Below are 117,561 nucleotides of genomic sequence, written 5' to 3' on the forward strand. Positions count from 1 at the left end.
TTAAATTTTCATCATAATTTATCAGTAGTATTGCTCAATATTTGATCAGACATGAATTCTATTTCAAAAACCTTTTACCTCTGTATATAGCAAAGTAAATTAATTAATTTAAAATAAATATCTTTTTTGTGTGTATTTTCGTGTATCAATCGAAAATTATAAAAATAAAAAAATTATCAATAAATAATCCTCAACAAATATCAAATATATCATCATAATATTTTTCTTTTCAAAATTTATTTTTTCTTTTTCTATTATCCTCGAGCTATATACACACAAAATCTTTCTTACAAATATTTTTAGAAACCAGCTGGCATGCAAGTTTTAACGTGTGGACCCTCATCTCTTCAAGTACCCTTACGTTTGTCAAGTTTTCACCAAATCCTTTTTATCCTTATGAAAAATAACAATTTAAAAGTTTTGTCATTTTTTACAAATTTATATATAATAGACCAAATATAAATCAAAAGTATTTAAAGAATAGAAAAAAAAAACAAATTTTTTAAACTCATTAATTTTATATATTTAATAAATATTTTGAAAAAATATTTAAAAATAAAATTTAATGAAAAAAGTTAAAAGGATATATGTATATATTAAAATAAATCAATCAAAATTTTAATTTGTTTTTTTATTTTAAGGAAATATAGGTGGTAAAAATAGGAATAAAAATGAGGAAAAAATAAAAAAAGGATGAAGGGTTGTGTAAAAGAAAAAATAAGAACACCCTGATATGATTGTACGAGAGAGGATCAGAAAATGCTGTAACAAACTCACCTACTCATTTTACTGTGAGTGTGTATATAGTGAGGAAATGAGAAAGAAAGAAATAAATAAAAAGAGTAAAAAAGAATTTAAAAAACAAAGATAAATATATAAAAATGAGGGAAAAGCACATAGTACCTACTAGAGAGAAGAGAAGAGACAAGTTTTCTCTGACAGATCAGTAGGGTAAAATAGAACGCTTGCGCGTAGCCCGGGCGGGCGCGGACAGTGCCACTGGAGCCCGGCGATGTCAGAGCTTCGCCCGGGACATCGGGACCGACTAGTACCGAACCCCACAGAATCCAACATAACACGATATTATTCACTCCTAACAATATATTAATAATTTTCATTATTTAATTATTATTATTATTTTTTTAACAAAAGAAATCAACAATATCAATAAACAAATAAATAAACTAATTAATATCTTATTTAATTTTAATAAATCATTTGTTGGAAGTTTAAATAGTTGAAAAAAAAAATTAAAAAATATATATAAAAATGTAAAAAAGATGAGTGAAATTTTGTGAACTCGTGTGTGATAAAAAAAATAAAAATAATAACAAGTGTTAAAAAATGAAAAAATTGTGATTTATTAAATTTTTGTTTTTATTATTTATTTAATTATTATTATTGTATTAATTTGATTTAATTTATAAATTTATTATGTGATGCTTATAGTGTGTTATGTGAATATTGTGTTCAAGTGTTATCAACTGGATAAATGACAAGAATAATTTCAAATTTTTAAAAAAAGAAAAAGAAAGGTTTTTTTTTAAAAAAAAACATAAATATATTGTGATCGTGTGAATAAAGTAAATTTAAAAAAAAAAAATAATAATAATGTATTGGAGGTGGTGTAATCACTGAGATGTTAGTCCAGCCATGGTCCTCGTCGTTATCATGAGGACACCCTCCTACGTCAACTACTACGTGCTCTGTCTCGTCTGTTGGATTCTCCTTGGAATCACTGGTAAGATTTCATGGACAAATAATCAACGAAAAAAAATGAAAAAAAAATTTCAAAAGTAGAACAAAAAGACAATAGTCAGACAAATATTCAGATTCTTATCATGTTATATATTCTCTCTCGAAAAAAAAAATAAAAATAGTGTGCTGACAGATAAAAGTGTATATAAAAAAAAAAATGTGCTTTATTATGAAAAAAAAAAAAATATATAAATAATTTGTTAATATTAATATTAAAGTAAATTTGTGGTGATAATAATTTGTCGTATTTACATAATATTATTCTTATTATAACATTGAGTATTACAAAATCATAAACCATATGGCAACAAACAAATACAATAGGATATAATACATAAAAAGCTTCGAGGGAGGTTATTTTTTTTTTTATTATTTCAGTCATCTATGTCGTTTGTCAGACAGTCTTTTCACCCTCCGATTATTCTCTTCACTTTATTTTATCCACTTGTCCTCACACTTTGCTTGCGCAAAACCACAATTTCTCTCACTGTCTCTCTGCATTTACACGTATATCATATATATAAATTCACATAGGCGTGTAAGTATATACGCCTAAGAATAAATCACCATTTTTTTTTTTTTTAATTTTATTTCCATCTAGTAAATTAAATACACCTTATTATTAAGGGTAAACAATAATTAATTGACAATCGATAAATGGTGTGTGGTTTTTTTTATTTATTTCCTCATTTTTCTTTTGTACGATAAAACATGTAATTAAACAGTTAATAATAAACTATTACAAACAATCATTAATTTAACCACATAAATATTGACATATTATTATTAAAAAATAATGATGTTAAAAAAAATATAATAAAAAGTAAAAAAAAATAAATAAACAATTAGTAAAAGTCTTGTTAATTATTTTTTAACAATAACAATATTATTGTTAAAATGTTATTTCTAATTTTATTTAATTATATATATATTAGTTTATTCACAGAGAATATTTATTCAACAATTTTTTTTTCTCTTTGAAATGTATATTTAATGTATTTTGATTAGAGAATTCAGAGTAAGGTTTTGTCCATTTACTTTGAGAGATATTTTGATCTAAAGCTCTCATCGACAACCTGCCTTGACCCTATCTCGTCTTTGGCCTTTGGCTTTTTACCACATCTCACCACAAAACCACCCTCTTCAATCGACAATACAAGCCAATCTTGTAAACCCAAAAACCCGAGGCAAAATGATCGACTGCATCTCAATGTAAACTCAATGACGTTCCATTTCCTATTTTTCATCATCATCATCATTTTTTTTTTTATTTTTATTATTACTATTATTTGATATTGTTCTTATTTTTCTTGTTCTCATTATTATTATTTTTCTTTTTGATTTTCTTTTTTCAGTTTCATTGTCAGTATATATGTTATTTTTCATTTATATATATTTTCTTTTTTAGTTCTTCATCGCACTTAAACTTTAGTATGTATTAGCTCATCTTCAATATATATATACATGTTATATCTTTATATATCCATCTATATACATATATCTACTTGTTATTGAATGGGTTCAATTCCCGACGGGCTTTTATACAAGACTATTTCCACCGACGGCAAATGGTTTGACCCACTAACAAAATATATATTATTTCTTTTTTGACATTCATTTTACAATTCTTAAAAATGACAAATAAAAGCACTTTTATTTATTTTTCATTATTATTATTTCACTTTTTTTTCTTTTATTTTGTTGCCACTGATTTTCAAACCACAGGGTCTTGGTTATTTTTTTTTTTTTTCTTCTTACCTTTGTCTCTTTATCACAGCATTGTTCTCGATTTTAAAAAAGAAAAATTTTTTTTTTTTTCTTTATTTTTCAACCCCTCAAATAATGTAGCTTGAGAATCGATAATCATACTTGATAACTGTATGCATATGGGGTGATGAATATATAATATATTTTTAAATTGAAAAAAAAAAACAGAAAAAAATTTTTTATAAATGATGTTCATGTTTTTTTTTTTTTTTTATGATTTCATTGTGGCGGAATTTAAATTGTACTTTTGGCTGGTATAGTGATAATCAATATAATATGTACTAGCAAGTTATTTTTGGCACCCGAGAATTGAAAAATAATAATAATAAAAATTTAAATTTTAGTTTAGTATTTGATTATATAGTTTATTTTTTTTTGCGTGTATCTTGATAATGTTTCACTTTGTAAAACGACTTGGTAGATGAAAAAAAAAAATTATAAAACTAATGTTTAAGTATAGAAAAACATAGTGTTTTATCAGATTATTATTTTAAATTTGTTTTTTTTTTTTTTATATAAGAAAGAATAAATAATAAGGAAAGGCGTTGATTTAAAAAAAATAAATAAATCAAAAATTTCACTGCGTTCATACATATGATATTAATTTAATATAATGTCAATCATTTTTATATATAAAAATACCAAACAGAGTATATACTAAAGATAAATAAAGCAAGGAAAAAAATGATAAAAAAATTTAATAAAAATATAAATAAATCTTGAAAGCTCGAAGCTGCTTTTTTTTTTTTTTTCATTTGATATATTTTTAGATAAAAAAAAAGAAAAGGATATTTCATTTTTGAAGGATAGATTGTGTAATATATTACGATCAGATATATTTTCTTTGAATTTTATATGAATAATGATTTTTCGAAAAAAAAAAATATATAAAAATAAATTTGTATATATTTTTTTTCTTTCAGGTGTGAGCACGAGGTCACACTCGCTTGTGAAAAGATTTGCTGGAATTTATCCTGGTCCATATTTTGATGAAAGTAGTCCAAAAAATTGTACAGCTCAATTGGGCACAAGTGCATTTTTACCTTGTCGAGTACGTCAGTTGGGAAATAAATCGGTAAGATAATCAGAAAAAATTAATAAATAAATAAATTGAAAATAAAACTTGGCTCATAAAAAAAAATAATATTATCAGGTCATTAAACAAAGTACCATATAAAAAAAAAAAAATATATATATAAGAGAAAACTGCGTAATATTCACAAGAGACCGTTCAATTTCATGTCTTTGGCACGTCGTCTCGACAAATAAAATTGCATCTTCGTCATGATGCTTGACAGCATCTCTTTATTATCATCATCTACCAACAAATATTTTTCAACATTTTTTTACTACTTGCACGTATCACAGATGAATTTAAATAACTTGCATAAAATAATAAAAAATTTAATATTCATAATAATATTATTTAATGATTTATTTGAGTTAATTTTTAATTTATTTATTTATTTTTTGTGTTATATGCTTTAATAAATTTTATAGTTTATGTCAAGGTTTTAAATTAATTATTCTTGTTGTAAAAATTTTGTACAAGTTTTGTCGTTGTAAAGCACCAAAGAACCACGTATATATATATTAAAAACTTGGTTGCATCTTTGTTCTTGATAATAAATGACGACGAGTCTTGCAATTGCAAATATTATATGGCAATTAGAAACGAAAACTTTTCCCCGCATAGCACAAGGTACACGCCTTTTCTTAGAAAATATCGCGTGTGTTTGTGTATATATTAAATAAAATTTATTTATAAAAATATACTTTCTTGTGACAACAGATAATTTTCTAATATAATTTTACTGTAATTTGAAACAGTTCCAAGTCTTATAATTTGTTTGACTTAATATACCATTATTCATCACGCTACAAAATTTTACATGATATAAAAATTTTATTTATTTTTTTCATTAATCATCGCAACTTTTAATTTAAAAAAAAAAATATCATTTATTTACATCATGAATATTTAGTGTCACGTAAAAAAAAATACAATTAATATTTCGTGAATGTTTTTGATTTAAATCTGTAAATTTATAAAACAAAAAATAATAATTATAAAGTTAAAAAAATCAAATAATGAATATATTTATAGATGTAGTGGTTAAAAAGGGGGTAATGAAATGTCGAGGAATAGGTTATCTGCATGCCAGAAATAACTTTTCAACCCCATTCGTGGAATATATATAGGATATATACGTCACGGTCTATGTTTAATAGTAAAACTCGTTGACACAAATGCCGTGAAAGCCATAAAAGGACGACTCAATTACGTTAATTATTTCCGTTCATTGATAAATAATTATATATATTTGCATGTTTATATATTTAAAAGGAAATTATAATGAATTTTAATGAGTTTAAATTGCATCCGTGTCTTTCAATTTATATTTCAGCAGTAAATATATAAAATAATATTATTTTATTATTTAAATTTTTGTTGATATATTTTTTATTGATTTAAATTTTTAGGTATCATGGATCAGACGAAGAGATTCACATATTTTGTCAGTAGATAGAACAATGTTTATTGCGGATGAAAGATTTCAAACAATATATGTTGATGGTTCTGATACTTGGACACTACAAATAAAATATGTTCAAGCAAGAGATGAGGGACAATATGAGTGTCAAATATCAACTGAACAAAAGATGAGCCATGTCATTTATCTCAGTGTTATTGGTTTGTAAAAAAAAATATATATATAATTTTTTTTAATAATTAATTTAAATTATAATTATATATTGTATGTTTTCTTTTTTTTATTTTTAAAAACAGTGCCAAAAATTGAAATAATGGGAGATCGTGAGAGGTTTGTTAAAACAGGTAGTACAGTTGCACTACATTGTGTAATCAATCAGTCTGTTGAGGCACCGTCCTATGTATTTTGGTATCATCGTGGTAATCGACTGTTAAACGAACCACATGGAAAATTAACAATACACCAACCAGCACCAACTGAAAATGGCTATGACAGTAAACTTGTAATACACAATGCAAGACTTGAGGACTCAGGAAATTATACATGTAGTCCAAGTAATCTTGATAGTGCAAGTGTTACTCTTCACGTGCTTCATGGTAAATAAAAAATTTTATTCTTATTTTTTATCATTATTTTTTCTATTATACAATGTATATATATCTATGAATAAAAATAATCACCTCAACAAAAAACAAAGAAAATAAAGTAGAAATAATAATAGAACCATAAAAAAATATAAATAATGGAAAAAAAAAATAATACATATAATATATCAAAAAGAACGATAAAACAAAAATTAAAAAAAGACCCTTATCAAAGTTTTTTTTTTGAGTTTGATAAAAGTTAGATTCAAAAAAAAAATACAAACTATTAACCATTAATTTTTGTTTAACCAATCCATCTAAATTGCTACTCTTAAAAATTAAAATAAAAAATAAATATAGAGTAATAAAATTATTAAAAGTATTATGGTTTGGTAATTAAATAAATAAATTTAAATAATTGGATAAATAATAATTTAATTTGTAATAAAATCATATTAATTAAAAAATATACTGTCGAAAAACAAGATAATTTAATGATTATTTAATATATAAAATAATTTAAAAAATGATGTATTCATTGAAATATGATAAATGATATGAATTTTCATATATATGTATCGATGACAGATATATCCATATATGTACATGTGATAATGATAATTGAATGAATATTTTATTATAGGCGAGGAGCCAGCAGCAATTCAACGTGGTATCAGTGCAGCCCCAGGTGGCTGTCGTGCACTGTGGTGGCTTGCTGGTTCAGTCAGTCTATCATCAAATCAGGGCAGACGAGTTTTTATATTCGTACTACTAATAACAATTGCCCTATTTACCTATCAAAAATCAATACATTTTACCTACAATATACGATAATCATCGAATGACAAAAGTAATTTTAAAAAAAACATATTTAAAAAACTTGATACAAAGTTTCTTGTAAAAAGTACGAGAACAAAATTTAAAAAAATATAACAAGTTAAAGAAAAATAAAAAAACAAACAAAATATACAATTTAAGAAGAAAATAAAAAAAAAAAAAAAGAAATTTATAAGATGACGACGAAAAAGTTGGAAGATGAAGAGAAAAAAAAAATATATATATATGAATCTGGTGAATTAATGGAAGAACGTGACGGAATTGCATTCGACAGGTTCTTCCAATCACTGGCAAGGTGCTAACGATCGTTTCGCCTCAAGGTTTCGCATTGTGCTGACTTGTACAAGCAACAAGATTTTCACATCCTGATTATTTAGTTGCTGCTGCTGCCCTCGATAACAGCAAAGTATAAAAAATTAAAATAAAAAAAGAAATTGATAAATGAAAAGGCAAAAAAAAAAAAAAAGTTTGTTTGCATTTATAATAATAGTTATTTCCATATTTCTTTGAAATTATTATTTAATGTTTTTTTTTTGCTTTAAAATTAATTCAATTTATCAGTATTTGATGAATTTATTTTTTATAAATTATACACGCTAGTCTGTGTGTGTGGCTGTGTGTGTATGTGAGAGATAATAATGGGTAGAGTGTTGAAAAACTTTTTATACCGTTCGGAGCAAAAGATTTTTTTTTTATGGATAATATTGGGGTGGGTAGATGAAGTTGGCCACTTAAAAATTCTTGCCAAAGTCTTCTTAGGGGTCTTTGGGTGTTATGTTCATATCACGAACACCAAAAGACCCACAAGTCAGCATCGATTTTGCTATTAGGCGCGCCGCGTTTCCGCTACATGCCAGGGGTATTTCAATTCTGCTATGACTTCCGTTTAATATTGCAAAGAAAAAGAGAGAAAGAAAAATTAATAATAAAAAAAGATAGATATATTTATATGCAGTCAGAAATGGTAAAATGAATTTTAATTTTTTAATTTTTTTTTTATTCTCTTTTATATGCTTTCAAACAAATCTTATAATTATTTTAAAATTTAAATTCATTTTTATTATTATCATTAGATTAAAGCTATTTAAAATTTATTTTCCATAAGCTAATGGTATTATATATTATTACTATCATCATCAGTCATTGCCGTCAATTATTTATGAATATATTTATTATTTACTAATTTTTGCTATAGATCTATTTTTTTATTTTTTTTTTCCATTTGATTATTAATCATAATGATTATTTAATTATGCCGAGTGTATTGATAAATTATGTATATTTTTTGGATTAATAGTATTGTTTGTTAGGGATCGGATATCGAATTGAGAGCCATTTATAAAATGTCCCATATATTATTTTTGGCCCCGATATATTTCATCGATATTAGGGTCTAGCATGAGCCACTCTTGGTAATCGTGTCTACATGTCAATTTTATTTATTTTATTTATTTTTTTCTTTTATTTACCATTGCTATATTGCTCACTTTCTCATTTTTTTTATTTTTTTTATTTTTACCTATGTATTTCTTTCTCTCTATCAGGTTTGCCTTTCAAATGTAATTTTTTTTTTTTTTTTCATTTTGATATTGCTCCACGACACTCCTCAACACAATCAATCTACTCTTTTATTGATTTTTTTTCTTTCTTATATCCGATAAAAAATATTTGTGTTATTATGTTTTGTATCAAAATTCAAGATAAATAAGAAAAGCACAAAAAAAATAAAAGAAAGTAATTGAAATATTTATTTGCCTATAGTAAAAAATTTAAATTAAAATTGTATATAACATTTTTGACTTGGAGTATTTTTCATTTTTTTTTTTATGATATTTTAATTAATATAAATTGACAGATATTGATTGATAAAAGTATCCTCAAAATGAATTGAAATTTGTTCGATGAAATATTTTAAAAGTGATAATTTATTAATGAAAAAAAAAAATAAAAATTCACAGTGTATATACTCGACGACCATTTGCCTGATTATTATCTCGATAAAGTAAAATAAATAAATAAATAAATGAAACAAAAAAAAAAAATATTAAATAATTGATGAAATTAAATTGCCGGAAATGTAATGATGAGTGACAATAATTGTTTGTGACACTAATGACACTGTTGGCTAATCGAGATGATAAACAGTTAAAAATAATAAATTAAATATGGTTGAAAATTTCATATAATATTGAATAAATATATTGAGTATGTACATTGTACATTGAGTTTAAATTAAACACATTTAAAAAATTTTATTAAATTTACAATATATGAATTTAATATAAAGCTATTATGTATTTAAAATTGTTTCAATATTAAATAAGCTTCTGATGACTGATTAAACAAAGCAATTTGCCACAATAATAATCCTGTTTATATAAAATTGGATATATATATAAAAGCAAATATTGTTTTGACATTATTCATTCATCAGAATCATAAATAAAAATCAATCGAAAAAATTATTTTAAAATATTAAAGGCTCATTGTTTCAGTTCTTAAACAATGCTCAGAAATATTTTCTACTACTAATTTATTCACATAAACAATTGCTATTTAAATAAAATTATTATTTATTTTATAATTTTTAAATTCATTGTGATTAATTGAAATATTCTTTGAATTTTATTTTTTTTTAAATGCGTGTAATTACATCAAGATATATAACAAACATGTGTTCGTGAAAAGTAAAAAAGAAAAAAAAAAGATTAACATTAATTTTTTCAAGTCTCTTCAGTGGTGATTATAGTTAAAAAAAAATTTGAAAGAATAATAATAACTGTGTAGATCCAATTAAGATTTGCCAATAATAGCAATCATAAAAAAAAATATATTTTTATTCATCGTGTTTTAAAAGATATTCATCGAAAATCGTAAATATATCTGAGCACTTGTTTTTACTTTTATTAATATGTACTTATATATGTTTATTTAATTTTTTTTTTTTTTAAAAAGAACTTGAAATGACGTTGCCTTAAAAAAAATATTTACATGTTGTTGCTTGTTTATATATTACATATAGTAAATGATATTTAAAAAGGAAAACCAAATGAAAGGATTTAGAAAGAAAAAAAAAAAAATAACAAGTATTGAACAAATTTCAGCTCAATGGAAATGAAAAAAAAATATTTTTCTTTTTAAATTCAAAAAATGAGGATACTTTTAGCGAAATTTTTTTGGGTCAAGTTGGTGATTAGGGATTGAATTTGCTAGGCAGAGTTACAACAAAAAAAAAATCAGAATAATGCGAAAAATAAAATTAAAGAGACTAAAAAATGAATAAATAAAGAAAATCATAAACCAAAAATTATACGAACGATATTTAGATTACCTATATGATTCATGTGATTGTCTGTAAATAAATTAGTTTTAAATAACAATACATTAATTATTATAATATGCCGTACGTGTTACATTAAATTAACTACATTACTGTGTAATTTCTGAATCATATAAAGAAAAATTTTAAAAACAAACACACGCTACAAAAATTTAAAAAACAATCAAACCAGACAAATTTGAGTCTGGCCGCCTGTGCTAACCGTTAATTAAATTTTTGAAAAATCAGCAAGCTAATTTGACTTTTAAAAAAGAATAATAATAGTAGTTAAAAAAATTATCGTTAATATTATGAAAATTTGTAAATTTGTTTTATCAAAAATTGTTAATTGTTGTTTATTTTAATTTCATCATTAAAAAAAAAAATTGTATTTTGATAATTATTTAGAAAAAAAAAATGAAAAATGTAAGATAATTTGTCGGAAAATTAATGCTCAATTGCTGATAAAAATTATTATGCGATAAATTAAAGAAAATAATATATAATTAAATTTAAAATTCATGACAAAATTGAATGTATTTTAATTTAAAAAAAAAATTGTCAAATTGACTAAAGGATAGCATGGGCTGGCCACACGCTGCTATTAATGTAACACATTAATAACAACATAATAATAAGAATTAATAATTACTAAAAAAGAAATAAAAATTTGAAAGATTAATAAAACATGAATGAAATTTAGACACTGAAATTTCAAGAATGAGCGAAATTAAAATTTAATAAAAACGACACTAGATGAATATTGTCTGTTACTATTGTTAACCAATAATTATTGATGGCTAAAGAACTAAAAGATAAAAAAGATTAAAAAAAAAAAAGGACGGAAAGAAAAGTTTGTTTGTTGGACTGACGCCACTCTAGCGTTGGTCGAATGACACAATTTCATTTAAAAAAAAAAAGATGTAACTCGGACCAATTCTCAATATTATTCATAATTTTTTTTTTTATATAGAAAAAACATTAACGAAAAAAGAAAAAATTAATAAAAAAAATCTTCTCTTTCTCGGGTGGCCTCGCGATTAAATAGATAATTAAATAAATATATTTAAACGCGTGTTTGCCTCCACGAAAACGCAGAAGATGATGAGAATCGTCCCCGTTATTTCTTTGAAGAAAAAAATACCAAAACCATGAGACAAAAAAAAAAAAAGAAAAATTATATATACAGAAAATGAATGAATCTATATAAATATATATATATATGAAAAATTTGTCTAGAATATTGTAGCAGCATTGAATTTTTGTACCAATGTCTATTGTAGGTATTAAAAACACCATGCCTTGAGTTGATTTCGAAAACTAATGAAAAATAAAATTAAAAAAGAATTCGAAAAAAAAAAATATATCTCAAATTGTTTTTGTTTTTATTATTTTTCAAATTCTTTTTTATTTTTAGAAAATAGTCATAATAATAATAATATTAATAATAATACTAATAATGATAATATTAATAATAATAATAAATTGTTTTTATTTGTGCGCTTGATGGAACTTGAAATTTTCTACACAATGAATGATAATTTTTAGAAATTTTTAAAAAAATTAAAATTCATCGTGTGGATTTATCAAGATCGACTGATTTATTATTAATTTTTTATTTTAATTATACGCCCCACAATCCGTCTTAAGTGTCAGGCTCATTGACAAAGTATACTCGGTAATAATTGTCATGAAATAATAATTTTTTTTTTTTTTTTTTGACTAATACGAGAATACGTCGAAAAATATAAATTTAAAAAAAAAATTTTTATTTTATATAATTAGTATATATATGTAAATTATTTATTTGTTAATTTTTATTTTTATTGATTTTATTTAAACAATAGGTTAATAGTTGTTTATTTAAAAAAAAAAAAAAAAAAAAAAAAAGTCGAACATTTAATTGACATTCGATTGACAACCCATCAAACTAATTGAAAAATTCGATTTTTTTTTTAAATATAATTATTTTGTGAATATAAAAAATTGTATATTAATTTAAAAATAATTTCTTTGACGTGTCCTCGTATGCCTACCTATATGAGTATGTGTCGAAAAATTTAAAAGTCAAATAAACCGAATTTTGGCAGATGTATAATAACAAAAAAAAAAAAACAACAACAATAAAGTATTATTATCCAATTGAAGGCTTCGAGGTAATAGACAAGAAATTATAAATCACATCAAAATTTTGAAAAAATTAAATAAAAAATATATTGCGCATCGTCCATTGATAATAAATATTATGTTTACATAAGCGGTGATAAGTCGCGTCCACTGGTTCGAACGCTCGATGAAAATAATCAAAGATATAAAGTAAAAAAAAAAATAAAACACTATGATTATATAGAAAAATTTCTACTAATTTGTCGAGCGGGCGAATGAATGGACATAATTGAAAAATAATAATAGATAAGATTATAAAAAAAAAAATATATAAAATTATTAATAACAAGTTGACCTCGAAGCAGGCCTTGTCTCAAGGATTTATTAAGTTTATTTATAATAAATTAAATCCTCGATATGATGCCTAGACTTCAAAGACAAATTGTACGAATGAAAAAAAACATAAAATTAAAACAACAAAAAATAAATGTTTATGCAAGCTCAATTGAAAAAAAAAAAAAATAGAATGAGTGTGAATAAATAATCATTGCATTTACAATTGAAATTCACTTTGCAAGAATGAAAAAATAAAAAATAAAAAAATTAATAAAAGACCAAAGATGTCTTTGACTTTAAAATGCGGATCATCAAAGTGGAGTTGAATGAGTATCTATTGTCAGTCTCACTTTAGCGCAATGTATATTAAATTGCTAAAAAAAAAAAATTAATTTCAATTTTTTTAAAATAGAAAATTAACGAAAAAAAATCTATAAAAATGAATAAATAAAGTAAACAATCAGGGTGATTCGACTGAGGTAGAACTTTATTCATTGCCATCAATTAAAAAATAAAATTTACACATAAAAAGATCATATTCCTATTGTTTTAAATATATTGTGGCATAATGACATGAAAAAAAAAATAAAAAAAATTAATATTAATGATAATTTAAAAAAAATAAAACCAAAATAAAAAAGTCCCAGTTTTATGTGTGTAAAAACCATGAGGCTTATAATAAACAACATTTGGGAAAAATTAAAAAAAAAAAAATTACGGGATATCAAATAAAAGTAAACTGTTTACAATTGAAAAAAAAAAAAAAAATTATTTACTTTATTTATTTTTATTTTGAATAAAGCAATTTATTATTTACTTCATATACCTTTTTCAATGAAACTTATAGTATTTTATTGGTAAAATCGAAATGACGAAAATGCCCTGAGAAATTTTTATTGATTAATTTAAATTCCAGTGTATTTGTTTTTCTGGTTGCATGACAAATAAACTAGTTACATATTTTAATTGAAGCTTTTTTTTTATATTAAAAAAAATACTGATTGTTAAATATAAAAAAAAAAAGACAAAATAAATTGAATTGATATTTCAAGATGTTTTTAAAAATACATATGATTTTATTCACATTTTTTATTTTGATCACGAGTCTTCATGCATTTCTTAATTGTGTTATTAAAAGTAGCAAGATAACAAGCACCAATAATTCTACAAAATCCCATCAATAAAAATTCCAAAATGACTTGTCCAATTGAACATACTGGTGACATACCAGCACAAAGAAAACCAAGTAAAAATCCTTCCATTCCAACAGTAGAAAAAAATTTTCCAGCCAATGAATCTTCAAGCATTTGATTGGCAACAACATCAGGACTAAATGTACCACAAGAATCACTTATTAATTTTGTTTCAAGTGGTTTTGTTGCTTCTTCAATAGCAAAACCAGGTGTATCAGTATCTGGTGGTAATGCCATAGTTACAAAAATATTATAAGGATTCAATTCCATTTTGAGACTCTCTGCAAGTCCTCGAAGTGCAAATTTAGTACTACTGTAAGCTGATAGACCAAATACTCCAGAAAATGCAGCCATTGAAGATGTTATTATAATTATTCCATCTCTTGAATTTTTCATTCTTGGAACAACAGCTTTAATACACTGATATGTACCCAAAAAATTTAAATTCCACATGAATTTAACATCATCTATTTTTGAATCTTCAATTTTACCACCAATAGCTTTTCCAGCACAATTTACCAACATAAATATTGGTCCTGAATTTTTTTCTAGCTCATTAAATGATTTTTCAATATTTTCAAAGCTACTTGCTACATCAAGAGATAAATATTCTATTTTTTGTTTATCTTTATTTTGACATGAATGTTGAATTTCATTTTTAGCTGTTTCTAATTTTTTTATATCTCTTGCAATGATTGTTACATTTGCTCCATTTTTAGCAGCTAAAATTGCAAATGATTTACCAATTCCACTTGAACCTCCAGTAATCTATAATTATTATAAATAAAAAAATAATTGTATACATTTAAATATTATTTTGACAGATGAATAAAAATATTTACCACAACATGTTGTCCTTGAATATTTTTTAGACGTTTACGCCAAAATAATTGTGACAAAATTAGTCCAACAATTAATAGCACAAAGACAATTAAAAATACACCAAGTAAAACTCCCATTTTTCAAAAATTTCTTTTATCTAATTAATAATGTTTATTTATAAATAAACTTGCCACGACGATATAGACTGTTTGACTTTTTTCTATATGCATCAGCCGGTAGTGAGCGAGGTTATGTTTGACTGTTTGACAACAGTTTATACAACATTAAAATTTATAAATAAAAAAAAATCTGTTACTCAAACTATACTCAAAATATAAATATAAACAAGATTTAATTACTTAAATATTTATTAATGTTTATTCATAATTTTAATTGAAATAAATTTCAAACGAAAATTAATTCAAATACAAATTATTTCTTTTTTTTTTATCTTTGTATTTAATTTATAAATAAATCAAAATGTTTAGGTATAATAAAGTATTATTATGATGAATTTGAAAAAAAAAAAATAATAAAATAAAAAATTATATATCATCAAGTACAAAGATATATATTTTATTCTTTTTTTTTCAAATAAAAAGAAAGTAATGTTAATTATTAAATAATTATTTTTAGCCTCTGCCTCTTCCAGGTTGTGATCCACCTGGTTGATTTCCTTGATTGAGCCAAGGAGCTGAACCAGTACCTCGTCCTCTTTGGCTTTGACCTCTTCCTCGTCCTCTTGCTATAAATAAATAACAACAATTAACAACAAACAAATAACAAAAGAAAAACAATAATAAAATTGAAACAATAAAGATAGAAATTAACCTTGAGCTCGAAGAATTGCTGATTTTCCTCTACCAGCAGTACCAGAACCTTTGCCACCAGGTCTTTTAAACATTGGCGCATTTTTTAACATATCTGGTAATATTAAAAATCTTATTTTTGAACCACGTATATAAACATTTTCCAATTCTGCAACTCTTCCATCTCTGTATGTTACTGTTATATTTTGCATTTGACAATTCATATTGTCTTCAGCTTCAATTAATTTACCACGATATACTTCACCGGTATTAGTTTCACAGGTTATGATATGACCTTCGGCTTCATGTAGTACTTTTATTGGTACACCAATCGACATTGTTATTATTTATTAATATATTATAATATTAATTTAATCAATAATATATTAACAAGTATTGTTAATTTTTTTATTCAACTTTTAATTATTGAAATAAACACACCGGTTTATTATTTGTCTGTCGTAAAAGTACGCCGAAAATTTAAACGTACTGTATACGAAACAATAATAACAATATATAAAAAAAAAAAAGAAAAAATCGGAGTAAATGACAACAAAAAATACAAATGGCGACGAAAGCTTAAGCCAAATTTCCAACATCAAAATGGACAAAAAGAAATTTAATTTATCGAGCTTTTTTTTTTTTAAATCTAAATTAATATAGATTAATTTATCAAATTTTGTTCTTTTTTTTTTATCAAATTATAATTTAAATAATTATTAAAAAATTAAATTTAATACTATCTATAATTTTTTATCTCAATGATAATTTATATTTTAATATTCGCAAATTCAAAATAAAAAAAAAAAAAAACATGAATGAATGGAAGGATATATTTTTAGCAATGTTATTTATGTTTTTTATTTTTCTAAAAGTTGAATGAACATAATGATGATATAAAATACGTAATGTTAAAAGTATCACAAATAATAGAACATAATATGGGTCGACAAATAAAATGCGTCATAAGCCACGCACAAATAATGTGATTTTTTTTATTTAATAAAATAAATATATACTAAAAATCAAGGCCAGTCACGTGGCAGTAGTAACAACTCTTTAAAAAATCGAGTACACCTACATGCCTACATTCTCTACATCTACTCATAAAAGTGTGTTGTACAACAAAAAAAAACGCGTGCGAGGTTGTTAACCTTTTTTTTTTTTATAATTTTATTTTACTCATTTTACTCCGTTTTACTCCGACAACAAAAATAAATGTGCGTAAAGAAAAAAAAAAAAGGAATAAATTAAAAAATAGAGAAAATAAAAAAACCTATGTTTGTGTGTAAATGTTTTTAGGTACACACAAGTTAAAAAACTAATTAACTACAGTGGAAAATCTATCTCGGGAAGATTGGAGTAAAAAATATTCGTCTTTCTCAGTCTCAACTTGGCAAGTTGTGTGTAGGCACACATACTCTCGTCAAACCGGTAACTAAAATTTTTTAATTTTAACCTTTTTTTTTTTTGTCTTTTTTTAATTTTCAATATATTTTTTAATAACTATTATATACATCTATATAAAACAATTTTTTAGAGTAAACAAATCACTCATTGGATACTTGAAAAAATTTTAAAATTATAAAATAAATATGTAAGTTTAATTATAACTATATTTTTTTATATTATTATTAATATTAAAAAAAACATGTGGACTTTTAAGTTGTGTAGTATTTATGGCGTACCGATAGGCGGCTACATGGAATTTACCCTAAAAATTACTATTCATGTGTTTTAACTTTTAAGTGTGTATGTGAGTTTTCTCTCTCATGTTCATTCCATGCCTTGGTCTCTCTTTGCTTTGTATAAAAAAAAAAATAAAAAAAAAAACTATTGTCTGCTTGCATTTGTCCACTCTGAACATACCAAATTACCAACACTTTGAGGTTTTCAATTACCCTCGTCAATTACTTGTGTTACTTGTTTGTTTTTCTCAAAAAATAATTATATATTATATTTATTTATATTTTATGTGTATTAATTTCACTGTGTTGTGAAAAATAAATATATTTTTGTGAAGGTTACATGCCGGTGTGTGTGATTTTGATAAATTTTGAAGGGACGCTTTGATATACTACAATTTACATTGCATTTTTACTCACGGCGTAGTGTTTTTAGTATAGTTTCATTATATTTTTGTTAATTTTTGTTTGATCCATCAGACAAGAAAGAAAAAAAAATATATATTAAATAAAAGCTGAATAAATAGTAAAGGCGTGAGAGAAATATTATAAATTAATTTTTACTTTTTTTTTTTTCTTCTCTGATATTTTTATAATTGTTATTATGAATACGGGTAACATGGGTAAATCATCAAAAGACGCTCAGGGTGATGAAAGAAGTGCACAAATTAAGAGGTTAAAATCAATTAATTCGAATATTAAAAATGTTGAAACAAATGTTAAACAATCTGATGTACCAAGGTTCGTTTAATTTAAAAAATAAGAAATACTCAAAATTTTTAAACTTGATCTTGATTTTTTGTGTAACCCAATAGCTAAAAATAACTATGATTTTTGTTGTTATTATTATTATTGTATTAATTTGGTTTTTATTTTCTTGTTTATTTAGACCAAAAGCAATTGCTGTTCAAAAACAACAACAACAACAACAACAACAGCAAGCAAAACCAAAAGCAGTGGTTTTAACAAAAATTGGTGACGGTGTTAAAGTGAGTAAATTAATTAATTATCCAATTAGCAAATTAGTATTTAAATTGATTTTTAAAGACATATAATTTTATTTGAAAAAAAAAAATTTAATATCTTTAATCTAAATTTAATTTTAATATTTGTTTTAATGAAATAAAAAAAAGCAAGTTTATTATAAATTTCTGTATGATATTTTCAGCTGAGTAAACTAAAAATTCCAACGAAGGTAAAATCAGCAGTTGTAACTGAGCTGCCAACAAATCGTGTCAGCCAAACATCAAATAAAAGTGAAAAAAGAAATTCTTTATTAATTGATAATACAAAAAAACCAACAATGAAAGTACAAACAACTGAGACCACTGATTTAATATGTCAGACTAAAAAAAAAGACATTGGTAAATCAAAAATTAAAAATGATGATAATAATCAAGTATCAATTGAACAAGAAAAAGAAACAAGCCAACAACAACAACAAGAAACAACAAATGGTAAAACCATTGATACAAAACAAGAAGTACAAGTTATAAATGAAGTACAAATAATAAATGAAATACAATTGGAAAAAGAGGAAAAAGAAGAAAAAAAAGATACAACAAATGGTATTTCAGATAATAAAAAAAATAATGGAACAGTGCCAGAAAATGTAGATAAAATAAAAACAGATGAAAAGATAAATACTGAAGAAATAAATAAAAAAAATAATACATCAAAAGATGATGTTAATGATGATGATATAATATCATTAATTGATATACCAGAAGATAATGTTGTTACTGAAACAACAAAATCAGATGAAATTGTTGGATCAACAACATCAGAATCATCACCAAAAAAATCTGATAATAATAATAAAGATCAAAATAATGAAATAATAATACCTGAATCAAAAATAAATCAAGATGAACCAATGACTAATGATGATGATCCATCATTTATATCATATGATTCAGCAATAATGTTAAAAGATGTTAAAATTAAATTAAATGATTGTTTAAAAGATAATAATAAGCTAATGGATTCAGTTGATGAAAATACAAGTATATCTGAATCATTTAAAGATTTATCATTTGGTAGAACATTACGTACAATATCTGGTAGAAGTTCACTTGGTCGTATGAAACATGTTACAATTCGTCAACGTCAAATGACACCAAATGATTCATTATTTGTTAATTGTTCTGGTATGTCAACAAATCAAGATGACCAAATGAGATTTGCATTTGAATATTCTGATTCAATTAAAAGTGGTACACCAATTGATCGTAAACGTAAAATTGATACTGATATTGAACCATCAGCTAAAAAAGTTAAAAAAGATGAAGGTGGTATATTTAATACATCATTGGAATATTTAAAAAAATTAAGAAGGCCATTACAAGTATCAACACCAAATAATCAAGAATATAAATGTAATATTAATGATAAAATGGATATTACTGAAGATGCATCTAAAATTGACATTGATGAAACAGCTGAATCCAAAAGATGGTGTATTCTTATGTAAAAAAATTATTGTAATCTTAATTTTTTTTTCATTGCACGATTTATTATTAATTATATTCATTCAAAAAAAAATTGTTTAAGCAATAATTTAAAGTTCAAGTTAAAAAAAAATAATAATAGAAATACAGGCTTATTTTTTCAATTAAAAAAAAAAAACATGACGATTATGATATAACAATATTTTGTAGAGTTAAGCAAGTAACTCTCTTTCAATTAATTATTCTTAAATATTTTTTGCTTCAATTGTCAAATTAAAATAAACAATACATACATGTTATTATTACTATTGATGATTTTTTTTTTTTTTATAATAATATACATCCGATTATTTTTTTTTTTCTTAGTATTAATTTGTCTAGTTTTATTATTTCAAAAAAAGATAAAAAGTAAATGTAAATATCAAAGTTTTTTAAAAATTTATATGGGTATTAAATAACGCTAAAGATTTTATCAAATTTAAACTTCAATTTTAACATTTGCTAAATCAATTTCATTGGGCAATAGTATATTTTCTATTTTTTATACAATAACAAAAATAATAATAACGTCTTCCAAGATGAAGATTTTGGATAGACTTTTATTTTTGCCATTGATGGTCAATGGTTAAAGAAGGAAAAAAAAAATATTTTTCTTTCTTTTTGATATCAAATCATATATAAAATATAAAAAAAAAAAAAAAAAAAAAAACAATTTAGAAAATAGATTATATATATATATAAATTTTTTATTAGGTAAGAAAAAAATTATAATATTTTTTTTTTTTTTTTCTTGATAAAATAATAAAAGTAGTGATTATATTACAGTAATTTTGTAGTTTTTATTTGTGGTTTTAAGGATAAAATTTATGGTAAATTATTCTATCAGAGATAACTAGATTTTATTATTGTATTTTTAATTTTTATTCATCATTTAACACTTGAGAGGTAAAAAAAAAAATTATTGCTGCATTGAAAATAAACATTAAGCGTAAGTAAAATTTTTAGTTTGTTTTTTTTTTTTTTTCAGAGGCATAGGTATAAAAAAAAAAAAAGAAATTTGATAAACTATTTTCTTAAATTGTATTTAAGGGTAAATAGACGTATGTAAAAGACGAGTTAAAAATAAAGTGACGGATTTTCAGCATGTCTATTTTACTCTTGAACAGAATTTTAAATGTTAAAAGTAAAAAAAAAAAAAAAAAAAAACATTTAAAATAGAAAAAACGAAAGGGGTGTTTGTGAGTAAAGATTTTTAAAATTTCTAAATATAAAAAGACGCATAAGTCAATGAAAATTTATTTTAAAACCACAACAAAATTTATATTCATATTTAATTACAATAAAAAATTGTTTTTTGTCTAAAAATTAATTAACGCATACTTAAAAAGACAGTCAAATATGATGCAGTTGTTTTCATAATCTGAAATTTATTTTTATATAATTTATAAATGGTTTTTTTTTTATTTAGAATATTGTCTCTCACCTTTCCAAAGTTTTCTAGTGATAGTGATATCATTTTACCTTTAAAATAAATTTTTAAAATAATAAATATTGCATCATTAGTATAAAAGTTATTAATATTAAAATTTAACCAGCACTCAGTTGGCATGGAACTTGTGATCGTAAGATCATCAATTTACACATGTTTTGTATTTTTAATGATTTTGTATACCACATTGCTTCATATCTGTAATGAACCAAATAATTTAAAATATTCAAAATTAAAAATCCATCAGCTAATTCAAGTATATATTTTTAATTTTTATAAAAATTAAATTTTAATTATATCCTTACATGGATTCACTCAGTTGTAAACTATGATTAATAAGTTGCTGAGACATTGTACACAAAAAACCCATATGTATAACTTGTATTGCCATGTAAATTGAAAATTTAAAAACAGTCTGAATCATTTTTGGTGATATAAGTAACTGCATTTAAATAAATATTATTTTTAAAAATGTTTTTTTGCTTTTAAAAAATTAAATACCTGAACAACTGTGAGATTTAACAAAAGTACATTTATTCCAATGAGAAATAAAAAACACCAGCTGTAGATAGATTCAATTTTTTCAGATTGTCTGTAATTATAAAAAAAAAAAAAAATGAAAAAAATTATTATCTTGATAGTAAATTTAAAAATTACCTTATCAGTTCATTATGAGCAATAATACTCTTGTTAATAATTTCATATCGTTCATCTGAATTCAATACTGACGACATAGTTTTTTTAATTCTGTATCTATTAGTAAAAAAATATATATTTTAATTAAATTATTTAAAAAAAAAAAACAATACAATTTACTTTACCCTAAGACTTTGAATTGACCGCATATATGTTGAACAAAAATAACAAATAATATATCATTGGATGTTATCAATGTTGTAAGTGCCATCGTATCAAAATAATTTATACATAATGCTAAAAAATAATATATTCCAACGTCATATCCATTAAAGTACATTGGTAATGTATATAATCTTGTTTCAGGCATTGAATGATTTGAATCTAATAATTTTTCATAGCAATAAGTTAACGAAGGATCAACAATATAAAAACCAGCAGCTATATATGAAAGGCCTTAATAATTTTGCATGATAATTTTTCATTAATTTATATAATTAATTATTATTATTAATTAATATTTTTCTTACTTGTATATCCAATTGATATTATTTTTCCTATGTAAGCATATTCATCAAGAATTTTTTTTTCTTCATTATCATTAACTGTTAACCAATCTTTTTTAATACAATCTAAAATTTCTTTCATCTATAAACATATATTGTTATTTAATTAAAAAAAAAAAAAAAACACACAAATTAAGCGACATACCTCAGATGTATGATATATGTTATTCAATAATTTTAATACACTTGCAAAGTCAAAAAAAATTGGTGAAATAGCTGCAATTACTAAGTCACTTTTATTGCTCCAATGAATCGCTGCTAGAATCTTTGAATAGAAAAATAAAAATAAATTAAATTCTATTCATATAAAATTATTTATTTATATGAAAATATTATTTTTATTTAAATTGGGCATAGATTACCTGAGAAATTATTTGAAATGATATTAGCGTTCCATTTATAATAAGAGGAATAGTTTTTTTTTTTTTACTCTGATAAGGCCATTGGCCAGTTATTTCATTTAAAAATTTAGCCACACGGTAATAAGGATTATTAAAAAAAATTGATGCAGCTTGATATTCATCCATCATGAAGCACTCGAATTTCGTAAAGTATCTTTGTGAAATTGTAAATGATACTACAAACAACTTCCACGTTTAAAATTTGATTTTACCGCAATTACGTCAATCGAATAATATAAAATTCAATTGCTAATGTATATCGATTAAAATTGATTTTATTATACTGCCACAATTTTCTCAATGTATAATTAAAAATATTTTTTTTTACCTTAATTATGTCAATCAAATTTTACCTTAACAATTTTTTTTAGAGATGCACACGAGACGAGACCAGTCTCGGCACTTTCTCGTCTCGTCTCGCGAACTCGAGACGAGACCGAGACGAGACTGAAAATTTTTCAGGCGAGACGAGACCGAGACGATACTAGCATTACTCGAGACTTCTCGCGAGACTCTCGCGAGAGTCTCGCCGTGTCGTCAATAATATCAAATTTGGTTTTCTTAATTTTTTTTTTTTTTTTTGTGGTGCCTTTTTTGGTATTAAGTTCTTATATACACATTGCATCTATATAATAACTATAAACGAACGAAAAAATATATAAAATGAATAAAAATTGAATTGAAATCCAGCTCAACTTAAAAAAATAATGGTAAATTATATTTTAATTTAAACGTATGAAATAAATAAAGAACATCTTAATTATATATGTTAAATCAAAGTATAACTAAGCATTTTTTTTTTAATTTAAACTTAATTTATTTATTTAATTTATATTCATTTTATATATTTTCTTGTTTGTGGTTCAGTACAATTGATACGTACTTTTTGAGTTAGAATAAATGCAATATTTATTGTTAATTAATAATTGAAAAAAAACTAATAAAGTACTCTTACGTTATAAAAAAATATAAAAGAAAAAAAAATATTTTATATGCATACATATATTACAAGAATGTATATATTTAAAAATGTTGTATTGATAATAAAAAAAAAAATTTACTTTTGTTCACTTTTTATTTATACAGCCGAGACTAGACGAGACTCTGATTTTTTTTACGCGAGACGAGACCGAGACGAGACTCTGATTTTTTCAGCCGAGACGAGACCGAGACGAGACTGTTGTTTTCGTCATTTTTCGAGACCGAGACGAGACTCGATCGAATCTCGTCTCGTCTCGTCTCGTGTGCATCTCTAATTTTTTTATATACAAATTGTAGACAATGTATTTCCAAGAAGATTTTATAATTCAATAGTATATACCATACATAACATATTTCGTGGTATAACCACATGCTGCTATTCTCATGAATTTAATTGTGAATTTTTAAATTTATAATTACTATATGTAGATATATCTAACATATGGGTGTACGTAAATTATCTTTGTACAAAGCTAAAATCAATATATTAAATTTAACAAAGCTTTGTTCACTTTTTAATGTCAATCAAACAAACATGCAATACAATTGGTATATTAAAGTATCTGTAATATTTTTTAAATTTCATTATTTTTTATAGCCTGTATATAATTAAAAAAAACATACACCATGTACCTGCAATATAATTAAAAGCATTTGATTCAAGGGTCGTTCAACGTTTTTCAAGCCATATTTTCAGTATAATTTTTTTACTTTAAACTACTTTACTAAATAAATATAAAAAAGTACTTTGGAAAATAAATTTTTCTGTTTATTTTCAATGTGATATCTCAAGAATTTTTATTTTAAAAAATATTTAAACAAAGTAACGAATAAAGTAATGATTTTTCAGTATAAACAAATTCCTAGCTGCCAAATTTTTGACGTGAACTTAGTTAAAATGTCGGATTTGTCTATTTCTAACAATTTCTAAAATACAATTGTACAATTAACTACAATTTAAGACACACCGACACGCCGGTCTCCATATCTTCAAGCTGCTTCAACTCTTCAAGTCTTGTCGTTGCTTGTCGTTATAAACGTTACAAAAAATATAAACATTAACATAAATATAAACAGTTAAAAAAAAACTTCAACAAAAATGCCGCTCGACGTCAAAGATGTACTGACAATGGAACGTGTTAATGATGATTGTCTAGCTGAAATATTCATGTATCTTCCAGCATGTGAAAGACCAAAAATTGCATTGGGTATGATAATAATAATTAATATATAGGATAAATTTTTTAATAATGATAATTAATTTTTTTTTTTAGTATGCAAACAATGGAAAAGAGCCCTTGATTATTATTCTTGGTTTAATGTCAAAAAAATTGAACTAACTTATTGGAGATATGATGAGTATCCTAATTTATTAACGAAAAATTATCCAACAACCGATGGACAATTTAGTTTTTTAAAATCGCTTCTTAATAAATGTGGTCCTTATTTAACAGAATTAGACTTGACAGCATATAACCACTTTAACATAGTACCAGTTGTCAATGAATCATGTCCAAATCTGGTAAAACTTCGAATAAGAATTGAATATACTGACGATACAATATTAGATAATTCATTTACACGTCTTTTTAAACTAAAAGTATTGAAAATTATATTTCAATGTTTTAAAATGCTCGATACAGTTATACCTGTTCCTTTGATTGAGTCTTTGTTAAATGTTGCTGATACATTGACTGAACTAAATTTGTCGAATTGGTCTGAAAGCCCTAAGGACAATACTAATTTTCCAAAGGAAATCACTAGTGTAAGTTAATCTCTATATCTATTACAAAAAAAAAAAAAAAATACTCCTTTTTATTCTTTACATATAAGTACTTATGAATTATTTGTTTTGCAGGTGGTTTCTCAACTGAAGGCCTTGAAAACGTTTCAATTTGGTGGTATAAATTATCCCAAAAGTTTAATCGATTATGTAAATGTACCAAATCTTGAAATAATAGTCACTGCTGACGAGTGTAAATATCATGAAAATAAATTCGATAGCGAAGAATTATATGAGTGGGTCATAGAATTAGATATTAGAAATTCTCGAGTTACTGATGATTTTTTATATAATGTTGCTAATGTCATGAGGGAATTACGACTACTGCAAATATATAGTACTTGGATAACCGATGCTAGTATAGTAGCAATTTCAAAGATGAATCATTTAATACAATTTGATTGTTCCGGGTTTAATAACGTCACTGACTCTTCAATTAAATTGCTCAAAAATTTGGTATTGTTAGCCTTACCATTCAGCAATAAAATCACAGATAAATCAGCCATGAAAGTTCTTGAAAATTCACCAAAATTGAAATATATGACCATTGAAAACACAGGTGTAACTCCTGAATTTATCAAAAAAGCACAAGAAATATCAAGAAAGCGTAAAAAAAAATTGAAAGTGTTCATGTCTTGTGAAGATGGTGAGCCTAACACACAAACTAAATATGAATATTTAACAGTCTATTATGTTCAAAAAAAGAAACAACAAAACAAAAATGAGATAACTCGTGAGCTATATATATGATGATAACTGACCAATAATCTTCTATTTAATACTAGATTCATCAAACATTTTAACAATATAACAATAATTATAAAAATATCAACATATATATATGTTAACATATTTCATCAACCGTGACCCAATTATTTTAAATTAATTTCTAACAAAGCTAGAAATTATATCGAATTAGTATTCTATCTAATACTATAGATTGATTAAACTTTTTAACGATATAACAATAATTATAAAAAAAAAAAACATATTGACTTGTTAACAACATATTTCATGTACTTTTTTTACTAGAAATTATATCGAATTCAATATAATATTAATTCAACCAAAAAATATAAATTTCATTTCCATTAAAAAAAAAAATAAATATAAATTTGACTTATTTACAAGATTAATTACAGGTGTTAAATTTTTCTCCTGCAATAGCTTTTCCCTCGTATTTCAATTTATTTGAATAACATTTTAACAATACTATAATACTGCTACACAAATAACACTGAAAAAGACAAAAACTGACTTTATTTTTTTTATTTTTTTTTATTCAACACGTAGCTGTATGTATTTATGACATTAGTCATAATATTTTTTTCATTCTTTATTCCTTAATAACGTAAATTCATTAATTTCTTTGAAATGTCCTACTTTAAAGACTAAATATAATATTAATGATAATATGTAATAAATAAAAGAAAACCAAGTAAATAAATTAATCAAAAGTTTTATTTAAAAATATAAGTGACCTATTATATATACCTATACTTTATTTATAACAATAATTATATTGTTAATCCATATATGTGTTGATGATCGTATTGATACTGATAGCAAAACAATTCGAGCATTTAAATAGTTATGTACATGTGGTCCAATACGAGCGATGACATACATTGTAGTATATTATTTACCAACTATATTTTTTAAAAAACCCAATGAAGGTTATGGTCATGTTGTGACTGGTGACAGTGACATTCAAAACAAATAAACAATAATAAAAAATGTCATGATAACAACAAGTGTATAAATGTATTGTTAAATTATTAACAATTAACTTTTGTTATTTAAAAATTTATAGAATGTCAAATTCAACTTGTTTACCTCAAAATAATTGACATAATTTCGTAGCTCAAAAATAGACAAATCAAAAATACATAAATAAATAAATCAACATGGAAATTAGATGGAAAAAATTACAATTAAATGGACTTTTAATTTGTATTTTTATAACTTTTATATTTACTTTTTTGATGGGTAGTATATTAATTAATTCAGGTAAGAAAATAATTTTAATTTTATAAATAAATTTTCTTATTTTTTAAATATCATGTGTATAATTTATTTATTTTATCAGATAGCTGTAAATGTCCAGTAACAACAAATCAATCAAAAAAAGAAGATAAATTAATGACAAAAATAGGAAGAAGAAATGATAATACTAAAAAACTTGCAATTCTTGTGCCATTTAGAGATAGATTTGAAGAATTATTATCATTTGTACCACATATGAAAGAATTTTTGGATAAACAAAATATTGATTACCACATATTTGTTCTAAATCAGGTACAAGAATTTAATATAAATTATTTATATCTTAAATAATCTAATTACAAATTTTTCAATAATTTATTTAGATTGATAGATATCGTTTTAACAGAGCTTCATTAATAAACGTTGGTTTTATTTATACAAAAAAAAATTTTGATTATATTGCTATGCATGATGTGGATTTATTGCCAATAAATGACAATTTGTCATACAAATATCCACTAGATGGTCCATTTCATGTATCTGCTCCAGAACTTCATCCACGTTATCATTACAAAACATTTATTGGTGGTATATTATTGATAAATAAACAACACTATAGTCAAGTTAATGGAATGTCTAATAAATATTGGGGCTGGGGTTTAGAGGATGATGAATTTTATGTAAGATTAAAAGAAAAAAATATAATTGTTTATAGACCACAAAATATTACAACAGGAACACAAAATACATTTAGGTAATATCATTAAATTATTGAATATATTATATAAGGAAACAAATACTAATTTTGTATTTGTTTTTACAGACATATTCATGAAAAAAATCATAGAAAAAGAGACATGGTCAAATGTTTTAATCAAAAAGAAGCTACAAGAAAAAGAGATCATCAAACTGGTCTTGATAATATTTCTTATAAAATAACAAAAATTGTAAATATTACAATTGTAGATATACCATTGACAATATTAAATATTGCATTGACATGTGATAAATCATTTACACCATGGTGTGAGTGCAATAAACCCGCAGAAATTACAAAAAAAAATTTAGACTCAAATTTATAGTAAATAAATAATTAAATTAATTAATCTCATTGTTTTTATTTATTAAACAAGTCCCATTAATAAAAAACAATATAAATAAATTTGAATTTTTCGTGCCAAATCACCATTTTATTTATAGAGTTTGTTTATATACTTGTAGATGTCATAACAATCTAAAATCAATTCTGACATTTTGTCATTTTATAAACAAAAAAAAAAAAAATCACAATTGTCTATATATAAAAAAATTATAAAATAATAACCCAAATAATAATAATAAATATATAGTACTTTAAAAATATTATATCTTTATTTTAATTATTATTATGTTATTCAATTAAAAAGTCAAGTGTCATGACGTCACAATGATGGCGTTGCAAAGTAAATAAAGAAACGTCAAAACCGGCAGAGTTTATTTATTTTTGTTGTTGTCTGTGTTTTTGTTGTAAAAAATTAAAGTTAATTAAAATTATAATATTTTTATTATGCGTGTGTTAAAAAAAAAAAAATAGAATATAAATAAAAAATAGTTTAAAGTGGAAAAAAAAAAAATGGCAATAAAAAATTCAATTGAATATGAGATTATAAAAACCAGCTGTTAAATAATAATAAATACAAAATTGTCAGGTGGTTCCCCAAGGTTGTAATAATTATTAATAATTAAAATAAAAAAGTATAATATTTAAATACCTTAAAAATGGCTAATTACAATAATATTATCAAGGCCATTGAAACACTAAATTCATATGAAAAAAATGACAACACAAATGTACCAGATGATAAAACAAAAATAAAAACAGAAAAAATGTCATGTTGTACAACAATTGCAAATGGTATATGTTGTCAAACAGGAAAAGTAATAAAAAATTTTAGCCAAATATTGGGTATATCAATAAGAACATTATTACAATTATGTGATGATGATGAATCAGATGTTAGAATGATTGCTGATGAATGTTTAAATAGAATAATAAAATCAACATGTGATAATTATGCATTAAAAATACAATTTGAATTATACAATGAAATACATAAAAATGGTAGATCAAGAATTTTAAGATCAGCATTAAAAAGATTTGGTATATTAAGTCATACAATAAGACCAATAAAAGGACAAGTTTATATATCAAATTTAATACCATGTATTGTTGAAATATCAAAGAGACAAGAAGAAGAAATAATTGATACATTATCACAAACATTACCACTTATTCTTGATACACTTGGTCCAATAATGCGTGATAAACATGCAAAATTATTGCTAAAATCATTTTATCCAAATTTATCATCATCACAATCAATAATACGTAGAAATTCATCAAACATGATATTAACAACATGTTTACATTGTCGTAAACCACGTATTTATTTATTTTATGCATTACGATATTTAATTGATACAATTATTAATTTATCTGATATTAATAATGATGATAATGATGATAATATAAATCTTATTGTTGGTATATTGGGTTGTTTAAAAATTATAATACCACATATGGATAATGACAAACTTGAAAATGATCCAGAAACAGATACAATTGTTCATCGACTTGAATGTTTATTACAAATATATGAGCTATGTTTAAAATATATTCAATGGCATTCTCATCATAATGTTGTTAATGCTGCATTAGAAACATTAGCACAATTATTACGTTCACCAAATGAAGAATTAATTAATCAGCTGACTTCAATTAATGGACCAACTGGTGGTAGTAGAATTTTAGCATTTCAAAAAAATTTTAATACATCACCTAGTACTATTGTTGATAAAATTATTAAACAAGATGATGATGATGATGATGATGATAAATTAAATATTGGAACATTTAATGATGAAGATGTATCATTAAAATATTGCTGTAGATATATTGCATTGACATTTCTTTTAACTGGTAAACCTGGTGAATTAATAGCTGATAAATTATTTCGTGTAAGTGTTAAATCATTGTCATTAATTTGTCTTGCTAATGCAATAAGACTGTATCCAAATATATTAATGGAAACACTTGAAATAATTAATGAAGAAAATAAATTAAATGATAATGATAAACAAATGATGTGTGATATACTTTTATATGCAAATCATTCTGATCCACAATTACGTGGTAATGTTTCAACAATTATTTCATATTTTTTAAATGCAATTTATGTTCAGTATGAAGGTTCTTATTTGTGTTTAAATGAAACTATAAAAATAGATAATTTAATTGAGCTATTAATAAAAGGTTTAAAAGATGAATCATCATTAACATGTCGTCAAACTTTAATTTCATTAAATAGCTGTTCAACTTGTTTATTAGAATCTGAAGAATATAAAAATGGACTGAAATTAATTAATAATTTACTTCCACTTGTTAAAAATCAATATTTTCTTGTTAAAATAAGTTTAAGTCAAGTTATCAGTGAATTACCATTTACAACAATTAAATATCTTGATAATAATTTACAATTTCAAAATGAAGTACTTGAAATTTTAATGCAATTAATTGGTGATCAAGATCACAGAGTACGTAATTCAGCAAGTGAATCAATTGTTAAATTTGTTAAAACATCATTTATTGAAAAATATAAATATCATGACGAAAATACTGATAATGATAATGAAAATGACGATGAAATATTAAAAAAAACATCACAATATTTTGATGATTTTTTAAATCAAATAATTATGATTAATCCATTAGAAACAAGATTATATAAAAATTTAGATGATGATTTTTTTGTTAATAGTCTTGTTGAGCCATTTTTAATGTTCTACACTTTACCTAAAATAAAATTTAGCCAACAAAAACATCAACAACAACTTGAAAGTTGTCTAAAAATTATTGTAAATTTATTACATGATAAGCTAATAATAAATCCATCAAAATATCAATATTATGGTTGTTATGAAACGTTAAATAAATTGTCAAGTATATATTCAACAACATTATATCCTGATGCATGGGGTTGTCAAACAATACAAGTAGTATTGAATGATAATGATAATACAAAAATTAATTCAAGTAATCGTAATATTGTCAGTGAATTATCAAATATTGATATTGATTTTCCAGATAATTTAACATCAACAACAACAACAACTGGAAATCAGCTGTTTTCATTAACACTAAAATTATTATCATCAGATTCAGTTAGTTTAGATTTATCAATTCACAAACATATGTTATTATTTGCTGGTAATTTAATGTCTGGTATTGTATTAAAAAATTTAAAGCACATGGTTGATCAACAAACAAATGACACAGATACAAATACAAATAAAAAAATGTGGAATTTATTTATTGATACAGAATTAAATGCAAATATTGAAGCATTATTTATTCATATTATGAAAATAATAAATATATTTGTTCATGTTATTGATGAAAGACAAGTAACAACAATATCAACAAATAAAATTGGACTTATGTCATTACCATTAGCATCATCATTATCACCACGTAAAAAATTTCAAAATACAAAAAATAATGATGATAATAATAATCAAAATGAACAAAAAATAAAAGATAATAATAATAAAATTGAATTTAAAAATCCATTAAGTTCATCGTCATTTAAAAGTTCATCATTTAGTAAAGATATTATTGGCTCATTTAGTAATTCATCACATTATATGAAATTATATGAAATATTAAAAGCAGCAAATTTAAATTATAATTCAACATTAGATGCTGATGCAAGTCAAATGTATCTTGGTTTATTAAATTCTAGTCTTGAAGTATTATCACAAATATTAGAAATATCAAGTACATATGAAGCTAGAAAATTAGCTGAAGAAACATTGCATTATCTTGAAACAACATTATCATTATCACCAACAATAACAATACAATGTGTACGACAATTATTAAAATCATTATTTAGTACAAATTTATGTGCACGTTGGGATGAATTAGAAGAAATACGTAGTCCAGACAATTCAAATAAATTAAATAACAATAATAATGATGATATAAAAAAAGGTTTATATGAATATTGTTTTCAAAAACCAACAAAATATATAACAACAATGATTAAAAAAATTGGTAATAATTGTCGTCATAATGAATATGATAGTACATCAATAATAACAACAAATCGTATACGTCGTGATTCTGATCGTAAAATAGCAATTGCATTTAGATCATTTGCACGTTCAAATAATCAAAAAGTATTTTTTTCATCATTCATAAGAATATTTGAAACAATGGTTATTAAATCTTTAAATCGTTATACAACAACAAATTCAGTTAATATACAATGTCAAGTATTATTATTATTATCACAATTAGTAAAATTTCATGTTAATTATTGTCTTTTAGATACAGATAAAACATTTATTGATTTTGTACTTGGACAATTTCAATTTATTGAAGAATCACAAATACCAAATGTCGAGTTATTATTACCAAAAATATTTTGTTTTTTAGTTAATTTATCATATGAAAAATATCATACAAAGTTAATAATTGATTTACCAGAAATAATTAAATTATGTGATGGTTTAATGGCAAGTGAACAACCAGCATTAACACATTGTATACCAGCATTAATACCAGTTGTTGAAGATATATTTTTATCAAGAAATAAAATTAAGCCATCTGAACGTCAAGAATTAGATACAACACGTGAATATTTAATGTCAATGTTATTAAGACTTGTTGAACATCATTTAGTTATTGATTTATTATCACAATGTTTAGCTGAATCACGTCATGATGATGATGGTGAAGAAAAATGGCGTAAATGGTCAAGAATGACACTTGATTCAATAATACCAGCATTATCTGCTGGTAGAATTAGAATTGAATATGAAGAAGCAGCAATATCACTTATTAAATTATTTTCAGTTTTATCACCAATGGTATTACGTCCAGTTGATCCATTGTTAAAAATTTTATTCACTGTACCACCAACATTGGAACAATCAAGAGTTAAATTAGAACGTTGGATTGGAATGATAAATATTATATTATTGTCATTAATATCATATGCCAAAGAAGATGTTATGCTATCAAGATTAAATGAATTATGTGTTTATATGACTGAGCTTGTACTGACACTTGATTTACCACATACATTTACAATATATGATACAGCTGATCCATTAAATGCAACAAATTCTGAATTATCAACTTGTCGTTTATCACCAGAACAAATATTATCAATATTTTTATTTAGAGTTATTAATCATGTTGTTAAAAAAATAACACAACTTTTACATAATATTAATTATCGTGAAAAATTAAATAAATTACATCATGATATTTATCTTATTAAAGAGTTATCATTTTTTTTACAGCTATGTATTTATATGTTTGAATCTGGAAGTCATTGTAAAATTGCAAATGCAACTATTAAAATGATCAATGAAAATAGTGAATTTATACCAATTGAAGAATTAAATAATTTAATGTTAAAATTAGCTAAAAAAAATTGTCCAATATTGTCTATTCAATGGATATATTTATTAACATTAATTGGTTATAATAAGCAAAATTTTTGGTCAAATATTATGAACAATAAAACACATAATAATAATAACAAAGAAAATATTGATGAAAAAATTATACGACAATGTTCAATGATATTATTTTGTGATCATATTTATGAAAATATCAATGATACAGAATCATTAATATGTTTATTGGATAATCATGTTGAAGAGATAATAAATTTATCAAATGAATCACCAGTTCGTGATTTAGTAACAGTTGCAATTCATCGTGAATCAACGACAAGTCAACTGCTAATAAATGCAATAACAAAAAAGTGTTTAACACATCTAGAAAAACCAATATTTTTAAAAAAATTACTACGAACATTTGAAACAGCACATGACAGTCAAAGTGGAGCTATTATATTAATTTTAATTGAAAAATTAATTGACTCGTCTGATTCAACATTAACAAAAATAGCAAATAAAATAATAATTAAAAAAATTGAATATTTATTATCATCAAATCATGATATTGTACTGCAACAATTGACAAAAAATAATATAATAAATATAATGAAAATTTTAGAGTGTAAAAAAATTGAAAAAAACAATTTAATATTAATTGGAATGATAAATAATTTAGCAGCAACATTTTATGATTTATCACCAATTGAATTACAATATTGTCGACCATTTAATCCTGTGACAATAAAAAATATTGTATTTGATAAAAATTGGTTTTTATTAAAAATTCAAGAAGCTTGTTGTGGTAGTAGCATTGAAATAAGTGAAACAGCAAAACTATTATCATTTATTGATTTAACAATTGATGATTGTGATGATATATTAATGTCAAATGAATTTAATTTAGACGTATTAACTCATTGTATTAAATTTGGAGCACGTTTAACAATTGAAGAAAATATTAAAAATACATTATTTAAAAAAAGTAAAAATATTCAAGCAGTTAATGATGATGATGAAATAAATTTAAATTATTTATCAAATATATTTATATCATCAAAAAAATGTTTATCTTATCATGTTAAAAATATAATTGATTTAATTCCACAACCTCATGATGTATATGAGCCAATGAGAAATAATGAAAATGAAAATAAATATACATTGGAATTTAAAGAGTTAATGGAAAATAAAGTTTATTGGAAAAAATTATTTTCAATTATTCCAGCTGTTACACAATACATCAAGACACTTGTTGAATTTCAAGATAAAGATATAATATATAATTATGAAAAATTAGATGATGAATATTTTGCAAAATTTGCTGTATTATGTTTAGAAATAATTCACTGGATGATATATTCAGAAAAAATAAGAACGAGATATATAAAACAATGTGAATTAGAATTATGTTTAAATTGTTCAACACAAATACTTAAAAATGAAAATATTTGTCATGTATTTGGTAATGATAATAATTATAGTTTAGTTTGTTCAGCAGCAAATACACTAACAAAAATCATTGATTATTGGTCAAAAAATAAAAATTATAATTATTTAAAAAATCCAAAAGATGAAGAAGAACAATCACGTGGTTTAATTGGAGCATTAGAAAATGAAAAAACACATAATTATGCACGTGCATGTCTTCAAATGTCATCATTAATATGTTGGATAAAAAATACAGATGAAATATTTCATAATGATAATGATGATATGCCATATTTTATAAAAGATCCAACAAAAGCATTAATAATAATAGTAAGTCGTCAAGATTTAGTTAACTCATTTGTTTTAACACCACCACTTATTTGGAAACGTGGTTGGTCAATTGAAGGAAGTGGTCCAACACTTTGTCATTTTCCAATTTTATTATCAACTGGAGAAATAAATTATCTTCAAGATCTTGATATTCTTGAACAATTTATTTATAGAATAACACTACTTGGATGGACATCAAGGCCACAGTTTGAAGAAATTTGGATGGTATTACTTGCTGTATTAAATGATTCAATGGAAAAAAATTTAAATAATTCACAGTCAATAATATTTGCACTTGATGGAATATCAAAAATATTAACTGGTACATTAATTTTACCACAACCTGGTAATCCAGTTAATAGTATACCAATGCATAATTGTCGTGATCCACCATTATCATTACAAAAATCATCATGTAAAAAATTATATACTGTACAAGATTTAATATCATGGAAATATGAATGTTCCCGAGAAGAAATAATTAAAAAATCATATGTTAAAAATACATCAAGTGATTCAATTTATTTACAACATTTATTTACACGTGGTAATATGGAAAGAGACAATATAATTCATAGTTATGATAAATTTTCATACAGTCAACTATCAGTATTTTATTTATGGTCATCAACATCATTACATGAAGATAAATTATCAGCATCAGTTATTAAATTAAAAAATAAACGTTTAAAGCTATTAAAAAAATATACACTTGACTTGGATTCATGTATAAAATTTTTAATTGATTTATTAACAAGATGGATGCAAACAAATACAAATATAACAATAAAATTACTTGAAAATGTTATAAAATGTGTTATATCAATATCTGATTTGTTTATTGAAAGAGGACAATTTCAATGGATGTTTGATACATGCACAGATTTACAACGTTATCATTCATCTGATGCTGAAATATTACAACAGTATCTTATATTTGCTGTGTGTAAATCAGCAGCAGTATTAATACCACTTGATAGTCAATCATTAAATAAAATTAAAAAAGCTATTGATTGTGGTTTAAAGTCAAATTATTTACCATGTAAAATATCAACATTAAATGGAATATTATATTTATTACAAAGTGCTGTACAAACAAATTATGAAGAGACAATAAATGTTATACATCCATTGATATTTAAATATATACAAAATAATATTGATATTGATAAAAAACAGGCTAAACAACAACAAGGAAATATATTATCAAAAGATAATGATGAACATTATAGATTACTATGGGCTATTGTATTTTTTTTACTTGAACATACTGAAGATAATATATCAGATTCAGAACCACCAGCTGTATTAAAGCTAGCTTTAAATTTAGTAACAATTAATGATCATTCAATGACACTTTATCGTACAATAATACAAGGTCTAGAAAGACTTGTTGCAACAAAAAGTGTTGCTGGAAATATAACTGATCAAATTATTAGAATATCATTGGAACGAATTAAACATCAAAATTTATTAATAACAATTCCTGCATTGAGATTATTAATAACTTGTATGTATACTGAAAGTGCTGATAATTTTAATCAAAATAATAATGATGTTGATAAAATTCATGGTGATGATGATGATGAATTATTGAATGATATTGATCCAGAATTATTTATGAAAACAATTGAAAGAACATCAGTTATATTTGATAGAATTAAAAAAGGAAATAATTGTGAAGTTGAAATAATGTGTGCTGTATTATCAGTTATATTGGCTGATTTTTTTCCACCATTTGAAACATTAACAAAAGTTATTGGTGAATTTTTATCACCACAACAAACACATCAAAGATTATTGAGTAGTGTTGTATTTTCAGTATGTGAACGCGTTGCTGGCAATGCGAAACAATTAACATTATTACAAGATTGGGTTGTATTTAGTCTACCAAATTTTATTCAAAGTCTACCACTTGCTACATCAATATGGTGTTTATCATGTTTTTTTTTTGGTTCATCTACTAATAAATGGCTCAGAGCATTATTTCCATATGTACAATCGAGAATTGGAAAATACGAGTACGAGGATAAAGAATTATTTTTTATTGGAGCATCAGATTTTTATAAACAGGTAATTTTTTGTTATCAATTTTCAATTGTCATTAAATGGAAATTTAATCAGTTATTTATTTATTTTGTTTAGCTTTCAACTGAGGCACAGAGAAAAGCATTTATCGAAAGTTTTGAAGAAGCAGGAAAGGAGCCGGGTTCCTTATTCCGTGACATTGTTAATGCATTTTAATTATTGTCATATGACAACAATTAAATTTAATATTAAATTGTGTGAATTTTAAATTATTTTCTTTCTATTTGTTTAATAAAATTTTGATTATATTTAAGCTCAATAATAAAGACTATTTTTTTTTCAAATAGAAAAATTATTTAATAAATTATTAATAACATTATATCATGGTCTGTGTTTATCAAATTTTTTTTACAAATCACAGCATTTATTTTTTCTTTATCTCTAGATACTCCAAGATACCAAGTAAGTTATTTCTTTATGAAGATTAAGATGAAAAAATAAAAATATTGACTTGACAAAAAAAAAAAAAAAAAAAATCATTTTTTAATTAATCACTATGTAAATAGAGATTAAAGGAATGTTTGAGAAAAAAGTTGATATACCTAAGGTACTTGGCCAACAAAACTCGTCAAATTGACCCATGCGGAGAAAAGAGTGGAAAAATTTTCCCTCGTCGTCGATTTCGGAAGAATTTCTCCGCAGAAAATTCTTTCGAAGAAAATTCTGAGAAAAATATTCATACCTTTCTCCACTCATTTCTCCGCATGGGTCAATTTGGGAGAAACTCGGAGAAACCACGGAGAAATATTTGCACCAGATATCTGGCTTAGCTTCAACTTTGCCAACATCTTTATAATCTTTAATCTTAACATCTGGCTTAACTTCAACTATGCCAACATCTTTATGATCTTTTATCTTAACATCTGATTATCTAACAACAACAACAACGACCACTTTTGGACTTGATCAAATACAAAAAAAGTATATACTTTCTTGGTTGAATTTGTTCTTTGGAACAAAAGCCAAGTCCACCTGGGTGTTTGACCATTTACTTTGATTTACTTACTATCTTTCTATTTGATTTCTCCAAAATTTGGAGGCGAACGTTGCTCTCATAATATTTTTCTCATTTTTACTTATTATAAAAATACTGTCTTGGTTGAATTATAAATTCTTGAGACCTCAAGAATTTATAATTCAACTAAGACAGTATATTTTTTGCAAATTTAACAGTTATGTCCGTCATTTTGTGAAAATAAATAATATAATTATTATAATAAATTTTTCTTGTATTATTTCAATAAAAATATAGTGAGAATTAATTGTTAAATTATTAATAATAATACAGTCAGGTCAATTGTTGGTTGATATATAGCAGCCAATGATCCTCTAACAACAAGACAAACAGCTGGAGTCTGGACACCTGGATCCTCAATATATTATATAGTCAAGTAACTTGACTCAAGTTTATTGTTATTCTATTTATTTATTATCGACAAAAAAAAAAACAAAAAAGTTTGTATTCAATTTCAACAATATAATATCAATAATCTTTGCTCAAATATTTTATTTAAATATTTATTTATTCTAGATGATCAATCAAACTATCAAACTATCAATCAATGGTATCAAAGATACCACAATTATTTATTAAAAAATTAACTATAATGATAAAAGTAAATAACATTCATCATTTATTTCTATTAAATTATTTATAAATAATTTAAATTTCAAGTTGGGTAATTCATAACAAAGGGTAATTATTTATTAAATATTATTTTGATGCTTTTATTTTAATTATAACTGGAAGACAATGATACATCACACACATTTTTATTATTATTAAGATTAAGATATACAATTCCAATGTATACATTTTGACTATATAGATTTTAATATTGGAAGACATGATTTTTTATTTTAAATAATTTAATTATTATATAATTGATATATACGAGTGATATTAATTAATTGGGTAAATAGTATTCTCGTGAAATGTAATCAGTTTTTGGATTACTTCCATCAATTCCAAGTAGTTCTCCCATAAATGCAATATAAGTTATAGCAAGTCTAAGAGTTTCAATTCTTGATAATCTTTTTTCATATGCAAAAGTTGGTACCTAAATAAATTTATTATAAATTAATTGAATTAATAAACTAATTTATTATATTGATTAAATAAATAAAAACTATGAGTTACTTTTTTACGAAGTTTATCAAATGCTTCATTGAGATTAAACATTCTTCTTCTTTCACGAATATTTGCAGCTCTTCTTTGTGATACTGATGCAACTCGACGTCTTGGTTTTTTTGTTGTAGATGTTGGCTGATTTGGTAGTCGTGCATTTGGCGAGTACCGGCTATTTATTATTAACAAAAAAATAAAATAAACATACTGATGATTATTCAGCAAGATGATGGAAATAAAAAATTACCTCTGGTGTAAAAGAGCACAAGGTTGACGATATAGTCCATTGACATGGTCATTAACATGAGGATGAGACTGCGATGGTGTTGGATAAAGTACAGAGCTATCCCACATTGGATAAGAACCCATATCACCAGTCATATACTGTGACATATTGTCCGTAATTATTCACTCGTTCGGTACAACTTAATTAAAGGTAAAACTTCATTTATATATATTTAAAAGAAAATTAATTTCAATCTATTTTTTTACAATAGAAAAGCAACTGGCACTGATATTTAATTGCCATTTACTTTTCACAATAAATCATTGCATTTTATATTTTATTATAAGCTCTTTAAAAAACAATTAAAAAAACCAACACACTATCACTTTGATTATTGAGTTATTAATTAATTAATAATTGATTTTTAATTTTATTTCGTTGAAATATAAAGGATAAAAATAATGACATTTGACACTTGTAACTTATTGTTTAAAAAATATTTATCCTTGTTGATTTGTAGATGATTCAAAGATGAGTGAAAACACCCGAGATCATGGACCATGTCGTTGGATTTTGTGATGATAGTCTAGCTGAAAACTCCGCCCAGAAAATTTCACGATTCGCCAACTCAAACCATAAATTAACTCAAGCTATCCAGGGATTGGCTCCAATTTATCGAGGGGCAGTACACTTGCTCTAGACTCTCTTTACCAGCCTTTTCGAAAATACAAGGTATCACAAAATTATTTAATACAGAAACAAGTGAAATTTGATTATGTCATTTTATCATTATTTCATCGAAATTTAGAAATAACTTTTAATCTATTTTTCATTTATTTTATTTATCATTTTTCTAGATTTAAAATTCAATTAAAATTACTATTTCGACACAGTAATTCATGGTGCATAAACCCAATGAAAAATACTTGAAAGTTCACCAAAAGTTGATGAAAAAAATCAACTAATAACTACAAAATTTTCGTAATAGAAATTACTATGCTGCATGTAAATTTTATATTTAACTTTTTTCTTTTTTTTACTACTGATGGAAGAAGATGAAGTTAAAAATTAATAAGACCAAGACCATCAAGCCATCCAAAAATATTGATGCAATTTTAATAATAAGAGAGACAAAATTATGAAAAAAAAAAACTAAAATATATATTAAATAATATTTCGAAATTGATACAAATTCGATGCAGGGGTGAACTATGTATTGAATGAAATAATAGGGAAGATTCGAAGCATATTGTCATAACTATGAGGGGATTAAGAAGGGACAAACACGTGACGAATTTCTTGTTATTTGTTGTCAAATGATTGAATTAATTAAAGTCGTATTAGTAAAGTACTAAAGTGTAAAAATCAGTGGTGCACTTCCACAACGAATTGACTTTGTTATTAATTTTTATAAAAACATATTTTCATATATATATCATATGTTACATGTCCAACGTATTCATAAAATAATTACATATTAAATTATTATAGAAATTTCTATTTATTTATTTTTTGTTGAAATGTGAAAACTTTGCTTCGTATAAATTTGCTAAATTTTGAGATTGGATAATCCAGAGCGCGAAAATACACAAGCGCCGACGCTTGAAGCATTGATCCAAGGCGTCAGCTTGCATTTACGTTCATATAGAATATAGTTATATGCGACCCTTACCCCCTGCCCATCAAATTCATTTCAAAAAAATACATGAAACCATTTTTGTTTTATTTTTCTCTCTCCATTGTTTCAATTTCTTTTTTTTTTTTTGTTTTTTAAATATATTATTTTGACTTTATTCTTTGCTGACTATTGGACTTTTTTCATCTATATATATTTAGTAAACTTTTATGTAGCTTTAATAAAAAAATGTATTTAGCATAACAGATAGTATAATATATAGAAAAAAAAAAATTGTGGCCACCGTTCGTTTCGCTATTTACTCAGCAAGTGAGTCCCCTTTGTCATGCCAATCATACACTTAATTCAGCGTGTAAATGCTTCGACGAAAAAGGGGCAAAATCATTATACGATTATACAATTTATCTTTTAAGTAAATCAAAAGTATATTTTTAATACTTTTGTAAACCACAATAAATTTAACACTATATCATTTCTCCTGAGTTTTTAAAATAGTATAAAAATAAAAAAAATTAAAATTGGACGGTGTATCTATCGTGAATCTGTTGACTGCAGCATTTAGGGAAAAATATTTTGGGGAAGTGACATTGATGCCTCGTAATCGTGCACGTGTTCTGATCCAATTGTTATGATATTTTATTTGACTCTGACAGGACAAATGATCCATCAAGGCTTCATGTTATATATAAACTTTTTTTTTTTCATGAAATCATCCGAATCAAGCAGCTGATTATACTTAGAACTTTCCAAAAAAATAATAAAAAATAAAATAAAGGCTGAGGGTACATAGTAATCACTAATGAGGCATTTATTTTCATTTTTTTTTTTTTTTGATCATTTATTCATTTTTATTAATATAATACAAAGTTTATTTGATTCGACATTTACTGAACATCTAAAAATATATTTATCGAAATAATTTCTTTTTATTAAATATATTTTTTTTAAGTATTTGACATGATTATAATTATGTTCGTTGAAGCATTCTATGCATCTACATTGTTCCAGATAATTTTTATTAAACAAGTGATACAAAGCATCGAGCATTTTTTTTTTTTTTATAACAATAATTTTAAAACTATGGAATTCAAAGATATCTCACATTTAAAAACAAACCCGTATTTACTCCATATAAATATATATATTTTTTTTTGTTTATTTATAAAAAAAAATATAACAATTAATGCTGTTTTTTCTTTTTGAATTTTTATTTTATTTATCATCATTAACATTAAATCCAACAGTTATTTTTGAACTATCTTTTGCGACAGTAACTTTCATTGGTTCATCTAAATGTTCCATTGGTGATGATGATTTTAATATATTTTGTTCAACATTTTGTTTCCAATTATTTAAATCTTCACCAGTCATTGTTGAGAATGATCCCAATTGTGTTGTTGAAGCAGACATGTCATAAGAATAATCAGGTGTCATTGTTATTTTTGGTGCTTGTGAGCTTGATACACTCTGTGATCTTGATATTGGTTTATTTTTTTTTAAACTAGCTGAATCAAGATTACTCATTTTTGATTTTTTTGATGAATCACGATATTTGGACGGTGATGTTGGTTTTAATTTTTCCATTGATTGACTTGGATCAAGATTAGCTGATTTTATTCTAACATCATTTTCAGATATATCCATACTCTCAACTCGGAATCTAAATTAATAAAAATAAATACACAGTAAATTAAAATAAATAAATTAAATTATTTTTCATATTGATATTAATGTAAGACTGACCTTCCAATTTTTTTAAAGCTACTACTAGTATGTGGTGGCTGTTCAAAAATTGATTTAACATTTTGTTTATGTTGTTCTTCAGTTTGTCTGAGAGTCAATGTATGATCTTCATCCTCTTCAACATTGTCTTTACTCGGTGAGTCTTCTTTAACTTCACGTATAATTCCATCTTCATTGCTGTAGTAATCAGTGTATGAAATACTGCCACGCCCTTCACGACAATCTTGATCAATTGACATACAAAAATCTGACAAATTCATTTCTAAACAAGGAGCTGTTATTAATTTTCCTCCAGTAAATGATTGACTACCATCATTGCTTATAAGACTCATTGACATACTGCACTCTCCAGCAGATGTTGGTGCTGGTGATGATGGTTCAGATGATAAAAATGAAGCTGGTCCACTACTACTCCAGCCTAAGCCTTTAAAACAAATAAATTTGTTATTCATTTAAAAAAAAAAAAAAAAAACAATAATATAAATACATCAACTTGATGTAAATTTTAAATATTAATTATATTTAATTATTTTGTTTTTACTATTTGGACTTGTTGGTGAAAGAAGATTTTTCTGATCAGTTGATTGAGTAAATTTAACTGGCTCAAGATCAGGTGGATGAAAATCACGAATAATTTTTCCTTCAATAGCCAAATTTGCACCAAGATTACCAATTGAACAATTACCAGATGATGAAAATTTTGGTGGTGATGATGCAGGTGTACGAAATAGAGGAGCACTTGTCATCATTTCAAGAAAACAATCAAGTTGTCTCAATGACAATGCATTGTGTAAAGTTTCAAGTGGTCTTATTGGTGGTACACCTCCAAACCCTTCAATTGCTTTGATAAATAAAATAAAATTAAGCATAAATATTTAATAAAATAACTAATTTTTATTATTTTTATTTACCAGCAATAGCTGATGTATGAGGTGGTACCATATCCTTGAGATTTGGTGCTGATGATGACCCACTAATAACAGCTGTACTGAATAGACTGTTGGTTGATCCATTAAGCTTCTTGCTAACGTTGTATCCCAACCTCTTGAAATAACTCATCTGCCCTGAGATACTGTGACGATGGCGCCTTGCTGTGCATGTAGGATCAGGTTCAATGATGGTAGGTCGTGTGTCTGGAGACGATAAGGATCGTTTCGTATGGAAATTGGATAAGGAATTTGTCAATGATTTTAATTCAAATATGTGTTTGTTAATATCATTATCATTATCAATATTTATATTTAAATTATTACTATTATTATTAATGTTATGATTATTATAATTATTTTGATTATCGTGTTTGCAGGCATTATTACAACGATGATATTTTTTTTTCACGTAATAATTTGTGCTGTCATTATCTAAGGGATTGCTATTACACAGGGAAATACTATTGAAAGAATATGTGGCATGCATTATTGAATCAGATTCGGTTGCAATTATATCTGGACATGATAATTGACGTTTTATTACTTTAAACTTGGTATTATTATTATTGTAGTTCATTATTGATGAGGTGGGTCTTTTTAATAATTTATTTTTTTTATTGTAAATTTGGTAGTCACAAAAATCATTAGATTTGTTATTATTATTACTATTATTTTTGTTATTTTGAGTGATAATTTTATAGCAAGAACAATTGATAAATTTTCTTGACATTGAACGAGCAAAATATGTACGTAAATTTGTTTGTTCAGATGAACTTAAATTTTTACTTTGTATAATAAGTTCAGATATATTACAATTATAACATTGGCATCTAGTTGGACATGGTGATAAGGATTTGGAACGTTCATCATTGTCCAACTCACCATGTATTTCAGGAATTATCATTGAAACACTTGATTGTGAACGTTCATAACGTGTTGGTAATAGAAATATTGATTCATCAATTTGTTTTATTTCAATTTTTTTAGTTTTTGTTGATCCAATTGATGTATTATGATAAGTTACTAAATGTCCACGATTATCTTCAAGTGCTACTAATAATGACGATGGTAATTCTGGTGAACTAAGTGTGTGAGGTAAAACAACTGGTATTCCTAGTGCACTCCGAGACTGATTCAATTTTTGCAAATTGCGTGATTGGACTGAGAATATAATTTTCATATAGTGCAAATAATATTAATGTCAAATGAGTGTGTCACATGCAAGAATGATTTAGGATAGGAAAAGAAAAAAAAGAAAGAAGAGAAAGTGAAATAATAAATATAAAAATATATCCCATTACCAAATAATAAATAATTAAAATGTAGATGAGTAAAATAATTTAAAAAAGTAATTAATATACTCATTCGTTTAGTCAAATGTGATTAGTGTGATTATTGATTTTTAAAACACAGCCAAATGTCTTTGCATTTATCTATACTTGACCTATGTTTTTCAACTCTTGAAAGTTAAATTAAATCCAACTTTAAATAGACGAAAATAAATAAATAAATTACTTTGAATAGGTCAAATTTATATATATTCAAAAAGCAAAAGGAAAAAAAAAACCACTCATCACTCTTTTACTTGGCAAACGAACGAGTAAAATTCAGCCAAGCAATTATTTGGAAGATAAATAAAACAAGCGAGCCAAAGAAAAATGTAGCATTATCAAGCTGAGGAATAATTATTAAGGAAGTTGAAAATAATTTGTCAGTTTATTTAAATCAAGTCAGTTATTTTTAATTTTATAAATAGGATTTTTTTTAGGAGTGTTTGGAGTTAAATGTTCACTGGATGGATCACAAACTTTATACTGTTGTAATTTGTGGTCCAAACGGTGATAACATTTATTGATAGTATTAATATCCATGGTCTACCATTTGCACAATCATCACAGAACTTTGAGTTATCTCAAAAAGTTGAATTATAAAAAACATAAAAAGTAAATGGTAGAAGTATACATCAAGTTTAAAAATAAAAAACACTTTTGTATAAAAACTTGAATGTCATTTGTTTAAATAAGATAATAAAAATCAATTAGATTGTTTATAGGTAATGTAGATATATAAAAAGTTAATAAAAATAAATAAAAATTAAAAAAAAAAAAATTAAGTAAATGAAATCAGGGAACCGAGGGAACATACCTTCTTTATTTACAGCATCCAGACTCTGATACTGCTGCAGCTTATCTGCAGCTACAAAAAATGTGAGAAAAAAAAAAAAAGAAAAAAAAACACATTGCAACACGAGTTTCTTACGGATCCATAAAAATTTAATTGTAGTTTTTTTTTTGGGTATTATTTACTATTGATTACTATTTTTTTAAAAACTAAACGCGCTCAGTTTAAAAATCTGAACATAATTAATAGCATGGAAAGGATATCTGTATATTTTTTAATTATTTTTTTAAATAATCATGCAATAAAACACGCATTCTTATCAAAAAAAAAGTAAGCAAATTGTGTCAGAGCACACTGAACTTGGTATTATTGTTCATCAAACGATAAAATCGTCAAGGGAAAATCAAGAAAAAAAAATATATATCAAGAGCATACAAGTAGTACGTCAACATAAGTTAATAAATAAATAAATAATTCTATTATTATTTTATCTACTAATAAAATTGCTTGACGTAATAGTTGAATGCCTTGATCTTGCCATTGTAGATATATATCTGTATAATAATAAAAACAATGACTCACTCTTGTCAGGTTTATCTTGTCTTTGATGATCATAACTTCTTGCTCGTGGTTCACAACAAATACTAATAGCTTCACGTTCTCGTCTTTGACGTTGACTGGCAGCAAGTTGACTACCAAGTCTTGCTGCTTCATGACCAGCAACTGTCCTAGCACTAATTGGAATTGGTGCTGAACCTTGAAGAAAACCACTGTCATATGGTTCATCCATCATATTTGGCTCAAGATCCATCATGTCAATAGCACGACTTGTTGTTGGACTATTTAATATTGAATCACCAGTTTCAGTTTCAATAATTGGTGGTGATGAATCTGATGTTTGTGGTGGACTAATCATGTCATCTTCTAATACTCCTAATTCACTATCTTCTTCTTCAATTCTTGTACTACATTGTGAATTTGATTCTAAATTATGACTACTTTCATTACGTGAATGTGGTCGAAAACCAGGACCAGGTGGTAAATTTTTTTGTACACAACAATTAACACCAGGACTAAAATGTAATTCAACATGAAAACGTTCTTCACTACTTGGATCTTTTGTTGGATCTTCATATAGCATTACAACAATTTGTGACATATAATTTAATTCTGATACCATACTGACATATTCCATAGCACGTCGCCATTGTTCATCAGTAACAACATCAAGTAAACCACCATATCTTAAAACAGTTAACAATGAATGTACATGACTCTCTGATGTAAAATAAAGTCTTGTTCTAACATGTCGTCCAGGACTTGATACACCATGTGAATAACGTGGATTTAATCTATTAACTGTTTCTTCACCAGATTCTTCAATATTTCTTTGTAAATCAGCTCTTATTTTTTTTAATAATGGCGTACAAATACCTTGACCAATTGTTAATTTTTCTTGTACAGTTAAACCATATTCTTGTGGTATAACAATATCAGCAAGATATTTTGCATATACATATAATTCTTCAGCATGATCAAATTGTAATGTATGATTATTATGTTGAAGATCATATTTAATACAATCATAAATATCTGGTATTTTTGATATATCAAAACGTTTATTTTTAGTACAAAAATCTTTTTCAATTTTTCCCCAACGTCTACCCATTAATTCCCATGTTTCACCATGATAAAGTATAGCATCTTTTGTTTTTGGATCATCTTTTTTCATACGTACAATATCCATTAATTTATGAATTAATGTTTGTACATGTTGACAACATTTAACTGGATTTTTAACAAAATCAAGTGCATCATTAATACTTATTGCATTACTTGGATTTATTTTTTCTCTATCTTCAGCAGTAAAATCTTTATCTTGTTGTAAAAGTTCATGTAAACGTGTTTTAACCATATTTTGATATTTACTACTATCACAATCATTATCCAATAGACCATTTGTATTTGCACTCTTTACCATTTGTACTAATATTGGAGTTAATTCACCCTCTAATGCTAAAAGACCTTTTGCAAATGCTGCTGCTGTCATTTGTACTCTTCCTTCATCACTAGCATATATTTTTAAATCATGTCTAAAAGTACTGTGAAGCCGCAATAATCCAAGACCTTGAGCACCAGCATATTCACCTGTTTTTTTTTTTTTTTTTAAATACAAAATGATTATAATTTTTTTTTTTGTAATTTATATATCAATATAAAACATTACAAATATATTTATTATTGATCCAATCTTTCACATTTAAAAATCTACTTAATTTTTCTTTAAAATAATTAAACAATCCACTAGCTAATTTTTTTCAAAAGAATTTACACAAAAAAAAAAAAACATTACCGTGATTTGATAACATCTCTGAGTCGTCCTCTGAAATTAAAGCCAAAAGTAAAAAAAAAAAAAATATTCTTCGTATAGTTAATGAAATAATTATATATTTAAAAAACATCAGTAATGATTTCTATATTTGCATCAATGATTTTTTGATAGAAATGATTGATGTAGATGATTAAATGAAGAAAGTATGGATCAAGATAAAAAATAATAATTACATTCAACATGTCATTGAAATTAAATAAATAAAAAAAAATAATAAAAAAAAAAAATACGTAACATGACTTTTGAATGATGACAAAATTTCAACAACAAGTATCAATGACTATACATTGAACAATAAAAATTAAAAAGAAATTAAAGTAAATAATAATTTAAAAATAAAAATAAAAAAGCTGACTAGACGCATGATACGAACCACTAAGGTGTCTACCTTGACCACCAGGGTACATGCATCTAAAAATGCGACCCAATTCTTCAGCTTGTATTCTTCCAGCAGGCGTAAGTTCACCGCCCCATTTTAGTATCAACACCAGTGAAGGCTCACCAAGGCGATCTATTAATAAACAAAAAAAATTAACCAAATAATAATAATAATAATACATTCTTTTCTTCGTTTTAAATATAAATATACTGATTAAATTTATCTTTATGATTCTGATGAATTTAAAAATGTTCATTGCCAAATATATATTTAAAACAAAGAATCTAAATAAAAATTAAAATAAATAAGTTAAATTTATGAATAAAAATGAAAAATATTTTGCATACTGTGACTGTTACCGTCGTCAGATGAACTGCCTCTTGGTCTACCACGGGGTTGATATTTCATTTGTACTTTTCGATTAATACCCGAAAAATGTCCATACCTTAAAAATAATTAATAAAATATAGATTAAGATAATTAAATTTGGATAAAATAAATAAATGATAAACTTACATTTCAAGAACACTTTTAAGTTGTTCAAGTTTACCCTGTTTTTCTTCAAGTTCAGGACCAGCTGCACGATGTTGAATTTCCGTTAAAAGACTTCTAGCAGTATCCAAAATTTCTTGTAATTGTTTTGGACGTTTTAATTTAACATGTCCATGTTTATAGCCATCATATTTAGCAAATATTTCAAAAAATTTTGGATGACGTACTTCAACTTTCATTTTTTGTTTTGGTGTTCTATCACCGTGTCTTATAACAGCAACAACACATCTTAATTCCATCATTTTACCAAATGTCGTTGGAACAATTGGTGGATCATCAAGTTGAAATGGTACTGACCATGGTATATGTAAAGTTGGTGCTAATTCACGTAATATCATATTACCAAGTATTTTAGCACAATCATCATAATATTTATTTGAATTTTTAACAAAACTAAAACCATTAACATCACAAACAAATGATTTTCCATTTGCTCGGAGTAGATCAAAACCACATACAGTTTGTTTAAATGCTAAACATACTTTTCGACTTATTAATTTTTCAGCATTTGATAAAATAACTGGATAACGAATTTCTTTTCCTTCAGAATCACGTTCAACTTTACCATCAAGAGCTGGACTTTTTCTTGCTTCAGCATGAGCATAATCAGGACCAACAGTATATACTTTAACATCAGTACCGTCTGTTGGCATAAAATCTTCATAAATATAAGAACCAGTTTTTCGTACACGTGATTCAGGTGAATAAACACTGCTTCGACTACCAATCTAAAAAAAATAATTTAAATAAATTACATATTATTATTGCTTAATTTTAAATGTCATCATTTAAACTTGCCTTTCTGAAAAGTCGTTGACTACCACCACCAGCTGATGTTGGATAATATATGTAAATATTATGATCCTCAGCTGACACTGGTTTTTCTACAAATGGCTTATTGAAAGTTACTCCATTGACCTCCACGTGGTCCTCGGATTCCACTAACTCGTGGTCTGAAAGAGATTCTTAGTTCTTTGCTTGTCAAATTATTGAACATTCAACACATGATAATTATATAATTTAAAATAAAAAAAATTAAGCATACAAATTATTCAATATATCAAAACGAAAGTTTCTTTTTTTTTAATATATTAAAATGACCAAAAAAATTTAAATCTTACCACAAAATAATAATAGTAATAGTAAAAAGATAAGCATGAATTAGTTATTAAAAATTGAAATAATGATGAAGATTAAAACTTACGTTTTGGATCAGCAGAATCACGATCTAATACAGCATAACGTGGTATTTCAATACCCTCAGATTCTAAAATTGCATAAACACGTCTTCTATCCTGTAAGTTTATCTAAATTTACAATCAATCCAATTTTTTTTAAATTTTATTTAATTTTTTAAAATTATAATTAACAAATTTACCTGAATATCATATTGCATTGGAAGATTATTTATATTGAATGGATTACGAAGTTTAGCATAGCTTACGGCCTTGTCCAGTGGGAAGCCTTTGCTATGAAAACTTATAAGACAATCAACAATAGGCCACTCTTCAACAGGTTCCTAAATATTTAATTTAATTAAAAGAAGATAAAAAACAACAAAATAATAATATTTTCATTGATAAATATATAAAATTACCTTGAGTATAACATCTTCAGAAAAAACAATAACTTTAATATATTCAAATTCTTCAAGTCTTGTTAAAATTTCTTTCATTGGTTTACTTTGGGATTTTTTAGCCATGGCGCATATTCCCACCAGCACCTGTTTACCCTCGCCATCGAGGTCATTTTCTCCCATGAACCCATCATCGGTATCACACCCGTCCGACAGTTCGCCCTGAAATAATATTTATTTATCATTCAATTATTTATTATTTACAAACATGAAAAAAAATACATTCAAGTTGATGATGATGATGATGAAAATTAAATGGAAAAAAAAAGCAATCACATTAACACATTGTTTTATTATTAGCTAATAATTATTATAATTAAATATTAATTATTATTGCCAAGATGATGAAGACACATAAATATTATTTTGCAATAAATATTAAAAGAAACTTGCACGTGCTTTATTTTAAATTTATTGTATTTTTTTATTTTTATTTCAATTGGAATTGCAGCTATGAATTTATTAACTTAATTAAGTATTTGACCATGAAAATAAAACTACTACAATAATTCCGCATTACTAAATGTGTTTTTTTCTTTTTCTATTATTATTTTTTTTTTTTTTATCTAATATATATTTTCAAGTTGTAGATAATTAATTATTTATTTTTTTATTAATCTTACGAGGCAATCATCGCAGAAACAATAATCCTCTGAATCATCACTATTTTCTCCGTTTAAATTTTGTTTCCATTTTTTAATTCTCCACCAATCTTTCCACCAAATCCACTCCATTCCTTATCAATAATTTAATTAATAAATTAAAATTAAAACTCATTGAATTTATCACAATGATACTTTTTAAAATACACATATATAAATTAATTATCAAGAAACACCCACAAATAACATTACAATCTTTATTGTGCCACAGAAAATAATAAAAAATAATAAAATAAAAAAGCCACGTGACTCTATGTGAGATCACTTTAATATAATATATATCTAAAATTTAAATTGCGCAGCTGCAAAATTTACAGTGTGTTTAAAAATAAAAAGAAAATTATTTCGTTGATAAATTTTACTATTCAGAAATATAAAAAAACTATGATGTATATTTTTTTTGTAAAATTATTAATCATATAGCTGTTGGAGCTGGTGACTGACTGAATGATATCTAATCACAATTGCATTCTCCTCACTGACGTTGTTGTTCTTTTTAATTTTTCCCCCCACTTGTTTCCTCTTGCTTCAATCAATTTTTATACACACTGTTGTAATTAATACCTCGTGAGAGAATGAAAATTCAACATTTTTATTATACATTTACTTTTTTTTTTCCTTTATTTTTGTATAATTTTATCTAACAACTAATTGAATAAATAAATAACAAATCTATTCATCATATTATAAATTGTTTTGAAATATTATTTATATATTTGTTTTTTTTTTTTATTATCATTAAATATTTACCCTCAGTAATAATGTTCGATATGAATTTGAATAATAATAATTTCCCTGTGATCTATTATAATTTACTTTTATTATGTTGTTCATGTTTTAATGATAATCATAAAAATCATCAAGTCAAGTAACTTATTTTTTTTTTTCTATATATATTAAAGTATCAAGTGAATTTTGTTTTTAAGACAAAGTTTATCAAATGTGTGTTGATATCAACACAGGTAGTAGATAAGACATGAACTTTATCTTTTGGTATCTTTTTCGAGACACGAAATATCAAGTAACTGATTTAAAAATTGATAAAATCATTATTATTATTGAGGTGATATGCTAATTTAGTGTATTGTTAGAGACACAATAATTTATCAAATGATTTTTTTTTGACTAGTCACTTGTTATAATGCAGATGTATGCCATAATTTAATCAATAATTTTATTCAATTATTGATTGTCTAGTGTATATTAAATTAATCAATTGTAAATTTAATTTTTATTATATCTTTTTAATGGCTAATTATTAAAGATTATTGGATTCACCACTGTACCATGTCTTGTAGTGATTTTGTTAATTTTAATATCCATTCCCATAATGAAAATAACAGGTGACAATATTGCCACAAATACATTTAACGATTATTTTATATTTCGAATAAATTATTAATAATTATATATTAAGTATAAATAAATGCACAACTTTTTTTTCAGGTTAATTTTTAAATGAAAAATAAAAAAAACAAAAAAAAAAAATATATACTGTAAGTATCAAATGAAACGTCACAAGTATTTTTGGCAAAACAAATATTGTAATTTTAGAATATAAAAAAGAAGTAGAGTGCCAACAACCGGTGTATTTTTTTTTTGTTACTATATCATAATTTAAAAAATGAGTGTCAATGAGTGAGTTTATTGATTTGTTTATTTTATTAAAATTATAATAAACATACGTGATTTGATGACCTGTAGATAGAAGACGTTCCACTACCATCAAAATTTTGTTGAACTTGACCAAGTTCACCTACGTAAAACACTGGACGACTTGTGCTCCGTAAATCCTACATGAAAATTAATTATCAGTTGAATATATTCATCAAAATATTAATTAATTAACTACATTAATTATTTTTTTATCCATTAAATTACCTGATAGCCATGTTCCAGTTCAGTATACGACATGTCAGGCTGGCTTTCATTGATGACACTGTGATTGTCTCAATAAATATAATAACATCAAATATATATTTGTTTTGTTTAACTAAAAAAAACAATAATAAATAAACACAATGAAAATCCAATTACTTAAATTATCTTATAGATATCATTTTAAGCAGAACAAAATCAATACGCATGAACAACATATATTTTTTTAAGGAAACAAAAAAAAACATCACTTCCAGCATAAAAAAATTATTAAAAAAAATATTTACCTTGGACTTGTTTAATGACAGAAATATAAGCACTTGTAAAAAAAGTATGTCAAATTTTTTATTATTATTTAATAACTGTGTAAAATTCAAAATTACAAACAAATAATTAAAAAAAAAACACGAATATTATGTTGCTTTATGATTCACACGATTTTTTGTCTTATTCATTATTATTGTTGTTTATTATTGTTATTATAAATAATAATAACAACAACAATTATTTAAATTTAAATAATTTACAGATAGATGTCGCACATTGAAAAAAAAAAGGGTTAACTTATCGACAGTAAACTTTCGAAATTAGAAACTCCCTAGGTTGTTTCTCCCTAGAAATTTTGGATTCGTAGAAATTATATTTTTTTATTGTGTATGTATATGAATAGCGTTGCAAAAAAAAAAGTAAAAAAAAATACACCCAAAGGACGCTATAAAACTTGTTTGTGGTTTAACCCAGGTTGAAGATTAATCTGATGAAATTCCGAGACGATTAAATCATTGATTTGAGCACAGTCCTGTTATTGGAGCACACCCAAAAAGTTGTATATTCCTTCAAGAATCATCATCAGTTGGATTCAGGGTATGAAAATTTTTTTTTATCTATATTTTCGTTCAAACAGCCAAGTTCACATTGTACTTGTTGCATGTGTGCTTGTTTTTTTCACATATATATTTGTGTATTTGTGTGTACAATAATTACTTTAATCAAATTTTTTATATTATCTCTAATATCCGTTTTATCCTTGTTTAATTTCCGTCCGTATCAATCATTGACAAAATAAAATAGATTTATCTTAAATAATATATTATTCACGTGTTTAAAAAAAAAGTAAATAAATCAATTAAAACGGAGTCGACAAGCGTGTACAATTACAGTCAGTGGTACAAGCCTCCGTGATGATTTGATACAGTTGATTGCAAAAAATAATAGATAAAAAAGAAAATAGTTAATTAAATAAATAAACAAATAGATCACCTTGTACACACAAATATTGTACTTGATAAATACAACGTTATTATTAATAATTTTTAATTTTTCTTATTGCAATTGTATCAGGTATATAAGAATTGAATTATCAGAAATTTTCAAGCCGGCTGTTTGGCGTCAAACAGTAACATCACACCGGAATTATTGATAACAATTGTAAGTACATAATGTCAACATAAATCAATTTGTTATTCTAGTTATTTTACATTTAACCAAAATAATATACTGATTTTTTATTCCAGTTTTGGATCTCTTTACATATTTATATAAGTGTAGAAAAATTTTGGTTTTTTATTTTTGCTCAGCTAAAAATATCTATCTAAATGTCGGTCCGGATTAGGCTCCACGTTTCTATTTTGGAATTCGTTTTTTTTTTTTTTTTTTAATTTTTTTTTTTGTTAACTTATTCTTGCTGCATATATAATATCCAGTTGGAATTTATTTATATTTTTTTTTCAACTTATCTATTTGTTAATGAGTTTGTTGATTTTTTTTTTTTTACTTTTCCTCAAATAATAAATGATAATAATATATTTTTTTTCTAATCAGTAAATAAATATATTTTTTTATTTTTATTTTTTAAAAAAATATAAAAATAGTAATTAATATAATCAGTGTTTTTAAATTATCATATTATTTTTTATTTTAACAACACGTCTATTCAAGAAAAATAAATTATTCATCATGTATATTATAAAATTTTTATTATTTCATTTCAGAAAATATATCATGTCGCAGCATTTTGTCACTGTCTGTGTGGTTTGCTGTGTACTGTGTATTGCACATATACCATGCTCAGTGCATTCATTAAATGTGTCACCATTGGAAAGCCAACAAATTCAAGAAAAACTGGGACAAATAACATACAATGATAATCTATCAAAATATAATAATCACAATAAAGCAAAAAGACATGCTGAGCATACACATGATGAACATGCACATGATGAACATACACATCATGAACATAGTAATGCTGAAAAATTATTTAAAACACATGGAAATGGAGAAATATTAACAATGGAACAGTTTGAATCGATGCTTGAAAAGCTTGGCCTAATTGATTTAATAAACAACAAAAGTTTTAATGGTTTGTAATATATTTTCATATACTCTCACATAAATTATTAATATTTAATGAATTGATTGAAGAATGTAGATTCATAATTAATCCCAATTGACCTACCAAATTACTATTCATCTATTTGATTCATCAACTCTCGTTGATCATTAAAAAATATTATATTAATTATATATTCTACTGCTAGCAGGATAATTAAAAAAATATTTATCAAAAAAAAAAAAATCTCCAATCCAAATGATCTTGACCTCGAGAATAAAATATAATTAATTTATTTCGTCACACTTTGTAACATTTTCATCAATTGATACAGTTTTTTTTTTTTTTTTGTTAAAATCAATCAAGGATAACGCTAGTTTGTTTTTTTTAATTTCATTATTTTTTGTTGTTTTTCTTACCTTGGCCTTGATCAATTGCTTACGATGCATAATTTCAATGAAACTCGATCATTTAAATTATTAATTTTTCGTTGATTTAGATACACCAAGTGTCAAGCCAATAGATTCCCACAGTGTCACACAACAAAAAACAAAGGTAATTAAATAAAAATAAAGGTCAAATGTTATATCAACTGTAATAATAATAATAATCTAATGATATTTTTATTTTTTTAAAGTGTTTAAACAAAAAAGAATTATTGACAAAGGCCTCTGAGAAGAACTACGATAGTTTGACAAAGAACGATACATTATTGCCCCACTGGTTATTTGAGAAGATATGCCCGGTATTATTGTATCATTTCACAAATCTATCAGGCACTGAAAATAAAGGTTGTTTAAGTCTACCAGAAAGTCTTGATAATATAACAATGGATAATCTTCATGATGATCATAATATTGACAATGAAACACGTGATATGTTTCAAACTTGGCTATACTCATCAATAAGTATAATTATAATAAGTTTATGTGGTTTATTGGGTGTTGCTGTTATTCCTGTTATGGGAAAAAGCTATTATCATCATTTAATACAATTTTTAGTTGCACTTGCAATTGGTACACTTTGTGGTGATGCATTTATACACTTATTACCACATGCTATGATGCCAAATCATAGTCATGAACATGGTCATGAACACAAACACGAACATGGGCATGATGATAATTTACATCAAGTAAATACATATAAAGGTCTTGTTGCAATGTTAGGATTTTTAATGTTTTTATTAATGGAAAAAGCACTTGGTACAATTGCTGAATGGCATAAACATCGTCAACGTAAAAATAAATTACCATCAAAAGTACGTGTCATGAGAGAAACAGATAATAATGAAATGATAAATAATGTTGGTGAAAAATTATGTAAACATAAATATTCATCATATCCATATTGTTATGGTGAAATAACTGGTGAAACACATGATCATCAACATAATGATCATGAAAAATTACCAGTAACAATAACAGAAGAAGAAAAACCTTTAAATGATAATAATTGTGATTCAATATTAAAAACAGTAAAAGATAATCATCATCATGATGATTTTAATAAAATAAGTGGTGATAATCAGCATACTAATGAAATAATATTAAAAAATGGTATTGATGGAAGTGAGAATTCAAATGAAACTGAAAGTTATACTGTTATATTACGTGAACATGAAAATAAACATCATGGACATACACATTCACATGGTCATGTACATGCTGCACCAGAATCAATGTCAAGTGTTGCATGGATGGTTATTATGGGTGATGGTTTACATAATTTTACTGATGGTATGGCTATTGGTGCTGCATTTGCAGCAAGTATTGCTGGTGGTTTTTCAACAGCAATTGCTGTATTGTGTCATGAGTTGCCACATGAACTTGGTGATTTTGCTGTATTAATTAAAGCTGGAATGAGTGTTAAACAGGCTGTATTTTATAATCTTTTATCATCAATATTGTGTTTGTTTGGTATGATTTTTGGTATATTTTTGGGTGCAACACCATCAGCAACAAGTTGGATATTTTCAGCAGCTGCTGGAATGTTTATTTATATTGCACTTGTTGATATGATGCCTGAATTATCATCTGGACATTCAGAAGAAGGTGGCTCAAAATGGCAATCTGTTCTTCAAATTATGGGTTTATTGTCTGGACTTGGAATTATGCTAATCATTGCTTTGTATGAAGATGATTTAATGCACTTGTTTAGAAGTTAATTATTTTATTTTTTTAAACCAAGTTTATTTTATATTTAAAATTAATAATTCATTCATCAATCATTGTTATTCAAATAGTTTTCATGTCACTATAAAAACATTTAATTAATTTAGTCAATGCACAATATTATTCATCTTGACAATATTTTATCGTTATTATTTTATTCAGTTTATTTTTCAAATTAAATAATGATATTACAATCTCAATTTTAAATTAAAAAAATAAGTGCATTCCAAACAAAAAAAAAAAAAGAGATGAAAAGTTTTTTCTTTTTTTTTTTTTTAATAAATGTAACAGTATGATTTATTTTATTTAATAACAGTATGATGAACAATACAAGTTTTTTGTTGTAAAAAATTGCAAGAAGAAAAAAAAAAAAAAAGTATTTTTAGGATGTAAAAATCCGGTGCTTATAGTTTTAAAAATAATAATATACTTATATACTTTTACATTGTTTGTTTTATAATCTCAACTTATTATTATTATCATTAAGGAAAAGTTCAGATTATCTGTTAATTGCTACTTAAATTTTTCATGCTCAACAACACTTCCGTTATGAAAAAAAAAAAAACTTAAACTTATTGACTAAGTTCCAAGTATAAAATTTAAATTATAAGTACATTATAATTGGTTGTAATTTCATTGAATGAGTTACTTACTTTTACACTATGCTAATTGTATGAGGTAGAGTCAAGTATTTTAAATGATTTATTTTAAAATGTGCTTCATAATTACTTTTTCACGAAAAAAAAAAAAATAATGAATTAATAAAATTATACTAAGTAATGAAAGTAAACAAAAAAACTAAAAAACAATAACGAAAATAAAAAAAAGAATTGAATTTATATACATTGTGTGTTTGATTATTTATTTATTCAAATAAAAAACCTATAAAAACCTTGCCTAATGTTAACAAACAATTATAAAAAATTAATATTAATTAAACTTTAATTGAATTTTAATTTAACAATATTCTAAAATAATAATTTTTTGACAAATTAATAGAATACGTAGATGAATTATTTAAAAAAAAAAAAAAAAGCGACAGTGACGACGATGATGATCGGCCATAATCAGTCAGTCGTTTTGTGATTTTGAATAAAAAGTGGCTGGATCGTATTAGGAATACAGAATATGTAAAGAGTATTTGACCAAAAGTAGTAACTAGTAACTACTCCTCTTACATTCTGTATTCCTGGTACGAACCAGGCATTAGGTGTGTTCGATAGGTCTCGGCACATCTATAGCGCTTTTGTCGTACAGTCAATTAAAGAACTACGGGTAATGGAAAAACCTAATTGGCGCATACTTTGGTTCTCCGATTAACCGTACAATTGAAGCGCTTATTTTCATTGACCGCCATTAAATTCAAAAAAATTAGGAACACATGAAAAAGCAAGGAGGTATTCGAGCATAAGTCTACATACCTCTTTACACATTCTGTATTCCCCATCAGAATCTAATAGTTACAGCAAACTGAACACTTAAAAAGCTTAAAAACTGTACACAGTGGTGAGTGTGGCGTGTTGACAAGTTACTTTGTTGTTCTCGCTTTGTTTATCAAGTTTATTAAAAAAAATTTATACATATATTGTTTAAACAATTATTGATAACTCGTAATAAATTTTTGTTTAATAAATAAAAAAAATGAGTGGAATTTTAATAAATCCATTGCGTTTTGTTGGCACAGCAAAATATGTTACAAATAATTCAACAAAATATCTACGATCCATGACACTCACGACTAGTGTAAATAATTTATTGCCATTAGTTCAATCAAATCATCTCAACCATAATAAATTTAGAAGATTACAGTTTACTCAAGGTAAAGAAAAATATATTTTTCATAATTTAATATTGTTTAATTTAAATTATATATGTATCGTGATTTTGAGTAAATTTAGGGTTATGTTGTGCAGTTTGGTGCCCGTCTTACCAGCTAAATATACCTAAATTTAATCATACTTTATATTTACTCTAAATTGATAGAATGGGTAAATATTTTATATTTAATTCAAAAATTTTTTTTATTGATATTGTTTATTATTTTTATAAAGCTAAAAACATATCAACTAATTTTGGAACAACCATATGGGCCGCTAGAAAGAAAATATTATCATTATTTTCTAATGAAGTAATTAAAAAGGCAGCGATTGGTCAACTTAAGTTATCACTTAATAGTGGTAAAGTAATACTTTTAACACCAGAAGGAATGAAAAAGTAAGTAGAATATTAATCAATAACTTTAAACCAATTCTTTGATAATTGAAATTATTTATTATTAAGGCCAGGTGCTTAACATCGAGTGACAAAACTAAGTCAACTTTTCACCTAAAACTTTGGTCTCATGATGAAATGTATATTTATAATTAAATAATTATAAAAAATATATCAAACTGTTGAAAAAAAATAGCACACCTGGACAACAAAAATTGACTTATTATGAGTATAGATTATTTATTTCTCTATATCTTTATTAAACTCTTAATAAAAAAATATATATCATTAATAATATTATTATAATTATTATTTTACAGTTTTATTTTTCCTCCTACATTCAGCATTGAATTTAACGGAAAACCAATTGAACCTATAAGCAATAAAATTGCTAATAAAGAAGAACAGCCATTAGCATTTAAGTTGAATAATTGGCATGTACTACTTGATGATGATGAATTAATATTCAAATTAAAAGATACTGGCGAAAAGTAAGTTGAATTTTCAAAAAATTTTAAATATATTTATTACTAATTTTTTATTAAGTAAAAAAAATTTGACTTATGAATTTTGATTAATTATTTACATCTCTAATAAACTGTTGATGACAAATATACATTATTAATAAAATTGATTTTCTTTTTTTTTACAGGTTTATTTTAAAACACGCACTTAACGTTGAAGCTCACATATACCCACCTAAACCGTTAGAGGATGGTAGTTATAAGTTTAATTCAGTAACACCTATTTCTGATGTTATAGCATATCCCGCTAAACTAATATCGAAATCAGATGGCTCGGTTCCTTTAGAGTAAGTTAAACATTAATTAATTATTTTAAACCAATTTTTTGTTTTTAAAAATTATTTAATTATCATATTAATTATTAATTTTCTATTAAGTAAAGAAAAATTACCATCTCTATCTCAATAATAAAATATACATCATTAATAATATTAATATTACCTTACAGACTGTCTTGGCCACCTATAAATGCTGCTATCCCTGTCAACCGATTTGATAGTGATGAAAGTGAACAATCAAAGTCACTATTATCAACAGAAAAAAGTGATAAGGAAATGTAAGTTGAATATTAATCAATTATTTTAAACCAATTTTTTTTTCTTTTGAAATTATTTAATTAATATTTTTATTATGTAAAAAAAGAATTACCCACTATGAGTTTTGATTATTTATTTAGAACTGATAAACCAAATAGTTTTGGACAAATTAAACTTAAATTTCCAATGACTGCGTTTCTTGAAGGAGCTCGTCAACAAATTCTGTTAAGAGATTGTGATGATACGTAAGTCAAATATTATTCAATAATTTTAAACCAATTTTTTGTTTATTAAAATGATTAATATTATTAACGTTCTATTAAGGGATTAAAATTGAATGATTAGAGATTCATTATTTATTTATATCTCTAATAAACTTTTGATGAGAAATATTATTTTTTTTTTTAACAGTTATGATGTCTATCACACAGTTGAAATTCAAGCTAGCAAAAATTTGAATAAAAAAAAAGATGAAACATCAAAAATTGGTAAACTTGAAATGAGACTTTACAGCGGTGATATAACCTTTGAACCAAGAGCTTCCAGTAAACAAAGGTAAATTGAATATTAATCAATAATTTTAAACCTTTTTCTTTTGTTATTCAATTTATTAATTAATATATTGATTAATTATCATTAATATCAATGAAAAAGTTCTCTAAAAAACTATTGATAAATAATAATCATCATTAATAATAATAATTTTTATTTTACAGTGTAATCATCAAACACAGTGTCGACATTGAAATTGACTTGGATAGTGAAATACCAAGTATTCTTATTAACCCTCATATAAAAACTTATCGTCAATAATAACTATATTGTCTTATTTAGATAAAAATAAATAGTTATTATTTTTCTTGTCTAATATATTATAATTGAATTATAATTAAACGTTTGTCATATTATTTTGTTGGTTTTGATAATAATTTATAATTGTAGTATCAAATATTCGATTAATAATCATTTAGATTAAAATAAATAGTTGATATTTTTCTTGTCTGTTAATTTACGACCAATAATATATATTCTTTGTCTAATTTATTATAATTAAATTATAATAAAACAATTGTAATATTATTTTATTGGTTTTCAAAATGATTTATAATTATAGAATAAAACATTCGATTAATGATCATTTCTATTAATAATATAAACAATTAAATTCATGTTTATATCTATAAAAGTAAAAATAAATAACTTTTTTTAAAAACATTCTACTCGCATTTTTTTTAGAGATTATAAAAAAGACAATTGGGTTATTATTATTAAACAATACTATTTAATTTTCTTTTTTTACTTTCTTTTTTTTGAAATGAGCAATGATTTTATGTTGTGGTTTTTTTTTTTTAAATTTAACTATCGGTAAATTTAGGTATAGTCAAATAAAAAATCAGTCAGTTGCAGAAAGCTTAATAAATTTTTTTAGCCACAGCCCATCGTTTATTTATTATTAATATCCAAAATATATTATTTTAATTATCTCACCTTCTTTTTCTTATTGAATTTCATTACTTTTTTTTTTTTTGTCAGTTGCAGAAAGCTTAATACATTTTTTTAGCCACAGCCCATCGTTTATTACTTTTTATTGAAATATGTACATTTTCTTACTAAAAAGCAGGAATTTGCCAGAGGCTCTTGTAAATTGTAAAAATTGTATTTAATTTTTAAATAAATAAAATTAATTTAAAAAAATATTTATACAGTATCAAATGATTTATTGATGCTACTTATTTAAATTGAATACTTTTATCGGTTTTAAATTCAGGTGAATAGTTGATAATACAAAAAAAAAAAAACATTAATATAACAAATATAATTCATTATTATATTTATTATATTGTTGTTGATCCCTGAAATTTTTTTGGACATTTTATTTTTTATTAAACAAAAAACTTGGTAATTTTTGATGCAGGAACAGCAGTCGTCAGTCGTTTTATCATATGATTTTGAATAAAAATTGGCTGGATTATATTAGGAATACAGAATAATACAAAAATTTTTAAATTAAAGGTAATTTGGTAAATACTCTTTACGTCTTGTTGCAATAAAATCCTACAAATAATTCAACAAAATATCTACGATCATTTACTCCACGACTAGTGTAAATAATTTACCATAGTTCAATTTTCATCACCACCATTAAATTTAGAAATTACAGTTTACAAGAAAGAGCAATGAGGTATTCGACATAATTTACATATTGTTTAAACATTATGTATTCCGTATCAGAATTAGGGAATAGTTATAGCAAATTGAACACGTAAAAACCTAAATTTAACAGAAAATTATTCGTAAATTCATAAATTATATGTACATTTTTTATTATGCAATAAAAAAATAATATTATACAATAAACAATAATAAATAATAAACAAATTGGATGAATAAAATAATAAAATATATGACATTTGTTTTTAGAACAAAAATATATTTTTAGAGTTATTTGTTTATATTTTTTCATATGTTTTTCAAATAAATAGTATATTAATTTAATATCTACATGTGATGTATTTTATTTAATAATAATTATTAAAAGCTTTATTATTTTTTTAAGATGATTAAAAGGAAAGTCTGTTTTTTTTTTTTTTTTTTTGAGGTAAGTGTTTAATTAAAAAATAACAAAATGAATAAGAAAAAATAATCATAATAATAATAATAAAACACCTTATAAGATTAAGTTATAAATTATTAAGGCATTGATTACAAATTTCTATTTTTCAAAAATCTTTGAATTTTATCAAAATAATTTTTAATTATAATTTATATCTTTTTTTTTTTTGTTCTCATGTAGCACTTTTTTTTCTTATCAGCAATAAAATGTTGACTTAAATAATCATATTTTTTTTTTTTTAGTATATAACTCAATATTAATCATATAAAATATATGTTTTATAATGAAAATAAAAAACAAAAATTTTTGAAAATTAACTAGTAATGAATTAAAAAAAATGATAACGTAGAAATTTATAATTAAAAGAAAAAAGCATTAATTATGAATATGAATATTACTGAGCCCAATATTACATTATAAGATGATAAATAAAAATTAAACTATGAAATAACAAAAAAAAATAAGAATATGCAAATCTAAAATTTAAAAAGAAAATAATCATAGAATAAATAATATTGAAAAAGTAAATAATATTTAAATAAAATGTCAATGATGCTAAAATTAATTAAATATATAATTATTAAAAAATAAAAAGAAAAAAATTTACTTGCTTTTAATAAAAAATATTTAAACATTAATTTATAACTAAAATATTGTTTATTAATTAATTATTTTTAAATATTAAAATTCTCCAATACGTAAAATTTACCATCTCTATCACATTTGTCCATTATTATCTTATTGGTTGAGGTCTTGGGCTATTCATTGAAAATTGTAGTCATAGTGTATTCTGAGTGTGAAGATCATAAAGTATTAGCACATTTAGTTAAAATTGATCACGTTTAGTTATGTGGTATTTTAATTTTTACTACAATTTTTTGAAAATATTTTTCCAATTTCTTTTCGATTATGCTTTTAAATTTCTACCCGTGATTAGTCCGATTATTTTTTACATGTTGACCTATACCGGATATTAGGGAAATTTTCTCCGAAAATTCTAATGTTAAAGAAATTTGAAAAAGTATTCTTAAACTTAATAAAAAACTTAAAAAATAGTTGAATTTTAATTACTTGTGTTTTTGACTACATTTTAAATACAATCATTAATTCAATTAATAATTAAATTGATGAACATTTTTATTAATAGATGAATTAAGAAAAATAGAAATCAAATTACAAATATATTAATTACAAAATAAATAAAATAAACAAAAAGAAAAGTATAAATAATAGAACCTGCCTTTAACTATGTATCAACATTAGCATCAGCAAATCTACTTTTTTTTGATATACGTATCAAAGATTATTCAAGGCCTTTAAAGATTGTCACATATTTTAAATATTTTTAACGATCTTATTTATCTTTAAAATTAAATATAAAAAACTCAATATTTCTTTCTAAAATTTCGTAAAATATTTATTTAAAGTAGTTTAAATGATCGATTCAATCAAATCTGTAAAAATAAATCCAAAAGTAATACACCAAGAAGATAAACATGAAAAAACAAGTGGTCCTCAAAAGAGAATCGTCTTTACACCAAGAAAATAAACATTCATATTTACCAATTAAATTATCTTGTTATAAAAAATATTTTATATTATTGATTAACAATTGTTAAACGAATTCATTTTTTTTTTTTTTTTAAATAAATTTATTTGTTTATCAATATTAATTATAATTTTTGATTATAAATTCTTACAATGACTGTTTTATTTTGTTACATTCATCCTTATAACTACTGTTCTTGATAAGAAATCGTAGTTAAACTGAATTTCTCCTTATATAAATGATATTTTATTGGGATTAAAATATTAAAGATTATTTATCTAATATACATTTGATGTTTGAATTTTAATTTATAATTTGAAAATTAAATTACTGCTATTTCAAATTGTAAAATTAAAATCAGCTATTATAAAGAATGCTGTAGCATTTTTTATGATTAATTATAACAGAAATAAATAATATATAACAATGTTTTCAATTTAACAATACTATAATAAAATGATTTTATTTTACTATTATTTCAAAAATTTTAATTATGAAAATATTTCTAAAATTTTTAAAATTTCCCCAAATTACCCATTCTGTAATATAAAAAAATTTTATTTAAAATCTTGATTTTATAAAAATTTTATTTTACATTTAAGTTTTAATAATTTCTGTTTTTTTTTACCAAAGCTAAAAAGATTTTAATACATTTTTTAGAAATTCACACGTATCCAACTTGTTAACTATGTTTATAAAATATGGTTAATTTATGTGCTAATCAGATAATTTCAAAATAATTTTTTAAATACTAACCAAAATTTAATTATTTTAAAATCAGAAATTCGTTGAAGCAAATTTTAAGTTTGCACTGCCTTTGTATACTATTACATTAAAAATTTACTTTTCACATGCTTATTATATGTTCTCATGTAAAAGAAATATTTATCATTTATTAATCCAGAGTAAATTTGGATAATTATAAAAAAAATTTTGATACCTTTCTCCACTCATTTCTCCGCATGAGTCAATTTGGGAGAAATTCGGAGTAATCGCGGAGAAATTCAGGAGAAATATTTTCACCAGGGTTTTGACTTTTGAATTTTCTTTTAAAATTAATGTATTGCATACTTTTTTATTTTTATTAGGTAGAAATTAAGACTCAATTCGAGTACTTTTTGACTTTCCATATTGGTGTTGATATGAAAGTCAAAAATTGACTCGTTCTACTAAGGTACGATATCACCATTTTAATATAGGCTTCCCAGTGAAATTTTATAACATTTTGAAATACTCTCATAAGATTGAACATAATTATAATTATAATTATAATTATAATTGTTTAATACCCAGGTAGAAATTAGAGTCAATTTGAGGTCATTTTTACTTTATATTTTGGTAATATGAGAAGTCAAAAATTGATTCTTATTTTTACCTAATATGTCTTCTATTAATTAAATTAGCAGCAAAATTTAGACTAATAAATGGAATTTATTGGAGTTGCAATTGGTTTAATACAAACAGGTTAAGGAGTTTGGACGATTTTTTTTTTGAATATGAAGATCTAAAGAGGGGTATAAAAATAGAATATTGAAATAATGGTAAATTTTTATAGAGGGTACAGTAATTGTTTGGAATCTAATTATTTTTATTAATTTTCTAAAGTTGAAGTTTTAAAATGGGTTTATAGATAATAAATTTTCGTTTAAAAAATATTAAAATACAATTTTTTTGATTGTCAATATGATCTTTCAAGGTCGCTATATTTTTACCAAAAGAAAGTAATAAGTTGAATATTAATCAATTATTTTAAACCAATTTTTTTTTTTTTTTGAAATTTTTTAAATAATATATGTATTTATTATGTAAAAAAATTACCATTGGATAATTTTTATTGTATTTAGAAACGCATTAAAAATCAAATAGCGATAAAAAAGAATGAAATTAAAATTTCTGTTAATTTACACATTAATATATATTCTTTTGTCTAATTTATTATAATGAAATTATAATAAAACGATTGTCATATTCTTTTATTGGTTTTAAATCAATTTATAATTATAAGATAAACATTCGATTAATGATTATTTCTAACAAGAATATAAACAATTAAATTCATGGATATATTTATAAAATTAAAAATAAATAACTTTTTTTAAAAACATACTACTCTCATTTTTTTTAGAAATTATAAAAAAGACAATTGGGTTATTATTATTAAACAATACTATTCAATTTTCATTTTTTACTTTCTTTTTTTGAAATGAGCAATGATTTTATGTTGTGGTTTTTTTTTTAGAAATTTACTTATATTAAATTTAGAGTATAGTCAAATAAAAATCAGTCAGTTGCAGAAGTTAATAAATTTTTTAGCTACAATAGATTTATTTGTACATTTAAATATGTACATTGATTTTTATTTTTATTTTTTTTTTTTTTTTACTAAAATGCAGGGAATATTCCAGAGGCTTTTATAAATTTTAAAATTTTATTTAATTACCATCATCAAATTATTTGATGCAGGAACAGCAGTCAATATTCGATCGGCCATAATCAGAACTGACTTTGAGTAAAAAATTTCAAACGATCGGATCAGGAATACAGAATGTGCAAAGAGTAGTTAGGAGAGTAGGGGGTTTGTTGGAATACCTCTTTGCTCATTCTGTATTCCTAGTAGATCTTGTGTTCCTTACGATTCTTCACATTTCCTTGGTCGGCCGCGACACAGTCAGTCAAAATTCAAGATACCTCTTTCGAAATTCTATACTCCTAATAAGAAAGTCAATTTTTCTACTTTATTTTAGTTTAGATGGGAGCTCGGCAACCACTGTTTCATTAAGACAACACATCAAAAGAGCAATATCCTTTGTTAATAATTAAAATTATATTTTCTAATAACTAATAACAATAGAAATTAAAAGGAAATATTTAAGATTAAATAAATAAACATTAATTATTATTTTATTATTTTTAAAAAATATTTTATTCATGAAATTATACTTTTTTATTTTTCTTTTTTTTTTTTTTGTATGAATAAAAAACTAAATAAGTTTTCAAAAAAAAAAAAATTTCTTTTTCTAATCGATAGCGTATTATTAGCTATATTATATATCTATTATAAGTTAATAATTAAAATCTAGTTTAATAATAAATCTATAGAACAATGAATATAAATAAAAAAAAACCTAAATCAAAAGAAAAAAAAAAAAAAAAAACAAACAATAATAAAAAATTAAATTAGATAACAAGTGAAGTTTTTTTTTTTTTTTTTTCTTTTTTTGCATTAATTAATAATTATTTACTTTTTTTTTTTTTTTTTTCAACTAAAATTCTTTTTTTTTTTTTTAATTTTACGATGATGTCGAGACTAAATCATCTTTATCACTTAATTGTGTTGTTAAACTAAATGCAGTATCAGTACTATTTTCACTATTGACACTTTCACTAAACAAGGGTTGTTTGCTGTTGACTGAATCATTCATCTCTCTCATAAGACCTGCCACATCATCATCCGGATCAATCTCTTGTGTTTCACCAACGACATCAATTTCAACTGACTGCACATCAGACAATGAGTCTGTTGGTTCTTTTGGTTTTTCCTCTGTATCCTCTGTGTCCTCTGTAAACTGTTAAAAATAAAATAAACAAATGAGAACATTTTTTCAACAAGTAACTTCAAGAAAATAAATAAATAAATACCTTCATAGGTTCTAATTTGCATGCTGTTGGCAAATCCATATGGTAAACACAATTTGAATGAAAAATAACTGGTACTGGTTCATGACACTCGATATCAGCTCGTACTGCTCCACAAGCTTTAAATAAAACTTGTTTATCATCCTGAAAATTAAATTCAAATACAATAATAATTAATATTCAAGAAAATAAAAGTAAGCATAAATAATAATTTTTCTTACTGTTAAAATATGTTTTCTACAATGTTTTGCTGATGGTAATGTTCGTTCACCACATTTAACACCTCCCTCAGTGAATATACATTTTGGTATTGATGGTAATTTTTGTGATACACCCTCAGTTATTTTAGCACGTCTTTCCAATGATTTCCTGTATAGTATTGCTTCGATGCCATTTCTACGATGATATCTATGTAATGCCTTGAGTTTATTATATACCTTTTTTTCCTTGGCACTTTCCTTTGGTTGATCATGAATGCTGCAGTATGTTTCTTTTTCTTTTTTAATAGCTTGTAAATATTTACGTCTTTTTTCACGTAATGTATATTGTAGTCTTCTAAATTGCTCAATATAAAGTGTTTGTAGTTTTATTAATTTTTCACGTGCAATGTAAATAACTTCTTCAGCTGTGAATATACCGGCATGCCTTAAAAAATCAATACTAACAAATGAAAAGAGTATAACAAATTCTTTTTTTTGACACAAATTAAATCATCTACTAAACATAAATTTAAAGGACAATAACAATTATTAAAAAATCATGAAGGATGAAATATTTATATATATTTATAATATGATTATGTAATGATAATTTTTTTCATTATTATTATTATTTTTGTATTAGGATGCTTGTGATTATCATAAACATCAATAGGAATGGATTTATAATTTGGATAAATTTGTGTTCAGTAGGTAAGGGATTTTTATTTATACTATAATTTTAACTTACTTTAATGGATCATCTTGTGGGCTGTTGACACTCTCATTGTCACTGTCATCAAGATATGCTCCTTTCAAGGCTTCATTGACCATTGTTGGCTCTACATCACTGTCAGATGAACTGGCATAATCAAGAATATTACAGCAACTTGAATTTATTTTTGATGCATCAATATCATCTGTAAAAAAAATACAATTTCATTATTAATAATTAATTAACAAATGTATATTATGTAGGTATATTAATATTATTATTTATAAATTTTAAAACTTACTAAATGGATCTAATATTTTATTTTCATCATCTTGTTCATTATCTGGTTTTGAGTAATGACTCAAATTTAATAACATTATTTCAGGTGATGGAGGTAGTGTATTACGTAATAATGATTTACTTTTTGCTAATTGTGATTTTTTTGTATGTTCAGGACAATAGACAATGTCTTTACGATCCAATTTTGGATTTGTACATTTACGTCCATTTGTATAAACAAGTGTACATTGTTTATATGGTGCATTTGGATCTTGAAGAATATGATTTTTACAATATGCATAACCATCTAAACATTTTTGTGAACATTCATAGTTTGTAAATGTGCATGTTTGATTTTTTTGACGATGATGACACTGAGTAGTTGAAGTTGCTGCAGGCATTGTTATTTTTGGTACACGAAACATTCCTTTAAACAATCACTTTAAACAATTTATAAATTTTTTTTTTATATATTTCAATTATTTATCACTAAAACATTGAGGTGATTAATTGTAAATAAATTTATATAGCAACGTAAATTCAACAAGCTCATGTTTAACATGGCGGACTTTTGTTGAATATTGGCTCGTTTTTGCTAACCACAACGATGATGACACCATGGATGCGTTCATTTGCACGCAAGATTTTTTTTTTTTTCAGTCCATTCCAGTTCATTCCGTTCAAATTTCAATTTAGTTCCCTTTGTCATCTTGGTCATGTTGTTTATTTAACTTGTTTACAAATTACAAATTGGTCAGGTACATAATCTGGTAATGATAAATAAAATCTGAAACATATTTAAATAATTATTTAAAAAACAATACTTGATTAAATCTATGATTAATGAATTAATTTTCAGAATAAATATAAAATAATGGAGCAACATAAAAATTCAATGTCAAATGATGATAAAATTGTTCTTAGTTATTATGACTGTCTTATTCGTCAATCTGATAAAAATTTATTGACAGGAAAATACTGGTTGAATGACATTATCATTGGTTTTTATATGGAATATTTAAATAACAATATTGTCAGTAAAATTGATGATAAAAAAATTGTTTTAGCTAGTCCTGAATTAACACAATTATTAAAAATGATGGAACCAAGTGATTATTCAACAATTCTTGATTCTTTCATCAACAAGGATAATATTAATTTAATATTTTTTCCATTAAATGATTCAGATAATTGTGAAGAAATTGGTGGATCACATTGGAGCCTATTAATTTATTCACATAATGAAAATTCATGTTATCATTATGACTCATGTCATGGTGGTAATGATGACATAGCTAAAAAATTTTCAAAAAAAATATTTAAATATTTTTCATTAAATAATAATGGAATTTTTATAAATGCAAAATGTTTACAACAAAAAAATGCATATGATTGTGGAATATTTGTATTATGTTTTACAGAATTAATTTGTCAAAAATTATTAACAAAACAATGTGATAATATTAAGGATTGTGATACAAGTGATGTTGTTAATTACGTCAGCTCAAAACGAAATGATATCAATGAACTTATTGAATCATTGAGTTGAAATAATTAAAATTATCTTTTTTATATTTTCTAATTATTTTTAATGCCTCAAGTATTATAATTATTTTTTAGTCAATTTATTATGACAATTAAATTTGTTACAATAAAATGACATTATATTGCATTATACATTAATACAAACTAAATTTTTTTTCATTTATTTTATTGATTAATTTATGGATCCTCGTCCCAAACAGTTTCAGTTAAAATAGCAATATTATCAAGACCTTGCATTGGTGCATACTCCAAATTCCACATGAGATTTGTAAATACAACTAGAAAAGCAAAAAAAAAAAAAATAATAATCGAGTTATAATTTCAATTTAATGCATAAAAATATAATATAATTAATACTAACGCATTTCACCACGATGAAGATCAGCAATTAATTCAGGACATGAACTATTACATGGATTTATTGGTGTAAGTCTTAGTTGTGTTGCACCTCGTAATTGTGCAAGTGCAATTAAGCCAGAATCAAGTTCAACTCTTTTATAACTTGGACTACTGTAATCAGATGACATTAGTACCCAATTAAAATGAGCTGGTGATACTGTACTTGAAAGAAAATAAGGACGTTGATAATATTTTCTCAATGCTTTAACAGCATTAATATCACAATTTTGCCAATGAACAAACCACTTGGCAACTTCTGGTGAATCAACACGTCTTAAAAATGCAGCTAAATCAGATGAACCAGTTCTAAGATTTGATGTCAATGAACAAGGTACTGTTTCCATTAATTTTTCATTACCCAAATATAACTAAAAAAATAAAATAATATATATTTATAAATTAAACAAAGTCAACATTTAATTATAAATATGTTAATTGTTAATTGAATTTATTTACATGGGTTATATTGTCAAACCAAAAATAATCAGTATTCATAACTGCCCATGAATCCATGGCATCAACAATTATTGCTGGTGCATCACGATTAAGATAATCATCAACCAATTGACGATATCTAACATCAGAAAGACGATCAATTGTTTCAACAGCTTGACATGTCTAAGTAAAAAATAAAAAAAAAACAATTAATAAGAATTTAAATATTTTTATAATAAACACAAAAACTTACAACACAATCTTCACCAGTTATTGGATTAGAAAATGGATTATTAATCATACAATTATCACGATAAATATCCTGCCAATTCCATAATGGTAATAATTTAATTGCAAATAAACGTGTTATTGCTGTAAAATGTATTCCAACAACACTCAATTGTGCTGTTGCAGATACAAGTATTCCAATTATAACAGTACCAATAATAACACGTAAAAAAATTTGAAACCAAGATCTTTTCATTGTTTCAACAAGAGGTTGACATATAATGTCCATTTCTTCATCAGTAAATCCAGCTTGTTGACAATACCTGAAGTAAAATTTATAATTATCTTCTTCATCAAATAATATTTATTGTTTTAATTTTCCAAATTTACTTACTTGTAAAATGAATTAAGCTCATCATCAATGAGCCTTAATTTTTCTTGTTGACTCATTTCATGAGGTTCTTTTGGAGCATAGGCTTTACGTGGTGCCTTTACACACTTGCTTCCCGACATTTTTTTTCTAATTAAAAAACAAATTAATTTCAATAGCTTTTATTAAATAAATTATTTGTTAAACTGGGTGGAATGACCATTGGCAAAAGAATGACAATAGTATAATGAACCCAAAAAATCGTTAGCAATTATTGAACGAACTGGGTTTATAATAAGAGCATGCGCATCAAAAAAATATTTAATAAAATAAAAAAAATATCTTTATCAAATATTTATAACAAAAAAAACAAGTTATTTTTATTTATTTATAAATTTTTACATCCTAAAATAAAATCACTCATATATTGTTTTTTAGCTGGAGGATTTTTGTGACTTTTCCATTCAATATGTTGTAATATTACTGGTGTATATCCAACTTTTTTTAATTGTCGTATTTTACCGTTTAAAGTACCACAAGGTTCTGATTCATTACGATATGTTTGATTGTAAGACGTAGGTACTATTGCAATCCATTTATATTTATCAGTATTTGGTGGATATTTAATTGCACCAATTGGTAAATTTGGATAAATTTTATCAACTGCTATAAATTCATTTGTTTCTTTATCAATACAACATATTATATCAATACGTTGATGATGTGGTAATATTTGATCTGTTTTTATTTTATCATTACCAATAATTTGTTTGATATAATGTATTATTTCAGTAACATATTTTTGATTACCCTGAATAAATTCATCATGACTATCAGATACATCAATGTTCCAAGCAGAATGACGTTTACCAAGATAACTTATAACTCTTAGTGGTAAAAATGGACCTTTATAATTTGGTTCTTCAATTTTTAAACCATTTTCAATTGCTAAATATTCACGTCCAATGAAAAATGAATTATTATCATATACTTTATGAAGATAATCTGGATCCATTATTTCACTTATTATTTCAAGTGGATAAATTCCAACGTGACTGAGATATGTCAATGATGAACTAAGTGTTTTTGGATACATTAATAATTCATCTTTGCGATTTGGATTTTTAAGTTCATCAATTATTATTGAATAGAGTGGATGATTTGATGGATACTTGAATATCATCAAAACGAAAAGTATTCTTTCTAAATCCTTTAGTCTAGATGACGTTGCCTGTTCCATAAATCTATTTAAAAAAAAACAAATCATTAAAATAAATTTCATTATGATTTATTACAGAGATAAAACAATACTCTAGTTTTTTTTTTTATTCAATAAATTTTACCTGTTGATCAATAAATCAACAACTTCTTTTTCATTTATCAAAGTTGTTGCTGCAGCATGAGCAGCATGAACAATACAAGCAGTTGAAGCTGTACTGATTCGTGATTTAAATGCTCTTAGAAATTTTATAAATACTTCTGTCTCTTTTATTTGCAAGCTTTGTCTAAAAATAAAAAAAAACAAATTAATTAATTATTCATTCAACATATCAATTGTAAAAATGTAATAAAAATAAACCAACCTTGATACTTTCATAAATGCACAAATAATAAAATTATCAATAGTATCAATATTTTCTATACAAAGTTTAATCATATGATTGAGTAATGCAGGATTTCTAATTCTAGTATTTGTCTTGAAAAATCCTAAACCAATGATACCAAGTTCTTCAATAGTATAAGTATTGATGATAGATTCTAAATGATATTCCAACTCATACATATTGATTGCTGGTTTTCTACCAATATTTAATAAGAACATGTAGTGAACAAAATTTTCAGCTGTTAATTTTTGTGGTTTTGTTCCAAGTTTTTTTAGAGCACCATTTACAAATGGACCTCTTGGTAAACGCATTTGATAAAACATATCACAAGTCATTAATACTTCACTAACTGTCCAATCTTTTCTCATTCTCTTTTGACATTCTTCATTTAAATGATTTTCTAATTTAACTAGAGCTGGAAGTTTCTTTGATTTTTGTATTGGTAAAGCTGACATTGCAAGTGTTCTCAGTAACAGCCATAATTCATCATTCGTTAAATTACCAGTATGATGATCAAGAAGATCCAGCAATCTTTCATGTTTATCACTCAAAGGTTCGTGATTAATTTTTGCATGATAACATATTGATTTGAGTAACTTAAGTAATTCTGATGGTGCCAATGTGTTAGCTGTATTTTCTTCAAGTACTTTTTCATTTTCAGTTAAATTTTTTAAGAATGATTCATCATTAGTTAATTGATCAAAAAGAGGTGGAACAATTGTAGCTGAATATTTATTTGAACTATTAAGAATTGAATATAAATATCCATTTTCAGTAAATTGTTTATCATCAAAATTATCATCACAATTATCATTGTCATCATGAGTACTACTAGTGTTATTATCATCTTCAATATTTTGTGTTTTTTGTGATAAATTTGAGTAAGTTTTTATGGCCATGTTACTTGAATACAACTGATTGTTTTTATTTATTTTTAATATTGTATTAAATTGTGATTGATGATTTAATTTACATGATGGTGTTATTTTATTGTTTGATGATTGATAGTAGTGTCTAGATCCATTGATGCTGGATAGTTTTAAATACTGAATTTCATAATTAGTCAAAATAAATTGACTCACGCGTTTGTTAAACATTTTATAATATTTTAAATAAACACTGTCACTTTTTTCTATTATTAAAAAAACAATAAATTGTATATTGTGATTTATCGAAATTTTTAATGTCAACACACGTGGAAATTTTAATAATATAACCAATAATATTGAATAATATATATAACATATATAATTAATAAACACACAACGATTGAGTATAAAAATAAAACACGAGATGGCCAAAAAGTATCATTATGCTGCCAAAGTTTTTTAAATCAGGAAGACAGATGGCCAATGAGTTAATTCTCAGACATTTTTTGAAAATATATATATATCATCTCTTTCTTTAATTTCAAAATAGTATTTTCGTAGAAATTATTATTTCATTTCAAAAGAACTTTTATATAAAAATCACAATTAAATCATTTTAAACAATTGACAAAAAAAAGTGTCTTTCATTCTTAAACAAGAGTGTATGCTTCCTGTTTTATGTAAATATTAATATACTAATATTTAAAGATAAGAAAGATTTAATCAAAAAGAATGACATGATAATATTTAAAAATAACATAAAACATTTCGTAAATAAATTCAACTGACTATTGATAAGAACAATCAATCAATAATCATTCGATGTTTTAATGTAAATTTTTGTTCACGTAGTGATAGGGATAACAATTAATTTGATATTTAAATAAAACTTTTTATTTATTTATTTACTGGTTTTTCATATATTTATTATTTATTATCATTAATATTATATTTAGTATCAAAATAGGACATTTCAAAAAAAAATAAATAAATTTACGTCATTAAAGAATTGAAAATAAAAATAATATTATGAGTAATGCCATAAATACAGCTACGTGTTGAATAAAAAAAAATAAAATAAATAAAGTCAGATTATTGGTCAGTTATCAACAATAGCTTACGAATTATCTAATTTTTTGTTTTGTTGTTTCTCTTTTTAAACATAATCAACTGCTAAATATTCATGTTCAATAGGTGTGTTGGGCTCACCATCTTCAAATGACATGACCACTTTCAATTTTTTTTTACGATTATTTGATATTTCTTGTGCTTTTTTGATAAATTCAAAAGTTACACCTGTGTTTTTAACGCTAAAATATTCCAACCCTGGTGAATTTTCAAGAACTTTCATGGCTGATTTATTTGTAATTTTATTGCTGAATGGTAAGGTCACAACTACCATATTTTTGAGTAATTTAATTGAAGAGTCAGTGACGTTATTTAAACCGGAACAATCAAGATTTCTTAAATAATTCATCTTTGAAATTGCCACTATACCAGCATCGGTTATCCAAGTACAATATATTTTTAGTGTTTGTAATTCCTTCATAACATTAGCAACATTATATAAAAAATCATCAGTAACTCGGGAATTTTTAATATCTAATTCCTTGACCCACTCATATATTTCTAGGAAATGAAGTTTATTTTCATGATATTTACACTCGTCAGTAGCGACTATTATTTCAGGATCTGCCAAAGCTACATAATCACCTAAACTTTTCGGACAACTTATACCAGCAAGTTGTAACGTTTTCAAGGCCTTCAGTTTAGAAACCACCTGTAAAACAAATAATTCATAAGTACTTATATGTAAAGAATAAAAAAGAATATTTTTTTTTTTAAATTAAGTTTAACTTACACTAGTGATTTTTTTTGGAAATTTCGTATAGACCTTTAAGCTTTCAGACCAATTTGACAAACTCAGTTCAGTCAATGTATCAGCAACGTTTAACAATGACTTGATTAAATTGCCAGGTATAACTGTATCTTGCTTTTTAAAACATTGAAATATAATTTTCAATACTTTTAGTTTCAAAAGACGTGTAAATGAATTATCTAATATTGTATCGTCAGTATATTCAATTCTTATTCGAAGTTTTACGAGATTTGGACAAGATTCATTGACAACTGGTACTATGTTAAAGTGGTTATATGCTGTCAAGTCTAATTCTGTTAAATAACAACCACATTTATTAAGAAGCGATTTTAAAAAACTAAATTGTCCATCGGTTGTTGGATAATTTTTCGTTAATAAATTAGGATACTCATCATATCTCCAATAAGTTAGTTCAAGTTTTTTGACATCAAACCAAGAGTAATAATCAAGGACTCTTTTCCATTGTTTGCATACTAAAAAAATTAAATTAATTGTCAATATTAAATAATTTATCTTATATGTTAATTATTATTATCATACCCAATGCAATTTTTGGTCTTTCACATGCTGAAAGATACATGAATATTTCAGCCAGGCAATCATCATTAACACGTTCCATTGTCAGTACATCTTTGGCATATGATTGATCATCATGATGACCGTATAGCTGAAAAGAATAATCAACATTTATATTTAATATTCTTATATTATACTGTTATTAATTATTTAATCTGAATGCGGCTATTGGTACCCATTTTGTCAATTTAAATATAAAGTGTGATTTAGAGTGAATTTAGGCTTATTTTATATAGTTGAGTAAGTTTTAGCTACAGTTTGATGTCAGTTGGACTATAGCCTGGACCACTAAATCTACTTTACATTTATATTTTAATTTACCCTAATAACATTTTATACTTATTACCGATTAATTTAATTCATTAGTTTATCAAGTTATTGTTATTATTAGGTTAATTTAAATATTAAATTAATCTGAAAAGAATGGTGGGGTATACTGCAGTTATTTTGGACTAACCTTATTTTCTATTTCGCTGCAATGTGTTGAAATTTGTCTTATACATGGAGATCTACTCCGTGGTCTTTGTATAACATTATTTTTGTTTACTAAGTTTATTTCCAACTCGGATTCACTTAATCTTTTGAACTGAGTCATATTTGATAAAATGTGATATGCACAATAAACAAGTTTTGGTTTAATATTTTTATATTTCTATGTATTATATATACTTATATATTACATTTTAAAAAATCCAGTTTTGTTAATTTCTATTTAGATGAATTATTTCGCAGTCGGTTACAGGTGGTTTATAGACGCTGATATAAACGCTACTAAACGATACAAAGCGGTATTTTGGCAAATATACTAAACAATCAAGAAGACTAGAAATACAGGAGAACTTACTCCCTATCTCTATTTGTATATTTCTAGTCTTCTTGTAAACAGTATTATGTAAAGAGAGTGGTGGCCAACTAGCATAGTTTTTGACCAGAAACAACTGAGAAAACAGGAAAACAGATGGCCAATGGGCTAATTCTCAGCATATTTAAAATATCTTTCTCTCTCTCTCTCTCTTTAATTTTAAAATAGTATTTTTTTTTGTCAATTGTAGAAATAATTAGTTAATTTTGAAACAATTTTTTATATTAAAATTACGATTAAATGGTTTTAAAAAATTGACAAAAAAGAGTTCTTTCATCCTTGAACAACAATTTATGCTTATTGCTTTATGTAAATATTAATATTTTAAGATAACAAAAATTTAATCATAAAGAATGACATGATAATATTTAAAAATAACATAAAACATTTCGTAAATAAATTCAACTGACCATTGATAAGTACAATCAATCAATAATCAATAGTCACATGTTTTCATGTAAATTTTTGTTCACGTAGTGACAGAGATAACAATCAATTTGATTCATAAATCAATTAATAATATCTTGCCACTTGTAAATGATTAGATAAAATATCTGTAAAGTCTTTGTTGTTGTTATTGTATGACAACATTATTTTCTATTAAAAAAAAAAATCATTTATTTATCTTGAAAATATTATTTTTTTATTGTCAATTAATTGATACATTTTATTTTATTTAACAATCATCATATAGATTCAATCAATTTATGATAAATTTAATTTTCTATTAACATTATATTTTAATTAACTATTACAATTTACTAATTTTTTAATTGAGCCTGAAATAAAATTTTAATATCAATTAGTTTAGACTTTAATTTTTCTTCAAGTATTTAAATAAATATTTACCTTTTTGTGTATTGCAAGAACTCCATCTTTATCTGTTAAAAGAATCTCAATGTATGCATGTCCAGTTGCATTAACAACTACAATTTTTCCTGTGCATGTATTATTTTTAATACTGCCAGAAATAACATCACAATATCTACCAGCTGGAAGCTGAGTGTGGATCGTTGTTTTCAAATCGGTTTTATCACCATTAATAGCGATAAAAGCATTTTTACCTCGAGAAAATGCAATTTGATTATTCAAATTATCCCACCATTCTGTTATTGAAGTTTTATTAGCGGCATTTCGAAAACCAACCATATTTTGTATTTGACGCCAGCGATGTTCACACACCCAGCCTCCTTTGCAACCTTTATTATTTTTCATTACTGGCGAAAGAATATTTCCTTGTGAGTCAGCTGGTGGACCTTGATCTTTGTTATCAAATGCAAATGAACTCATGATTTTTGGAGTTCCATAAGGATAAGCAAGCATAAAAGCAACAGCCATTGTGTAAAGCCTCGAAGATTTATAATTAAGCACATTATTATCTCTTTGTGTATCATGATTATCAATGAAAATTACAGCATCAGAATTTGGTAACAAACCCCAATTATTACCGATAGTTTGAAGCCATTTTAATTGATTATTTCCTAAAAATGCATTGCTTATTTCATTGCCATATTTAAATTCAGTAACTGTAGCAAAACCACTGTAGTCAGTTGCTGGAATACCACTATCTGCTATAACTTCTTGATAAATAAATGGCTTAGAATCTTTAGCAAAACCACTTGTCGTACTAAGATCATGAAGTCTTGAATATATTACTTTAAGATCTTCTGGCCACATGTGTTTTGCAGCATCAATTCTAATGACAAATAAAAATTAATTATTACTAGTTAAATTTAATTTAAAAAAAATATATATTTACCGAAATCCAGCAATACCCATATCAATAAGACCATTCATAAAATTAACAATTTTTTGTCGAACATTTTCAAGTTTCTGATTTAAATCATGAAGTCCAACAAGTTCACAATTTCTGACCATTACTGGATCATCATAATTATTTATAGAACAAAATTTATTAAAGTCATTTTTTCCATAAGGTACAGCAGAATAATTTCTTGATGGTGGATCAGCTGTTGAACCTCCTGTTCCAATTACTTTTCCTGTTGATTGATCAGCACTCATATGATTAACTACTGCATCAACGTAAATTCTAACACCAGCTTTGTTGCATCGACTTATCATATTTCTAAGATCATTTTTATTTCCCGAACGAGTCGTCAATTTGTATGAAATTGGCTGATACCGTTCCCACCATGGTCTCGATGAAACAATTATATTTTCTTGTACTGGTGATATCTGTTTGTTGAAATAAAAAAATTATAAAAGAAAAACTTGTATTTTTTTTTTGGGTTTTTAATTAAAAAATAATTATAATTACTTGAATTCCACCAAAGCCTCTTGGTCCAAGAAAAGATTCACATTCTTGAGCAATATCTGACCATTTCCACTCAAACAAATGAACAATGGTATCGTGTCCAGGTAAAAAATGTGGATCTTTGTGAGAACTAGCAAATGCATTTGTTGCACAAAGACCAATTAATAAAATAACAAGTAATGTCATTTTGTCTGTGTTACAATTAAATAAAATCATACGTATATATATCGGTTTTGTTATCAATTGTTGATTAAAAATTTTAGATTAGAAATTGCATTCTTTTGCATTTAAAGTACTACGATTCACTTTTCTGCGATTGATAAGATGATGATAATAATCTGAAGATATTTTCACCAATGTGTCACTTCTCAAGTCAATAATCTTTACAAAGAAATTGTTTATTTTTCTATACCTATATTGAAACTTGATTTGCTTTTAGATGATTCTCGAAAAAACAACTTATATATTTTTAGCTGTGAGTAGAACGTGTAATGATGATGCTGATAATTATCTTTTAGAAAATTTATTTATAACATTGAGTAACACTTCTTTGTCATATAAATATTGATAAAAAAAAAAGAACAAAGAAATAATTTTTAAATTTAAAATTTTATATACACAAAAAAATAAACGTGGTGTTGTTTCGACTCAATGTACAATTGTAATTGTTAATAAATCAGAGCATCAGTTATTAACAGCTTGCGCGGTCAGTATCTGATTTTTTTTTTCGACGTCATTTGTTTATATTGATATGATGTGTTTAATTATGCAGTGACCTTTGACGGCTTTAATTTTGTGGGAGGTTTTAACGATTGACCTTTATCGAGATAATTTTGTTGAAATAAAATCAACATTATAAATCGACACATAAAACATGAAATAAACTTATCATTTTTAAATTGAAACAATTTGTCGAATATTAATTGTACAGATAGAAAAAATTATTTGCATGTTATGGAGTTAATTCGAGTAACGTTAATCATTCAAGTCCATTATAAATATTTTTTTTTTTAACATAAAAATATATTTTAATATACTTATTGACGTAATGTATAAGGAAAGTCCTTTATTTTCCGGAATAGATAAGATAAGATTAGTTAATTTTTTTTAGGAATAAGTTCGAAAAGAAATTCGCAGTAGAAGTCAACAATTATTTCGTAAGCTTTAAATATTTTATGTATTATTTATTAGTAACTATAAAAGTAGATAATAATGTTGTATAAAATTTCAATAAAAAAAAAAAAGATCTGGAAGATTTCGTTTTTTTTTAAAATGTAATAAAAATATCTAGTTCAGCTCAAGTTTACTTTAAAACTAAATTTCAAGTATATGTTTCAGAGAAATTATATTACAATATAAAATATAAAACATAAGCGATATCTTTGATACTTTATAATACACTCATTGTCTATATAATTATATAATTTTTTTTATTATTGGAAAAGAAACATACAACACAAACGATAACGTATAATTATAAAATCAATTGCTTGTGATGCAGCACATGTCAGGAGGGTGAAGAAACACATGTGTTGTCACTTTGATGTTTTTATTATTTTTTACAAAGAGAATATCTAATAATTATAATGAAATTTATTGCAATTTTTTAGTATTTACTTGGAAAAAATACGACAATTGAAGTTTTAAAGCTTTCAAAGCAAGTACAAGGGACATGGTTTTTTTTAATAACAAAAACTGGCTACTCACAAAGGTATTATTATCTGTGGTGGGAGGATGGCCTTTTCAGTCATCACAAAAGCGAATTGTTTTAGGTTTTTCAAGCATTTTGATTATTTTGAGTCTTTTAATTCCTGAAGTATAATCGACACACTCAATTTGTTTTCTATATATTATTATAAAATAAAAAAATAAAAATAAAGCTAATAACATTATAAAAATTTCTTGCAGATATTTGGATTAATCAAAGCAAGAAAAAATTCAAGTACTGTTATTGAATGTGCGACAATGATGATGTTACACGTGGCATCTTTGGTATATTTAATTCATGTTCTTTTGAATCATAAAAAGGTAAAATAAAAATAATAAAATTAGAAAAAAAAATATATATCAACTAAGGATATTATGTCAAATTTAGTTGAAACAATTACTACGAGAAATCGAACAATTTTGGAAATCAAAATTATTAAATAATGAAATTTATTTTTTAAATAATTTGACTAATACAAATAGAATAATTACACATTCATATATTTGTGAGTATATTTATTCAATGAATTATTTTCTATATACTTAATTTCAATATATATATTGATAATAATTTTTGTATTAACGTAAAGGGTTTGCACTTATTGCTACGGTGTTATTTTCATCTCTACCAATGATACCAAAAATCATGGATATAATAGTGCCTTTAAATGAATCACGCCCAACAATTTTCATCTATCAATCTGAATATTTTATTGATCCAATTAAATATGAAAATTTAATATTTATTCATTCTTATATTGTCACAATGTATCCAACAATAGTATTAGTTGGATACGATTCACTATATTCAAATTTAGCTCAACACAGTAGTTGTCTGTTTGAGATCGTCAGGTGATATATTAATATAATATTCAAATTAACTTTTTAAATGACTTTTTAATTGACAATATCTGATAGAAAACTTTATGTTAAATAATATGCAGCAGAAAATATTAAAATTATAAAATTTTTTTTAATCAAAACATTTTATGTTCTAGCAATCACATAAAGAATACTCAACTTCCTGATAAAAAAATTTACAGCAATAATTCATTATCGCAATATGATTATCATGCAATTTTTTATAAAGATTGTATTCAACGACACCGAGTCGCTCAAAAGTATATAAACATACATTACTGTAGGGGTGTGCGAATAGTCTTCGAATCGAATCGAATCGAATAGTACTATTCGATTCAAAAGTCGAATCGAATTATTCGAATTTTCGAATAGTCGAATAGCTACGAATAATTCGACTATTCGCCATTATACGAATATTCGAAAATTCGAATAATTCGAATAATGACGAATAGTCGAATAGTAACGAATAATTCGACTATTCGACTATTTGACTCTATGTTTTTAATTTTTCGAATAAAAATGATTTAATGCATTTAAAAATTGTTCCAAATGGAAGATAATAATTATTGTTAGAATATTGAACTCAAACATGAGATAATTTTTTTATTTATATTTTTTTAATGAATTTATTAGGTATGTAAAATTAGCCTATTCATTGTAGCACAATCAAACTGGTCTATATCAAAAATTACGTGCGGATTATGTGCGTTTTTTGTGCGGAATCCGCAATTTTTGTGCGTTTTTTTTTTTTTTTCCTTTTTTAAAAAGTTGTGCTAGCTTTCACTGTAAGCTATAGCAAAACTTTTTTATTAATGATCTGATGAAGTTAGTTAGGCTTAAAATTATGTGCGAATTATGTGGGATTTATGTGCGAATAAATAAATTTAAAAAAAAATTTTTTTTTAATTTTTAATAACATTTTTAATAATTGACAAATGAAAGCTAGCAGAACTTTTTATATAATGATTAGATCTTGATGTAAGTAGGCCCGAAATTACGTGCCAATTATGTGTTATTTATGTGCGAATAAATAATTAGAAACATTTTTTTTTAATTGTTTATAACAACTTTTTTAATAATAATCCGATCTCGATGAAATTAAATTTCGTGTTATCTTCAAATAAGTAAACTTATAAATAATTCTTTACAATTATCTAGTGCAAATCCAATTTTTTGCAACTGAAACCTCAATAAGAGCTAAAACGACATGCAACAAATTATTTAAGAAATTCAGTCATTTTTATGATAAACTCATATACCTATAGTTATTTTCTAGTGTTATAAATTGTTTTCAAAATATAATTTTTCTTATATACTCTTACAATAATTTAACATGAAGTATTACAGTTTTAAAATAATATTAAATATCTTATTGATACTATGTGCACAAAGAAGAATTTTTTTCATTTATTTTTTATTTCGGTGTTATTTCTTAGATATTTATAAGTTTACTTATTTGAACATAACACAAAATTTAATTTCATGAAAATAAGAATATTATTAAAAAAGTTAAACCTATAGGTCTTTTCAATAATAACAAAATTGAATTTGTTATAAAAAATGAAAATAAAAAAATTTTTTCTAATGATTTATTCGCACATGAATAACACATAATTCGCACGTAATTTTTGATATAGTCCAGTTTGATTGTGCTACAATGTATGTGCTAATTTTACATACCTAATAAATTCATTAAAAAAATATAAATAAAAAAATTATCTCATGTTTGAGTTCAATATTCTAACAATAATTATTATCTTCCATTTGGAACAATTTTTAAATGCATTAAATCATTTTTATTCGAAAAATTAAAAACATAGAGTCGAATAGTCGAATAGTCGAATTATTCGTTACTATTCGACTATTCGTCATTATTCGAATTATTCGAATTTTCGAATATTCGTATAATGGCGAATAGTCGAATTATTCGTAGCTATTCGACTATTCGAAAATTCGAATAATTCGATTCGACTTTCGAATCGAATAATTCGATTCGTATTCGATACGAATTATTCGAATTTTCGAATATTCGCACACCCCTACATTACTGTAATTAAATATTTTAATTTTACTCGGAAGAAAATAATTACGATTGCAATATTATAATTTAATTTTATAGGTTTACAAGCTCTATAAAATCAGTTTATAACATTCCATTATTTTTCATGCTCGGATTAAATATGATAGCAGTGAGCCTTGCTGGCTGTCAAGTTCAGAACATTTTTTATATATGAGCTTCTTTAAAATAACATATTCTCATCAAGAATAATACTTATCATTATGATTATTTATTTTCTTTAATACATCTTAGGTACTATTAACCTTGGATCAACCGAGTCAAGCAATGAGATTTTGTATTTTCGCTGTATCTGCATTGATTCATTTGTATTTTTTAAGTTGGGCCGGACAAAAAGTAATTGATTCTAGTTCAAAGATGTATCAATCAATGCAAGTTTTTGATTTTATTATTCTCAACAACAATAATATAATATGCACAATCTATTTTATAATTTAATTAATTTTTATATATTGAATAATACTTTAGATACCAAAGTGAATGGTACCAAGCAAATAACACAACTCAAAAGTTTTTAATAATATTTATGATGGCTTCTCGCGAACCATATAATTTAACTGCCGGAAAATTATGGATTCTGTCGAGTGAAAATTTTACAGTGGTATTTATTAATATTATTTTTTTCTAAACAAAATGAAAATCTTGAAAAAACTCATTAGTAATGCGATGATATATTATTTGAAAAAATAAAATTTCAGGTTCTCAAAACGGTCGTGTCGTGCTTTACTTTATTTCGTTCAACACAATAATAATGACCGATAATACAATTACTAATTATAACATTTTCATTAGAGGCCTAAGCAATTAATTACAATGACTTCAAATACACTCGAACATGATTAATGTAGAGCCAAATTTCACGAGCATGAATGCTTGTAATAATGTACTTATAAATATTTGTTGTTAAAAAAAATGTATTATATGAGATAATGTAATAGTATAGTAGTACGAGGATTTAATTTTTTCATTTTTTCATATACAATACAATAATAATCCTGTCAATTTATTTTTTATATTTTACAGGGAAATAAATTATTTCATAATGCTTATTAGTCTATTGTTTTTTTTTTTTTTTCCTTAGGGCCGGTTTTGTTGTAATCGAAATATTGGAATTAAAGAATTAGCGGCACTAGTTTTCAAATTTTAGTTTACAATAACAGAGTATTACTCGAATATTTTTTATTAAAAAAAATGATATATTATACAAGATAACATAATAGTAGTCCAATGATTTAATTTTCATATCAAGTTTTAAATGGTTTTAAATCTGTGCCATTTTTTCCCACACATTTTATGCTGCCATGTTGAATCATGGCTATTATTTAAAACACGCCTTAATATTTAAACGCAGCCCAAGAATAAAAACTTATCTAGGGACCTTTGGTCAACTCACAAGTCACAACACATGATACAATAATAACAAATAATAATGTCAATTTTTATAAACAAATATATAAAATACAAAATGACGACATTATTATAAAATTATTATAATAATAGTAATAATAAGCCTCAAACAGTACGCCTGTGCAACGTAGAAAAAAAAAAATTTCACCAATGACGCACGCGCATTTTCAATATCGTAGCAGTTGCTCGTCTGCCGTGATGATGATCATAATAATAATTCAGTAAAAACTACTACTTTAACGGAAATTTTAGTACATGTCGAAACGTGGGGACATAAAAAGAAAAAAAAATTATATATATATTTTGGTTGATTGATTTATTAACAATATATATTGAATTATAAAATTAAGTGATTGAAGAATAAAAGGTAATTAATATATTTATTTATTTATAATAAATAAATGTCAATAAAGTGAACTGTCATCTTTATCAAGTTGATTTCAAGTTTAAAGAATATAATCGCCATCGTTACGTGTTTGTGACTCACAAAAGAATAATACATACATACTAATACACACAAATTTATAATATTTTTTTTTTTGTTCTTTTTTTTGCTTTTTTTTGGTAAAAAGACAGTTTGACTTTTTTGGGCGATACTGATTAAAATAATGGCTAAACCGGAGCAAGTTTTGATTATCGAACCACAGGGTGAATTACGATTCAGGGGTAAGTTTAATTATTAATCAATAAAATTTTATCATTATAAAATTATCAAATACACATATATTATTCTACATTTATATATTTTTTTTTTCTCTCTGGTTATTATTATTTAAAAATATTTATTATACTCCTGTCCTATATATCATTTTGAAGATCATAATTTTTTTTTTTTTTTTTTTTTATTTATTCATTATGTCTCATCATATTTTAGATAATTCATTTGCAACCAAACTGGATATGAAAAAAAAATGTGTGACATGGCGAAGTGTATTGTTGCGTTGGATTATTTTTTTCTAGACTTAAAAACCAATCGCCTTCAATGATATGCACTGTCAAGATGACGTAAGGTAGCAGCAAAGATTTAAAAAAATTAAAAAAAATAAATATCAATCTCCTTAGTGTCCTTGAATGTTTGTCAAAATATATGGACAATAATAATTTTGTCAATTTTATTTATCTTTAAAATTTCAAGTCATGATTGTAAACCTAACCCACCATTTTTTTAGACCGGCAATAGTTAACAAACATTTTCATGAAACATACATTTTTTTTTTTTTTCCTTTTTTATAACTTATTTTTATTCAATATATATCTGGGATTCAGTATGAATAATTTTCTATTTTTGTACTTTAAACCATGTTTATTTTTTTTACCTATATTTGTACATGTTATTTTTTTTTTTCTTTGTATTATTATTAATATATAATATCAACTTGTTTTCTCAATTCATGGAGAAAAAAAATAAAAAAAATACTCAAGGCAAAATAACAACCTACTGCGACTATTTTTATCAATACGTCAATTTGATTATGCATGGTTCTACAGATGCAGGCCATGATTATGCTATTTTTTTTTTTTTTTTTTTTTTTATCATTATATATGAATAATATTGTGCTGTAATTGATGATAATAACAACACTGATTTAGCATGTAATAAGATGATAAAAAAAAGAAATAAAATAATTAATTAATTTATGTATTTGTTGCAGGACCATCAGCAGTTTCACCTGTCACATCATACATAAAGCTTACAAATCCAACAAGTCAAAAAATTTATTTTAAAATAAAAACAACAGCACCAAAAAGATACTGTGTAAGACCAAATAATGGAGTTCTTAAACCAAAAGAAGTCAGTGAAATTGCTGGTTAGTTGATATTAACAAAAAATATATTATTATTCAGTTGTGAAATATTTTATTTAAATTAACATAATTATTTTTCTTCTAGTATGCTTACAACCTTGTGAATTTAATCTTATGGAAAAAAATAAACACAAGTTTATGGTTCAATCAGTAATTGCACCTGAAGGAGATACTGATGATTTTGTTAATGATGTGGTATGTTTAATTTTAAATTGATAATACATTAAATAATTTATTTAAAATTGACAATTCATGTTTTTGTTTTTTTCGTTTTCATCATAGTGGACTGATGCTTATCCAGATAAAATTATGGATTACAAATTAAAATGTGTTTTTGAGCATCCTACAACAAATACAGCAGCTGCCAAACCAACAGCTCCAAATGCTGTTAAATCTGATACGAATTCAACTAATGGTAAAGGCAAAGTTACAGGTGATGCATCTAAAACGTCCTCGAAGGTAAAATATTTGAAATATACATGTAAAATTAATGTTGTATATTAAATTTCATTGTTTATAATATTTTGTTTTTAAATTTTTAATTATAGCCAATGGATGAAAATGAAGAAAAGTTGCTTAAAGCTAAACAGGAAGTTAATGCGTTGAGGGTAGAAGAAAGTAGTTTGAGACAAGAGAATTTACAACTTAAGGTAAACTGATTGTTTGATAATACTTGTAATTATATGTTTTTAAATAAATATATTATTTTATTTGCAGGAAGAAATTCTCAAGTATCGAAATGCATTGGAAAAAAGTACAGCATCAGGAAGAGCTCAACAGAATCCAGCTAATTATGATCAATCATCATTAAGTCTATCACCTGCCACAATGATTATTGCAGTTGTTATGGTTTTAATTGGTTATTTTATGGGCAAAATGATCTGAATATTTATTGATTAAATAACAATAATATTCTGTTTCCAACTGTACACCCTTTCTTTATCTCTTGAAATCCAAATAATTCCTCATTTTTTTTTTCAACCTTCTTTTATCCCCATCAAAAAATTGCCAGTGCAAATTGTCATCATTATAAAGCTTTTTTTTCTTTTTCTGTTTTGTTTATAATTACAATGGAAACTTTTTTTTTTTTTTAATATCCTTTAAATGTGCAGAATAAAAATGAATTAATATTAATTATTTTATCGTAGTTGTATTTGTTAATTGAGTCAAAAACATATTGGCTTTTCAACAAAAAAATGATGAAATATATAATAAATAATAATAATTAAATCAAATATAGTCAATGGATTTAAAAACGAATAAAAAAAAAAAATCATTAAGTTAATTTTTGATTAAACAAAAACGAAAAAAAAAAAAAATGTTTATTATGTGTCTAAAATCACATTTTATTATTTTTCTTTTCAAAGGGGATTAGAAGGTACTTAAATTTAATGATTATTTTTTTTTTTTTTTGTTTAATAATAAAATATATGAAACTAGTGATGCTAAGAATACAAAATTATTCAGAATTGTGTCGCCAATAATTGATAAAATAAAGATAAAAAAAAAAAAAACCACTTCAACAACTGATATGTGAAATGTTATTTAAAAAAAAAAATGTTTAGAAAATGATAATTTAGTATTGATAAATTTATTTTGCGTTGATGAGGTATTGTATATATTAACGAAAAATATTAATCAATAATTATATAAACATTGAAAGCGCGCTGGAAATGAAATAAAACTTTGCATTTTTAAAATCGATATGTTAAATAGGCAGTGGAGAATACTACAGGCAATGAAAATATTTAAAAATAATAATAATTAATAATTGAAATGAATTTTTACTGATTGGCATAGAAAAAATCTCAACAACATTTATATTTGTGTTGAGTATTTTTTTTTTTTTTTTAGACCATTTCAATCTTTATTTTCGATACTTTATTATTGTCTAAACATTTATACTTTTAATTTTGTTCAACTCTATTTTTCATAGTAATTTTCTTCATGTTTCGAAATTTTCAATTTTCAATTTAACTATGTAATAATAATTTTCTAATTATAATTTCTTCAAAAAAAAAAAAAATTATTATTATTTATTTTTTTTTATTTTTCAACAACGTGATATAATAATAAATAAATTATCGCAATAATAAAACAATATAAAATACGTGTAATCAGCATTTGTAACAACATAGTAAAACAAAAAAAAAGTAACATGCAAAGTAAAAAAATTTCAATTATAAAAAAAAAAAAATTAAATATAATACATTTATCTAGGATTAAGACGCATTTGCCTCAGGATATTTAGCACTTTCAGGTTACAACCTTCATTGTTATTTAAAAAAAAAAAAAAGTAAATACAACATACTTATATAAATAAAAATTTAAAAATAATAAAAAATTTATTATCAAAATGCAAAAAAAAAAAGGTAAAAGAAAATAATTATTTAATTGTTTGAGTATAGTTGAAAAAAAAAAAAAAAAAACATTTTTATTAATAAATTTGTGCAGTGCCTAATCATTCCGAGCTTGTACTTGGTCGAGAACCGACCCAAGTTTAATTTGGATCGAGGTCAACCCTGCAGGACTCAGTGACGTCATTCTAACAATTTCATCGACTAAGTTTTCTCCTTATATATATATATTTTTGTTACCCTAAATTCAACATTTTGAGAATCAATCTAATTATCCAAATTTAATAATAATTTTTCTTTTGTTTAAATATTTTTTGAATAAACAAAATAGTATAGAAAATTTTTGTTTTTTTTTCGATTTGGTATTTTTTGTTTTATTATTAAATATTTTAGCAAGTTTATGCAGGGTTTTGTGAATATGTGAAACGATTCATCCCCCCTTGCAGTTAATATTATAGTAGGTCAACGTCAGCCTTGCACTCATGCTTTTATTATCATCATCATCGCATATGTGCGTGCTCGATTTTGCACCATGGAAAAGGTCACATTGATAAGTAAACCTATTTTTTAAAATTTCGTCATATCCGTTTTATATTTTTAAAATACAAAAACTCAATCTCTGTCATGAATATAACATGATGAGGATAAAAGTTTTTTCTTGTCATAAACTTTTGTATAAAATATGATTTAAAAAAAAAAAAGAAAACAAATTTCCAAATAGATCAAACGTGCAATCTCGTTGCGTTATCTAAAAGGCGAGATGGAGTCAAGGAGTGGCTAGCCAAGAGGTCACCAACACCTTCATATATTAAATAAACCACCCTACATTAAAAAAAAAAAACTCAAAAAAAATGAAACAAAAAAATTTGTTGGAGTCAAGGCATGACGGAAATGAGATGAAAAAAAATATGTGAATAAGAGTCTGGAGAATAGATGAGTAAAACATTTTTTTTTTTTTTTCAAAATCTATTATTTTTTTTTTTTTCAACTTGTTCCTTATACAGAGATATAAAATATAATGACAATTTCAAAGCACAAAAAAAGCAAAAGTAATTAAAGTGATTTTTTTAACGTAAACCATATATGAAAAATTTTATCAAAAAATTAATTATTAATCTCAAGTATATATAAAGAAGCAAAAAACTAAAAATAGATAGTATAAGTAGTCCAAAGAGAGCATTAAAAAAAAATAATGTAAATAAGGGTAGTTATGTAGCAACAGCAGCAGCAGCATCTGTCTAAAGAAACATACTGCAGCTGAACTAGAAATAAAATGAAAAAAAAAAAACATAAATAAATATAAATAGTACTGTTGTTGACGGAGGTTGCTCTATCGATATAAATTCAAAGTTCACATGTTATGAGCAAAAACAAGAATGAGTTACACACACATTTGTCAAGGGGTAAAAAAAAAAATATATAGGGGGTGTGATTGTGAGAAAATGTCATGGCACAAGTGATGATAAACATTGAAGTGCGATAGAGATAAAGGTGAGTATAGGTAAAGAGAAGTAAAAATAAAATAGAAAAAAATTAATATATATACATATGTATATATATATAAAAGAGGGTATTTATAATAGTATATACGCAAAGGTAGTGGGGATGATTGCGGGTGTATAAAAGTAGAATCGGGTGGTGGCAGTAGCGGCTGGCTATTGATTTCAAGGGCTTCCTTAACCCTCCCTCGCTACTCTTGCTTTATACCCCTGTCATGCAGAGTATCCCCGACGACTCCAGGTCGCCTCCAAGGGCTCCCGGTGCCCGTGTCACCAACCCGTTTCTCATTAATTAACCACCCTACTACTTTTTTATTTATTCAACTATTTTAATATCTACCCTATCTACAATTTTATAAAAATTTTAAATACATCATTTTAAATACATCGCTCTATCTATACTTTTCTTTTTTATTTTTTTTTGAATGAATAAAAAAAAAAACTATAATAAGGGATGATTTTTAAAAATTTATCTACAAGTCATGATACATTTTTTTTTTTTTTTTTTTGATAAAGTTATTAGAAATTTTTTTAAATATTATTTTTTGATAAATAAAAAAATGTTTTTTAAATTCAAATGACAAAAATAAAATAGTATTATTGTAATTTTTTTTTTTTTTTTTGTTGAGCTTTAAATAATCATAAAAGTGACATTTTCTTTTGTAGAAATTTCATGTCGTATTTGCGGAGAGAGAAATTGTTGTATGTGGTCCAACAGGGTGCGCTTTATCACGTACACATGTATATATATGTGATTAAAAAAAAAATATATAAAAAATATAAAAAAAACTACCCTGGTATGCGCGATAAGGGTGACGGTACTGCGCGAAATTCAGCCTCAGTGTGCCTAGAACCTGGTGCGGGGGTGAATCTCGTCGTTCGCTCGCGATACGTCGAAGCGATAACTCCGCACTTTTTGGGGCGTCTCCTGTTATTCTTGACGATTTTTTAGTTGTTGTTTTTTTTTTTTTTATTGACACCTGATTTATGTTATTGTAATTGACAATTCAATTATTAATACATAAAAAAAAATTATAATAAAATTGAAATAGAAAAAGTTTAAAAAACATCGATATATCTTTTTTTTTTTTTTTTTTTTTTTGTCTTGATTTACAAAAAAATCGTATTTTTATTTCAAATTTTAATGATAAATTAATGAAAATTATATTGTGAATTTACTGTGGAGACTGACCACCGCCTATTTTCAAGTCTTTTGGTAAATTTCAAGGCTCGACTTCAATTCTGACCCGCGTGTGCGCTGACAGTCTGTCTATATCGTTATTAAACACAACATATTTTCCGTTTAAACATTTACATGGGGCCTTGATTATTATTATTTTTTAAATCATACATCAATAAAGAAAAAAAAAATCATCATTATCATCATCATATGCATGTACAAGTTAAAAATTAAAAAAAAGAAAAAGTAATAATAATTTGTCCTTGTTAGCTGCTTTACAACAAAAATATTAGAAATAAAAAAAAAATAAAATTGATAAATATTTCATGATAAGATGCGATAATCACCTGGTAAATCAACGAATAATTTAAAGTGTCTTTTTTTTTTATGTATACGTGTGTATGGATTACGTGATAATGTGTTTTATCAATGAAAATAATAATAATAACAAATAATTTTAAAATATCAAAATGTTATTTGTAAAAAAAATATAAAAAACAGAAAAAAAAAACATGATCAAAGTGTTGAATAAAATATCGAACAATAAAAAAATTTTTTATTTAAAAAATTTTATAATAAATAAAAGTGTAATTGAATATAAAATTAATAATAATAATATAATTAAATTAATGAAAATAATGTTTAAAAAAAATTGTGATTATTTAAAAAGTGATAAACAATATTGTTGTAATTTAAACAACATTAAAAGCTGAAATTTTTTTATATTAATAATAAATTATTATCAATGATATATATTTATTTGATATAAAAATTTTTTGTATTTTTTAATTATTGACATTTAAATAATTGAAATAGACATTGTGTGTGTGTGTGTATGTGTGTGTGTATTTGTCTATTGGGTGTGCAATTTATGCTTTTGTCACTGCCCTGATTGTCATCGTCGTTGCTCCAACAATGTGTTGACATTATCATCCTTACAATGAAAATATCACAAACAAGAGTGATATTAAATACTGCCTAGTCCTTGACAACGGGTAAGTCAATATAATTATATTAATTTATCAATAAATATATGCATTTTTTAAATTATTATTTATATGCCAACTTGATATTTAACTTTAAGAGTTTATTTATTATTTATTAATATATGAAAAGTTTATTTTTAAATATACAAGAAAATGCATATTGTAATATTAATTTTCATTAATTTGTCATTATTATTTTTATTATAAATTGTTTATAAATAATATTTTTCAACTAGTTTGTTTGTCGTAACGACCTCGAGAAACACAGGGAGGATGTTACGAGTTGGCTAAATCAATCGATACACCAAGTAAGACACAGCTTAACTTACCAGGGGATCAAGACTCTACGTCATCTATAAAAGATTTTTATATTTACTTTTTTTTTTTTTTCTTCTTTTTATGATTTTTTAAATATATTGCTTTTGACAGGAGGTACCGAGGAAGGAGATGATTTACACAAGGGTTGAATATTCTTTTGATAATTTTCCAGAGTTAATTGAGTAAGGCGCAGCAGCTTGTCACGCCTCTATCTAATCTCAATTCTACATTTTCATTAATTTTAAAATATAATAATCATTTTTTCATAAACTCAAGATACCTTTATATATAAACTTGAATTTTTTTATTTTATTTATTATATATGCTTCTTTGTAAACCTTTTTTTTTATACTTCCATTCTAATTTTTATTTTATTTATATTTTTTTTTATCACTGACTATTCATCAAAGTGTGAATAAAAGCCATCATAAGTTTATTGAAAAACTTTTTTATTGAATTGAATTTATATTTATGTTGTATCGATAAATTGAATATTGATATATTTTTTTTTTTTTTTCAACAATACGTTGAGCTTTTTTGTGTCACTAGTTCATGTGTTTGATTATCAAACTCATATATAGGCTCAATTCATAAATATTGATTTTTATATTACAACCATTGCTTATCATCACCAATTATCATTTTTAAAATGGTTAAAAAAAAAAAGGTTCAAATATTCAACTAAATATTTATTTTATTACTTGTTTCCCGGATGGAAAAAAAAAATTTATATTGAAAATTTATATCAGCAGTTTTTTATTGCAAGGGTTATTGGGGATGAATTACTTATGAGTTTAAAATAACTGCAATTGCAGTTTTAAAAAAAATTTACCTTTTTTAAATTGATATTATTATTTATATTGCAATAATTTTTTATTCCTGATAAAAAATTAAAGTTAAAATTTATTTTTTTTTCATTTTTTTTTTTTTTAAATTAATTGGTGAATATATTTTACATAATAAAAATAAATTCAAGGTTTTTATAATTTTAATAATAAAAAATAATTACAACAAAAATAACACCTTTAATTACTAAAAAAACTTTAGGAGGTCGAGTACTAGTTAAAAAAGTAAAAAAAAGTTGATTTGCACACACGATAATAATTGCTCAAAAGGCATGAAAATATGAGCTAAAAGCAAGTATGTAAATATAATGAAAATAAAAAAAAAAAAAAATTTAAATATCAAATAACGTGTTTAAGTAATTGATTTTAAAATTAAAAAAAAAATATTTATATTATTAATATTTTGTATTAGTAAAAACAATATTCCTTACAAAAAAAAATTAATAAAATTTTTTTTACAATGTATTTTTAAATTTTAAAAAATTTACTTTAATAATATTTTTAGGGTATAATTATAAAATATTAATAGACATATATTTTTTAATTCTTATATTTAATTTTAAATGAATTTTCAGTGATAAAATTATATATAAAAATATTATACTCTCACTTTATCAAAATTTTCAATGAGATATATGCATGGAGCTTTTTAGTCTCGGGTCATGCAAAGAGCTTAATTTAGATCCATTCATATCAAAGCTTGGGAATTAATTACTAACATGGTGGGTGTATGAATATATATATATCATCAAGGTTTGTCCACTCTTGGACAGTATGTTTCTCTTGAAGTTATGTATTTTAATATCAAAGTTAGTATATTATATTAATACTGTCAACATTTCTCTGACCCTCACTTTTACTGAAACGCTTATTTTCACCTTACAAAGTCAAAGGAATATTGTTATTTATTAAAAAAAAAATAATTTTTAAATATAATTTAAAAAATAGTGTCACAAAATTGAATGAAGAAATTACGTTATTTTAAATGAATATAAAAGTTTTATATTAAAAAAACGAAGCTTGCATAACAAAGAGAAACTTATTCGACAAAAAAATATGGAAAAATTTATTTTACCAAAAAGTTTTATCCTTCCGTAAGAATTTTCCGTAAAAAAAAAAATTTATATTCTATAAAAAAAAAAAATTCAAATAAAAATCCTGCAAGATGAAAATCCACGTGCAGTCATATTTGTAAAGAATAACATATAAAGTAAAATATTATCGAAAAATATATTTTTTATACTAGTACTTTGCACTTTGAATTTGATATAGTGATAAAATGTAAAAGATAGATAATATTCACACTATATATAAACGTGCATAGACACATTTTTCAAGTGGTTTTACGTAGATGGCCTGTTCAAGTACTGTTGTTGATATTCAAGTATCATCCATCAATATAAAGTATAAAACTTCTTTTTTACCTCAACCATGCAAAACAATTAAAAAAAAAATAAAACTATTTTTTTTTTTAACGTCAAGTGATGTACATACATCTAAAATCTACACTCCTTCAGATGAAAGTTATCATTTGAAAGTTTACACTTTGCAAATACATATAAAACTTGATATAAAATTGATTTTTAAATCATAAAAATAAAAAAAAAAAATATTTGAACTAGAACACGTATTTTTTTATGATATAGATTATTTTATATATAATAAAAATAATACAAATACAGTAATGAACATTTAATAGTGACGATTTAAATTTTGCATATCATTAAAAAAAAAAAACAAACAAAGGTAAAATTCATCTCATTTCAGGTATAGCTTTTTCTTTTTATTAAAACTGCAGGGCATTTTTTTTTTTTTCTATTTTATTATTATCATTAAAATGAATTATACTTTATTATAAAAATACATCATATATGCATCATAAAATTTGCATTTTATATACTATTGTTATTATGGTTATTATTATAACATTAATACTATAAAAATTGGTCACAATAGCTTGCATAAACCAACATTAAATATACAATTTTATTTTACTGATCTATTGATCTAACAAGAAAAAAAAAAAAAATTAAAAAAAATATAAACGTGATCATTATCTTGAGGAAAAAAATTCTTTTAAAAAATACTTCAAGTTATTTTAAATTCCAAGCAAATAAAAGTCTTATATTTTTTAAGGGCTTTACGATATATTTTAAAAATTATTTTTAACTATTTTACCTTGAACTCGCAAAATTAGAATTTTTTCAAGTTTTAAATTTAAAAGCTTTTGACTTTTATAAATGTTTTTTAAATTAAAGGATAAATTTTATTTTTTGAGGTAGGTAAATTGTTACTTTAATTTAATTCATAATGATAATTTATATTTATGCTAATATACATAGTAGAGAGGTTTACTTATAATGATATTTTTTTTTTTTTTGCATTATATCTTTTGTTGGAGAGTAGACCAAAGTTATGTTATATGACCTTAGGGAAACTTTTTATAGTAAAACACACGAGAGAGTCGTTATTTGTGTTTTGGGAAACAATATATAATTATGGATGCGAAAATATGTATAACCATATAACTATATGTATAACTTGTTCAACTTTGTGGTCACTTTTACACCAGCTGCAACACTCTCTCTTTATTATAGTTATTTGTTAATGCACACAAACCAAATGGGAACACCGTATAATCTCAATTAAATTCTCACAAACAACATCTTAATTACATTAATTTTTTATCAAGTTAAAATATTTAAATGTAATATATAGTATTATTAAAACGAAATTTATATATTATTTGTCTTCATTACTAATCATTTTTTTAAATATTTATTTATCAAAATATAATCAAGTGGATTTTGATAAAGATTTATTTTTTATACTGTCACGATTAAGTATGTGCACATTTTTTTAAAATTTTAAAATTAAAATGATTTAAAAACTAATAAAAAGAAAAAATTTATTATAACTGTTTTAATGTTGATACAGTCTTTTTTGTTTACGATATTTTTTAAAAAAATATACGGATATATTACATATATAAACAAACAAGAAATAAAAGAATTTAAAAAACTTTTTTTATCCTTTTATATCAGTTTTAATCTAGTATAAGCCTTGTTTTATATTCAACCTCGTATTTTCCTCATTTTCCGGCTATAAATATGAATCATTTCAAGCATAATAATAACGAAATGTATTTTTTAATATTATCTTAATGATTAGCAAATAAAAAAAAAAATGATTAATAAATGAAATACAAGCTTTATAAATTAAACAAAATTTTTTAAAAAATAATTAAATGACTTTAGCCAAAGTTGATTGTATATCCGCATGATTAAAAAAAAAAAAAATGTTTCAAGGAGGGGATTTATGTAATAAAAAAAGTAAATAAAAGAAAAAAAAAATGTAACCATTCACAAAAGGTGGGGATTGACCAGGATGACTATCCGGTTCTTACATTTTTCTCGTATGTCATCTAAGATACATACAGTTTAAGTCGGATCATACTATCGCATGGTATCGGGTCACTAACCAGTTATCAAAATTATTTTTCAAATAACACACCTTGTATTTAATTATTTACATTTTTTTTTTTTATTGCCAAAGACGGCCTTTAATATTTTTATCGTTAAATTGCTGATAGTATACATCGAAACTTTTAACTCCATTTCGTGTGAGTTATTTGAATTTTAATTTTTGTGTATTTGTTATTAATTGTTTATATATTTTATTATTGTTAATAAACAAAAAAAAAAAAAACATTGTATGTGCCTTGTATATCAAATGATTATTATTAAATTATTTCTCATCGTTTAAGTGAGTGAATAAAATTTATTCCATGAATTTGTGAATTGTTTAATTTATTTTTAAATTTTTTTTGCAATGAATATTATTATTGTTGATGGATTATTATATTATTGTGTTGAGGTTAGGTGATTTAGGTATGTTGATTGTCATGATATTGTTGTTATTATGGTGTCATGTAATGAATTTTATTATTAACTCAAGTGACTGGAGTTGTATAATCATAAATTCGAAGGTCACGTGAATAATATATACTTTAAATATTATGAATGGAGGCGTAGATTTTAAATTATTTCGATTGTTTTTTTTCTTTAGTTAAATATATTACTGTGTATATTTAATTGCAAATATTTATTACTTCAACAATGGCCTACTTTCTAATTTAATGTGAAAATAAAATTTCTAATTTTTTTATTATTTTGTCGATTTATTTAAACGACTCGAATTGACCATTTTTCAATTTTATTTTTATACTTTTTTTTTGTTTTTTAATAGTCTATTTTTCATCAACAATAGACAAACAAAAACAATGAAAATTTTCAGTAAAACAAATTGAATAATAAAAAAAAAATTTAATTTGATTTTATACAATTGCGCAGTAATTATTTATACTCTTTTGTTTTTTTTAAATATTTTTTCTACAAACTCTTGGTAATTCTAGCCAGAAAATTTAATGGAACTTTTTCAATATATATTGTTTATGAAAAAAAAAAACAATGACATAAGAACAATTATTTTTTTAAAAAATCTTTCCTTTAATTATGATAATTTTTTTATATTGTTTCTTTTTTTTTTTTGATGCTCAAATAATATAATGAATGGATGATGGCTTATGAATATTCCATACGACAATTATGTTTTTCTAAGTTGATTACTGTAAAGCACAAAAGTCCTTCAGTTATACACGGACAAAAATTTTATACATCTATTCACATTTTGTATTTTTAATTTATTATTTTAATGTAAAAAAATAAATTGTTTCAACTTTTATAAATAAAAAAAAAGGAAATACTTTATCATTGTTAAATCAAATTTGTTTTAATATTATTTTTAATATAAAACTACGAAAAATTTCCATACTTGAATAATGCAAAAGTAGCAACTTTATTTATTCAATAATTTAAATTATAAATTTCACTGTTCATTCATTTAAATATAATCTTCTTATATAGATGGTCTATTAAAATTACAAGTCAATGAAGGCCTCAAAAATAATTAATTCCATTTACCGATATTGTTATAAATACTTTAAAGCTTGAAAAAAAATCAAGTTTAAATAATTTATTGATGAAAAAGTGTTCAAACTACCTGAAGTGTAAAAAAATCTAAATTTTAATTACATAGGAATTTATTTTACGGAAGAAATCTAGAGTAGTTATTATTTTACGTTAAAAAAAGTGAAAAAAAAAATTCGAAATTACAATGTAAATGTACTGTAAGAATTGTTTCGTAAATAAAAACTTTTTTTAAATCGAAAAACTTCAGGGAAAAATCATGCAAGATAAAAACCCCTCAGGCGTAAAAAAAAACAAAAAAAATTACGAGACAGATGATGTATTCAGTTGATAAATAAATTACGACTTGAAAAATTAATAATATATTTTTTAATTCAATTACGTAACTGTTGAATTTTTGCAATCACATTGAGTGCAGCTACTTTGTTTGTAATTATACTTGAACTGTCTTTAAATAAACTTCGATAAATGTTTTTATATTAATTTTTTTAAACATTAATGTTCACAATATTGATTTAAAACTGGAAAGTTTATTCCATACCCAAAAAAAGAAAGAAAACCACAAAAATATTACAGCAGTATTTTTTGTTTTTTAATATTTTATTTATTCCACGCATTCTAATGGCTTTCGGATACCAAGTCTGATAAAAAAAATATTATTTTTTCGTTTTTAATTTATCTCGCAGACCGTATTCTACATTATCATATTTTTTTTTCCTTATCTCTATTTTTTTTTTGCAACTTTCCTCAGCAAGACAACAACAAAAAAAATTTCCGCGGTTTATTATCACTATATATATGGTTTGCTGAATGTGCTTTAGTTTACCTTGGATCTAAAATTATTTTACTTAGGGTTTTAAAAAAAAAAAAAAGAAACCATACTGCAAAGTATGCATACACACAGTTATTTCAACATTCAAATTTTTTTTCGCTGAGTTTTGCACTAAAAGCATCTGATAATTAAAAAAAAAAAAATAATAAAAAACTTATATATTTTTTCTATTAATTTTTTTGTTTTTTAGTTCAAGTTTTTTCATATCAGATAATTACCCCATTGTCATTTCACAATGATAAACAATTTGGTATAATTTTGGTTATTAATTATTTCATCATACCGTATAAACACAAAATACAATTACAAATAATTTCAATCAAACATGTAATATTATTTACATGAATTTTAAACGCTATAAAATTTTCAAAAATATTAACTTTGTTGTGTTATATATTTATATCACACTGGCATATAATTTCAACTTTACTGTTAATTAAATTCGACACTCCCTTTTTGAACAATTTATAATATACATAAAATATCAACTAATAATTTTGGTATTTAAAAATTCATAGAAAAATTAACATAATTAAAATTAAATTTATGAAAAAAAAAAAAATCTTTAATATTAATATTTTTTTGATCCAATGAATTTCGTTAATGTATTATTTATTTTTTTAATTTCAGACTTAAAAAATTGCTGAATGAAAGTTGAAAATAAAAATTATTTTTTTATCAACCCTGAACGTGGTGGTTTTCAACTGCAAACAAGGGTAATTTATTGACGGTTTACGTGAACCGGAACACAATGGATTTGTCAAGTTTTTGTCAGGCCTTCAGAGTGAGTTTATTTTATTTAATTATAATCAATTTTCCTTGTCCTTCAAATATTTATTATTCCTTCATACATACTTTTCAATAAAAATATATTATCTCCAAGGTTTAAATTGAAAAATATTTATTTTTAATTGTGGAAAGTTTTTTTAATTTTCAAATTAATTGGTTCTTTTTACCCTTGAATATATCTAATGGTAATTATATCTCGGATATAAATATTTTATATAATCTAATGATGATGATGAATGAATTTTAATTTTAATATACATATTTAATTTTAATATACATATGTATATTTAGTCTTATAATTTTTAAATATAATATTATAATTTAATTTTGTAAAACCATGTATATAATTTTAATTCCCAAATGTATAAAACAACATCAACTATCCCCAATAATGTCACCAAGTATTAATTAAAACAAATATATGTTAACATAAAAAAAATAAATGTTATTTTTTTTTTAAATTAAAAAAAAATAAAATAAATAAATAGCACATACGATGGCCGACTCACACGGCTTCAAGCCAATAGATAAACAATCAAACGGTGCTGCATCAGTTGATTCCGAGTGTCTTTATGAAGAAATAACAAATGCATTAAATAAAGAAAATATTAGTGCTGAATCACTTGAACGTGCACGTAAAAAAAGAAAATTATTACATGAAGAAGATTCATCATCATCACCAAGACAACAACAACAACAAAAAATAACAAATAGATCTGGACGTTATACACTAGAAGATAATCATTATCATCATCGTCATCAACATCATCATCACCATCATCAACAACAACAACATCATCATCATCATCAACAATCACAATCACAACCACATACACCACGTCGTTATAGTGTTGCTGAGGGACAAACACAAACAACTGGAAGTAGTGGATTACATAAAGAAGAACCATTTGACTTCAGTGTGGAGGAACAATATGCAACACATGGTTATTATGGAGATAATGTACCAGTTGGTCCATTTGAAGCATCAGCAACATTTAAGCTGACTAGAGGAGGTCCTACTTCACGTTATTTACAATCAACTGGTACTCAATATCATAATTATCAACATTATTCGGGTAGTTTAAGAATTCCTGGTAGAAGAACACGTCAACATTATTACAGACGTGATCCATTTAGTAATGCGACGCAGGAAGAAATACGTCCTGAGGATGATGAAGCAACTCTCAGGGAGATGCTTATAAGGTACGTCTCCAGGACCAAAATACAAACATCACTATTTGTTTTTTTTTTTTTTTTAATTGACTTGCACTTTATGTCTGACGAAGATAAATTATTTTATTTTTTTTTTTTAATATTCCCAATTAATGTATTTTCTTTTTTTTTTTTTTGTCTCTCTATGTTTGATAAAAATTTCAACAGTCAACAATGATTTTTCAATTATAAAAAAAAATATTTAATTGAAATTTTTAATCAACATTGTATATAGATGTATAAAAATTGTTTTTTTTTTTCAAAAAAATCAACGTCATTCAGAGTATAAAATCATTTAGAAATTTTGTTGTTATTATTTTTTTTTTATTGTCAATTTATTGGTAAACAAATAGTGTATGCCAGTTTGATAATATTTAATTAAAAATACCAAGGTAGAATGAGACTATTAATATATCTGGTTTTGCAGTGAATAATCCTTTCAATAGATTAATATTGAAGAATGTTAATAATAAATTAATCCGGCATTTCAATGTCATTTAGATGTCCTTCATTTTTGTCATCTTTATTATTTATAAAGATTATCATATTATAATTTATATTATTTTTTTTTTTTTAATAAACAAAAAAATTATTGTGATAATATTGTGGTTTTAGATGCGACGCTCTCAGGCTTACCACTTATTGCTCATATTTTATTTTATGTTTATCATGGTCAAAAAAAAAAAAAATAATAATCATTTCATACAGCATTCATATACATTGAGACATATCAATATAAAATCCCTTGATATAATAATTCAAGCTTATAGTCATTTCAAACATATAGGCAGGGGTGAGTAAGCTGTCGGCGCGTCGCAAATTGTAAAATTTTCAAATAAACAAAGCTAATTTGATATAAAATTAAATTAAATTAAAAAAAAAAAAAATTACACAATGACGAGACGATTATGAGTATACAATATTTAAATCGTTTCGTAATTGTTTAGCGATCGACGCCATCAAGCATCTTACTGAACCACGACTGTGTTTCCCAAACTAGGTAAAGCTTACAGAGTCCAATTATTGGTGGAATCGGACCACGTCCTCCAGCTTCTTGATTGTGGAATAATCACTCGGCGACTGATCGAGAATATTGTGTGTGAAGGGATAAAACAAATTGTGATTTTTAAAAAAATTAAAAATAAAAAAAAAAAACGCCGAGTGACTTGCGCTGAGCGAAAAATAAAAACAAAAAAAAAATATTATAATTGGCGCAAAAAAAGTAAATAAAAAAAAAGAAATGAACCAAGAAAAAAATCAAAAACACTTGTGATAATAATATTGTAATAAAAAAAAAAAATAAAAATAAATAGGGAGTGAGTCTGGAAGAAGAAGTGTGTGAGATTATCGGGCAACATAGAAGGCTACACTGTAGTTTCGGAACACAGCCATGGTCTCCCTATCTCCCAGGTACATAATGACATCATCACTGATCTATATTTAATTAATATTTTTATTTTAATATTATTTTTTAATAAATTTATCAATCACTGTGTATCATATTATCCCAAATATCTTTTTTTCTTTTTATAATATTTATATCATCATGAAAAACATTTTAATTAATATTTTTTTGTTAATTTCTATCTAATAATTAAACACATTTATCCAATAATATTACTCACAAATATACCCCAATAAATATCCAAATACTTATTAAATTTTAATACAATCATGCATCGCTGTGCACATCAACAATCAGCATTGAATTATTCATTTCATTATCGTCACAAAACAACAAAACTATTAAATTTATATCATCATTAAATTTGTTTTATTCATATTGAATCATTAATCATGCATCGTGACCTTTATTAGACTATTTTTATGATATAAATCCTCATCAAATTACATGTTTTATATAATTCATAATATATTCAATTATATGATGATACTATATAGAGAGACAAGTACTTGATTAAAAATAAGTGCACAGCATTTTTAGCTGTAATTTATCCAATTTTTAATATTTCTAATCACTACCCCCTTAAACCCCCTCACTATCTTTTCTATTTAAAAATTTTTTATTGCAAAAAAAATCAAGATAATGTCGACTATTATAAAAAAGAAAATTTATTATTATTTTATTGTTATAAATATTCAAAAAATTAATGATCGATATTAACTTGTTGTCAATAAAAAAAATAGTAAAATTATTTTCTTTTCTTTTAGTTGCATTTGTATTTAATTTAAAAAAAAAAATTATTTACTTAATGATTGTATATTGAGTATATATTTTTTTCCTTGATATTATTTTTCAATATAAATAGAATAATAAATTAATAATAATAATTAAACTGGTTTTGTAAAATGAATAATAAAAAAAAAAAAAATATATAAAACAAGTCCAGGCGAGCTTTCAATATAATATTGATCCAATAGCCTCAATGTATTGTATTATTTTTTTAAATTAAAAAAAAAAAAAACAATAACTGAAACAGTCATTTTGTATAATGGATAAACATGTTATGATGGAGTTGAACACAATGGATCTCAACAGAGTATTTTAAATATAAAATAGTAATTTTTTTTTTTTTTTTTTTGATAAAAAAATTTAAATTAAATTATAAATTGCATTTGTAAAAATAAAAAAAAATAAAATATTATTTCAATGATAATTAATTGATAAAGTTGTAAAATGTCAAATGTTTTGAGCTTGTTAAAATTTTTTATAGTTTATTTTTATGTAATTCTTCGACATTGTTTTTTATGACTTTTTTTAAACGGCTATATAAAATTACAGTATAGAATTACACTGTGTTGAGAGAATATTCATGTTCAACAATTTTCAAACATGTTTATTCTGTTGAATTAAATATTGTATCGTAAAAAAGATGTAAAAAAAAAAAAAATATATGAAATATTCATAGTGGCTAATGTGTATGTGTCGCAGTCTGCAGAAGCAGGTCAGCGTCATGAGCATGAACTTAAGTGCCAAGCTGGATGAGCTACAACGTGGTGATCGTCAGCTTGAAACTACTGTTGCACTATGTGAGATACGTACACAATTACAGGAACTCACTAAAAGTGTTGAGTCCTGTCAAAGTGAGGTCAGCGAGGTCAAGCGAGACATGGTAGCAATTAAGGTACAATCACTCCTTGCATTATCAAAAAAAAAAAAAAACAAAAAAAGAAAAAAAGGATATTTATAGTTTCTAGTATGTCTTCCCTGGCAACGTGATACTCGAAATTTAAAATAATATTTTTTTTTTCTTCTTTCGTCTTGGATAAAATACTCATTTGACATATCAATTTTATTATTGGTAATTCATCAGAGGTATATCCAAAAACAGATGGAAATAAACGAAAAAAAAAATATTATTTATGTGTGAAAGATTGTTGCAGTTAAAACTGACCACTTGATTAGCCATGAAGAAAATACTAAACTTATTTTTAGTAGCTAATTAAGTAGCCAGTTTTAGCTGCGTACACCAGGTGATCCTAATTTTCATGTAGATGAATTTATTATACTCGTTACAAAACAAAAAATCACCCATCTCTCGCATTTGTTGAAAAATAAATTTTTCTCTCCAAACAAATGTTGAGAAAAAGAAGAAAAAAAAAATTTTTTTTTTATTTTCATTTATGCTAATGAATACCTATATGTTTCAAGCATATAAAAAAAAATGTAAATATATCTTTTCTTTTTTTTTTTTCAACGTTGAATATATTAATAAGTAAATGTACTTATTGTACATACTGGCCTATTTTTTGGGGGCCAAAATGAACATGAATCATGAGTTGCTTGTAAAGAGTGTTGTTCTTGTGTCGTATGTAATACAGCACGAGTTGGATACAGTTCAGCAGGTGAAAGAAGAAATTGAAGAATTACGTGAATATGTTGACAGACTTGAGGAACATTCACACAGACGAAAATTAAGATTATTACAACAGGTTCGCGAATGCATGGAATCAATAATATTTACGTCATTTATTATTACTATTATTATTATTTATATTTTTATGTTATTGTATATTTTTTCATCTAATATTATAATAATAAATAAAGCAAAAGAAAAAGCAAGCAAGCACTGTTATATTTATTTTTAATTTTGTCAATGTGTTTATTTTTATTATTTCCATTATTATTATTATTTTGCATATGTATTATTGTTGTTAATTTTAATTATTTTATTTTTTTTATTATAATGACTATATATTCGTTTCAGGGACTGACATTTTTCCTAGCATATGCAATATTTGCTGCTGTACTTGGAATGTTACAATTTGGTTACAATACTGGAGTTATAAATGCACCACAAAAAGTAAGTTATAATATTAAAAATCATAGAGAAAAAATATTAATATATATTTATTTAAATTTTAGAATATTGAAAATTTTATGAAAGATGTTTATAAAGATCGATATGGTGAAGATATGTCAGCAAAAGCTGTACAAAAATGGTACTCTGTTGCTGTTAGTATATTTGCAATTGGTGGTATGGTTGGTGGTTTTAGTGGTGGTCTAATTGCCAACAAATTTGGCAGGTAAGTAAAATAATAAAATAAAAATAAATTAATATTAATAAAAATAATAATGATTATTTAAATTTAATAAAAAAAAACAGAAAAGGGGGCTTATTGTTAAACAACGTGCTGGGAATCGTGGGGGCATGCCTAATGGGTTTTACAAAAGTTGCAAAATCATATGAGATATTGTTTTTGGGTCGTTTTATAATTGGTATTAATTGTGGATTAAATACATCATTAGTACCTATGTACATATCGGAAATAGCACCATTGAACCTTAGAGGTGGCCTAGGCACGGTAAATCAGCTCGCTGTTACGGTGGGTCTTCTAATCTCTCAGGTGTTGGGAATTGAAAAAATACTTGGTACTGATGAAAATTGGCCAATATTACTTGGTCTTGCAATTGTACCAGCAATTGCCCAGCTTGTATTACTACCAATATGTCCAGAATCACCAAGGTAATTAATAAAATATAAATGAAAAAAAAAAATAAATAAATAATAATCGAAAATTTCTATAATTATTATCAAGATATTTACTTATAACAAAACAATGGGAAGAAGAATCACGTCGTGCATTGAGAAGATTAAGAGCAAGTAATCAAGTTGAAGAAGATATTGAAGAAATGAGAGCTGAAGAAAGAGCTCAACAGGCTGAATCGACAATTTCAATGAGTGAATTAATATGCAGTCCAACACTACGTGCACCACTTGTTATTGGTGTGGTCATGCAACTATCACAACAACTTTCTGGTATCAATGCTGTAAGTTTTTTATTCAATTAAACTTTATCTTTTGTTATTTTCAAAACAATAGAATTTCTATATTGTTTTATATTATAATTAAATTAATTAATAGGTATTTTATTATTCAACAACAATATTTACAAATGCTGGATTACTTGATGAAGCTGCTAAATTTGCAACAATTGGCATTGGTGCAATAATGGTTGTTATGACACTTGTTTCAATACCATTAATGGATAAAACTGGAAGAAGAACACTTCATCTTTATGGACTTGGTGGAATGTTTATATTTTCAATATTCATCACTATATCATTTCTCATAAAGGTAAGTTATTCATTTCGAAATAAATATTATTTTACCACCTACAATTTAACCAATGAAAAAGAGAAAAAATATATAAATAAAATTTATATAAAATTAAACGAAATGATTTATTGAGCCATGGGGTATTTTTGGCTTTATCACAATTGCACAGATTATTAAAATTAAAAAAATAACAAGTGCATAAGGGTATAAATTTAAAAAATGCTTCGTTCCCATCAACTGGAGTGAGGCACATCGCACCAACTGTGAGAATAATCACTGCTCATAATTTTATAATAATATTACATTTTTTTAAAAATGAATATATTTATTAATCACAATATTATGTATCCAATAATTATCCCACTCTGCATGTGCTTTGTATAATATTTTAAATTTAATTAATACACTAAAACTATTAATTATTATTTTTGTTTGTGATGTCTAATTGTCTATTTTACAGATATTATTTAACAACACAAAAACACTGCATGAATGAATCAATTTATCATTATTTTATTTAATTAATAAAAAAATTTTTTATCATACTTTGCAAACCCTCTCCTATCCCCCTTTATCCCACTAAAATTTTGACCTCTTTCGTGACAGTCTGGAGGAGGTAGATCACCTTAAATTGTATTATAATTTATTTTAAAAAATTTAATTTGCTTTAATTGTTTTTATACTAGCTCAAATCTGGTGTATATTTTAATCAACATCATTTGTCTATTATTAGTTTTTCATAATAAAATATTTCTAATAATATTAATAAAGATATCAAGACATTTTAATTTAAAAAAAAAAACGAAAATTAAAACCTATAATCATTGTGCTAGATAAATTATTTAAATGCTATTTTTGTCACGTGACATTTATTGGTCGTATTGAGAAAATTCCTTATCATATTTCCTCTGCTTAATGTCTTTCATTCAAATGAGCAATTGAATTTATCATAAGGTCAAATATCTAACAATATTCTTCCGGCACTTTTAAATAATAATAATTTTTTTTTCACATTTAATATCAATTAAATTAAATATTAATTATTATTAAAAATCAATTTAACACTGCTTTAATTTTTTCAATTTAAAAAACAAAAATAAATCAATAAAAAAATAATATACAGAGCTGAGTTGCACGTGCATGAAATTATTTATGCTATGCATTAATTTTTAATAAAAAAAAATAAAAAAAAAGTACCTCCAGCTGATCAGGAAAGATGAACTTGTTTCTACGCCCTGATAGGAGTTTTTTAATTACGTACAGGAAATGATTGGTTGGATGTCATATCTATCGGTGATATCAACTCTCAGTTTTGTTGTATTTTTTGCTGTTGGACCTGGATCAATACCATGGATGATAACTGCTGAACTATTTTCACAAGGACCAAGACCAGCAGCAATGTCAATTGCTGTTCTTGTTAATTGGATGGCTAATTTTATTGTTGGAATTGGATTTCCAAGCATGATGGTAAATATTTCGTATTTATTTTTCAAATTATTAATAAACATTTAATATTTATTGATATAAACATATGAAAATTAATTATTTTTAATTATAGGCTTGGCTAGACAACTATACATTTTTACCATTTAGTGCATTTTTGGCTGTTTTTTGGATATTTACATATAAAAAAGTACCAGAAACTAAGAACAAAACATTTGAAGAAATTCTAGCACTTTTCAGGCATGGTCATGACAGGTATGATGGAAAGCCACACTCAATACAACTACCTAATCAATAATAATATTTTTATTATTACTATTATTATTTTATGATTTATTAGTTTGTTTTAATGGAGAAAACAAAAACATAATCATTTAAAATTATATTATTATTTTGATATTTTATATGATGTTTGTTGTTGTTGATAGAAATGCAAAAATATTTTTTGCATCTGGTGTGTTTTTTTTTTTTTTTGTTTGTAGAGTATTGAAAATATATTCTCATTATTATTGACATGCACTTTGAACAATTAAATTTTTGTTTTCGCATAAATATTATCATTTATTACCATTATTTTTTATTCTGTGATAAATTATTATTTACGGAAATTAAATACGTATTGATGATAATATTTTCTACTTATAATTTTGAAGTTAATATTGATAAATGAATATTTAAATAAAAAATTTATTTAATTTCTACTTTTGTTTAAAATTATAATGCACAATTTGTTAAAAAAAAAAAAATATATATTATTATTATTGTTTGAAAATTTAAATATTTACTTTATATTTTTGTTGATATTATTGTAAATAAATTTGTTTATAGAATAAATGATTATTTATAATTCACAAACATTTTATATTTATTATTTTATTCATTATTAAATTTTCATTTTATTCAAAAATTTATATTCATTATTATTGTTGTAGAATAATTGTCAATTATTTTTCTTCATGATTGTAAATTTCATTGTTATTTAAAACAGGAGCAGTATGAGGGATAGTCGACTTTATGGGTGAGTTGAATTGAATAATTAAAAAAAAAAATAAAATTATTTTCTGAATAAAACACGAAAAACATGTTACATTATTTCAAAACATGAATAATCATTTCACGATATAGTTGCTTTCTTAATCATTTTATAAAATTTAAATACTTTTTTTTGAAAAATGCATGGATATCACTCAGGTCTTGACACAATTTAAAAAATCCATTGAAAATAAATGATTTTATTTCTGTGAAAACATGTATTTTGTTTAATGAAAATTAAAAAATATTAATAATGATTTAATAAATTATGTCAAGGCTTTAACAAATTCCACACTGCATAATATATAATTTAAATAAAAAAAAGAAAAAAAATAATGTTCATTAGATAATTAAAAATAGCAAAATGATATAAATAATTTTTCTGAATGACAAATTTAAATTGATTAAATTCAATTTTTTTATATATAGCTGCATGAACAGCTTCTTTTTTAGAAAATAAAAAAGAACTAAATAGAAAATAATAAAAGACAAAAAAAATTATTGTTTATTTTTTGTTTGGAAAAAAATTAACATTGATTTTTATTGTTTCAAAAGACATTTCACAGTTTCTGGAGATATTTTATCAGGGCTATCAATAATGTGATTGAAATAATTAATTAAAATAATTACTGACAAAATTACGATATAAAAAAAAATTAATTTAAAAAATTATTGTTACTTTTAAGGTATCTCTATCGCAACAGCGATGTAATACCAATTTTTTTCAATTTTTTTTTGTTTTTTTTTCAAATAATTATTTATTATTTATTAATTTTGCTTTCAGGGGTAATTATTAAATCATATTAATGCACGTATTTATGAATTTAATATGGAAAATAAATATTTAGTTGATTATTAATTAAAAAAAAAAAAAATTATCACGGAGCTTTGTAAAATTGCAACTTTTAAAAAAATTTAATATTTCAACAAAAATTACAAATTAAAAGTTTAATTAAAATATTAATAAACATAGTTGTAATTTTATGATGAAAAACAAGTGTTTTTTAAACAATAAAAAATTGTTTTTAATTTATTTTTTATAGATAGAGGCTCATTTTTATTTTTTGTTAATTTAATTTTTATTTATTGAGACCATAGCTGGCACGATAGTTATTGATGGTGCTATTTTTTTGCGATTGCATGTCAACGCTTAACAAGCATAACTTGAGCGTATAACTTGATGTTTATTAATTTAGATTTTTTTTATTTTTTTTTTTTCTATTCCTTTAATAAATAGTCAAGTGGAATATCGCGAGTGTTTTTTTTTCATTAAAACAGTAGCATCAATATATTTTCATACTTGTTATACTGAATATTAAATTGTTTTTTGTCAAGTATCAGATTGCCCATCAATCTCTCAAATATTTAATCAACTTTTTTTTTTTTTTACTCAACAAAAATTACATCTATTTAAATAATTTATCAATTATTTTTATATATTTTTTTTTGCGGCATAAACTTGAATGACCACGGCTCGCAAATCAAAACATTTTATATGCATTTTATATGACTACTCCAAGCTGATATCATTATTTTTTATTGCAAAAAAATTAATTGACCGGATGCCAATTTTTCAAGGTAGTTATTTCCCTTTTTATGACCTCAACAGTCCACTCGGAAAATTATTAAAAAATTACGGAACGTTAATTTGCTTATGCTTGAAAATATTGAACAAATTTTAAATAAGAGCAATGAAAATACACTGGCAGGAAATATTATTTCCCGGAAATAAAGTCAGAAAATATATATAAAAATACCAGCTTGATTGACATTTAAAAAGTTGGATCATTATAGAAAATTAAAATAAAAATTGAGATAAAAAAAATAGCTTTGCAACTGGAAATTTTTTGATGTCGACGGCGGTTGATCATTGCAATCATCAATAAAATTAAAATAAAAACTAATGACACTAAATTTTATTATTTTATTTTTTTATAAAGAGTGAAAAAAAATAAAATCTATAATAAAATAAAATAATGGCTTGTCTAGCTCAATAAAACCAAATAATTTTCTCGTAAAATTTTGTGACATGGTCATTTAATTTAATGCCTTTTTTTTCTACAAATTTATGCTGAAACATTTAATAAATTTAACAATTAAAAAACATATAAACATAAAAACAAATGATCAAATTATTCAGTCAAAAAATTAATAATCAAATATTCATATTTATTAAATATTTAAATAAAATTTCTTCATGTGTTTTCTATTTCAATTGAATATTTAAATAAAATTTTTAAATCCAATCGTTGGCTATATATATCCTTTCCCACAAGTGAGCTTTTTATGATAGATAATAATACTTTTATAAATAGAACAAAGTTCAATAAAAAAATTTTTTTAAAAACTAAGTTTTAATGAAAAACGGTAGAGTATTAAAATAGTATAAAACTTAAAACGATAAAATAAAAAATTCGGTTCAATATATAGTAAAACCAATCATACTGAATGGAGGTAAAAAAAAGAAATAAAAAAAAAAAAATTGACCACTCGATGTGCTAAATTTTTCCACTTAAATCGATTGAAATTGCTTGAAGATGACCTTTTAATAATAAAGTTAAAAAAAAAAATGAAATAAAGTTATTAAAAATTTAAATTTTTCTCTAATACATTATCGAATTCATTTGAGTTTAATTAATTGATTGGTCTTCAATATATTCAATGGAAAAAAAAAAAAAGAGTATTAATTAATATAGTTATTATTTTTTTTATGAATAAAATTTATATCAAATTTATATCAAAGACAATGAGGGAGATAAAAAAGATAGTGTAGTAACGATTGGAGCTTTAAAATTTTTTTCTTGTTCTTTTATCTGTTAAATGTTAGACAGTTTGATAAAATACGAGCATAAATTTAATTTTATAACGAAATAAAATAACAATAAAGTTGCGAAATGGCGATGTAACATTGTTATATTGCAGGGAAGAAGAACTCACAACAAACTCTAGCAAGGAGACGGTTCTATCTGATGTCACCACTGTCATCTATACACACGCTACTTGATAAATTTTAAAATCATAAATAATTAGATTATCATTAAATTATTACGCTTTAATCAAAAAATAAAATTAGTAACAATAATATAAATTAAATATCATTTTATTTTTTCATTATCTTAATTTTATGTATGCATCAAATTTATTAATTTTCAATACTTATTATAGTCGAAAAATAACGATCATAATTAGCCTTTACAAAGAAATTTTTTACAATAATTTATTCGGTAAAATAAAATGTGCCTTTTCAGTAGTCCAATTGGAAGGGTAATTTTTTTTAATTCCTCAATTTACAAGGGAAAAAATAATAATGATTGTTGAATACTAAAAAGGTCCATTTTATTTTAATTGAATGCGATTGTGAAGCGCTTATTCATGAAGGCTGACTATTCGTGTGTTAGTTCTACTTGCTAACCGTAAGTTTTGAAGAAAAAAAATAATTCATTCTTATTGCACAGTATATATTTTTAATTATATAATATTTATATAATTATTTTATGTAATTATTATTGTCATTAATCATACAGATTTTTTGGCATTAACAATTTTTTATTTATTATTTTTTTGATTTTATTTTACCATTGTAGATATTATTATTTATTTTTACAATAACACTCAATTTTAACTGGCATAAATTATTCTAAAATATTATAATCAAAGTTGTAAAAAAAAAACAATTAAATATATTGATTTTCAAAAAAAAAAAAATAAATAAGTTATAAAGATATATATTTTTTTTTTGTCTACTACAAAGGCCAGTGATATAATTTTTTTTATTTTATCAAAAATACCGATAAAAATCAAAGGAAACTGTGAAATAGATTTACGAAAATCATGTTGGAAAATTTATTCAAAATTTTATAGAAAAAAAAAACAAAAAACACTATTAGTATCCTAAAAAATGAAAAGAAAAAAAAATATATATAAAAGTGTCATGTAACGATTAGAAGATATTCATGCAGCAGTGAGCAGTTTGTAAATTGTATTAATGTTCAGTCATGTCGAAACTTACACAGTATCAAAAGTTGCATGTCACTAAACTGTAAGTTTCCATAACGATAAAAAGAAAAAAGAATTGATATAAAAAATAAAAAATAATCAAAGAAAAAAAAAGCACCATCGATTAAATAAAAAAGAAAAAAACAAAAATTGGACAAGTGGCGTGGTATTTTACAGGACCATGCTAAACTGTACGAATTCATTAGAGGGACATTTGCCACCAGCAGAGAGTGCAGCCTTGATGATAGCTGAGGAGAAGCCCCATCCTGATTCATGTAAGACTCAATGTCAACAAAAATCTAACAGCAA

The 117,561-nt window shown here is 24.2% G+C and overlaps 17 protein-coding genes across 63 annotated transcripts in view; 9 read left to right on the plus strand and 8 right to left on the minus strand.

The window, feature by feature from the left end:
- Positions 1 to 1,018: 1,018 nt before the first annotated feature.
- LOC122847343 (lachesin-like) lies at positions 1,019 to 8,123 on the plus strand. The gene is made up of 5 exons (XM_044144916.1): positions 1,019 to 1,741; positions 4,449 to 4,600; positions 6,010 to 6,220; positions 6,317 to 6,616; positions 7,248 to 8,123. Exons 1-5 carry the CDS (start codon positions 1,654 to 1,656, stop codon positions 7,436 to 7,438), a joined length of 942 nt encoding a protein of 313 aa, XP_044000851.1. The 5' UTR covers positions 1,019 to 1,653; the 3' UTR covers positions 7,439 to 8,123.
- Positions 8,124 to 8,986: 863 nt separating this feature from the next.
- Positions 8,987 to 15,480, minus strand: LOC122847342 (3-ketodihydrosphingosine reductase). The gene is made up of 2 exons (XM_044144914.1): positions 15,238 to 15,480; positions 8,987 to 15,163 (listed from the first exon to the last, which is right to left on the minus strand). Exons 1-2 carry the CDS (start codon positions 15,352 to 15,354, stop codon positions 14,279 to 14,281), a joined length of 1,002 nt encoding a protein of 333 aa, XP_044000849.1. The 5' UTR covers positions 15,355 to 15,480; the 3' UTR covers positions 8,987 to 14,278.
- A 93-nt stretch (positions 15,481 to 15,573) lies between these two features.
- Positions 15,574 to 16,538, minus strand: LOC122847344 (small nuclear ribonucleoprotein Sm D3). Its single transcript, XM_044144917.1, has 2 exons — positions 16,049 to 16,538; positions 15,574 to 15,962 (listed from the first exon to the last, which is right to left on the minus strand). Exons 1-2 carry the CDS (start codon positions 16,362 to 16,364, stop codon positions 15,850 to 15,852), a joined length of 429 nt encoding a protein of 142 aa, XP_044000852.1. The 5' UTR covers positions 16,365 to 16,538; the 3' UTR covers positions 15,574 to 15,849.
- Positions 16,539 to 17,714: 1,176 nt separating this feature from the next.
- LOC122847345 (reticulocyte binding protein 2 homolog b-like) lies at positions 17,715 to 21,378 on the plus strand. Its single transcript, XM_044144918.1, has 3 exons — positions 17,715 to 18,452; positions 18,601 to 18,700; positions 18,880 to 21,378. The coding sequence occupies exons 1-3, from the start codon at positions 18,316 to 18,318 to the stop codon at positions 20,182 to 20,184; spliced, it is 1,542 nt and encodes a 513-aa protein (XP_044000853.1). The 5' UTR covers positions 17,715 to 18,315; the 3' UTR covers positions 20,185 to 21,378.
- Positions 21,379 to 27,686: 6,308 nt separating this feature from the next.
- Positions 27,687 to 29,061, plus strand: LOC122847346 (beta-1,4-galactosyltransferase 7; the record flags this gene model as incomplete). Its single annotated transcript, XM_044144919.1, has 4 exons — positions 27,687 to 28,027; positions 28,107 to 28,315; positions 28,387 to 28,757; positions 28,827 to 29,061. Coding segments are annotated over exons 1-4 (918 nt in total), but the record flags the coding sequence as incomplete, so codon positions are not given.
- Positions 29,062 to 29,761: 700 nt separating this feature from the next.
- On the plus strand, positions 29,762 to 38,622 carry LOC122847347 (huntingtin). Its single transcript, XM_044144920.1, has 2 exons — positions 29,762 to 38,290; positions 38,363 to 38,622. Exons 1-2 carry the CDS (start codon positions 29,762 to 29,764, stop codon positions 38,459 to 38,461), a joined length of 8,628 nt encoding a protein of 2,875 aa, XP_044000855.1. The 3' UTR covers positions 38,462 to 38,622.
- A 1,415-nt stretch (positions 38,623 to 40,037) lies between these two features.
- On the minus strand, positions 40,038 to 41,045 carry LOC122847348 (protein Fer3-like). Its single transcript, XM_044144921.1, has 3 exons — positions 40,681 to 41,045; positions 40,446 to 40,605; positions 40,038 to 40,365 (listed from the first exon to the last, which is right to left on the minus strand). Exons 1-3 carry the CDS (start codon positions 40,824 to 40,826, stop codon positions 40,213 to 40,215), a joined length of 459 nt encoding a protein of 152 aa, XP_044000856.1. The 5' UTR covers positions 40,827 to 41,045; the 3' UTR covers positions 40,038 to 40,212.
- Positions 41,046 to 43,482: 2,437 nt separating this feature from the next.
- Positions 43,483 to 55,080, minus strand: LOC122847349 (inositol hexakisphosphate and diphosphoinositol-pentakisphosphate kinase 2). Of its 28 annotated transcripts, none has more exons than XM_044144943.1 (17): positions 54,875 to 55,039; positions 54,591 to 54,702; positions 54,395 to 54,502; positions 52,009 to 52,209; positions 51,790 to 51,930; positions 51,616 to 51,718; positions 51,210 to 51,376; positions 50,376 to 51,139; positions 50,207 to 50,304; positions 49,854 to 49,991; positions 47,671 to 49,236; positions 47,113 to 47,163; positions 45,850 to 46,128; positions 44,950 to 45,129; positions 44,580 to 44,879; positions 44,039 to 44,462; positions 43,483 to 43,955 (listed from the first exon to the last, which is right to left on the minus strand). In XM_044144943.1, exons 2-17 carry the CDS (start codon positions 54,621 to 54,623, stop codon positions 43,508 to 43,510), a joined length of 5,001 nt encoding a protein of 1,666 aa, XP_044000878.1. In that variant the 5' UTR covers positions 54,624 to 54,702; positions 54,875 to 55,039; the 3' UTR covers positions 43,483 to 43,507. The 28 variants fall into 28 exon arrangements, with proteins under 28 accessions (XP_044000878.1, XP_044000877.1, XP_044000869.1 ...); XM_044144942.1 differs by having other exon boundaries at positions 44,950 to 45,171; XM_044144934.1 differs by having other exon boundaries at positions 44,950 to 46,128; positions 50,219 to 50,304; positions 51,210 to 51,364; positions 51,616 to 51,706; positions 54,875 to 55,080.
- Positions 55,081 to 55,130: 50 nt separating this feature from the next.
- On the plus strand, positions 55,131 to 59,792 carry LOC122847352 (zinc transporter foi). Of its 2 annotated transcripts, XM_044144954.1 has the most exons (5): positions 55,131 to 55,451; positions 55,929 to 56,015; positions 56,579 to 56,949; positions 57,419 to 57,474; positions 57,557 to 59,792. In XM_044144954.1, the coding sequence occupies exons 3-5, from the start codon at positions 56,589 to 56,591 to the stop codon at positions 59,084 to 59,086; spliced, it is 1,947 nt and encodes a 648-aa protein (XP_044000889.1). In that variant the 5' UTR covers positions 55,131 to 55,451; positions 55,929 to 56,015; positions 56,579 to 56,588; the 3' UTR covers positions 59,087 to 59,792. The 2 variants fall into 2 exon arrangements, with proteins under 2 accessions (XP_044000889.1, XP_044000888.1); XM_044144953.1 differs by lacking the exon at positions 55,131 to 55,451 and having other exon boundaries at positions 55,501 to 56,015.
- Positions 59,793 to 60,604: 812 nt separating this feature from the next.
- Positions 60,605 to 63,195, plus strand: LOC122847354. Its single transcript, XM_044144955.1, has 8 exons — positions 60,605 to 60,912; positions 61,145 to 61,307; positions 61,625 to 61,795; positions 61,957 to 62,115; positions 62,277 to 62,384; positions 62,505 to 62,609; positions 62,776 to 62,919; positions 63,081 to 63,195. The coding sequence occupies exons 1-8, from the start codon at positions 60,735 to 60,737 to the stop codon at positions 63,175 to 63,177; spliced, it is 1,125 nt and encodes a 374-aa protein (XP_044000890.1). The 5' UTR covers positions 60,605 to 60,734; the 3' UTR covers positions 63,178 to 63,195.
- A 6,220-nt stretch (positions 63,196 to 69,415) lies between these two features.
- On the minus strand, positions 69,416 to 71,982 carry LOC122847357 (KAT8 regulatory NSL complex subunit 2). Of its 2 annotated transcripts, none has more exons than XM_044144960.1 (5): positions 71,377 to 71,982; positions 71,112 to 71,280; positions 70,385 to 70,808; positions 70,167 to 70,307; positions 69,416 to 70,093 (listed from the first exon to the last, which is right to left on the minus strand). In XM_044144960.1, the coding sequence occupies exons 1-5, from the start codon at positions 71,777 to 71,779 to the stop codon at positions 69,818 to 69,820; spliced, it is 1,413 nt and encodes a 470-aa protein (XP_044000895.1). In that variant the 5' UTR covers positions 71,780 to 71,982; the 3' UTR covers positions 69,416 to 69,817. The 2 variants fall into 2 exon arrangements, with proteins under 2 accessions (XP_044000895.1, XP_044000894.1); XM_044144959.1 differs by having other exon boundaries at positions 69,463 to 70,093; positions 70,385 to 70,823; positions 71,377 to 71,975.
- Positions 71,983 to 72,006: 24 nt separating this feature from the next.
- Positions 72,007 to 72,922, plus strand: LOC122847359 (sentrin-specific protease 8-like). Its single transcript, XM_044144962.1, has 2 exons — positions 72,007 to 72,124; positions 72,214 to 72,922. The coding sequence occupies exon 2, from the start codon at positions 72,229 to 72,231 to the stop codon at positions 72,901 to 72,903; it is 675 nt and encodes a 224-aa protein (XP_044000897.1). The 5' UTR covers positions 72,007 to 72,124; positions 72,214 to 72,228; the 3' UTR covers positions 72,904 to 72,922.
- Positions 72,923 to 72,924: 2 nt separating this feature from the next.
- LOC122847358 lies at positions 72,925 to 74,481 on the minus strand. The gene is made up of 5 exons (XM_044144961.1): positions 74,356 to 74,481; positions 73,987 to 74,284; positions 73,755 to 73,916; positions 73,261 to 73,666; positions 72,925 to 73,177 (listed from the first exon to the last, which is right to left on the minus strand). Exons 1-5 carry the CDS (start codon positions 74,472 to 74,474, stop codon positions 73,077 to 73,079), a joined length of 1,086 nt encoding a protein of 361 aa, XP_044000896.1. The 5' UTR covers positions 74,475 to 74,481; the 3' UTR covers positions 72,925 to 73,076.
- Positions 74,482 to 74,719: 238 nt separating this feature from the next.
- Positions 74,720 to 77,077, minus strand: LOC122847355 (FAST kinase domain-containing protein 5, mitochondrial). The gene is made up of 3 exons (XM_044144956.1): positions 75,915 to 77,077; positions 75,675 to 75,836; positions 74,720 to 75,575 (listed from the first exon to the last, which is right to left on the minus strand). The coding sequence occupies exons 1-3, from the start codon at positions 77,030 to 77,032 to the stop codon at positions 74,720 to 74,722; spliced, it is 2,136 nt and encodes a 711-aa protein (XP_044000891.1). The 5' UTR covers positions 77,033 to 77,077.
- A 3,633-nt stretch (positions 77,078 to 80,710) lies between these two features.
- Positions 80,711 to 83,114, minus strand: LOC122847356 (alpha-amylase A-like). Its single transcript, XM_044144957.1, has 4 exons — positions 82,400 to 83,114; positions 81,881 to 82,317; positions 80,971 to 81,817; positions 80,711 to 80,900 (listed from the first exon to the last, which is right to left on the minus strand). The coding sequence occupies exons 1-4, from the start codon at positions 82,610 to 82,612 to the stop codon at positions 80,883 to 80,885; spliced, it is 1,515 nt and encodes a 504-aa protein (XP_044000892.1). The 5' UTR covers positions 82,613 to 83,114; the 3' UTR covers positions 80,711 to 80,882.
- A 5,481-nt stretch (positions 83,115 to 88,595) lies between these two features.
- On the plus strand, positions 88,596 to 92,462 carry LOC122847360 (vesicle-associated membrane protein-associated protein B-like). 2 transcript variants are annotated; one of them, XM_044144963.1, is made up of 7 exons: positions 88,596 to 88,815; positions 89,021 to 89,114; positions 90,101 to 90,256; positions 90,339 to 90,448; positions 90,536 to 90,712; positions 90,802 to 90,903; positions 90,971 to 92,462. In XM_044144963.1, exons 2-7 carry the CDS (start codon positions 89,057 to 89,059, stop codon positions 91,136 to 91,138), a joined length of 771 nt encoding a protein of 256 aa, XP_044000898.1. In that variant the 5' UTR covers positions 88,596 to 88,815; positions 89,021 to 89,056; the 3' UTR covers positions 91,139 to 92,462. The 2 variants fall into 2 exon arrangements, with proteins under 2 accessions (XP_044000898.1, XP_044000899.1); XM_044144964.1 differs by having other exon boundaries at positions 88,633 to 88,815; positions 89,025 to 89,114.
- A 2,502-nt stretch (positions 92,463 to 94,964) lies between these two features.
- The window catches only part of LOC122847361 (glucose transporter type 1), a 26,169-nt gene continuing 3,572 nt past the window's right edge, over positions 94,965 to 117,561 (plus strand). Inside the window, exons 1-14 of one of the 17 annotated variants that reach the window (XM_044144965.1) lie at positions 100,846 to 101,328; positions 103,889 to 104,042; positions 104,536 to 105,250; positions 108,153 to 108,345; positions 109,043 to 109,153; positions 109,429 to 109,524; positions 109,587 to 109,747; positions 109,828 to 110,187; positions 110,261 to 110,492; positions 110,587 to 110,799; positions 112,024 to 112,248; positions 112,340 to 112,479; positions 113,213 to 113,242; positions 117,430 to 117,527. In XM_044144965.1, the coding sequence (XP_044000900.1) occupies positions 104,544 to 105,250; positions 108,153 to 108,345; positions 109,043 to 109,153; positions 109,429 to 109,524; positions 109,587 to 109,747; positions 109,828 to 110,187; positions 110,261 to 110,492; positions 110,587 to 110,799; positions 112,024 to 112,248; positions 112,340 to 112,479; positions 113,213 to 113,242; positions 117,430 to 117,527 (2,566 nt within the window). In that variant the 5' untranslated portion in view covers positions 100,846 to 101,328; positions 103,889 to 104,042; positions 104,536 to 104,543. Of the gene's footprint in view, positions 96,285 to 100,845; positions 101,329 to 103,888; positions 104,043 to 104,535; positions 105,251 to 106,483; positions 106,670 to 108,152; positions 108,346 to 109,042; positions 109,154 to 109,428; positions 109,525 to 109,586; positions 109,748 to 109,827; positions 110,188 to 110,260; positions 110,493 to 110,586; positions 110,800 to 112,023; positions 112,249 to 112,339; positions 113,082 to 113,212; positions 113,243 to 116,178; positions 116,966 to 117,429; positions 117,528 to 117,561 lie in introns of those variants that run through there. The other 16 variants (XM_044144966.1, XM_044144973.1, XM_044144967.1 and 13 more) reach the window with 16 other exon arrangements.

Source organism: Aphidius gifuensis, linkage group LG1, assembly GCF_014905175.1.
Source record: "Aphidius gifuensis isolate YNYX2018 linkage group LG1, ASM1490517v1, whole genome shotgun sequence".
Lineage (NCBI taxonomy): Eukaryota > Metazoa > Arthropoda > Insecta > Hymenoptera > Braconidae > Aphidius > Aphidius gifuensis.

Coding starts and splice junctions, on each gene's coding strand:
- LOC122847360 (XM_044144963.1), top strand. CDS start 89,057: ATGGCTAAACCGGAGCAAGTTTTGATTATCGAACCACAGGGTGAATTA. Junction 89,115..90,100: donor GGGTGAATTACGATTCAGGG/GTAAGTTTAATT, acceptor TATTTGTTGCAG/GACCATCAGCAGTTTCACCT. Junction 90,713..90,801: donor CATCTAAAACGTCCTCGAAG/GTAAAATATTTG, acceptor TTTTAATTATAG/CCAATGGATGAAAATGAAGA.
- LOC122847342 (XM_044144914.1), bottom strand. CDS start 15,354: ATGGGAGTTTTACTTGGTGTATTTTTAATTGTCTTTGTGCTATTAATT. Junction 15,164..15,237: donor TTCAAGGACAACATGTTGTG/GTAAATATTTTT, acceptor TAATAATTATAG/ATTACTGGAGGTTCAAGTGG.
- LOC122847347 (XM_044144920.1), top strand. CDS start 29,762: ATGGCTAATTACAATAATATTATCAAGGCCATTGAAACACTAAATTCA. Junction 38,291..38,362: donor CATCAGATTTTTATAAACAG/GTAATTTTTTGT, acceptor TATTTTGTTTAG/CTTTCAACTGAGGCACAGAG.
- LOC122847348 (XM_044144921.1), bottom strand. CDS start 40,826: ATGTCACAGTATATGACTGGTGATATGGGTTCTTATCCAATGTGGGAT. Junction 40,606..40,680: donor TGTGCTCTTTTACACCAGAG/GTAATTTTTTAT, acceptor AATAATAAATAG/CCGGTACTCGCCAAATGCAC. Junction 40,366..40,445: donor TTGATAAACTTCGTAAAAAA/GTAACTCATAGT, acceptor AAATTTATTTAG/GTACCAACTTTTGCATATGA.
- LOC122847357 (XM_044144959.1), bottom strand. CDS start 71,779: ATGTTTCGTGTACCAAAAATAACAATGCCTGCAGCAACTTCAACTACT. Junction 71,281..71,376: donor TAAAATATTAGATCCATTTA/GTAAGTTTTAAA, acceptor TTTTTTTTACAG/ATGATATTGATGCATCAAAA. Junction 70,094..70,166: donor GCAAATTAGAACCTATGAAG/GTATTTATTTAT, acceptor TATTTTTAACAG/TTTACAGAGGACACAGAGGA.
- LOC122847356 (XM_044144957.1), bottom strand. CDS start 82,612: ATGATTTTATTTAATTGTAACACAGACAAAATGACATTACTTGTTATT. Junction 82,318..82,399: donor GAGGCTTTGGTGGAATTCAA/GTAATTATAATT, acceptor TTCAACAAACAG/ATATCACCAGTACAAGAAAA. Junction 81,818..81,880: donor ATGGGTATTGCTGGATTTCG/GTAAATATATAT, acceptor ATTTGTCATTAG/AATTGATGCTGCAAAACACA.
- LOC122847358 (XM_044144961.1), bottom strand. CDS start 74,474: ATGTCGGGAAGCAAGTGTGTAAAGGCACCACGTAAAGCCTATGCTCCA. Junction 74,285..74,355: donor GAGCTTAATTCATTTTACAA/GTAAGTAAATTT, acceptor ATTTTACTTCAG/GTATTGTCAACAAGCTGGAT. Junction 73,178..73,260: donor TCTTCATCGTGGTGAAATGC/GTTAGTATTAAT, acceptor TTGCTTTTCTAG/TTGTATTTACAAATCTCATG.
- LOC122847359 (XM_044144962.1), top strand. CDS start 72,229: ATGGAGCAACATAAAAATTCAATGTCAAATGATGATAAAATTGTTCTT.
- LOC122847355 (XM_044144956.1), bottom strand. CDS start 77,032: ATGTTTAACAAACGCGTGAGTCAATTTATTTTGACTAATTATGAAATT. Junction 75,837..75,914: donor GCATTTATGAAAGTATCAAG/GTTGGTTTATTT, acceptor TTTTATTTTTAG/ACAAAGCTTGCAAATAAAAG. Junction 75,576..75,674: donor GTTGATTTATTGATCAACAG/GTAAAATTTATT, acceptor TTTTTTAAATAG/ATTTATGGAACAGGCAACGT.
- LOC122847354 (XM_044144955.1), top strand. CDS start 60,735: ATGAGTGGAATTTTAATAAATCCATTGCGTTTTGTTGGCACAGCAAAA. Junction 60,913..61,144: donor AAGATTACAGTTTACTCAAG/GTAAAGAAAAAT, acceptor ATTTTTATAAAG/CTAAAAACATATCAACTAAT. Junction 62,385..62,504: donor GAAAAAAGTGATAAGGAAAT/GTAAGTTGAATA, acceptor TTATTTATTTAG/AACTGATAAACCAAATAGTT.
- LOC122847352 (XM_044144954.1), top strand. CDS start 56,589: ATGTCGCAGCATTTTGTCACTGTCTGTGTGGTTTGCTGTGTACTGTGT. Junction 56,950..57,418: donor AAACAACAAAAGTTTTAATG/GTTTGTAATATA, acceptor TCGTTGATTTAG/ATACACCAAGTGTCAAGCCA. Junction 57,475..57,556: donor TCACACAACAAAAAACAAAG/GTAATTAAATAA, acceptor ATTTTTTTAAAG/TGTTTAAACAAAAAAGAATT.
- LOC122847343 (XM_044144916.1), top strand. CDS start 1,654: ATGGTCCTCGTCGTTATCATGAGGACACCCTCCTACGTCAACTACTAC. Junction 4,601..6,009: donor GTCAGTTGGGAAATAAATCG/GTAAGATAATCA, acceptor TTAAATTTTTAG/GTATCATGGATCAGACGAAG. Junction 6,617..7,247: donor TACTCTTCACGTGCTTCATG/GTAAATAAAAAA, acceptor ATTTTATTATAG/GCGAGGAGCCAGCAGCAATT.
- LOC122847344 (XM_044144917.1), bottom strand. CDS start 16,364: ATGTCGATTGGTGTACCAATAAAAGTACTACATGAAGCCGAAGGTCAT. Junction 15,963..16,048: donor AGCAATTCTTCGAGCTCAAG/GTTAATTTCTAT, acceptor ATTTATTTATAG/CAAGAGGACGAGGAAGAGGT.
- LOC122847345 (XM_044144918.1), top strand. CDS start 18,316: ATGAATACGGGTAACATGGGTAAATCATCAAAAGACGCTCAGGGTGAT. Junction 18,453..18,600: donor AAACAATCTGATGTACCAAG/GTTCGTTTAATT, acceptor TTGTTTATTTAG/ACCAAAAGCAATTGCTGTTC. Junction 18,701..18,879: donor AAATTGGTGACGGTGTTAAA/GTGAGTAAATTA, acceptor TGATATTTTCAG/CTGAGTAAACTAAAAATTCC.
- LOC122847349 (XM_044144924.1), bottom strand. CDS start 54,623: ATGTCGTATACTGAACTGGAACATGGCTATCAG. Junction 47,164..47,670: donor ACAAGATAAACCTGACAAGA/GTGAGTCATTGT, acceptor CATTTTTTGTAG/CTGCAGATAAGCTGCAGCAG. Junction 44,880..44,949: donor TCATACATCAGCTATTGCTG/GTAAATAAAAAT, acceptor TATTTATCAAAG/CAATTGAAGGGTTTGGAGGT.